Source organism: Eschrichtius robustus, chromosome 2, assembly GCF_028021215.1.
Source record: "Eschrichtius robustus isolate mEscRob2 chromosome 2, mEscRob2.pri, whole genome shotgun sequence".
Taxonomy (NCBI): Eukaryota; Metazoa; Chordata; class Mammalia; order Artiodactyla; family Eschrichtiidae; genus Eschrichtius; species Eschrichtius robustus.
Window position 1 is genome coordinate 94,872,713 of NC_090825.1, and position 144,179 is coordinate 95,016,891.

Here is a 144,179-nt window from a genome sequence, read left to right on the forward strand (position 1 = left end):
TTTTTAAAATCAAACATTTCCTTTAAAATATTGATAATATATCCAGGGCAAAGACCTGATGTTTCAAGTAATGGGTCAAAGAAATGCTGATTTTTTTTTATTCCTAATACAGTAATTTAAAGGGTTCTAATCAGATTATTTAAATCTTTCAATTCTAGGCTTGTGCTTGAAGTAGCCTACCGGTAATACACACAAGGAAATGCATTTCTATGTTGTGCATAGCACATAGCAGCTTTGAGATTAACACAAATTAAGTATGAATGAAAATAAGGAAAAAGTGAAGGACAGAAGAAATGCCAGTAGAGATTCCTTTCTCACTATAGATGGATTCAGGGTTATTAAAGGTCTAGACTTCTGGAAGACTGGTCTGTTTCTCCCAGACTTTGCTCCAAGGTATTTTTATGTATATACATATGTACGTATATGTGTATATACTGTATATATTTAAGTTTACTAGTGCCACCTGCAGTCTTAAACATCCCTGATTAAACTGATTACACTATAAGTATTTTAACAATGTTGTTAGGAAGTAAACATAACACCTCAATCATCATTGTTCCAAAAGGGCTACAGGTAGAAAGCACTCCAGAGGCCTACCTTTTGTGATGTAGAGGTGGTTAATTAAAGAATTATGGGACAGAGTAACTCGTACCCTTTTCATCATTTATTCATAATTTCTTTATTCTAGTCAGTGTTTTCTACTGAGTTCTTAATTACTTCATTCCAGCTATTTTAATCCACAAATATTGGGAATGAACAACAAAAATCGAACACAAGCTTAACTTTTCTGCATTTCATAGTGGATTACACTTCTCTAAATTTTTCAGATCGTTCTTTTTCTACTTTCTCTGGCTCCTCCTGACATTCAGAGACCTCAAGGATCTTTCCTAACATAGCCATATTCACACATTCATATTCATTGCCTCTCTAACCCCCCCAACACAATTTCATTGATCCCTTCTATGTGGATGTCTCCCACATCTCCCTAATCTCACATGCTGACAGTAATCTCTAATACCTTTTAGCACCTCAAATGAAATATACCATATTTAAAACTCCTTTCAAACATGCTTTTCATTTCCTGGAGGTTCTATTTCCACAATGAGGTTACCTGAGCTCCAGAACCTCATTCACCACTGCCTACTCTTTCCCGCTTCATTCTCAAGCTCTTTCAACCAAGAGCTAACTTTTTAAAACCTCCAGAATATCTTTTATGTTTTTCCACCTTTCTATTCTTATTGCTACTCCACTCAAGCCTCTATTCTAATTTTGGGTGGATTACTATGCTGGCCCTTCCCAGTACAGATCCTTTATTCACACCCACTAATTATACTTAAGCTCAGACTGGTTATGTTTCCTGGTCAGAAACTTTCAATAACTCTTATTTCCTACATACTAGGTTTGTCAACCTGGCATTTAAAATTCTCCATGTTTTGGTTCTACATTTCCTTTTTCATCTTTTACCTTTACTTTTCTTCTTTACCAAATGTCTTCCAGCCAGATTATATTAGTCACTATTTCTTGTGGTTACCAAATCCATTCTTCTGCTTTAAGCTTCTCCTTCTGCCTAGACACTAGAAAGACATTTCAATATGTCCAGATCCTACCTTAAGGTCTTAGCTCAAATGCTTTCCTCTCAAATAAGTCATATCTCCTCTTGAACAACTAAGCCAATAATCAGTATCTTTCTTATGGCACTTACCACTTTGCAGCAGGTATTGTAGTTACTTGTGTGGATTATCTTGACAGTGAGACATTTGGGACAGGCTCCTTTTACATTTTATTTTTGTATTCCTTCCTCTACGCCTAGCACACAGTGCCTTGTGTATGCATGAATGGTGACTTCAGTAAAAACATACTGGTAACTGGCTAGAGTAATTCAACTGCTAGTTTTAAGGCTCCTTGGCGCTGTGCGTTCAAATCCAGCAGACTAGACTTGTTTCTCTCAAGGTTTTTTTTTTTCTTTCTGGTTTCTCTGTAAAGAAAACCCATATTCTTCCCCACAGAATTGCACATTGTAACTTAACTACTGTCCCTCCCCGCTCCGCCCAAAGGGACTGACATTACAGGCTCTATTGACATAAGTAGAATACCTAGATTCAGAGGTGGTAGTTCTACCGGAGTCTGCATTGCCCAGGTCAATGATCATCACATTTTAAGACAGACGTTGACACGTGATAGATATCCAGAGAAAGGAGTTAGAATTATTAGAGGTTCAGTAATATTGGTCTATCCATCCATCTGACACATTTTCACAAGCATGTACTATATGCCTGGCACTGCTTACAGAACTTAAGTCTCTGCCCTCAGAGGGCATATGTTCTAATGGGGCTGGGGGGTAGCTACCCCAACAAATACAGTATATATGGAGAAATGGACACATAGTACTGTATACAATACACGATGGAGAAAAATAAAGCAGGAGAAAGAAGGGAGAAGGTGGTGAGGAGGTGTCATGTGATAGTTGAACAGGGACTGAAGGATGTTAGTGAGAAATGTAATTGTCTGGGGGGAAGTTTCCAGGTGGAGGAAATGGTAAGCACAAAAGCCCTGGGATGGGAGCAAGTCTAGTGTTTGAATAATAACACAGATGAACACGGAGGTGGGTGGTAAGCTGTAGAAATGGGGACTGCAGATCACATAGGACAATGAAAGTCTTCAGCTTTTACTCTGATATGGGAAACCACTTGGGGATTCTGGCCAGAGAGCAGATAAAGGGAAGCCAATTAGCTGGCTATTACAGTTCGAGTGAAAGATAATGGTGGCTTGGCTAGAGTGGGAGAATAGATGAAAAATGGTTGGATTCTGAACATGTTTTGGTAAAGATGTCAGGATTTGCTGACAGACTGGAAGTGGGTTAGAGAGGGATTAATAATTAGTTGAGCAATTGGAAGGAATGGATTTGCCATGATTAAGACAGTAGAAGACTTGGGAGAACTGAGGTGGGAAAGGGGGAAAAGATATGCCTCATAGATCTAGATATATAATAGAACTGGGAAGAAATAGTTTTAGGAGGCAGGGAGGAAGGCAGAGGGAAGAGAGTTCTATAAAGAATAAATCCACCTCAAAATGTATAGGGCTTTCCTTGTGGCTATCACTAAGTAACCAGTAAGTTTCAGGTATATCTGCTTCATATGAGAACATAGAAGGAACTATGACTTATAAGGATTCCTCTAACTCAAGATTCTAATCACACTCATATACATACATGTTTTATCTTTCCTTCATCCATATAAGAAAATACAGGGAATTCCCTGGCGGTTCAGTGGCTAGGACACTGCGCTCTCACTGCCGAGAGCCTGGGTTCAATCACTGGTCAGGGAACTAAGATCCCACAAGCCGCGCAGCGCGGCCAAAAAAAAAAAAAAGAGACAGGTAAATCTAATATTTGGTATCAAATTTTATCTTTTTACTTTCTATTATTTCAAAAAATCAAAGTTTCAAGAATTATTTTAATTCATACCTGACAATCTACCTTCCAATTAGAATGAAAGTTCCAGGAGAACAGGAATCTTATGTCTTATTCCAATGCTGAGGACATAGTAGGCACTCTATGTAAATAAACAAATGGAAATTTATAGTTTCAAGGCTTTTGATAGACATTGCCAAAATGTCCCCTAAAATTGTAGTACCAATTCACATTCCATTCACCAAGAATATGACAGGACTTATTTCCCCACACTGTTGCCAATACTGATAACTGTTGTAACTATTGATACTATGAGAGGTGATAATCAGCATTTCGTACCTTTCACCTGTACTTTTTATAACTAATGATGTTCAGCACTTTTCATGCTTTATTAGCCATCTATATTTTTATTTTTTGGAATTACATTTTAATGTATTGAGCTTATTTTTCAGACGGTCTTTTTTCTTATCAACTGAAATGAGCTCTTCAATTATTGGACACCAAAACCCTGTCATATGTTGCAAACATTTTCATCTTCTGCTATACAAAAATTAAAAACATGCAAATTTCCTTTATTGCTGCTTTAAATCATTGTGCAAACCACATCATAAACTCAATATATAATGCATTACTGATTATATGTGCATAAGGAAATGTACTAAGTATTGTGCGTGGGTACCAAATAAAAATCCCCCAAACATCCTACTTTCAGGGATATTACAATGATGAAAGGGTGTTGGACATGCTTCTAAGGGATTAAGCGCAGTAACTGATGTAACAGTGGTAGTTTGCTGTGTTCTTATGAGGGAGAGAGTATCTCCTCCTTGAGAGATTCAGATAAGCTTTAAGGAAGTTAAAAAATGAATTAGGCAGAGAGGTAGGATTTGAAGGGGTGGAGGTGTAGGAAACAGAAAAACAAACAAACAAACAATGCACGTTCAGGAAATAGCAAATAATCCAGTGTGGGTTGGACAGTTTTGAAGGAAAATAGTATTTGTAAAAGTAAACCTGCTGAACTGTTTTCTGAATACTTTCCTTCCATTATGTGGTCTGTAGCTGAATTCCCTTAGTGCCAGAAGCTTACTAAGTATATTACAATCCTTGGAAAATGAAGCAGAAGCTGCACAAAGGTGATTTTCATTATCATACCTCTGAACACTGCACTTTCCCGCTTTGGGTTACACACAACTGAACTGGTTGACTAATGCTATATAATTTAAAGCGTGGTCTGCACTTCTCTTTGAGTTTTCTAATATCAGAGTAGATGATATTAAAGGTCCCTTCAGGGTTAAAACTTCTACAGAAATCATAGATTCCAGGAAGTATTCAATCTTATTTTGATTCCAGATAAACATTCTTAGCTTACCTTACACCCTAAATATGGGGAACTCACTGTGAAGGCCTCGGCATAGGCAGCTTCAAAGATGCAAAGCACACTATTCTAACATTATATACACTGTATGTGAAATGGGTCACCTCTGCACAGTAAGATAAAGCGTGGCATTACTGATGTTGATTTTCTCATTCATAAATATGGAAAACTTAAAATATAACCTGAGGGTTTAGTTCCCCACCCCCCCAAGCTCATTTAAACCAGACATCTGCAAAAATATTTTGTGAACTGCGTTCTAGGTTCTAATAACCAAATAACTTATGGGATCCAGGCTTATGAGTAAATGTTGTAAAGTCAGCACAGAATAATGTAAATACAGTTTTAAAAAGTGTAAAGCCCTACACATTCTTAAAGGTTGTGGGTGAAAAAAACAAAGTATACATATTTAGCTAACCTCAGATTTAATAAGTTAATAAATTATTTAGATCAAAAAAGAATAATTAAGTTGATGACACAAATTCAAACTCAAGTAGTTTTGACTGTTAAGGTAAGTAAATAGTCTATCATTTGAAACCTTAGCAGTAAACATAAGATACACATAGATTAAACACATTTTTGCTATCTGTTAAATATATATGCATATAAATATATTCATATCCTTCAGTAAACTGGAAGAGCACAAAACTAGAGAACAGAGCCTTCCCATATTCAACTTATTTGACCTGAAAATAATATTCTTTCCAGCTTTCAACATACGTACTAATTTCTTACTTAGCCTTTACACAATTCAACCTGTATTATTTCAGTGCTAAATACTAGCTGCATTAATTTATTAAACAGGGACATCATTATAAGGGGACTTAGGAATTTGTTCTCGGGCAGAAGATGAGAACTGAACAGTGATTTCATCACCTTAAACTGAATTGTTCCTTAGCATCCCTTAATGATAATGTATGGCAGATCATTAACCATAAAGTACATTCTGGGACTTAAAGGACACAAGTGTAGTTCAAAGTCCTTTGACAAAATCATACCATTCTCATCACCTTTGAAAATAAACACTTAGAATTCTTGTATACACCTTAGATCCTGTTTGAACATTCCATTCAATTTATTGGATTTTTAAAAAAAATGCTGTATTACAAATACAATACAGAATGAAGAAAAAAGGTTAAATCTTATTTAAAGCAATTATCAGTTTAATAGCATCAGTAAAAAATGGTACTTTTAGTCATGGCATGAAATACACATAAAATCTAGCTATTTTCCAATTATTCTTTGGGCATTTTCAAGTTGGAAAATTCATTATAAAAAACTGAAAGATGCTGCCTCGTTTACTCATTGAGTGCTTTTGACACTGTAAAAGTAAGAGAGAGATTAATACCACAGTTATAACCACTGGGACTCAAGAATCATTACATGATAAGATTGAAAATAGTTAGATGACTCATTTGTCCAAAATCTGTAAAATTCCTTGTTTCCCAATAAAACAGTTAAACTGAAACCACAAATTTTCTCTAAAGCAATCTTCCAGTGTGTCAACATGTGTGCTCTCTTGGCTAGATGTCTGCTAGAAATTAGCAGGAATAGCTATTATCTGCTGGCAAAGAGGTAAAACCAAACTGCCTAACTCTTTCTGCCAGCTGGGTTGCCCTCTACTGGACTATGCAAGGTAATAAAGCCAGCAGGTCAATGCAACTTTGTTTCACAACGTAACACTGTAGATAGAAATGTAAATGAGAAAAGGCATATCACATACCTCAAACAAATTGCACTCCCCTGAATAAGCCCCCAAAGAATCCTTTAATAAATTGACTTTTATGGGTGGTGGGGGGAATCAGCAGAGTGCTAATTTTTCAAGTAAACAATTTCAGTCATTTTGAGAAGTGGTACACAAAAGCAGCTTTATATAATCTTAGTCTCCTTTTCAATACTTTGGAGGCAGCTCTGGAGCGATAGTTGTAGTAATGGGTAAACCCTAATGTCCATCTTTTATGCTGATTTGTGTTTTAATACAAATCACATTTTTGTGAGTCCATCTACTCTGTGGATATTTTAAATGTATAGACATGGGTCACAGTAGATGCATGCTGAAGAGATCACATCCACAAGTCTCTTGCCACAAGATCAAAACTTTTCAGAGCTGTTTCCTTTGTGAAGACTCATTTTAAGTTAGCAATATCTTTTCCTCTGTAGCTCATCCCCATGCCTGAGATTTGCAGTAATGCAGGACCAGTTTACCATCACTGCCAAAACACTACAAAAAGAAAAACGGCAATAAATTAAACTCAATTTTTGTTATTCTTAGAGGAAACTAAGAAAAAGAATGTTATACTGATCATAAACATCCTAATACATGTACATGTATCTATAAGGCTATTTCTTTCAACAGATGCAAGCTACTATTGGACACATATTAGTAATCATAAATGTTTAATAAAACTTGTCCTTTAAGCACCTTAAGCATAGATATGGTTTACTTTTTTTTTTAAATTAATTAATTAATTATTTTTTTTTGGCTGTGTTGGGTCTTCGTTTCTGTGCTAGGGCTTTCTCTAGTTGCGGCAAGTGGGGGCCACTCTTCATCGCAGTGCGCGGGCCTCTCACTATCGCGGCCTCTCTTGTTGCGGAGCACAGGCTCCAGACGCGCAGGCTCAGTAGTTGTGGCTCACGGGCCTCGTTGCTCCGCGGCATGTGGGATCTTCCCAGACCAGGGCTCAAACCCGTGTCCCCTGCATTGGCAGGCAGATTCTCAACCACTGCGCCACCAGGGAAGCCCTTAAGCATAGATAAGCACACATATTTTAACCTTGTCCCTTCTCTACATCTGACTATAATGTATGTACTATTTTCTAGTAATGGTGCTATAAGAATGCTGAATAAAGTCATTCTTACATAGTCTCCTTTTCAATTTCTTGGAGGGAGATCTGGATTACTGATTATAAAAACAATGTAGAAGATACTACATGTAGGATCTTCTAAAAGGAGATCTTACTTTCTGGTCATATTTCATAGTCATCTTCTGTTTGTGTTATTCATTCTTTAATTCTTCAATCACTGTATAATTTGAGATCCAACTAAGTTCAAGGTGTTAGAGATATAACAGAGAACAAGAAAGTAATCTCTTTTCTTGATAGACAATTAAGAATGGCTTCTCATCTCTTTAAATGATATGAATTAATGATCATACTATACACAGATGAGCATATTCCATGAAGAAAATAAAGCAGTAATGTTTTACCTCATAGAGGGTTCCAACTTCCTGGTCTGGGGAGGGGGCAAAGGACTGATTCACATAAATAAACTGCAAGAAAGAAGAAAATTATGGTGATTCATTTTTAATGGTATCCAGATTAATCTGCATTTTTCTGGGTGCCAATCAGCCAGCTATTTCAAATTGTTTGTCTTCAGAGCTGAAGAAAGCTTCCCTAAACCCCTTCTTTCTAATTCTCATAAATTAGTCAATTAGTGAGATCTTTATGAAGAGCATGTCTTTCCTCTGGAGGAATAACAGAATTTTTGTTCCCAGCTTTTTATAACTAAGAAACTTTTGTTTTTACAAACAGCTTTTGAAGGTTTATCCAAGAAATTACATTAGTAAAAATATCAATTTTCTCATTTATTTATAATTAAAGACAGAATTTCTCCTAACAAAATTTTACACACACAGCCTCAGATAAAAACATCTAATAATTGAGATAATTGGTACATTTTTCTTGAGTAAATGACATGCACGGTTGGATTTTTTTGACCATTACCACCTCTGAAAACTCTCAGAAGTACTGAATTTCAGGCTGGGTGAGACCACTGTAAAGTCACTTGCAGCCAAATGAAGTAGCAAAAATGTAGCATAATTGAAACCTAATGTCCTTACAACCTTGTTTCTTAAAGGATTCACTGTTCAATGTTTCAGTTTAGTCTGTTTCTACTAAAACATTTATAGTACTTAAAAAATTCCCGAAGATACTGAAACAAAAGATCACAGTGTCAAAGTGACTTCTGATAGTTTTCTTTTTAGAAAACAAAACATTATTTGCAGGTTAACATATTCAATTTTCCTTGTCTACAATCAAATTTTAAGACAAATTTCCTGGGCTTCACATAGTCCTTAAAAATATGTATCTATCAGAATAGTTGGTTGAAAGATACTATTTGGGACACCAGCTAGAACAAAAATAAATATCACTTATATTTCTCCTTCAGGCAATACAGTGTGGTAATTAAGAGTAAGGGCTCTACTGAGATCTAGGTTTGAATTCCGGCTATAAATACAAATAACTTTTCTCAAACTGTGTCTTTGTTTGTAGATACAGAAAATAACAGGACCTATACTTCTTGAAGCTGCTGGGAAAAATAAAATGAGACAGTACACATCAAGTGTAAGTGCTTGATATATGTACTCAATAGACATTAGTTAGACTTATTAAATTATTTAAAAATAGTTCATGCTTAAATATCAACTCATTATTAAGGCTGAGTAAGGTTCTAACACAATTTCAGAAACAACAGAAATCGGTGTGCATTTAATGTGAATTTCCTGTGATACAGATATAATAATTTGTGTTTAGTTCCTGACAGTTTAACTATGAGTGAACATAGATTTTACTCTTTGGAACATTTTAAATTAGGAAAAGGGCTCTGGACAACAATTTAGTTTATTTCAGCAAACAATCCCTGAGTGTCTATTATGTGCTAGGAAATGCACAAGGTGTGAAATTATGAAGATTAATATGATCTCTCCCCTCAATGAGCAAACATACCTGAATAAGATAAGAATATAGATGGGAAAAATGCATCTGACAAGGTCTGTAGCACAAAGATGGGGCATTAGTTTAGCCTAGGCTTTTGGTCAGGAGAGGCTTTCTGGAAGAAAAAATTGAGGAACAAATTAGGACTTAACTAGGTGCAGAGAGTAATAATTAGGACTCTGCAGGCAAAAGAAACAAAAGTAAGATGTGAGTGTTGAGGGGACAGTACAGCAGATACAGTAGAGAACTATAAGAACTTAATAAAATTCTGTAACAGGAGTTAGCAACTGAAAGTGACTTTAATTTACAAAAAGCAATTAAGGTAGTTTAAATGGAAGTTCCATGGAGGTAAAAATTTCAAAACCCAATCTTTAGCTAAATGCTAGAGCTTAGGAGGATAAAATTTTAAAGAATAATGATTTGTTTTTAAATCACCAGTCTTTATATAGATGTCTCTTTAGTTATTTTGGTTGTTATAAACTTGAGATTTTGTAGGAAGGGTTCATGGGAACAGCATTCTCTTGAGTTCTTGCACACTGCTAACAGTTTTGTGCCCTGATTAAAAGTCAGTTTTGTAGTATATAAAATCCTTATCTCACACTTTCTTTGTATCTTTGCTGCTCAACTTTGATGGTAACCTAATTTCCTAAGCCATGTCCTTTTTCCCCTAGATGTCCAAAGGATTCTTCTTTTTATTTCACATCCAGTAATCTTACCAGAATGTGTCTTGGTGATTGTTACACTGGGTTGGTATTCTCAGGATCTTGGTACATTATTTTAATATGTAGTTTCAAATCTTTTTAGAAGAAATTTCCCTTGAATTATAATTTTAAGTATTTGTTTTGTTCCTTTGCTTTGCTTTTCTTCTTCAGGGACTCCTACTTCTATGTTTACTCTCCTTTGTTCATACTCAGTATTTGTCATTTTCTCAAATTCCTTTTACCTTTCATTCTACCCCCGGTACCATCCCCGAGCCTGAGCAACCAAATGCTGCAGTTTAACGTTTTTTTTAAGTTAAAAAATTTTTTATACAATTTTTAAAGGTTACTTTCCATTTACAGTTATTACTAAATATTGGCTATGTTCACCATGTTGTACAACACATCCTTCAGCCTATCTTGCATCCTTCAGTCTGTATATCCCACTCCTCCACCCACATATTGTCCCCCCGCCTCCAAACTGGAAACCACTAGTTTGTTCCCTGTATCTGTGAGTCTGCTTCTTTTTTGTTATATTCACTAGTTTGTTGTATTTTTTAGATTCCATGTAAAATTATATCATACAGTATTTGTCTTTAACTCACTTCACTTAGCATAATGCCCTCCAAGTCCATTTATGTTGCTGCAAATGGCAAAATTTCTTTCTTTTTTATGGCTGAGTAGTATTCCATTGTGTGTGTGTGTGTGTGTGTGTGTGTGTGTACACATCTTCTTTCCATTTAACTGTGGATGGATACTTAGGTTGCTTCCGTATCTTGGCAGCTGTAAATAATGCTGCTATGAACACAGGGGTGCACGTATCTTTTCGAACAAGTGTTTTTGTTTTCTTCAGATGTATACCCAGGAGTGGAATTGCTGGGTCATAAGGTAGTTCTATCTTTAGTTTTTTGAGAAACCTCCATATTGTTTTCCACAGTGGCTGCACCAATTTACATTCCTACCAACGGTATACAAGGGTTCCCTTTTCTCCACATCCTTGCCAACATTTGTTATTTGTGTTCTTTTTGATGACAGCTATTCTGACAGGTGTGAGGTGATATCTCACTGTGGATCTGATTTGCATTTCCCTGATGATTACTGATGTTGAGGATCTTTTCATGTGCCTGTTAGCCCTCTGCACTTCCTCTTTGGAAAAATGTCTTTTCAGTTCTTCTGCCCACCTTACAATTGGGTTGTTTGTTTTTTTGACGTTGAGTTGTATGAGCTGTTTATATATGTTGGATATTAATCCCTTATTGGTCATACCATTTGCAAATATATTCTCCCATTCATTAGGTTGTATTTTTGTTTTGTGGATGGTTTCCTTTGCTATGCAAAAGCTTTTAAGTTTAATTAGGTCCCATTTGTTTGTTTTTGCTTTTATTTCCTTTACTCTAGAAGACTGACCCAAAAAAATATTGCTGCAATTTATGTCAAAGTGTTCTGCCTGTTTTCCTCTAGGAATTTTATAGTATCTGGTCTTACATTTAGGTTTTTAATATTCTGAGTTTATTTTTGTGTATGGTGTTAGTGAATGTTCTAATTTCATTCTTTTACATGTAGCTGTCCAGTTTTCCCAGCACCACCTACTGAAGACACTGTCTTTTCTCCATTGTATATTCTTGTCCCCTTTGTAGTAGATTGCTTGACCATAAGTGCGTGGGTTTATTTCTGGGCTCTCTATCCTGTTCCATTGATCTATGTATCTGTTTTTGTGCCAATACCGTACTGTTTTGATGACTGTAGCTTCACAGTATAGTCTGAAGGCAGGGAGTGTGATTCCTCCAGCTCTGTTCTTCTTTCTCAAGATTGTTTTGGCTATTCAGGGTCTTTTATGTTTCCATATAAAATTTAAAAATATTTGTTTAGTTCTGTGAAAAATGCCACTTCCCTCTTGCATCTCCCTCCCTCCCACCCTCCCTATCCCACCCCTCTAGGTGGTCACAAAGCACCGAGCTGATCTCCCTGTGCTATGCGGCTGCTTCCCACTAGCTATCTATTTTACATTTGGTAGTGTACATATGTCCCTGCCACTCTCTCACCCTGTCACATCTTACCCCTCCACCTCCCCATATCCTCAAGTCCATTCTCTAGTAGGTCTGTGTCTTTATTCCTGTCTTGACACTAGGTTCTTCATGACCTTTTTTTTTTCCCTTAGATTCCATATATATGTGTTAGCATACTGTATTTGTTTTCCTCTTTCTGACTTACTTCACTCTGTATGACAGACTCTAACTCCATCCACCTCATTACAAATACCTCCATTTCATTTCTTTTTATGGCTGAGTAATATTCCATTGTATATATGTGCCACATCTTCTTTATCCATTCATCCGATGATGGACACTTAGGTTGCTTCCATGTCCTGGCTATTGTAAATAGAGCTGTAATGAACATTTTGGTACACGACTCTTTTTGAATTATGGTTTTCTCAGGGTATATGCCCAGTAGTGGGATTGCTGGGTCGTATGGTAGTTCTATTTTTAGTTTTTTAAGGAACCTCCATACTGTTCTCCATAGTGGCTTTATCAATTTACATTCCCACCAACAGGGCAAGAGTGTTCCCTTTTCTCCACACCCTCTCCAGCATTTATTGTTTCTAGATTTTTTGATGATGGCCATTCTGACCGGTGTGAGATGATATCTCATTGTAGTTTTGATTTGCATTTCTCTAATGATTAATGATGTTGAGCACTCTTTCATGTGTCTGTTGGCAATCTGTATATCTTCTTTGGAGAAATGTCTATTTAGGTCTTCTGCCCATTTTTGGATTGGGTTGTTCGTTTTTTTGTTATTGAGCTGCATGAGCTGCTTGTAAATCTTGGAGATTAATCCTTTGTCAGTTGCTTCATTTGCAAATATTTTCTCCCATTCTGAGGGTTGTCTTTTGGTCTTGTTTATGGTTTCCTTTGCTGTGCAAAAGCTTTTAAGTTTCATTAGGTCCCATTTGTTTGTGTTTTTATTTCCATTTCTCTAGGAGCTGGGTCAAAAAGGATCTTGCTGTGATTTATGTCAGAGTGTTCTGCCTATGTTTTCCTCTAAAGTTTGATAGTGTCTGGTCTTACACTTAGGTCTTTAATCCATTTTGAGTTTATTTTTGTGTATGGTGTCAGGGAGTGTTTTAATTTCATACTTTTACATGTACCTGTCCAGTTTTCCCAACACCACTTATTGAAGAGGTTGTCTTTTCTCCACTGTATATGCTTGCCTCCTTTATCAAAGATAAGGTGATCATATGTGCGTGTGTTTATCTCTGGGCTGTCTATCCTGTTCCATTGATCTATATTTCTCTTTTTGTGCCAGTAGCAAACTGTCTTGATTACTGTAGCTTTGTAATATAGTGTGAAGTCAGGGAGCCTCATTCCTCCAGCTCCATTTTTTGTTCTCAAGATTGCTTTGGCTATTCGGGGTCTTTTGTGTTTCCATACAAATTGTGAAATTGTTTGTTCTAGTTCTGTGAAAAATGCCAGTGGTAGTTTGATAGGGATTGCATTGAATCTGTAGATTGCTTTGGGTAGTAGAGTCATTTTCACAATGTTGATTCTTCCAATCCAAGAACACGGTGTATCTCTCCATCTATTTGTATCATCTTTAATTTCTTTCATCAGTGTCTTATAAATTTCTGCATACAGGTCTTTTGTCTCCTTAGGTAGGTTTATTCCTAGGTATTTTATTCTTTTTGTTGCAATGGTAAACGGGAGTGTTTTCTTAATTTCACTTTCAGATTTTTCGTCATTAGTGTATAGAAATGCAAGAGATTTCTGTGCATTAATTTTGTATCCTGCTACTTTACCAAATTCATTGATTAGCTCTAGCAGTTTTCTGGTAGCATCTTTAGGATTTTCTATGTATAGTATCACGTCATCTGCAAACAGTGACAGTTTTACTTCTGCTTTTCCGATTTGGATTCCTTTTATTTCTTTTTCTTCTCTGATTGCTGTGGCTAACACTTCCAAAACTATGTTGAATAATAGTGGTGAGAGTGGGCAACCTTGTCTTGTTCCTGATCTAAGTGGAAATGGTTTCAGTTTTTCACCATTGAGGACAATGTTGGCTGTGGGTTTGTCATATGTGGCCTTTATTATGTTGAGGAAAGTTCCCTCTATGCCTACGTTCTGCAGGGCTTTTATCAAAAATGGGTGTTGAATTTTGTCGAAAGCTTTCTCTGCATCTATTGAGATGATCATATGGTTTTTCTCCTTCAATTTGTTAATATGATGTATCACGTTGATTGATTTGCATATATTGAAGAATCCTTGCATTCCTGGAATAAACCCCACTTGATCATGGTGTATGATCCTTTTAATGTGCTGTTGGATTCTGTTTGCTAGTATTTTGTTGAGGATTTTTGCATCTATGTTCATCAGTGATATTGGCCTGTAGTTTTCTTTCTTTGTGACATCTTTGTCTGGTTTTGGTATCAGGGTGATGGTGGCCTCGTAGAATGAGCTGGGGACTGTTCCTCCCTCTGCTATATTTTGGAAGAGTTTGAGAAGGATAGGTGTTAGCTCTTCTCTAAATGTTTGACAGAATTCGCCTGTGAAGCCATCTGGTCCTGGGCTTTTGTTTGTTGGAAGGTTTTTAATCACAGTTTCAATTTCAGTGCTTGTGATTGGTCTGTTTATATTTTCTATTTCTTCCTGGTTCAGTCTCGGCAGGTTGTGCATTTCTAAGAATCTGTCCATTTCTTCCAGGTTGTCCATTTTATTCGCATAGAGTTGCTTGTAGTAATCTCTCATGATCGTTTGTATTTCTGTAGTGTCAGTGGTTACTTCTCCTTTGTCATTTCTAATTCTATTGATTTGAGTCTTCTCTTTTTTTCTCTTGATGAGTCTGGCTAATGGTTTGTCAACTTTGTTTATCTTCTCAAAGAACCAGCCTTTAGTTTTATTGATCTTTGCTATTGTCTCCTTCATTTCTTTTTCATTTATTTCTGATCTGATCTTTATAATTTCTTTCCTTCTGCTAGCTTTGGGGTTTTTTTGTTCTTCTTTCTCTAATTGCTTTAGGTGCAAGGTTAGGTTGTTTATTCGAGATGTTTCCTGTTTCTTGAGGTAGGCTTGTATTGCTATAAACTTCCCTCTTAGAACTGCTTTTGCTGCATCCCATAGGTTTTGGGTCGTCGTGTCTCCATTGTCATTTGTTTCTAGGTATTTTTTGATTTCCCCTTTGATTTCTTCAGTGATCACTTCGTTATTAAGTAGTGTATTGTGTAGCCTCCATGTGTCTGTATTTTTTACAGATCTTTTCCTGTAATTGATATCTAGTCTCATAGCGTTGTGGTCGGAAAAGATACTTGATACGGTTTCAATTTTCTTAAATTTACCAAGGCTTGATTTGTGACCCAAGACATGATCTATCCTGGAGAATGTTCCATGAGCACTTGAGAAAAATGTGTATTCTGTTGTTTTTGGGTGGAATGTCCTATAAATATCAATTAAGTCCATCTTGTTTAATGTATCATTTAAAGCTTGTGTTTCCTTATTTATTTTCATTTTGGATGATCTGTCCATTGGTGAAAGTGGGGTGTTAAAGTCCCCTACTATGATTGTGTTACTGTCGATTTCCCCTTTTATGGCTGTTAGTATTTGCCTTATGTATTGAGGTGCTCCTATGTTGGGTGCATAAATATTTACAATTGTTATACCTTCATCTTGGATCGATCCCTTGATCATTATATAGTGTCCTTTTTTATCTCTTGTAATAGTCTTTATTTTAAAGTCTATTTTGTCTGATATGAGAATTGTTACTCCAGCTTTATTTTGATTTCCATTTGCATGGACTATCTTTTTCCATCCCCTCACTTTCAGTCTGTATGTGTCTCTAGGTCTGAAGTGGGTCCCTTGTAGACAGCATATATATGGGTCGCGTTTTTGTATCCATTCAGCCAGTCTGTGTCTTTAGGTGGGAGCATTTAATCCATTTACATTTAAGGTAATTATTGATATGTATGTTCCTATTCCCATTTTCTTAAATGTTTTGGGTTTGTTATTGTAGGTGTTTTCCTTCTCTTGTGTTTCCTGCCTAGAGAAGTTCCTTTAGCATTTGTTGTAAAGCTGGTTTGGTGGTGCTGAACTCTCTCAGCTTTTGCTTGTCTGTAAAGGTTTTAATTTCTCCATCAAATCTGAATGAGATCCTTGCTGGGTAGAGTAATCTTGGTTGTAGGTTTTTCTCCTTCATCACTTTAAGTATATCCTGCCACTCCCTTCTGGCTTGCAGAGTTTCTGCTGAAAGATCATCTGTTAACCTTATGGGGATTAACCTTATGGGGATTCCCTTGTGTGTTATTTGTTGTTTTTCCCTTGCTGCTTTTAATATGTTTTCTTTATATTTAAATTTTGATTGTTTAATTAATATGTGTCTTGGCGTGTTTCTCCTTGGATTTATCCTGTATGGGACTCTCTGTGCTTCCAGGAGTTGATTAACTATTTCCTTTCCCATATTAGGGAAGTTTTCAACTATAATCTCTTCAAATATTTTCTCAGTCCCTTTCTTTTTCTCTTCTTCTTCTGGGACCCCTATAATTTGAATGTTGGCACGTTTAATGTTGTCCCAGAGGTCTCTGAGACTGTCCTCAGTTCTTTTCATTCTTTTTTCTTTATTCTGCTCTGCAGTAGTTATTTCCACCATTTTATCTTCTAGTTCACTTATCCGTTCTTCTGCCTCAGTTATTCTGCTATTGATCCCATCTAGAGTATTTTTAATTTCATTTATTGTGTTTTTCATCGTTGCTTGGTTCCTCTTTAGTTCTTCTACGTCCTTGTTAAATGTTTCTTGCGTTTTGTCTATTCTATTTCCAAGATTTTAGATCATCTTTACTATCAGTATTCTGAATTCTTTTTCAGGTAGACTGCCTATTTCCTCTTCATTTGTTAGGTCTGGTGTGTTTTGACCCTGCTCCTTCATCTGCTGTGTGTTCTTCTGTCTTCTCATTTTGCTTATCTTACTGTGTTTGGGGTCTCCTTTTCACAGGCTGCAGGTTCGTAGTTCCCGTTTTTGGTATCTGTCCCCAGTGGCTAAGGTTGGTTCAGTGGGTTGTGTAGGCTTCCTGGTGGAGGGGACTAGTGCTTGTGTTCTGGTGGATGAGGCTGGATCTTGTCTTTCTGGTGAGCATGTCCACATCTGGTAGTGTGTTTTGGGGTGTCTGTGGCTTTATTATGATTTTAGGCAGCCTCTCTGCTAATGGATGGGGCTGTGTTCCTGTCTTGCTAGTTGTTTGGCATAGGGTGTCCAGCACTGTAGGTTGCTGGTCGTTGAGTGAAGCTGGGTCTTGATGTTGAGATGGAGATCTCTGAGAGATTTTCGTTGTTTGGTATTACGTGGAGCTGGGAGGTCTCTTGTGGACCAGTGTCCTGAAGTTGGCTCTCCCACCTCAGAGGCACAGCCCTGATGCCTGGCTGGAGCACCAAGAGCCTTTCATCCACACGGCTCAGAATAAAAGGGAGAAAAAGTAGAAAGAAAGAAAGAAAGAAAGAAAGAAAGAAAGAAAGAAAGAAAGAAAGAAAGAAAGAAAGAGGATAAAATAAAATAAAATAAAGCTATTATAATAAAAAATAAGAAAAAAATTAAGAAAAAAATTAAGAAAAATTTTTTAAATTTTTAAAAATAAATTTATTAATTTTTTATAATACAAAATAAGGAAAAAATTATTACGAAAAAAATTTATTAAGGAAAAATTTTTTTAATATTTTTAAAAATAAAAAATATGAAAAAACCTATTAAGAAAAATTTTTTTTAATTTTTAAAAATAGAAAAGAAGGAAAAAATTATTAAGAAAACATTTGTTAAGAAAAAAAAATTTTAAGTAAAAAAAAAAAAAAAAGGACAGACCGAACCCTAGGACAAATGATGAATGCAAAGCTATACAGTCAAAATCTCACCCAGAAGCATACACATATACACCCACAAAAAAAGGAAAAGTGGAAAAATTAATATATCCTGCTCTCAAAGTCCACCTCCTGAATTTGGGATGATTCGTTGTCTATTCAGGTATTCAACAGATGCAGGTACATCAAGTTGTTTGTGAAGCTTTAATCCGCTGCTTCTGAGGCTGCTGGGAGAGATTTCCCTTTCTCTTCTTTGTTCGTACAGCTCCCGGGGTTCAGCTTTGGATTTGGACCCGCCTCTGCGTGTAGGTCACCTGAGGGCGTCTGTTCCCCGCCCAGACAGAACGGGGTTAAAGGAGCAGCTGCTTCCGGGGCTCTGGCTTAGTCAGGCGTGGGGGAGGGAAGGGTACGGATGTGGGGCGAGCCTGCGGCAGCAGAGGCCAGCGTGACATTGCACCAGCCCGAGGCGCACCGTGCGTTCTCCCGGTGAAGTTGTCCCCGGATCACGGGAGCCTGGCCGTGGCGGGCTGCACCGGCTCCCAGGAGGGGCGGTGTGGAGAGTGACCTGTGCTCGCACACAGGCTTCTTGGTGGTGGCAGCAGCAGCCTTAGCATCTCATGCCCGTCTCTGGGGTCCGCGCTGATAGCCGCGGCTCGCGCCCGCCTCTGGAGTTCGTTTAGGTGGCGCTCTGAATCCCCTTCTCCTTGCGTGCCACGAAACAAAGAGGCAAGAAAAAGTCTCTTGCCTCTTCGGCAGCTGCAGACTTTTTCCCGGACTCCCTCCCGGCTAGCTGTGGTGCACTAACCCCTTCAGGCTGTGTTCACGCCGCCAACCCCAGTCCTCTCCCTGGGATCCGACCGAAGCCCGAGGCTCAGCTCCCAGCCCCCGCCCGCCCCGGCAGGTGAGCAGAGAAGCCTCTCGGGCTGGTGAGTGCTGCTTGGCACCGATCCTCCGTGCGGGAATCTCTCCGCTTTGCCCTCCGCACCCCTGTGGCTGCGCTCTTCTCCATGGCTCCGAAGCTTCCCCCCTCTGCCACCCGCAGTCTCCGCCTGCGAAGGGGCTTCCTAGTGTGTGGAAACCTTTCCTCCTTCACAGCTCCCTCCCACTGGTGCAGGTCCCGTCCCTATTCTTTTGTCTCTGTTATTTCTTTTTTCTTTTGCCCTACCCAAGTACGTGGGGAGTTTCTTGCCTTTTGGGAGGTCTGACGTTTTCTGCCAGCGTTCAGTGGGTGTTCTGTAGGAGCAGTTCCACGTGTAGATGTATTTCTAATGTATCTGTGGGAAGGAAGGTGAGCTCCACGTCTTACTCTTCCGCCATCTTGCCCAGACCCACCCGTCTTCAATTTCTTTCATCAGTTTCTCATAGTTTTCAGAGTATAGGTCTTTTACCTCCTTAGGTATGTTTATTCCTAGGTATATCTTTTTGACTTTGAAATTCTTTTTTTTTCTTCTATTTTTCTTCAGCCATTACCTGTTGTTTATTTGCTCTTATATTCCATCTAGTTTAGTCTCATTTCTGAAATAACTTTTAACCTATAATTGTTTTCCTGAGCTCTGTCACTTCAAGTTTTCCTACTGCTGATTTATGTTGTTATTTCGTGCCTTCTATCACCTTCCTTTTGACATAATAAATCAGTTACTGACTTGCTTGTAGGCACATTTTTCTCTGGCATGCTTTCATTGTCCTTAGGGATGTTACTCTGTTCTTTATTTTGCTTCCTTATAACATTGTGCAGGATTTGACCTTGATACTCCTCTGTTGCTTACTTGTATATGAAATCAGTCTTCTTCAACTTTTAGAATGAAATGGGTTAGTGTAGTTTTTCTAACTCCACAGAGCTCCCTCTACTGTTGTTTTTTGTATAGTGTTGAACAATATGGAGGTCTGCTTTCTTTCTTTCTTTCTTTTTTTTAACAATTAACATTTTATTTATTTATGGCTGCACTGGGTCTTCGTTGCTGCACGTGGGCTTCCTCTAGTTGCGGAGTACAGGCTCTAGGCGTGAGGGCTTCAGTAGTTGTGGCACGCGGCCTCAGTAGTTGTGGCTCACGGGCTCTAGAGCGCAGGCTCAGCAGTTGTGGCGCATGGGCTTAGTTGCTCCGCGGCATGTGGGATCTTCCCAGACCAGGGATCAAACCCATGTCCCCTGCATTGGCAGGCGGATTCTTAACCACTGCACCACCAGGGAAGTCCCGCAGCTCTGCTTTCTGAGCTATCCAGGTTGTTCCTCTCCATTTTGACCAGGTCCTTCTTTTTCCTTCCTTTCCCTGCTTAAATGTGTTTCACTTCCAGAAGTTCCTCTTCAGTGTGGTATCTTGTCTTGGAAGGGAGCCAGAGTCTGTTTTGAGAGTTCTCAGGGGATAGACTGCTCCAGTCCCTTAAGTCCTCCTTAGTGCAGATATATTGTAATCACCTGCTATTGGGAAGAATCAAACGCTCTCAATTTCAGTTACTATTCTTAAGTTGGCCCACTGTACTTTCCAGTGAATGCCTGTTAGCTATTTCCAGGTTCTCCCTTTCTCAGTGCTATCAGATGCCAATCCTACTGTTTATTTTTTTCAGCACATTTGCTAATAGGACGCAGATCTTGTGGTCATTGGTGGGTATTCCCACCAACTTGAATCTTAGGTTTCAGGAGGATACTTGTCATCTAAGTTTTGTTATAAGTATACTGATCATGGGGTTTTGGTTTTGCTTTCTAGTTGACTATATTTTTGTGGGAATTCATGCCTTCTGACACCACTGCTATCTTCCCAGAATCCCCAGCATTACTTTTTCTTTTGACATTTATTTTGTGAAAATAACGTAGGGTATAGCTCTATGAAGCCAGAAGATGTGAGTTCTAGTTTAATCTAGAAAAGTGACAAAAAGACTACTTTTGTTTATGTTTCCTATTGCTTAAATGGGAAGAGATAATCAGGTTTGCTACAAAGGTTTAAAGTTGGACCATATGAAATTGCTGAGTTTTTTTGGTTAAAATGATTGATTGATGACAGTTTTACATGGTTCAACCTTATATATATTGACTTCAACCACGTCCTTTCAGATTACTGAATATAAGCAATACAAAATGTCAAAACTCTAACATTAACATAGAACACAGCATTCTTTCACCTTTTCTTCTATCCACAAATTTCTAAAAGTAATGCCTTAATTCCTTGGTACTCCTCTGGTTACCTACCTCTCCAACTCTTCATGGTATACCCTTAGTAGATATAACCTCTGCTCATTTCTCTTAAGTGTATGTCCTCACCACCCTAACTTTTCCATTTAGACTTGGACTCTAGGCAAGGTCCTCTGCTCCTCAGGTTTTAGCTACCATATGCAAGTGGATGACACTATAATATTCTTGCCCATCTCTGAAATTTAATTAAATTCTACACGGCACTCTTATAAAACAGATCTTTTCTCACTCCGAGTGATCACAAACAGAGATGTTCACCTGTAAAACTCAAAAATCCCCATCACTTTTCCCTTACAACTTCCTTTGGAGGAATCCCTGGTTCTATGTTATCCTTACCTCAAATAACTTCTAGTGATTAACCTATCCTGCACTTACTTTTGCACCCATGACATGACACTTTTGTGAAAGCCACTTACCACCAAAATCTTAGATCAGAGTAGTTTCCTCCTTTTCATTGACAAAAAATAAATTCCAACACACCTCACTTTCATAAAAAATCACTTCATTCATTCTACCAGTTCTCACTCTTGTGTTCACAATCAACTATAGCCCTTCCCAATCCTTACACATAACTGTATTTAAAAAATACTTAGTGATTCTTCAATTATCTATCCACATATACATTACCTGAGTTAACAATGACCAAGATTGTGGTCTGAAGATAAAGACGTTCCAAATATTAACATAACATGTGACAAAATGTCAAATACATGTAGACATTTAAATTTCTGTGGCCAAATTAAAAACCTGTGGCATTTAAAGTTTTAATCCTAACAACTCACCGTGAAATGCTTAACATGTATCATATGAAATAAGTACACCTGAACCTTAAAAACGAGGGGGTTGGGGCGCCCACACTCTGCAGTCAAAAATCTGTGTACAAGGCAGATTCAACCAACTGCAGGTTGTGTAGTAGTATAGTATGTACTTATTGAAAAAAATCCAGGTATAAGTGGACTGCCACAGTTCAAACTCATGTTGTTCAAGGGTCAACTGTATACCTCTTAGTTCTTCCACAGCACATGGCAAAGGTATATTGATTACCTTGAGAAGAATGGGAAGGAAGCAACATTAATACCAAAACAAAGAAAACCCCAAAACTTTCTGTACCAATATTCTATGATAGATCTTTCTGCATGGGCATTCAGTGACTTTTTGAGGAAAACAACCAATACGGTAGGTTAAAAAAAAAAATCAGTCCACATTTAAAAGCAAATCTAAAATTCATTTCTTTTCAGGGTTCTCCAGAGAATCCTTCAATAAAGCACAGAAATTCCACTAACAAAAGAAATAAAAGGACATTACTGAAGTAACATATGTGGCTCCATATGTATTTCTATATACAACAGTTATTCATTGTTGCCTAGGAGCTACAGTAACCCCTCTGTATCCATGGGTTCTGCATCCTCCCTCAGATTCATCCAAATGTGATGGAAAATATTTGGGGAAAAAAATGCCAGAAAGTTCCAAAAAGCAAAACTTTAATTTGCCGTGTACCAGCAACTATTTATGTAGCATTTACATTGTGTTAGGTATCATAAATGATCTAAAAATGATTTAAAGTATAAGGGAGAATGTGTACAGATTATACGCAAATATGCCATTTTATATAAGGAACCTGAGCATCTGCAAAGGATGCTCCTGAAATCCCCCTTGAATACTGAGAGACAAATGTTTTGTGAATTTTTGTAGGGAAATGATCACCATTGTTTTCTTACCAACTGTTCTGAAGCCACCAGTTTAAGGAACTTTTTGATGAAGTCAATGAGTCCTTGGATGGTTCGGGTTCGCTCTACAGCCCATTTCTTTGTTTTCATTATAGGAGTGTCTCCCACAGCCTTTAGCAGGATGTCAACTGTAAAGGAAAAAAAACAATACAGTTGACACAATCAAAACAGGAATTAGGGGCATCAATGTCCAGACAGTCGGAAATCCGCCTATAACTTTACACTCAGCCCTCTGGATCCACAGTTCTGCATCATGGATTCAACCTACAATGGATTATGTAGTATTCTAGTACGTATTTATCGATAACAGTCCATGTGTAAGTAGACCTGCTTAGTTCAAACCCATGCTGTTCAATGATAAACTATACTGACAAGTACACTGAAACATCTAAAGAGAATGTGATATAAAAGACTTCAGAAAACTTAAACTTTCAATCAACATACAGTTTATGTATTTATGATACTGGAAGTATGCCTGAGATGATAAATGGAAGATATGAAAAGATTCAATTAGAAGAATTTCACCTTCATCGAAACATTTATTTTTATTGAAAAAAATGGTAAACCTAAATTTCCAACAAAGATATTTAGAGGAGATTGGTTAAGTAAAGGATATTATACTCTATGGTAGGATGTATATACTGTAGTAAAGATATAAAGCACACACTCTGAACTTCCTGGGTTCAAAATCCTGGCTCTGCCACTTGCTAAGTATGTATACATATATCTAGATAAGCTCTTTAATCTCTTTGTACCACATTTTCTTCACTTGTAAAATGAGGATAATAGCAGGAACCTGGTAAGACTGTTATGAAGATTAAATGAATACATATAAAGTGCTTAGAACGGTACCAGGTCATAACTCACTTATTAAACCTTAAGATAATTAAGCTGCCATTAAAGATACTATAAAAGCGTATTTAATAGTATGAAAAAATTATCAAAAAATACTAAATATAAAGCAGCATATGATTTCAATTTCATTAAAACCATCACAGGCACATATTCACATAAATGTGGAATATGCACCAAAATGATATTTCCCAGTAGGGATATTATAGGTGATAATCACTTGATTTTACTTGTGCTTTTTGTAACCACCAAGTTTTCTACAGTAAACTTTTAAATAAAGGAAAACAATAAAAATTATTAAAAAGAAAATACAAAAACTAGGGGCCAAAAAGGTTTCTGAGAAATCAAAGGTTTCAATAATTCAAAATACAAAGATGCAAACAGAGAGACTATGAATCTGTCTCCTGAAGTTACTTCATTAAAAAGAATTAGAAAATATAAAGAACAACCAAATGGAATTGAAAAATACAATAACTGAAGAGAAAAGTGCACTAGAAGGAATCAACATTAAACTAAATGAGGCAGAAAAATGTATCAGTTCTTCTGACAAAATACTGGAAATCACTGCCACCAAACAGAATAAAGAAAATAGAATGAAAAGAAATGAGGACAGTTTAAGAGACTTCTGGGACAACATCAAATGTGGTAATATTCACATTATATCCCAGAAGGAGAAGAGAGAGAGATCGGGCCTGAGAAAATATCTGAAGAGATAATAGCTGAAAATTTCCCTGACCTAGGGAAGCAAACAGTCACCGAAGTCTAGGAAGTGTAGAGAGTCTCATACACGATTGACCCACAGAGAAATACACCATGACACACTGTAACCAAAATGACAAAAATTAAAGATAAAGAGAAAATATCAAAAGCAATATACAAGGGAACTCCCATTAGGCTATCAGCTGATTTTTTAGCAGAAACACTTCATGTCAGAAGGGAGTGGCATGATATACTTAAAGTGATGAAAGAGAAAAACTTACAACCAAGAACACTCTACCCACCAAGGCTCTTGTTCAGATTTGATGGAGAAATCAAAAGTTTTACAGACAAGCAAAAGCTAGAAGAATTCAGCACCACCAAACCAGCTTTATAACAAATGCTAAAAGAACTTCTGTAGGTGGAAAATAAAAGGCCACAAATAGAAATGAGAAAATTATGATACGGAAAAGCTCACTGGTAAAGGCAAACATATAATAAAGGAAGGAAATCATCCACACACAAAGCTAGTAGGGAAGTTAAAAGACAAAAATTGTAAAATCATCTATATCCATAATAGTTAAAGGATACACAAAACAATTAGATGTAAAATATAATATCAAAACAGTAATATTGATAGGAGAAGAGTACAAATGCAGGGTATCTAAAGTGCATTTGAAATTAAGAGATCAGCAACTTAAAACAAGCACGTACAGATATAGGCTCCTATACAAAAACCTCGTGTTAACTGCAAAACAAAAATCTATAATAGATACACACACAAAAAAGAAAAAGGAATCCAAACATAATACTAAAGACAGTCATCAAATCACAAGAGAAAAGAACAAAAGAAGAAAAGGGGAAAAAAAAGACCTACGAAGATAAATCCAAAATAATTAACAAAATGGCAATAGGAACATACATATCAATAATTACCTTAAGTGAAAATGGACTAAATGCTCCAACCAAAGACAGACTGGCTGAATGGATACAAAAACAAGACCCATATATTTTTCTGCCCACCAGACATACATTTCAGATCTAGACACACATACAGACAGAAAGTGTGGAGATGGAAAAAAGGTATTCCACACAAACAGAACTCCAAAGAAAGCCACAGTTGCAATATTTATATCAGACAAAATAGACTTTTAAATAAAGACTGTTACAAGAGACAAAGAAGGACACTCCATAATAATGAAAGGATCAATAGAAGAAGATATAACAATTGTAAATATATATGCACCCAACACGGGAGCACCTCAATATATAAGGCAAATGTTAACAGACATAAAAGGAGTAACTGACAGTAACACAACAATAGTGGGGGACTTTAACACCCCACTTACATCAATGGACAGATTATCCAGACAGAAAATCAATAAGGAAATACAGGCCTTAAACAACACATTAGGTTAGATAGTCTTAACTGATAGTTACAGAACATTCCAACCGAAAGCAGCAGAATACACATTCTTTTCAAGTACACATGGAACATTCTCTAGGATAGATCACATGCTGCAACACAAAGCTAGCCTTGGTAAATTTAAGAAAACTGAATTCATATCAAACATCTTTTCCGACCACAACATTACAAGGCTAGAAATCAACTACTAGAAAAAAACTGCAAAAAACACAAAGGCTAGAAATCAACTACTAGAAAAAAACTGCAAAAAACACAAACACGTGGAAGCTAAACAATATGCTACTAAACAACCAATGGCTCACTGAAGAAATCAAAGAGGTAATTATAAATACCTAGAGACAAATGAAAACGAACACATAATGATCTAAAACCTGTGGAACACAGCAAAAGCTGTTCTAAAAGGAAAGTTCATAGTGATACAAGCTTACCTCAGAAAACAAGAAAAATCTCAGACAACTTAACCTTACATCTAAAGCAACTAGAGAAAGAAGAATAAACAAAACCCAAAGTTAGCAGGAGGAAAGAAATCATAAAGATTAGAGCAGAAATAAATGAAACGGAGATGAAGAAAACAACAGAAAAAATCAAAGAAACTATAAGCTGGTTCTTTGAAAAGATAAACAAAATTGATAACCCTTTAGTCAGACTCATCAAGAAAAAAAGGGAGAGGGCCCAAATTAATAAAATCAGAAATGAAAAAGTAGAAGTTACAACAGACACCACAGAAATACAAAGGATCATAAGAGACTACTCTGAGGCCATCATCACCCTGATACCAAAACCAGAAAAAGACATCACAAAAAAAGAAAATTGTAGGCCAGTATCACCAATGAACATAGATGCAAAAATCCTCAACAAAATACTAGCAAACTGATCCCTACAATACATGAAAAGGATCATACACCATGATCAAGTGGGATTTATCCCAGGGATGTAAGGAGTTTTCAATATCTGCAAATCAATCAATGTGATACAAAACTTCTAGAGCTCTTCAATGAATTCGGTTAAGTTGCTTGACACAAAATTAATGTACAGTAATCTGTTGCATTTCCTCTTTTTTTTTTTTTTTTAGGCTGCACTGTGAGGGATGCGGGATCTTAGTTCCCTGGCCAGGGATCGAACTTGTGCTCCTGCACTGGGAGTGCAGAGTCTTAACCACTGGACCACCAGGGAAGTCCCATCTGTTGCATTTCTACATACTAACAACAAAATATCAGAAAGAGAAATTAAGGAAATAATTTCATTTACCATTGTATGAAAAAGAATAAATTACCTAGGAATAAACATACCTAAGGAGGCAAAAGACCTGTATTCCAAAAACTGTAAGACACTGATGAAAGAAATTGAAAACAACACAAACAGATAGAAAGATATACTGTGTTCTTGGGTTGGAATAATCAGTGTTGTTAAAATGACTATGCTACCCAAGGTAATCTACATATTCAATGCAATCTCTATAAAATTTCCAATGGCATTTTTCACAGAACTAAAACAAATATTTTTAAATTTTATATGGAAACATAAAAGACCTTGAATAGCCAAAACAATCTTGAGAAAGAAGAACAGAGCTGGAGGAATCACACTCCCTGCCTTCAGACTATACTATGAAGCTACAGTCATCAAAACAGTACAGTATTGGCACAAAAACAGATACATAGATCAATGGAACAGGATAGAGAGCCCAGAAATAAACCCAACGCACTTATGGTCAAGCAATCTACTACAAAGGGGACAAGAATATACAATGGGAAAAGACAGTGTCTTCAGTAGGTGGTGCTGGGAAAACTAGACAGCTACATGTAAAAGAATGAAATTAGAACATTCACTAACACCATACACAAAAATAAACTCAGACTATATTAAAGACCTAAATGTAAGACCGGATACTATAAAATTCCTAGAGGAAAACATAGGCAGAACACTCTTTGACATAAATTGCAGCAATATTTTTTTGGATTAGTGTCCTAGAGTAATGGAAATAAAAGCAAATGTAAACAAATGGTACCTAATGAAAGTTAAAAGCTTTGGCACAGTGAAAGAAACCATAAACAAAATGAAAAGACTGGGAGAAAATATTTGCAAATGATGCAACAGACAAGGGATTAATTTCCAAAATATACAAAGAGCTCTTACAGCTTAGTATCAAAAAACAAACAACCCAAACAAAAAATGGGCAGAAGTCCTAAATAGACATTTCTCCAAAGAAGACATACAGACAGCCAAAAGACACATGAAAGATGCTCAATATCGTTAATTATTAGAGAAATGCAAATCAAAACTACAATGAAATATCACCTCACACCAGTCAGGATGGCCATCATTAAAAAGTTCACAAATAATAAACGCTGGAGAGGGTGTGGAGAAAAAGGAAGCCTCCTACACTGTTGGTGGGAATGTAAATTGCAGCCACTATGGAGAACAGTACTGAGGTTCCTTAAAAAACTAAAAACTAAAAATAGAGTTACCATAAAACCCTGCAATCCCACTCCTGGGCATATATCTGGAGAAAACCATGATCGAAAAGATATATGCACCCGAATGTTCATAGCAGTACTATTTACAATAGCCAAGGCATGGAAGAAACCTAAGTGTCCATCGACAGATGAATGGGTAAAGAGGATGTGGAATATCATTCAGCCATAAAAAGAACGAAATAATGCCACTGGCAGCAACATGGATGGACCTAGAGATTATCATATTAAGTGAAGTCAGAGGAAAACAATTACCATATGATATTACTTATATGTGGAATCTGAAAAAATGGTACAAATGAACTTATTTACAAAACAGAAATAGAGTCACAAACAGAAAACAAACTTATGGGGGGATGGGGGGATAGATTAGGAGTTTGGTATTTATATATACACACTACTATGTATAAAATAGGTAAACCACAAGGACCTGCTTATAGCACAGAGAACTATACTATCTTGTAATAACGTATAATGGAAAAGAATCTGATTAAGAAAATATACATATATATATAACTGAATCACTTTGCCGTACACTTGAAACTAACACAACATTGTAAATTAACTATACTTCAATTTAAAAAAATTAAAAAGACATCCACAATCAAAGGAAACACTGAAAGCAGAGGTGTTCTGCTGCCCCCTAAAGTCAACTCTATTCTATTACATCCTTCCTGTCCCATTCCTTGGTATTAAAAATTGGGTCCCAATGAGGTTACTGAGATCAATTTACTGATGTTTACCCCTGGAATGGAGCCATCTAGAACACATAATGCACAGTTTATCTTCCTACTAAAGTTTATCTTCCTTCTTCCATTTAGTAATCCTACCCTCAGTTATCTAAGCAAAAGAGATGAATTGGGAGATAACTAAGGAGATTTTGGTTAACTCACCTTCCATACCTCCCTGTCTCTGTTCCTTCAATCCCCTGGGGCTATCAGTCAGTTGCAACTGGGCATTGCAAGAAAGTGAAAAAGAAAGTGAAGTGAAGAATTACTGAAGAAGAGAGCGAGAGCAAGAAGCTAGAGAAGGAAAAATATTTATTATAATGATAGCTGTACTTTATTATTACTCTTTTTAATTCTAAAGGTGATTTGCTTGTAGTTCTCCACTCTAGCTACACAGGAGACTCAACTGGGGGAACATGTATAAGAATACAGATGTCTACATCAATTAAATCAGAATCTTCTGGAAATTGGGCCTCGGCACTGCTATGTTTAGAAGCTCCCTCAGGTGATCCTAAAGTGCCGCCATAACTAACAAGCTCGGTCTGCTTCAGTAATATGTAGATTAAACCAAAGGTGGAGCATATGAAATATTTAAGCTTTTTCCATGAGAAAGGTCCTCAAAAAAGGATGACAAATTCAGGGTAGACATTCAATAGCTAGAAAGTAAGTTTTCTATCACAGAGGCTAACTCAAATGCTCACAGGAGCCAGAAGATGAAAATTCGATTTTTAAATGATGGTTAAAAATCATAAATTGTGCAGATTCAAGAAAACATGCCATATAACCTCCGGCCATATCTGGGAATGCGGGCCTTATTTTTTAGTCACAGTATTACACAGCAATCTTCAGGGTCAAGCACGTAGTTAATTGTTGACTAAGACTGCTAGATATTAAGACAAACTCTTTGCAAGTCTGTTTCTGCTTATAGTAAATTGCAAGGGAAAAAAAGGGAACAACACTACTGATTCACTTCGCTGTACAGCAGAAGCTAACACAACATTGTTAACCAACTATATACTCCAATAAAAAAGAAAAAGAATCTCTAAAACTCATGGGATTCATCTGAAGAACGAGTCTAGTGGTTACCTACAGAAATAATTATAGTTTTTTATCTATTGGTGAATAATGTGTAAATGACAGAAAAGATTTCCCCCAAATGTAGAGGCAGTCTGACTTAAAAGGGGGACAATTATCCTTCACAGCAGCAGGAAGTGATGATGGATGAAAGGGCGTGAGATCACTGAGCACAACGTGAGAAAACGACTTCCTGATTTTCTCATAGGCAACTCTACATAGGGTGCTCCACTTAGGAATTACTGTATTTTACAATGGCGAACTAATTCTCAAGCAATAAAGGGTTGAGGACTAATTCTCAAGCAATAAAGGGTCCAGTTCAAGCAACGAAATGATTCATTTACAAAGATTCCAAAACGGTGTTTTTTTTTGTTTTTTTTTTTTTTTAAAAAGGCGATGCCTCTGCCTTTAGATTTCCCTTAGCAGTCTTCATGCTGGGTAAAACCCGTTTTTTGGGCCAAGGTGTGAAATCACACGCATTTGGTATAAAAAACAGCGACCTAGTCGGAAGGTGTGGATTCTAATTCAGATTTGCCGCAGACCATCCTTATTAGCTAAAATTATTATTCAAATAATTAGATCCCGCGTTAAGTACCTGGAGCTATCAAGATCCCACAGAGTTCCCACCTTCAAAGAGCTCTCAGTCTGGTCATTTCAAAGGAAGATGAGAGTACAGCGTAATAAATGCCGTGACATTCAAAAACTGGGTACCACACCGCGAAGGTGCGTCCAGAGACAGCTTTCTTTCGAGGCACTTAACTCAAACGTCTTAAAAGCCGAAAAGCATACTTCCTCTCTCGTGACTGGTCAAAAACCTCGTCTGGAACCGGCCCTCCTCTAAATTTTGCTTCTTTATTAGCCGCCATCCCTATTCGAAGACAACCTCAACCTCCCGCCTCTGCCCAGGGTGAAACTGCTCTGAAAATTACTTTTCTTCTTGGTGTCACCGGCAGGTTCCTCTGTTCCCGGAGAGACTGCAGCGGAAGATGGGGGCTCCGGAGTGGCTGTTTCTGGGGAGACCTCCGTGGGTCCTTCACCTTCAGCAGCAATTGAGGGAGGGAGCTGCAGCGCAGACTCCGGCTCCTCAGCCATCTTGCTTGGAGAGAGGTGAGGGCGGAAGTGGTGGCTCAGCGCATGCAGTGGGCGGGCTTTGTGCCGGAGAGCGGCGCTTGGGAGGCGCCGGAGTAGGGGCGGGGAGAACCCAACCCACCACTTAAAGTCGGAATTGCAGGTTGGTCCTCTGCGTCGAACCTGTTGCAGTCCCCTGATCGCTGATAGACCAACTACTGTTTCTCCACACCCACCCACCCCACCCCCCAACAGCAAGTTTCCGGAAAAGGTCGGTAGGCAACGTACCCGTGAGCCGCAGGGTGCGCAGGCGCCCCTATGCTTCGAGCTCCGGCCTGGAGCTGTTTCCGCTTCCCTCCGCGCCGACCCCGCCCAGGCCCCGCCCTATCCAAGCCCTGCCCCGCAGCTCCGGGGCGCGCGCGGGGGCGCGCGCGTGTGCGGGAGGGGGCGGGTGGGGAAGGATCGCCAGCGAGATCCCAAGGCGAGGCTCGTGCGCCCGCCCCCGCCCTGGCCCCCAGCTCCCACCCGGTCGGCCCGGCTCAGCCATGATCAAGGCGATCCTAATCTTTAACAACCACGGGAAGCCGCGGCTCTCCAAGTTCTACCAGCCCTACGTGAGTACCCCGCTGCCGCCGATTCGGGCTAGGGGGAGTCGTTGGCGGCCGGCGGCGCCCTCAGGGCGACCCCCTCAAGCGCGCCGCGGCCCTTCTCGCGCCCCAGCCGTCTCGCGCTCCGGGCTGTCAGCCTCCCGGTGGGTGTGCCGGGTGCCCACCTCCCGCCGCGCTCCCTTCCTCCGACGTGGCTCTGCCCAGGTGGCTCCTCCGCCTGTCTGTGGGCTGGGTGGCTTCCCGGCTGCGCGGGCGAGGCCCTGGAGACTTCCCGGCGCGGGGCCGAAGCCAGTCGGTCAGCCGCAGCCCCCCTGTGCCCGCGAGCCCACCCGGCGCTCTCGCCGATCTGCAGCCCGCGGCTTCTGTTAGCAGCCGAGGGAGACGGCGCGGAGCCGGCAGGTCTCGCAGCCCCACCTCCGTGACTCCCAGCCTTTTCTGGTGGACTTCTTTCTCTTCTCTTGTGGACGGATGGGCTACTGGTTTTCGCTGCCATCCTGTCGTCACGCAGGAACTTTGGCTTCCTGCGTTTGGAGACCTGCACGCTCAGACAGTCTCTCCAGTAGGTTGCCTTACGGGATCTACTGCCCCTGACTTTCAGGTGTCTCCTTTTTAACGAAAAAGATAAGTGAGGACCTAACGTTTTTGTGTGGCTTTCCCCCCAGTGGCTGCAATTTATCTACTCCTGCAATAACTGGCGAGGATTGTAGTTTGACCAGTTAGAACTGTGATGCTATACCTGAAAGTTACCATTTCAGCGGCTGGTTTGGCATTTTTCTACGCAAGGGAGTTTGCCCTAATTTATAGTTTTTCTTTCTCCTTACGAAGAATAGTAATATTTGTTAAACTCTTTTAGAAGTGTAAATATTGTTGAAAAATGCAGAAGGTTTTAAGGTAGTGAAGATAAGTAATTTATCAGTGTTTGAGGGAGGGTTACAGACAGATGTGCTTATCTGAGGGCATAATTCACCACTATGTAGAACACAATATTAGGCTCTCAGTGGTGGGATTAATGTAGAGATAATACCTATTGCGTAGTATTGGGCATTTTGCTTAGAGCCAAAAAATGAGCTTTCAGTTAAATACTGAAAGTGTGCCAAGGCTAACACTTTTATGCGGATAAATCCCAGATGGAAATCATTCCTGCCGTTAAAAATTAAATGTGAAGTGTCACTTTGCCTAAAATGATAATGCAGTCTGTGGAGGTGTTAGCTGAAGTGAGAAATCTTGAGCTCATTTCCTTAAGTAGTTTTGCTTTTGCTGGCGATAAAGAATATTTTCTACTACTCCTGATTGGTTTTAGTGTAGCATAATTTAAATACTAATGCTCTAAGAATTCTACATCGTTCTTTAATCCAGGATAAAATTCTAGTTGATTATTCAGAGTGGAAAAAATCCCCTTGACTTTACATTGTTACCTATTTGCCTAAAATATAGTACTGTACTAGCCTTTATTGAAGGAATCTTTCTTTTAGTCATTTTGCCTGTGCCATCCATTTGCAGTGTAGAAACTGTGTTCCAATAGTGAAACAATTTTAAAATGTGTTTTTCCATATCTCCACTTAATAACTAAGCACTTTCAAAGTAGGTTTCGTGGCTAATCTATAGTATCAGTGTAACCACTTCTGTAGTGTAGAATTTAACCACGTACAGAAAAATGTATTGAATTTGGAAATCCAGGAATACATCTTTCTCTTGTCCAACAATGGCAACAGAAATATCTTTTACCTTTACTCAGTAGGTAGCAGTGAAGGTTAATGTGGGAAGAGACAGTTGTTGCAGCAGTGGCAGCTCTGGTGTCATTTTTGGTCATTGCTACATGACAGTGTTACTGGGGGCAGGGAGCTAAGAGATGTAAAAAAGAAGAATCTAGTGGTTGCTGGTCGTGTGGAAGTGGGGATGCTAGGAACTGTTATTGGTCTTTTATAAATTGAGTTTTGCCAACTGTGTATTTATTTTTGTCATTCAGGAATAATTTAAGATTATTTATATATTTGCTTTCTGTGATAGATCATAAACTGTTTGAGGGCAGAAATCTTTTTCATTCAGTCAATTCATTTATTCACTCTTTATTCCATTTGTTTGTCAGCAAATGTTGATGTCATGCCTACCATGTGCAGGCAGTGTTTTAAAATTTGGAGGTGAACAAACAGATAACTTCTGCTCTTTCAGCAAGGGCATAGACAAAGCTAATAAGTAGAATATATACCATGCTGGATAATAATAAGTGCTGTGGGAAAAATAGAGCAGGGCAGGGTGATAGGGAATGCAAGGATGACACTTTAAAATAAGATAGTCAGGTAAGTTTTCACTGAGAAGGGTGATATTTGAGCAAAGACTTGAAGGAGGTGAGAAAGCCAGCCTTGCAGGTATCTGGGGGAAGTTCTTTCCAGGCAGAGGGAGCAGCAGATGCAAAGGCCCTGAGGAGGGAATGCCTGTTTGAAGAAGCTGTCTTATTGGAAGAATAGGTGCCAAGATGACTGGCCTGGCAAAAGTAGACTATGTAAGGAAAGAGGAGTTGGAAATGAAGTCTGTATGTACAGGGCATCAGAGTTTATTCTATTCTCACTGCCTGGAATGTCCTTCCCTTCCACTGCCAAATGTCTAGATTCCAGGCTTAACTCAAACATCACTTAAGCATCCACTGAATCCTTTTATCTTGCTTAAAGACTCCTCTTGGTTCTTAGGATTTTATTTTTATCTTTATTATGGTACAATATTCTATTTCACATCCCAGAATTCCTTGGGGCATCCTATAGATTCCTTAAAGGAAGGTATCAGGTTTTAGATATATTTGTGTTACCCCCAGCAATCAACATTCAGCCTTGAATATAAAGAACTCCATATATCTTTGCTAAATGCATTCATCAGAGTTTCCTAGCTTGACATGGAGTGTGGATTAGAAATGATTTCCTAAGGTTCCTTCCAACTCTTTTTTTTTGGCTGCGTTTGTCTTCATTGCTGCACGCTGGTGTTCTCTAGTTGCGGTGGGCGGGGCCTACTCTTTGTTGCTGTGTGCGGGCTTCTCATTGCAGCGGCTTCTCTTGTTGAGGAGCGTGGGCTCTAGGCGTGCAGGCTTCAGTAGTTGCAACGCGTGGACTCAGTAGTTGCAGTGTTCGGGCTCAGTAGTTGTGGCTCGCGGGCTCGGTAGTTGTGGTGCATGGGCTTAGTTGCTCCATAGCATATGGGATCTTCCCAGACCAGGGCCTGAACCCATGTCCCCTGCATTGGCAGACGGATTCTTAACCACTGTGCCACCAGGGAAGTCCCCCTTCCAACTCTTAAAATTCAGTCCTTTATTAACTAGAAGTTTTAAGAATCCATGCCTTTAGGACAGAAGTAATGATGAAATAGCTGTAACTGCAACTGTTTCTGTTTTTAGTTGAAAGAAGTCTTTAAGAAGTAGATATCCAATAATATTGACAGTTTTTAGTTTAATTTATTAAGGGATATCTACGTGTGTGGCTGGGGTACCAGTTCTGTACTCTGATAGGATGCTGAGGTTTGAGTCCAACAATAATGATTTGACACTGAGGAGTTTGAAAACTAACCATTTGCCAACCAGTTTCCCTTACTGCATTGGATTTCCATTTTTCATTTATCCTCTCTCATGATACAACAATTTATATGTTCATCTTTACCCTTTAATAGTACAGATTTCCAGTTCCTACTGTAATAGATTTTTAGGTTTGATTGTGCCTCCAACCTGCTGTTATGTGAGGGACATACGAAGTCACACCAGTTTTTCTAAACTGAAGTTTTTTTGTTTTTTTTTTTTTTTAAATTTTTATTTATTTATTTTTGGCTGTGTTGGGTCTTCGTTTCTGTGCAAGGGCTTTCTCCAGTTGCGGCAAGCGGGGGCCACTCTTCGTCGCGGCGCGCGGGCCTCTCACTATCGCGGCCTCTCCCGTCGCGGAGCACAGGCTCCAGACGCGCAGGCTCAGCAATTGTGGCTCACGGGCCCAGCTGCTCCGCGGCATGTGGGACCCTCCCAGACCAGGGCTCAAACCCGTGTCCCCTGCATTGGCAGGCAGATTCTCAACCACTGCGCCACCAGGGAAGCCCTAAACTGAAGTTTTTGATTCATTCTGCTAGAGTCAGACGTTAAGATTTCAAGGATGGACTCAGAATGCATCCACTTTTTTTTTTTTAATATCTTTATTGGAGTATAATTGCTTTACAATGGTGTGTTAGTTTCTGCTTTATAACAAAGTGAATCAGTTATACGTATACATATATCCCCATATCTCTTCCCTCTTGCATCTCCCCCCCTCCCACCCTCCCTATCCCACCCCTCTAGGTGGTCACAAAGCACCGAGCTGATCTCCCTGTGCTATGTGGTTGCTTCCCACTAGCTATCTATTTTATATTTGGTAGTATATATATGTCCATGCCACTCTCTCACTTTGTCCCAGCTTACCCTTCCCCCTCCCCATATCGTCAAGTCCATTCTCTAGTAGGTCTGCGTCTTTATTCCCATCTTGCCCCTAGGTTCTTCATGACTTTTTTTTTTTTTGTCCTTAGATTCCATATATATGTGTTAGCATACAGTATTTGTTTTTCTCTTTCTGACTTACTTTGCTCTGTATGACAGACTCTAGGTCCATCCACCTCACTACAAATAACTCAATTTCGTTTCTTTTTATGGCTGAGTAATATTCCATTGTATATATGTGCCACATCTTCTTTATCCATTCATCTGTTGATGGACACTTAGGTTGCTTCCATGTCCTAGCTATTGTAAATAGAGCGGCAATGAACATTGTGGTACATGACTCTTTTTGAATTATGGTTTTCTCAGGGTATATGCCTGAGGTAGTGGGATTGCTGGGTCATATGGTAGTTCTATTTTTAGTTTTTTAAGGAACCTCCATACTGTTCTCCGTAGTGGCTGTATCAATTTACATCAGAATGCATCCACTTTTGTTTTTACCTTCGGTATCCTTGAGCTATGACTGCAGAAGTTCAAATGTTTTTCTTGGTTTGTTTCTTTAATTGATATTTAGCCATAGCAACTTGGCAACAGTAAACTTTAGTGTTTTTATATTTGCTTGGCAATATTTGTGTATTACTGTAAATGACTAAGGAGATTGATATTTCATATGCCAGATATATTTTTACATAGCCATCAAGCAAGAAAAAAAAAGCTCTTGGGTTATGATTCTCATGTTATTAATGCACCATGGCGTATCCTTTGGTGAATATCTGTAATAAAATAAAAGTGTTTTTTTTAATATTAATTATCTTAGTTGTGTCTACACATATAAAAAATTGTGTATGTATAAGCATGCACACAAAGTGCAAACAGGAAAGTTTTCAAACTCTTACATACACGAGTTGTCTCAATATTCTTATAAACTATGTCTGATTATTAGGCTGTTTGTCAACCAAATGCAAGCCCTAGAAGGAACTCTGATTGTTCTTTCCTTTTTTTTGAATGTATTTACATAAAAAATATAAAGTGTAAGTATGTATAACTTTTTTTCTTTTTAAAAGATCTTTAAGAAAGATGCATTGGTGTTTACTGATGTCTTTTTGGGTAGCTATTAAGACAACGTGACAGATGGGATACTTAAACTTATTTTTATGATGGAGATGTAGTTGTCAACAGTTCTAAGTATTAATTAAGGTATTAACACATATTAACATATAGTATTCGACTTTTGTTAACAAGATAATTCAAAATGATTTGATTTCCTTCCATATGGGTTAGGATGCTTTTGGCTACGTAAGTTGGGTTGTATGTAACCTGACTCAAATTTGCTTAAAAAGAACTTTGTTAGGATACAGAATAGGAAGTGCAGACTAGTAGACAAACTACAAAATTATTTGATTCAGCAAATCAATGATTTCATCACAGATCCAGTTTCTTTCTCTTTCTCTGCCCTCCTCTTCACAAAATTGATGTCCAAAGGCTGATTTCCTCCTTGAAATCAGTTGTAATCAATAAAATGCACAAGGAGAGAGTGATCTGTTCCCTGTAATCCTGGGCTGTGTCTTTCCCTTCAGCCTGGTTAGTTCTACCCAAGACCAGTAACAGCTTATACGAATGGGGATCCACCCTTGTAGCTGAGGAGGGTGGAAACATGAAGAAAATTGGTATTCTGTTGGAAAGGTGGAAGAGAAGAGTGGATGTGGGTAGGCAAAAAAGTGTCCACTATTCTCTCTTCATTAGCTCACGTTATTTCTTTTGAATAGGTAGTTTCTTCGTCTGTAATTTTAGATTGCTTCTGAGGATGTTACTATCAGGAATGGTTCTTGATAATACGTGGTTCTGAACATGTGCCACAAAAGATCTTACTTAGTTCAAGGTATTCCTTACACCAATGGATCATTGAAAAATTCAAATTCTAATATAATCACCATTTTTGTGGGTAGTATGCTTGAAAACTTGCTTTTAAAAAATTAAGATGAATAAACCTGTTGAAAATTGTATTGAAAGGAAGAAATAAAATGTTCACCATTACAGTGATTTTTTTGGTTTGGGGGAAAAGGTTATAAATAGGACAGCGTTCTAGTTCATTCCTCTGCCTTTCAGGACTGAGAAAGGTCTTGTATAATGTGGCTGTATTATGTTTCTTTAGTAAAGTTGATTGTTCAATTATTTATTGTTTTAATTTTTAAATAAGTTTCTTTATTGTGATTACATGGAAAATATTTAAGTATTAAGGTCACTGGGGGACTTCTCTGGCAATGCAGTGGTTAAGACTCCACGCTGCAGGGGGCACGGGTTCGATCCCTGGTTGGGGAACTAAGATCCCACATGCCACATGGCGTGACCAAAAAAAAAAAAAAAAAGATTACTAGGGACATCCTTGATTTCACCACCCATCGATAACTATTGATATTGTATTTCTTGTTTATTTTTTCTTAAATTTTTTCTTCCAGAATATTTCAATGAAGAGTATATACCTTTTAGACATTACTAACACAAAGAATGCATTGAAGCTGTTGTTGGTTTTATGGAACATTTGTGGCTTTAAGATAACCAAATATCTGGTTAATGTCTGGCTGTTCTGTTGTTAAATGTTTAAAAATACAATAGTGTATGTTAATTGCACTTTAATAATTTGCATGTATTTTTTTCTCTGTGTATATCTTTTTTTTTCCCCACATAGTTTAACTTCTGTAAGTAACCTGAGTGTATCAGGGCCCTTCCCTTTTTTGATCCCAAAGGGCAATATTTACTAATTTTTGTTATAAAGTCAAAGAATTCATTCTTTAACATTTGGAGTTGTCTTTGTGCTTTTTGGGTTAGGATTTCTTCACTGCTGCTGCTAAGCCAAGGTGATTCTGAGTTGTAGACCACCGAGAGGAGCCAGTCCCCTTCCAGTTTCTTGTTGTGTAAAACTCTCACATTAGGATAAATTACACATGTTTTTTCCTTGCCCATTCAGCCCTATCAGCCTTCCCCTTACCAAATCCTTTGAACTGCAATACAGACAAACAACTTTATTTACTGAAGGATCAGGCAACTCTCAAGAATACTGCAGTGTAGGAGGAGTAAAGGCCGGTATTCTAGCTATCAGGTGTTAAGTTCTTAAGTCTCCAAGGGGAGGCACATCTGGACTTAGTCCTTTGAAAGTAGGAGCGGCCTTTTTCGATACTATCTGACCTGTCCATTGCACTCTCTATGCTCTTTTCCTCTGCCCATATTCCTTCAACAGATATCTATTTGTTGTTTGTATGCCCCTGTTCTAAGCACTGCTAATATTGTAATGAGTAAGACTGATGTCCTTCCTGCCCTATGAGTTTACATTCTAGTGATAGGAAATAAGCAATAAACAAATTATGTAACAACTGTGATTAGTCTATGAAAAAAAATGAAACAGTGTAGGGGGATAGAGAATGATGGGGGAGAGGCTCTCTTAAATAAAATCATCAAGGAAAGCCTCTTTAAAAACCCGACATTTGAGAAGAGAACTGAATGAGGTGAGGGAGTGTTTGAGAACAGCTGAGGAAAGAATGTTTCAGGCAGAAAGAGGTTCAGGATCCCTCAGATGGGTCCAAAATTTGTGTTGAGGAATAACAAGAAGGCAAGTTGAGTGATCACAGGTAAGAGTGGCAAGAGATGAAGTCAGAGAGAAAGATAGGGACAGATCATGCCCATATGCCAAATCACACAGTCTCTTCGAATCTTTCAGTCTGATGACATCATCCCTAACACGCTCTCCACAAGAAGTATTTCTCCTTGAATCCCACTTGTATTTTGCACAATTGAACAATGCCTCTGGCCTCTGCAGGAGAGTCAGTGATGCTCAGTAATGAGACTCTGCTCAATTATTTTCTTCTCTACCTGGTTTGGAGAGGTAGGAGAGCTAACCCAGTGAATGAAGGTAAAAGTGAGTGCTCAATTCTGTGCAGCCTCTATACTAATGAGACCAGTGATCAAGCTGGTTTCGTTTCCTAAGTAACCTGTGAAGTAATACAACTCACGAAGAAAAGCATTTATTTTTCCCAGACATCTCACAGCCTTAATTATAGATGAGCAAAGTTTATGTGAAGCCCACTAAACCACCTCTAATATTGTGCAGAGAAGCATTTACATCCTTCCTGCCTTGCTTCGAGCCTTGTAATTCAAGAATCAGTAGCTGTCAGTCATTGTTCCCTTTGTTACCCAGAAGGAGAGGGCTCTTTATCTGTATGTCAGACCCACTGAATTGTTTTGATTACTATGTGCTGTCTAATTAAGTGGGGAAGATTGCTAGTTCATCCCACCACACATATATTCTTCCATTTCCTGTCATCAATATATCTTAGTGTGATTGTTATAAAATAATTTTTTATGGTGCTAAAATATATGTAATGTGAAATTTACCATTTTAGGTAGTATATAGCTCTGTGGCATTAAGTAAATTCTCAGTGTTGTGTAACCATCACTAACTCTCCATCTTCAGAACTTTTTCATCTTCCCCACTTGAAACTTTGTACACTGTTAAACACTTAACTCCCCATTCTCCCCTTCTCCCAGCCACTGGTAACCACCATTCTCCTTTCTGTCTCAATGAATTTGACTACTCTAGGAATCTCATGAAAGAGGAATTATACGATGTTTGTCCTTTTATGACTGGCTTATTTCACTTAGTATGATGTCTTCAAAGGTTTAACTATGTTGTCAAATGTGTCAAAATTTCATTCCTTTTTAAGGCTGAATAATATTCCATTGCATATATGTATGTGCCACACATTGTTTATCCATTTATCTGTTAGTGGATCCTTGGGTTGCTTCCACTTTCTGGCTGTTGTGAATAATGCTGCTGTGAACACGGGTCATAGGATACATTTCTCTACTGACTAGTAACGTTGAGCATCTTCTCATGTGTTTACTGATCATTTGTATAACTTCTTTGGAGAAATGTCTGTTTAAGTACTTTGCCCATTTTATAATCTGGCTGTTTGATTTTTTGTTGTTGAGCTGTTCTTTATACATTCTGGATATCTATCCCTTATCAGATATACGATTTGCAAATATTTTCTCCCAATCAGTGGTTTGCTTTTTCACCCAAGGAATGGTATCCTTTTTCAAAGGATAGTGTCCTTTGATGCACAAAAGGTTTTAATTTTGGTAAGGTCCAGCTTACCTTTTTGTTTTTCTCCTGTGCTTTTGGTGTTATATCCAGAAAATAATTTTTTAATGACTACATAATAGTTTGTTGTATAGTGTATCATAATTTATTTAACCAGACTTCTACTGTGGACTTTTATTTTGAAAAATGTTTTTTTAAATGAAGATTGAATAAGAAAATACTTATAAAACCTGATGCATAATAAAGACTCAATACTTGTTACCTAAATTAATAATAACTTTTATTACTACTTTTATTATTAGTTTTATTATTACTACTTCTTTCTAATTCCTATCCTTGGTTGGAAAATTATATAACTTAGGGACTGTAGAACATTCCAGAGATTGTTCTCAGATACTCTTATTTCCTCAAAATGAATTGTAGACCTTGTTTTGGAATGAACTTCCTTCTTATTACATAATACAAAGTCCTACAAGATTCTTCCAGAGAAGAGTTTCATTGAGAGATGTTTTAAGGAGAAAGTTAGCTAAAAAACTTGCCCAGCTTTTTTTTTTTTAATTTTCAAGAATTACCTAACATTAAAAAACACTTTAAGATATAATTTATAATTCACATACTATAAAATTCACCCATTGAAAGTGTACAATTCAGTGATTTTTTTTTTTTTGGTAATCATGGTTGTGCAACTATCACCATAATCTAAGTTTAGAACGTTTTCATCAAACCAAATGAAACCTCATACCCATTAATAGTCACTCCCCAATCTGTACTGCCCCCAGCCCCTGGCAACCACTGATCTATTTTCTGTGTCTTTAGATTTGCCTATTCTAGACATTTCATATAAATGAAATCATGAAATATGTAGTCTTTTGTGGTTGGCTTCTTTTCACTTAGCATGATGCTTTCAAGATTCAGTCATGTCACAGCACATATCAGTACTGCATTCTTCTTTATGGCCAAGTAATATTCCATTGTATAGATATACCACGTTTGTTTATCCCTTTATCAGTTGATGGATGTTTGAATTGTTTCTACTTTTTTGGCTACTATGAATAGTGCTGCTGTGAACATTCATGTACAAATTTTTCTGTGAACATGTATTTTCACATCTTTTGGATGTGTATCTAGGAATGGAATTGCTAGGTCATACAGTAACTTTGTTTATTAATTGTTTAAAGAACTACCAGACTGTTCTCCAGATTGTCTATTCCATTTTACATTCCCATCAGCAATGTATGAAGGTTCTAATTTCTCCATATCCTCATTAACTCTTTTTTTAAAAAAAATTTGTTTATTTATTTATTTATTTGGTTGTGCCAGGTCTTTGTTGCAGCAGGCGGGCTCCTTAGTTGCAGTTTACCGGCTCCTTAGTTGTGGCTTGCCAGCTCCTTAGTTGCAGCTCACGGGCTCCTTAGTTGCAGCATGTGAACTCTTAGTTGCAGCATGCATGTGGGATCTAGTTCCCTGACCAAGGATTGAACCCAGGACCCCAGCATTGGGAGCACGGAGTCTTCACCACTGCACCACCAGGGAAGTCCCTCATTAACTCTTGTTATTTCATTATAGGTCTTTTTGATTCTAGCCATCCTGGTGAATGTCAAATGGTATCTCATTGTGATTTTGGTTTGTATTTTCCTAATGACACTGACAGTGAGCATCTTTTCATGTGCTTATTGGCTGTTTGCATATCTTTGGAGAAAAGTCCATTCAAATCCTTAGCTCATTTTTAAGTCGGGTTATATGTCTTTTCCTTATCGAGTTTGTAAGAGTTCTTCATATACTCTGGATGCAGGTACCTTACAGATGTATGATTTGTAAATATTTCTTCCTGTTTTGTTGTTTTCACTTTCCTGCTGATATCATTTGCAGTGCAAAGGTTTTTAATTTTGATGTCGTCCAGTTTATCTATTTTTTCCTTTGCCTGTGTTTTTTTGCACATCTAAGAAAGATTTGTCAAATCCAAGGTCATATAGGTTAGTACCTATAATTCCTTCCAAGAGTTTTGTAGTTTTCTTATACTTAGGTCTGTGATCCTTTTTGAATAAGTTTTGTGCGGGGTGTGAGCTAGGGATTAACGTTATTTTTATGCATGTGGCTATCCAGTTTTCCTAGCACCATTTGTGGAAAAGACTATTCTTTTCCCATTGAATTGTCTAGATACCTTACTCCAACTTTCCTCCCCAAATTTTACTTTGTTTTTGAGTTTTCAGACCTTTCAACTTCCACCACGGTTCAGGCTCTCTCTTTAAATATTTCAAACTCTCAGTCTATCACCTTCTCAGCTGTTTGTTATTTAAATTAAATAATAAGGTTTTGGCCACTGAAAGTGGGAAACATTTTAGTATGGTAGATGTTAATTTTAGAGTGTTAATAATAGCTGTCATTTATTGAGTGCTTTCTTTCTTGTGCTAAGTATTTTTAATACATTTTTATGCATTGTGGGGGAAAATGCCAGAGAGTTCAAAGAAATTTAATGAAATATCTGGGCAAGTGTTAATATAATTTATGTTGCAGGTGCCCTCTTCCCTCCTTGTTGTTTGGGATTTAAGGGTAGCCCCATGATGACTGCTTGTTCTTTATACACTCAGGCTAAAGTGAAGCCTACTCACGTATATCAAGTCTCCAGCCAGACTTCTTACTTGGGAGAGGTCTGGCAAAAAAACCACTGAATTTTCTTTGCTGGGGCCTTCTCTTCTTCATGATTCCTAAATGTTGGAGTGCTCTGAGGCTTGATTTTCAAACTTCTCTTCCTTTTAGGAAAAAGACAGTCCTCTTCCTTTTGCAAAATGAACTAATTATTATTCCTCATATATGCTTCTCGCTTTTCTTGATTCCATGCTTTGGCCCAAACTTTTCCTTCTGCCTCCAATATCATGAAACTTCACATTCCCTCTTCTCTGCATTTCTGAATTCTATCTGTTCTTTAAGGCAGTTCCTAGATATCTGTCACTTTTCTTTGAAAATAATCTTGCTGCTGAAAATCATTTGTTCCCCTTCTTATAGTATATTATTTGTGCTGTTCTTATGTCAGGGGTTGCCCCCTTTTATTATAAAGGCATCTATTTCTTTTTTGAAATATAAAAAAGGCAAGATATAGAACATGAGATAAAAATATTAAGTAGTTATATTCATTTTATTTCTTGCTTTAAGTTCTTTGGGAAAAGAAACTGTTTCTCTTTCATCTTGGTAATTCTTGATATTCTAACATTCAGTGGAGTGAATGAATGCATTTTTTTTTTTTTTATTGGCTGCGTTGGGTCTTTGTTGCTGCTCGTGGGCTTTCTCTAGTTGCGGCGAGCAGGGGCTACTCTTAGTTGCGGTGCGCAGGCTTCTCATTGTGGTGGCTTCTCTTGTTGTGGAGCACAGGCTCTAGGTGCGCAGGCTTCAGTAGTTGTGGCTCACGGGCTCTAGGCACGCAGGCTTCAGTAGTTGTGGCACACAGGCTCAATAGTTGTGGCTCGCGGGCTCTAGAGTGCAGGCTCAGTAGTTGTGGCACACGGGCTTAGTTGCTCCGCGGCATGCGGGATCTTCCCGGACCAGGGCTCGAACTCATGTCCCCTGCATTGGCAGGTGGATTCTTAACCACTGCGCCACCAGGGAAGCCCGAATGAATGCATTTTAAGAAAAAAATTCTTCGTGTGTGGGAGGGAGGGAAGAGGATAATGACATATTTACTGTTTGATTAGAGGAAAGTTTGGGTTTTAAAGTTGCCTTTTATGATATATGTGTAGGAACAAGGAAGAAACATAGGAAAAGATAAGGTTTTATTAGTGGGATACTGAATTTTTAAAATTTAATTTTTAGTATACATTAAGAAGTATTTAAAATAATAAAAGTTGTTGCCTTTATGTAACTCTAGTTGTCTTTAGACTGATGTAATTTAGGAGTTGTGACCGACTTAAATGTATGTATACCTTTGTTATGAAACATAGTGTTAGGAAATCTGAACAGCCCGAGGCAAGCTCCAGGCTTCTTTATGAAAGCTGTTAAATTAAATTGATTTTTAAAGAAAGGGAAGTTGTCTTATGTAAGCAGAGACTTAATTTGTTTAATCTTAACTTAGACTGGTTATTTGATTAAAATTTCAAGACTTCTTACCAGTATTGATTTTCTTAGTTGAGTATTGCTTGGTATTTTAAGAAAGATGATTCCAAGTAGCAGTCTTGAAGTTCATATGAGAAATTCTTTTCACTGTTAAAATAGTGAAACATAATTAAGGTTTAGCATATTTAACCTGTTATTTGTTTATAAACAATAATATAATGCAAAAAGATAACTTTCCTTAAAATAAAACTCCTCTAAGACCTTTACACTGTCATTAGAATTCTAACAAGGCCTAGAGGTAGATTTTCTAAAGTAAGTCAGTATTAATCCATGCTTATTATGTGCCAGCTGTTGTTTTTAAGAGCTTTATGTATATTAGCTCAATCTTCAATCTTCACAACAACTCTGTGAGGTAGATACTGTTATTCTTGCTACAAATGAGGAAAACTCAGGCACAGAGAAGTTAAGTAACTTGCTCAAAGTCACCCAGTTAATATAGACCATATTCAGGAATAAACCCCGATAGTCTGGTTGCAGAATCCATACTCTCCTCCCTCCCTTTTTTATTTTTAGTTTGCTTATCAAAGTTATACATTAGCATAGGTTAAAGAATATAATAGTTCTATAAGGTTTATAAGAAAAAAACAACATGCTCTCATTTCCCCCTTCCCACAGGTACGTACTTTTATTTGATAACTCGGTGATTATTACATGTCTCTAAATAACATGCTTGTTTTGTTGCCTGATTTTTCACTTGTGGGCATGATCTGTTGACTTCTGCTATTGAAAATGATTATTTAGCTCTTTTTCCACCCCTCCCGCCCAGCATCTGTATCCTACCAGCCCTTTCATAGTTACTTCATAATTTTGATTAGATCAGTATTTGGTGTTTACATTAATTTCTTGTGTAAACATCCTCAGCTGAACCATGTTGTAAACTGTGCTTAGTTTTTCCTTTCCTGACATTTCATTTTCCTTGCAGATACAGTCGCCTTTTCCTTTGATCAAGTTTTTTATTTACTTATGACTAATTCATGTCTTTGCCATTTGTCTCAGTCATATACATCTTCTATCAGTTTCATGTTCCTGAAGAAATCCCTCCTGGAGTCCTTTGACTAGGTCCAACCTGGACCTGTTTTATGGAAGTCATATTAGGATCTTTGTTATCTTAGGTATTCCTTTTGCCTATTCCTGTGTTGGATCCCTTGTTGCTTGATTTTTTTGGTTTATTACCTTACCATGGTGGAGCTTTCAGGAGTTATCCTCCAGTAACTTCTTGAGAAAGGTCATGGGAGGTAGATTTTTTTTGAGATCTTGCATGTCTGAAAAGAGTATAACTTTACATTGACTGCCTATAGAATTCTTGGTTGGAAATAACTTTTCCTCAGAATTTTGGTGGCATTGCTGTATTACCTTTTAGTTTCCAGTATTGTTATCGAAAAGCCTGATGCAATTCTGATTACCTGTTCTTTGTGTATGATCTGTTTTTACTGTCCAGAAAATATGTAGAGTCCTGTTTGTCAGCAATTTCTAAAGTTTCATAGACCCTTGCTATGAGTCTGTTTTCATTAGTTGTGCTGGATCCTTGATGGGCTCTTTAATTCTGGCAGTTCTTGTTTCTTTCCTTGAAAAATTTCTCAGTTTGCTCTCTTCTCTTTTTGAATCTCCTTTTATTCAGCATTTCTCTGGACTGTTGTTCTACTTTTGTTATCCTTTCTCTTCTATTTTCTATCTTTCCGCCCTTTGGTCCTATTTTTTGAATGATTTTCTCACTTTATTTTCCAGTCTTTCCCCCAAATTTTAAAATTTCTCCGTATATTTTTAATTTATGTGAACTCTTTTTAAAAAATTTCTGAATGTTACTGTTTTGTGGTATGCTGTTCCTGTTTCATAGTTGGATTATCTCTTCTTATCTCTCTGGTATTAATTATATATACTTAAAAATTTTCTTCTTCCTACTTGGTTTGTTTCCTCTCCGTTGCTTTTCTCCCCTACTTTTGTCCTTAGCTTTTATGTTCGAGCTGTCTTCAGATGTCCACTAATCTTTGGTTGACTTCTGTGTAAAGATAGGATACTGAAAACTAATTGGAAACGCTGAATCCATGAGTAGAGGTTATCTATATGAGCTTTACTTGAGACACTGTGCCTAGGCAGTTTAGCGAGGGTAACAATTGCTGTAACAACAATCCCCCCAGTCTTAGTGCCTTAACACAAAAAAAGTTTATTTCTCACTCACATAAAGTATAGTATTGGTGTTTCTGATCAGCTAGAACCTTCTTTGTGGGCATTTATTTGTCATTCTTGAGATGGTGTCAATGGAACTTCTGCATCTAGTTAACATGGAAGATTGTGCAGGAATTTTTATGAGTGAGGCTTAGATGGTGTATTGTTTTCTTTAATTTATTTTATTTATTTATTTTTGGCTGCATTGGGTCTTCGTTGCTGCATGCGGGCTTTCTCTAGTTGCGGCGAGCGGGGGCTACTCTTTGTTGCGGTGCGCAGGCTTCTTATTGCAGTGGCTTCTCTTGTTGCAGAGCACAGGCTAGGCATGCGGGCTTCAGTAGTTGTGGCATGTGGGCTCAGTAGTTGTGGCTCACAGGCTCTAGAGCGCAGGCTGAGTAGTTGTGGCACACAGGCTTAGTTGCTCCACAGCATGTGGGATCTTCCCAGACCAGGGCTCGAACCTGTGTCCCCTGCATTGGCAGGCGGATTCTTAACCACTGCGCCATCAGGGAAGCCCCTAGATGGTGTATTTTTTTTTAAATTTTAAAAATATTTTTAAAATTAAAAGAAGTTTTGTTTGAAGTATAGTTGATTTACAATGTTGTGCCAGTCTTTGCTGTACAGCGAAGTGACACAGTTAAACACGTGTAGACATTCTTTTTCTTACATTCTTTTCCATTATGGTTTATCACAGGATATTGAATATAGTTCCCTGTGTTATACAGTAGGAGCTTGTTTATCCATCCTATATATAGTAGTTTACATCTGCTAATCCCAAACTCCCAATACTTCCCTCCCCCACCCACCCACCTCCCCTTTGGCAACCACAGGTCTGTTCTCTATGTCTGTGAAACTGTTTCTGATTTGTAGATAGGTTCCTTTGTGCCATACTTTAGATTCCACATATAAGTGATATCATATGGTGATATCATATCATTTGTCTTTCTATTTCTGACTTCACTTAGTATGATAATCTCTAGTTGCATCCATGTTGCTGCAAATGGCATTATTTCATTCTTTTTATGGCTGAGTATTTTTCCATTGTGTATATGTACCACATCCTCTTTATCCATTCATCTGTCCATGGACATTTAGGTTGTCTCCATGTTTGGGCTATTGTGAATAGTGCTGCAATAAACATACGGGTGCATGTATCTGTTTGAGTTATAGTTTTGTCCGGGTATATGCCCAGGAGTGGGATTGTTGGATCATATGGTAATTCTATTTTTAGTTTACTGAGGAACCTCCATACTCTTCTCCATAGTGGCTGCACCAGCTTATCAATACATTGGCACCAACACTATAGGAGGGTTCCTTTTTCTCCACACCCTCACCAGCATTTGTTATTTGTAGACTTTTTAATGATGGCCATTCTGACTGGTGTGAGGTGGTACTTCACTATAGTTTTGATTTGCATTTAAAGAAAACATACAGATGACCAGTAGGTACATGGACAGTGTATTTTTAACAACTGGCTCACCTGGGAGGAAAGAACTCTATTTTGTAGTATTGGCTACATGATGTAAGTACTCCATTATGGTCAGTTTCATGCTACCAGCATGATATGGTGACATCATGTGACTGAAGGCAGAAATGGGAAGAGATACGCACTGTTGGTTTTCAATTGTGCCAGCTCTGGTATGCCACTGCAACTGCCTACCACATCACGTTGTCCAAAACTGAGTTGTATGGCTCCCTTAAATTCAAGGGAATGGAAAATATTCTTGAATTGTGTGCTTGGGAAGTAGAGTTTGGTGAACAGATAACAGTTTCTGCCAAAGTTGGAACCTCCAATGTCATTAACTTTAGATCTAGGTACAGTTCCTGGAGAAGTTTGTTCCAGGCTTCAGTCCAGAGGGTGAAGAAGGCCTAACTGTAGGAATTCTGGGAACTGATTGAAGAAAAGGACTAGGGATTTCAACATCTGGCTTGTTGACATTTTCTTAACCCCTCTGTTTTCAGTATGACCTGGTATTCACTTATACTGCTGCTCTAACAAATGACCACAAACTCAGTGACTTAAAAACAATGCAAATTTGCAGGCATACCTCATTTTATTGCACTTTGCTTTATTGCACTTTACAGATACTGTATTTTTTACAAATTGAAGATTTGTGGCAACCCTGCCTCAAGCCAAGTCTGTTGGCGCCATTTTTTCTAACAGCATTTGCTCACTTGTGCCTCTATGTCATATTTTGGTAATTCTCGCAATATTTCAAATTTTTTCATTATTATTATCTTTGTGATAGTGATCTGTGATAGTGGTCATTGATGTTACTGTTGTAATTGTTTTGGGATGCCACGAACCGCACACACATAAGAGAGCGAACCAAATGTGTGTGTTCTGACTGCTCCACTCACCAGCCAATCCCCTATCTCTCTCCCACTTCTTGGGCCTCCCTGTTCCCCGAGACACAGCAATATTGAAATTAGACCAGTTAATAATCCGACAGTGGCCTCTAAGTTCAAGTGAAAGGAGGAGTTGCATGTCTCTCACTTTAAATCAAAAGCAAGATATGATTAAGCTTAGTGAGGAAGGCGTGTTGAAAGCTAAGGAAGGCTGAAAGCTTAGCTCTTGCTCCGGTTAGCCAAGCTGTGAATGCAAAGGAAGAGTTCTTGACGGAAATTAAAAGTGCTACTGCAGTGAGCACACAGATGATAAGAAAGTGAAACAGCCTTATTGCTGATGTGAAAAAAGTTTAGTGGTCTGAATAAAAGGTCAAACCAGCCATAACATTCCCTTAAGCCAAAGCCTAATCCAGAGCAAGGCGCTAACTCTTCAACTCTACATGAAGGCTGAGAGAGGTGAGGATGCTGCAGAAGAAGAGTTTGAAGCTAGCAGAGGTGTAAGGAAAGAAGCCATCTCCATAACATGAAAGTGCAAGGTGAAGCAGCAAATGCTGGTGTAGAAACTACATTGAGTTATCCAGAAGATCTACCTAAGATAATGAACGAAGGTGACTGTACTAAACAACAGATTTTCAATAGACAAAAGATAGACAAAAGAGCCTTCTCTTGGAAGAAGATGCCATCTAGGATGTGCCTGGCTTCAATGATTCAAAGGATAGGCTGACTCTTTTGTTGGGGGCCAGTGTAGCTGGTGACTTTGTTGAAGCCAGTGCTCATTTACCATTCCCAAAATCCTAGGGCCCTTAAGAATTATGCTAATGTTATGCTAAAATTGTGCTACTCTCCTTGTGTTCTATAAATGGAACAACAAAGCCAGATGACAGCACATCTATTTACAACATGGTCTACTGAATTTATTTTAAGCCCACTGTTAAGACCTACAGTTCAGAAAAAAAAGATTCCTTTCAAAATATTACTGCTCATTGACAATGCAGCTGGTTACCCAAGAGCTGTGATGGAGATGTACAGTGAGATTCATGTTATTTTCATGCTTGCTAATACAGTGTCCATTCTGCAGCCCACAGATCAAGGAGTCATTTTGACTTTCAACTCTTCTTCTTTAAGAAATACAGTTTGTAAGGCTATAGCTGCCATAGATGGTGATTCCTCTGATGGATCTGAGCAAAGTCAGTTGAAAACCTTCTGGGAAGGACTCACCATTCTAGATGCCATTAAGAACATTATGATTCATGATGTTCACATTCACATTCACAGGAGTTTCACAGGAGTTTGGAAGAAGTTGATTCCAGCCTTCGTGGATGACTTGCAGGGGAGGGATTCAAGACTTTAGTGGAGGAAGTAACTGTAGCTGTGGTGGAAATAGCAAAGAACTAGAATTAGAAGCAGAGCCTGAAGATGTGACTGAATTGCTGCAGTCTCATGATAAAAAACTTGAGTGGATGAGGAGTTGCTTCTTAAGGATGAGCAAAGAAGTGATTTCTTGAGATAGAATCTACTCCTGTTGAGGATTCTGTGAAGATTGTTGTTATGACAACAAAGGACTTAGAATAATTCATAAACTTAGTTGATAGAGTATCTGCAGGGTTTGAGAGGACTGACTCCAATTTTGAAAGAAGTTCTCCTGTGGGTAAAATGCTATCAAGCAGCATTGCATGATTCCTTCTTTATGAAAGGAAGAGTCCATCAGCGAGGCAGACTTCACTATTGTCATATTCTAAGAAATTGGCACAGTCACCCCAGCCTTCAGCAGCCACCACCCTGAGGAGTCAGCAGCCACTGAGGCAACACCCTCCACCAGGAAAAAGATTATGATTCATGGAAAGCTCAGATGATAGTTAGCATTTTTTAGCAATAAAGTATTTTTAAATTAAGGTATGTACATTTTTTTAGACATAATGCTGTTGCACACTTAGTAGACTACTGTATAGCTTAACGACAACATATACTCACTGGGAAACCAAAATATTCATGTGACTCCCTTTATTATAATATTTGCTTTATTGTGGTCTAGAACCAAACCTTTAATATCTCCAAGGTTTGCCTTTATATACATCACATTTTATTTTCTTTACCCATCCATGGACACTGATGGACACTTAGGTTGTTCCCATATATTGGCTATTGTGTATAATGTTCTAATGAACATGAGAGTGTTTTTATCTTTTTAAGTTAGTATTTTCATTTTCTTCGGATAAGAACTTGGAAGTGGAATTGCTGGGTCATGTGGTAGTTCTATTTTTAATTTTTTGAGGAACCTCCATACTGGTTTTCATAGCAGCTGCACCAATTTACATTCCCACCAACATACACAAGGGTTCCATTTTCTCCACCTCCTTGCTAATACTCATTATTTTTGGCATCTTTATAATAATCATTCTAATAGGTGTGAAGTGATACTTCATTGTGGTTTTAATTTGCATTTCCCTGATGATTAGTGGTGTTGAGCATCTTTTCATGTACCTTTTGGCCATCTGTATGTCTTCCTTGGAAAAATCTCTATTTAGATTTTCTGTCCTAATTTTAAAAATTGGATTGCTTCTGTATTTTTGCTACTGAGTTGTGTAAGTTCTTTATATATTTTGGATATTAACCTCTTATCAGGTATATGATTTGCAGATATTTTCTTCCATTCAGCAGGTTACCTATTTATTTTGTTGATGGTTTTCTTTGCTATACAGAAACTTTTTAGTTTGATGTATTCCGGGTCTTATATTTTGCCAAGTCATTTTTCTATTGGGATTTTTATCTTTTTCTTACTGGCATTTAAGTGTTCTTTATGTATGCTAGCAACTATTCCTTTGTCAGTTTTTATGTATTGCAGATATGTTTGTCATGTTTGTAGCTCTCTTAATTCTTTTTTCTGGTGTCACTTGAGCATTAAAAGTGCTTACTGGGCTTCCCTGGTGGCGCAGTGGTTAAGAATCCTCCTGCCAATGCAGGGGACATGGGTTTGAGCCCTGGTCTGGGAAGATCCCATATGCAGCGGAGCAACTGAAGCCCGCACGCCTAGAGCCCATGCTCCACAACAAGAGAAGCCACCGCAGTGAGAAGCCCATGCACCGCAACAAAGAGTAGCCCACACTCGCCGCAACTAGAGAAAAATCCACACGCAGCAACAAAGACCCAATGCAGCCAAAAATAAAATAAATAAATAAAGTTTAAAAAAAAGTGCTTACTTTTGATGTGATCAAATTTGCCAACCTTTTCCTTTATGGTTATCATTATTTGTGTCTTATTTGAAAGTCCAGCACTATTACAATGTTATAAAGATATTCTTCTGTATTATATTTTTAAATTTTTGTAGCTTCACCATTGACATTTATTTTTAATCAACCTGAGATTGATTTTTGAGTATGTGAGAGCTAGAAGTTCATTGTATTAGAACAAAAAGAAAAATTTTTATCCTGGCACCATTTATGGAAATGCCCTTCCATCCTTGCTAATCTGCAGTGAGTATTCTGTTTTAAATTAAATGACTATATTTATATGTGGGTGTGTTTCTGGTTCCATCAGTCAGTTTCCCTATTTCTGCACCAATATGTTGCCTTAATTACTGTGGCTGTACAATAATTCTTAATCTGGTCAGCAGGTCCTCTTATATTCCACTTGAGAGTGTCTTGTTATTCTAGTTCTCTGATTTCATACGTAAGTCATGAGAGGAGTCATATTTGGAGTCATAATCCAGTTTTCAAGTTCTCCCCCTACACCCTTGTTGGGATTTTGATTAGAATTGCCTTAAGTCTTTGGAGCATTTTGGGGAGATTGGGCATCTTTATAATATTGAACCATTCAATCTATAAGCATTGTACATTTTTTTATTTACTTAGGAATTCTTTAATTTTTTCAGTAAAGTTTTACATTTTCTCTTGCATTATTTTGTTGTTGTTGTTTCCTTTATTCCTAGGCACTGCATGGTTTTTGATGGTATCTTTTTAAAATTATATTTTACAACTCATACTTGCAGAAGGTTAGAATGCCAGTAGAATTTTATATAATGTCTTTCTTTGTGTTCTTATTAAAACCTTTTACTAATTACAACACTTCTGTGTAAATTATGTTAGATATTCTATGTGGAAAATCTTTTCATCTGTGACTGACTGTTTTGTTTCTTCCTTTGAAACTAATCCTTTGAAATTTGTTAATCATTTCCATGATTTTTTTTATAGTTTTATTTTTATCACCCCCAAATTTCTGTCAATATGTAATATTTAGTTTTGCCTGTTTCTGAATTTTATACTAATGGAATGATTACATGTCATTCTGGTACTTACTTTTTTCCCCTGCTGTAGACTGAATTGTGTACCCCCCAAATTCACATGTTGAAGCCCTAACCCTCAATTTGATGGTGTTTGGGATTGGAACTTTGGGAGATAATTAGGTTTAGATGAGATTATGAGGGTGGGGCCCTCATGATGTGATTAGTGCCCTTACCAGAAGAGATACCAGAGAACCTGTTCTTGCTGTTTTTCCCCATAAGGACATGTAAGGACACAATGAGAAGGTGGTTGTCTTCCAGCCAAGAAGAGATCACTCACCAGAACCCAACTATGCTGGCACCTCAGTCTTGAACCTTTAGCCTCCAGAATTGTGAGAAAATAAATTTCTGTTAGTTAAACCATCAGTCTGTGGTATTTTTTTAATGGCAACTTGAGCTATGGTAACTCTTTTTCTCCACATTAAACTTTTGAGAATCATTCATATTGATGGGTATAATATACCGATTTAATTTTTATTGCTTATAGAATTCTATTTTATAAGCATACCACAGGGACTTCCCTGGTGGCGCAGTGGTTAAGAATCCGCCTGCCAATGCAGGGAACATGGGTTCGAGCCCTGGTCCGGGAAGATCCCACATATTGTGGAGCAACTAAGCCCGTGCACCACAAGTACTGAGCCTGCGCTCTAGAGCCCGCGAGCCACAACTATGGAAGCCCGCATGCCTAGAGCCCATGCTCCACAACAAGAGAAGCCACCGCAATGAGAAGCCTGTGCACTGCAACGCTCGCCGCAACTAGAGAAAGCCCGCGCGCAGCAACAAAGACCCAATGCAGCCAAAAATAAATAAATTAATTAATTTAAAAAAAAAAAGAGTGCCATAATTTATATGTGGTTGGTGGACATTTGGGTTGTTTTCAGCTTTTTGTTGTTGTTATGGTGCTTTTATGAACATTCTTCTATGTGCTTCTTGGTATACAGGTTAAGAATTTATTATGTTATTATGTATATGTACTTGCCAATTTTCTATTGTTTTTGACCTTCAAAAGTAATGGTTTCATATGGGTTATCATTGTCCCTAGGAGTGGAGTGCTGGATTGTAAAACTTTTTGCCCAAGTGGTAATACCGCTTACCTTCCCACTGGTAGGATGAGTTTCTTTGACTCCACATCTTTGTCAACATTTGATAGTGTCATAATTTTACATTTTTGCTAATATGGTACATGTGGAGTTATCTCATTGTTACTTTAACTTGTGTTTCATTTCATTACTAATGAGGTTTAGCATCTTTTTATTTGTTTATGGACCATCATATTTTCTTTCCTGTGAAATTCTTGTTCATGATTTTGCCCAGTTTTCTATTGCAGTGTTTGAGAAGCTGACTCTTTTTTACTGGGATATGAATTGCTTGGTGAATTTAATAAATACTAGTGAATCAATTCTTGGTTTTAGGCAGCGCTTATATAAAAATGAGTAAGATGGATAGACTCTTACTTCAATTTGCATTTAGTTAAACTTACTTAATTGTACTTCTGTACTTTCTTCCATTAAAATATAGATTAGGTACATGAATTGTTTATAACTTCATCTCTTTATTTCAGTTTACTCATTTGTAAAACAATGGGCTTTGACTAGTTAATATCTAGTGTCCCTTTTACTAGTGTCTATAATGCATGTGTCTGATATTTTTCTTGTTGGTTTTTGAAGCTGAGAAATAAGTTTTATTGAAGTGGTAAACTATAATTATAGTGCTGATTTTTTGTTTTGTTTTTAATTTAAAAATGTTGGGTTTTGTTTCTTTTAAGGTATGATAGGTTAGTTCTCCAAGGACTACACTCTTAGATGAATTTCCCAGACAGATACTACTACCTTTTATTTTTTAAATTCTTATAATGCTGTTAAACCTAGAAATTAGATCCTAACATATATGAATTATTCTTTCTCAGAGTGAAGATACACAACAGCAAATCATCAGGGAGACATTCCATTTGGTATCTAAGAGAGATGAAAATGTTTGTAATTTCCTAGAAGGAGGATTGTAAGTAAAGCATTTCATGGACATTTCTAATCTTTGACTATATGAGTAAAATATATACTGTTTAATTGTTTTATCTTAAAATTTCCTAATTGGATTATGGGAATTAATTGCCATTTATGTTAACTATAAATCTAACTTAAATAATTTTTTGAAGATATTTAATCTTTTTCTTTTAAAAATTTATAAAGGCATTTTTTATAAAGGTAGTATATTCATATGGCAAAAATTCAAACATTACATGGAAGTATAAAATGTAGACCAAGTCTTCCTCCTCCAGCTTTAGTCCTTCTTCCCAGTTTCTTGTGTATCCTTCTAGAAAATTAATTTTGCACTAACATATAAAAGTATAACCTTAAAACTTTTTACTTATGGGATCACACATGTATCCTGGTTTTCGTGTTGCTTGTTTGCACTTATATTTTGAAAAACTCTGCGTATAAACCCATCTAAAGCAATCTCATTCTTTTTAATGACTACAGAGTATGCCTTAGGGTGAATGGACCTGTTTTCATAAGAATTTAGATAGCACCCTTTATTTTATATTATGATCAATTCTGACGTCTGCTTTTCAAATATATGTGTGTGTCTAGATAGACAGATTTGAATTCAGCTAAGACTTTTCTATTTTTAAAATGAATAAATAAAAATTGCTTATGATTAGTTTGCCAACTATTGTAAATAGTTTTAATTTAATGGGTTTCATGAAAATAATTTGTTCTCAAATAGTTTCATAAACGTTCCTTCCCGTGTTTATATGTTTAATTTCTTAACAAGATATTTCCTCAGTGACAATTCAAAAACTAAACTTTAGCTGAACCTCATTATGAATAATCAGAGATTAGTCTGAGAAACCTACACTTTTCTGTACTTTTAAGGTGTGTGATGCATATTATGAAAAATAGTTTTCATAATAGAGAATTCATTCTTACCTGACTATAAATTACTTTTTATCATGTAGAAAGTCTGCATTTCTTAAAAGGTTATGTCATGCTGCTCTTAAATTTGCAGATACACACCTATGATTTGTAAATTTTGCTGTTAACTCGAGGCCTCCAATTTAATAGTTGAGACAGATGTACTTGCTTTCTGTTTCTGTATTTTAATTGTACTTTACTTATCTCTCTTAAACTGTAGTTGAGTTGTGTTTGCCATTACCATCGTTTCCCTTTATCTCAGCTCCTTAATATTCTAATCTCATAGGAAATTAATCACCCAGCACAGTGCAAGAAATTGATTGGTCTAACCAGGGCACTGTTTGAACTAGGAAGTATGACTTGAGTTTGTAATTATTCTTTTCCAACCTTACAAAAAGTAGAAAGCAAATATTGCATCAGAGACAAGGCTGCACATCTGGTTTAGTCCTAGTTTTGTTACTAACAAGCTGGTTTTCTTGGTTAGGTCACTTAAATTCTTTGTACCTCAGTTTTCTCCTCTTATGTTAAATAAGATATTTGGACTAAGGATTTCTAAAATTCTGTAGCTTTTATATCGTGTATTGCATTCTATACAAGAATTTGAATCAGTATTGTACTATAGTATAAAGATGAAATTATAACAAAAAGTGTACTTATATTAATATTTTGTTTTCTTTTAATAACTTTAATTGCCATTTTGAAACTTACAGTTTTCAAAAGTTTGTTCTTCTTTTAAAGCAGATCCAAACAAAAATTTAAGATAATCACTAAATTGCAGATTCAGGATGAAGTAAAGTCTGCTGTTGGTGCTTTTTGTCCCTTTCAAGGAACAGTTGCAATGATAGTATATAAATACAACTCAGAGAATCTTTAAAGTGCTTGTACATATTTTTAAATTGCATACCTTTTCTAGATAGTAGGAGTTTTTAATTCTTGTCAAAGATCATTTTCACTTTTGGTATTAGAGGATATAAAGTAATAAAAAATAATGATGTATACTTAGAGAAGTTGTTTCTACAAAACTTGTGAATTTAGTATTACTTTTATTGAGTGACAAATAGGGACTTCCCTGGCGGTCCAGTGGTTAAGACTCCATGCTTCCACTGCAGGGGGCATGGGTTTGATCCCTGATCAGGAACTAAGATCCCGCATGCTGCCCAGCGCGGCCAAAAAAAAAAAAATAAAAGAAATAGGTGTTATTTTCCTTTGTCTTGTTTGAATGTTCAGTTAGCTCTGATTACATTTAGCCTTGATTTCTTTATGTTTCATTAGTGTTAAAGGGTCTTTTGAGAAGGTGAACGAATTGTTGTAAACTTAACTATGGAACAGTTAAACTATATTTAGAAAAATAAGAGGTGTTTGTAATGATCCCTGAATTATTATTTTTAAAATGCTGAAATTCCAGTCAACATAAATAAAAATATTTGGCAAAAGGATTGAGTATCTCATAGCTCAGTTTTCTTGCACTTATATTCCAAAACAAAATGTGTTTTTGGAGAAGATCTTGATGGTAAATCTGTCCAACACTTAAGAAGAAATGTCATTTTTTTTTCCTAGTTGATAATCAGTGTTAAGCTGTGTAACTTACTGTGACCTATGGAGTTAAATCTAGTAAGCACTTAAAAATGCCCTATGATCTCATTTCTGCCTACTTCTCTGACCTAATCGCTTACTAATCTTTCGTTGATCGCAGGCCTTCTTTTTCTTTCTTGAACACAGATACTTCGTTCTTGATGAAATTGCCTTTTTATTAGTTTACCTTTGCCTGAAATGCTCTTCTCTAAATTTTTTCATGGCAGGTTCCTTATCATTAGATCTCAGCCTAAACATCAACTCTTTTAACACCCAATAGGAAGTAGCAAATCCATCAATGTGGCATCTTCCTCTTTTGATTCTCTAAGTAGTCCCTTCCACTCTGATAATATTTTCTTTGTTTGTTTATTGCTCCTTACCCACTCTCAGTACCTGGCACATAGTAAGTACTCAGTAAATAATTGAATGAATGAATGAACTAATATTAAGCATAGGCATCTTTTACTTGACTTCTCTGAAGAAAACAACCATCTAGTTCACTTGAATGCTATGTCATTAAATGTTACTTTTCATTTTATAGAAGGTTTTAAACAAATTGTCAGTTTTCTTGAACTAATGAAAATGTTTTTCATTTTGTAGCTATAACATTCCAATTGTTTTGTTTTGTCATTTAGATTAATTGGAGGATCTGACAACAAACTGATTTATAGACATTATGCAACATTATATTTTGTCTTCTGTGTGGATTCTTCAGAAAGTGAACTTGGCATTTTAGATCTAATTCAAGTAAGTTAACACTTGCCTCTTACTGTCTTAAACAACAATTTTGGCATTTCAATTTTTTAAAACTTCTGTGTTCTAAATTTTCTAAAATGATGTTTTGTTTGGTAAGAAATAAGTGTTCCATTGTAGATGTTGGGTGGATAAAAGAGGGATGAGGGATGTAGAAGCACAGAGTCATTTAATCTAATTAAGACTAACTGCAACTAATTTCCTCATGCCCTTTTTTCCTGTTCATGTAAGTCACCACAAGAACCCCAACGCTCGTGGGTCTTTTACTATATGTATCCAGGTCTAACCCCCAAACCCACCCCTTTCTATCTCCTGAAAATCTTTCATAATGGCCCCGGAACTCAAGGTCAGTCATCAGCAAATTTCTCCTTATCTTCAACCTCTTCTGTTAATATTATCTTCACCTTTTTGCTGTAGGTGAAATCTGGCTTCCCTGATGACACTACCTGCCACCTTCTCAAGTAGTAGCAGTTTTCTCTTTTTCTTTCTTCATACCATTGAGTCTGGAGGGTGTTCTCTTTGCTTCTCATTACATTTTCCAGACATTTTTCTCTTCTAAAACATCTCCAGACTTTATCTCATGTTCTCAAACTATACCTACTTCTACCAATCCGGTTGCAGTAATCTCTCATTCCCACTCCCTATTCATTGGAGATTTTGTCAAAAACTTTTCAGTGGTCTGAGATTTTACTCTACCTGCAAGCTAACAAGTTAACTACCACAGTTTCATGTATGCTGACAGAAGATGGGAGATTTCGGGGCCAGAAACAAAGGACTTTATTTCTGACAGCCAAAGCAGTAGTCAAAGTGACAGCATTTGCTTACACTGGTTACTCAAGTCCCAGTTGCTAAAGTGTGACTTGATAAGGTGCAGGTAAGACCTGCACACACAGTGGATTGAGTTATAGGAGAGGAAGCCCAAGTTTAGTGAACTGGAATCTTTTATAATGGACACTAAGCATATCTGCCCATGTCCTGGAGGAAGAGAATATCTTCCAAGCAAAGTATAGTTAAACCTACCCTTTGCTTTAGAGGGAAACAGTATCTATTTTCCAGGGCTGTTGGCTATACAAGCTTGCTTGAAAAGACAATCCACAATAAAGGCAGTCAGTACCTCTGTTCACATGATGTGCAGGAATGGAACACCCATGGAGAATTGTCTCCTAACAGATTTTAGTTCTTAGTTCACTGACATTCACTCCAGTACTACTTGTGTTATAATTCTTGGTTATTTCAACGTTCATGTGGATAGTTCATTCAGTACACTGGTATCTTCAAACTGGAATTCCTCTTCTCCAATGAATTTTGCCTGTTACCCCACTTCACTATTCATTTCTAGACCATGTCTTTATCCAGACTTAAGTCCCTCCATCATCTTAATTTCACAGTTTCCACTCTCTGCTACCATCTCTTATCTTTTCTTATCACAATTACTGTTACTCCAACAGTTCTTTGAGCCCATTGGGACCTTCAGTCCCTTTTTTTGTTGGTTTTTTTTGAGGATAAAAATTTTTATTGACAGTTTTCTAGGTATAGTTATACATTTTTGAACTGTTCAATGTTTATTAATAGATAAATGGCAGCTTTAGAATAATAGACATGTTTATATCCAGAATCCTGTATTCTCTTTCTGTGTTCCTTATATCTTTTCAGTGTGTCTTTGGAACCTTCTGTCTTCTTTTAAATCTATCTTCTCACTGTCCCTGATCCTCCTGATGTCTTACTCTCCTTGCCCAGCTTAAACTCCGTGGTCAGTCATGATAATCATAGGCTTGTATATACTCAGCTCTTTGCCTGAATCCACACATCTGAACATACTTAGAGAAAAAAAAGATAACCATACATGCTGGCCTCACTTTAAATTCGTGATCTGTGACCTCAGTGATTCCTTAATGCTACCCAGTAATCACATTACATTTCCCTGGTCATTTCACTCTCCCACACTCCTAGATAACTGCTGATACATTCTCCTCCCCTCTCAAACCTGTAGCACTTCTAACGTGTAGCTTCCAAGTTCACTAGGCAATCAGAAGCAATCAGAAGGGAACTTCTACAGACTCTGTATCTGTGTCCTTGTACTCTCTTCTATAAGAGATGAATGAACTTTGCTCCTAGCTAAGGCCAACTCACCCACTTATATACTAGTTTACTTCTTCCTCATTGCTCTAGCTTTTTTCCCTCTTCAGTATCATTTTTTCCTCTCTTCTAGATCATTCCCGCTAGTCTATAATATGTTAATATGTTCTTCCATCTTTAAAAAAAAAAAATTCTGTCCCTACTTCCTTCTCCAGCCACTGCCTCATTTCTTTCCCTCTCTTTATAGCAAAACACTTTAAAAACATTTTCTGTACGCAATGTCTCAAATTTTTCTTCTCCTATTCTTTCTTGTACACATTCTAATCAGGTTTTTCAGCTCTACTGTTGCTGAATCCAAAGGTTCTCATCAGTCCTCCTTTATTTGATTAAGATTGTTTATTACTCTCTTCTTCATGAAATATCTTCTTCACTTGGCTTCTAGGATACCTGGTTTGCATCCTACTACTTTAGTTGCTTCATTTTAGTTTCTTGATCTCCCTTATGTCTTCTTCTTTGGCAAATCCTGTTGATTATGCAGAATCCACTTACTGCTCTCTGCACTGCCTCCACATGGGTCCACGCCACCATCAGCTCTTGCCTGGACTATGTCAGTAGTTTTCTGACTGGTCTTTCTGCTTCCACTGTCCTTTCCTTTTTGTCTTTTCTCAGTAAAACAGCCAGAGTGATACTATTCAAATATGTTACATTTTACACTTTTCCATTTTGAGTTCTTCAGTGGCTTCCCTTCTCACTAAGAGTAAAAGCCAAATTCCTTATAAATGACCCATGAGGCCTCACATGATCTGACTCCCCTCGCCAAACCCTACTACTTATCTTACTTCATTTTCTACTCTTTTCCCCTTTGCTCCATCGGCACTGTCCTCCTTGTTCCTCAGATATACCAGCATGCTTTTACCTCAGAGCCTTTGTACTTGCTGATCTTTCTACCTAGATTGTTCTTCCCTCATCGATTATTATTTTGATGCTGTTGCTGCTCTTAATGGTTACGATAGCATGGTTGTTATATCTTAAAAGGGAATTATATGGGGAGTTGTCAAAAAACAAATATCCTACATCATATCTGAAGTAAATTCTATCATGTATTTGTGGAAAATGGAAACTATGTCTTGTGTTTTGGAAAAAGTTTTTAGCCATTATTATTTGAAATGTTGGTAATTTGTCTTGATATTAAATAAGATACAGAAAAAAGAATTTCAGGAGGATTGTCTTATTGTCCCGTTTCTAACGTAGGCTTGAGCTGTTTTTATAAGAACATCCTATTGAGTTATTACATGTTGATCTATCATGTCACGAAAAAAGAAACTTTCTGTAATTTACCTTACAGGGATGAATTCTGTCACTACCTTGAACATGCTGGAAGTTCTGTAGTTGCTGTCTTTCCCCTGTGGTTATTACAGATCATTAAATACTTAAGAGGGAGTGCTGAGCATGCGTAAGTCAGGCACTTTAAAAACACTGGTTGAGTGAACAAAGATGGAAGGGAGTAGCTTATTGTTTCTGCTTCTGTTGCATGAAACAGCTATTCAAGAGTTTATTTAGAACTGATTTTCTTGCTTTGTCCATCCTCTAGTTTTGAGAAATATAATAAAAGTGGAAAATTATAAATCAAGAGAGTTTAGACCAAAGCCTCTTGGTTTTGTATTTTCTTTAGGGAATGGGTCAGGAAAACTTAATAAACATCAACATGTGATGACTAAACATAGTTTCACTTGGTTTTTTTTGAATGTTTGTGTTTTACTTTTATTTACATTTCTAGAACTGTTTAAAATACAGGAAAACACAAAGGCTAAAACAATAAATACCTATATTCCTATCATCCAGAATTAAAACTTTTTAAAAAATTTTTTTGAATTTTATCATTTTGGTTTTTTGAACATTAAAAATGATATAATTCAAATGATCATTAGAAGCTTATATTTTTATGCAAAGGTTTTGTGTTTCTAAGGTATGTATGTATTGTCCCAGATTTGACTTTTTACTTTATATAAAATCTGAGAGAAGGAATTCTTCGTAAATTCCATGTGGGAATTATACTAGTATATCACCAAGTTGAATAATCAGCTTCTGTTTTGTTTTCTTTTAATTCTTTGTTAGTTGGGAAAAAAAAGGTGATCTTTTTTTGTTTCTGGTGTGTACTATTTTAATGTGATATTGATTACAATATAAACTAGTTTCAGAGTTGATGGCTAGCCTTTTTTGAAGTCCTTTCTGTTATAGCATGTTGTCATGGGAAGTGTTAAAATATTTACAGAGTGAGAATAGAAGTTAATTAAATACTAATGTTGGTTGTTTGAGTTATTTATAAGCAGTCATATTGTCCTCAATTAATGTAGTTGCCACGCTGATATGGAGGCATAAAAGTTCACTAGATAATTCCAAATTTTGTAACGGTTTTCTGTATCACATGTAGCAATTATATCAGCATCAGCCTTGTTCAGTTATAGTTAGGAAAAAATTGAGGACTAACAACTAAACTTATCTTTAGGTTTAGAAAGATATGTTTTGACCATGGTGTTAGAATATGTATATAAATTAGAGCTGTTATGTATATAGCATTTTTTTTTTTTTTGTATATAGCATTTGTCAGTACTACAGTACTGAGTGTTAGACTGAGTTTTGTGAAGTTATTTTACTTATTGCTGTTAGTGTTAATTTAGTATGATACTAAGCAAGTCATTTAATGTTAATAGACCTTGCATTTTTCACCTGTAAAGTATGCCTGTTTCAGTATGCTGCCTATAGACCTCATGAGTTGTTAGAAATATCAGTGAATTAAAGCAAAGTAGTAGTGGTTAAAACCATTCAGGCCCTTCTCTGTACTGGCTATATAACTTTGGGCAAGTTATTTAACCTCTTTGACCCTGATTTTGCTCATCTGCAAAGTGGAGGTAATAATAATAATAATAATAATAATAATAATAATAATAATACCAACTCATAGAACATGTGAAAGCATTAAAAAAAGATAGTGTATGTGAAGCCTGTCGCTAAATGACTGACCTGAAGTAGTCAGTGGTTTTTAGCTAACATTATCGTTAAAGCATTATTTTATAAGGAAGGCATATAATTTCATTATATATTATATATATATTTCATTATATATATATTTCATTATATATTCCAAACTGAATTGGGTAAAGAAGTCCTTTTCTTTTTCTTTTTCATTTTTACAAGAATTTGTGAATCTTTTTATCCTATATGTTCTTTGATGGCTTTGAAGGAGTTCTGCATTGTGATAGAATTATGTGATAAGAATAGGTTTAATTGAGGAAACTTGTAAGCCAAGAATACTTAAGAAAGATCCCCTGATCTTCCCACTATCTCATAGGAAGCTGCGCGGATGTAGATACTACTAAACATAGAATAATTTGCCAATAGAGGCCTCACTCCTCCCACTCCACATCATTGTTCTCTTTTATTACAAGGGTAGGCTGATTGAAAACATCCTTGTCAGTGGGGTGGCATATACATTACTTAAGCTTTGAGCTATACACGTTTAGGTGCCACGTGTCTTTAAGAGTTGCCTGGGAAAACTCGCTGACCAGCTCTTGAGGACTGTGGGAAGTTGCAGCTCACCTATTGGAGGACTGAGTGGGATAAACCCCTGGTCCCATGGAGAGATGAGTTCTGGTGCAGTTCCTCCTGCTGGAGAAAGAGAGAGCCCTGGCCCAATTTGTTTATTTTCCAGGCAATCCAGAGTGAATGCCCAGGATCATTTTAGGAAAATTCTGTGGTGTTTACTACACCATACTGTGTTACCAGAGTACTAAAAACGTCTGTTTTTAATAAGATTTGTTTCTTACATATGTAGGAAACCAAAAAATAGTTCTATAAACAATTTGAATCGGACACTGTTAGAGTGATTCAGCATTCTTTTTTTTTAAAATTTATTTATTTAATTTATTTATTTTTGGCTGTATTGGGTCTTCATTGCTGCGTGTGGGCTTTCTCTAGTTGCGGCTAGCAGGGGCTACTGTTCGTTGCGGTGCGTGGGCTTCTCATTGCGGTGGCTTCTCTTGTGGAGCACGAACTCTAGGCACGCAGGCTTCCGTAGTTGTGGCACGTGGGCTCAGTAGTCGTGGCTCTTGGGCTCTAGAGCGCAGGCTCAGTAGTTGTGGCACACAGGCGTAGTTGCTCCGCAGCATATGGGATCTTCCCAGACCAGGGCTAGAACCCACGTCCCCTGCATTGGCAGGCGGATTCTTAACCACTGCGCCACCAGGGAAGCCCGATTCAGCATTCTTAAAATCCTTTTCCTATCTTATTTTCATTGTTGAAAAGTCTGATTTACAATCATTGGAAATGTAATAATTCACTTTTCAGTTATTTACATTGCTTCTTCTTAATGATAAACCCAGGTAACAATTTGATGATAGTTACCATTCTAATTTACATGTTTTGTTGACCTCTCAGCAGTCCTCTTGGGAGGCATTATTGTGTTTGGAGTTAGATGGTATGGGTTTAAATATTGGCTGTGTCATCTAACAGTTCTATATCTTTGAGCAAATTACTTAGTCTTATTCATCCCCAATTTTCTTGTCTGTAAATGTTGATATTCATACCTACCTTGCCAGCATTGTTATAAGAATAGGAGCTAATGTATACAAAGCAGTCAGCACAGGGCCTAGAAGATAGCAGACACATTGTTATTACTTACTTTATAGTTGTGAAGAAAGTATTTTGGAACTCAAGTACTTAAAGTCAGAATTTTGGAGCTAGAAGTAACTTAAAATTTATTTTTTTCCCCTTCAAAGTAGGTTTGAGAGAGTGAAAAACTCAGGTTATGTTGGTATTTTTCTTTGGTTTATGGTGAATTCCTTATTTCTCAGTGTAGAATAGTAGGTTTCAGGGAGGGATTGGATATAGAGGAGAAGAGTTCCTTTTTAGCTTGGTTTTTCAAAAATTTTTTTCTTTAAGAATTAAAAAAAACTTTTCATGTTGAAATTATTTCAGACTTAGAAAAGTGGCAAATATAATGCAAAGAATTTTTGCATACCATAGCTTCATCCAGATTCCTCAAATTTAACATCTTCCATAACCTCAAGTAGGTAATTAAAATCAGGAAATTTACATTGATAGAATACTATTATCTAATCTGCAGATCTTATTTAAAATTTGCCAATTGTCCCATTAATGTAATTTTTCTTGTTTAGAGTTCAATTCAGGTTACATATAGTGTTAGTTTTCTTGTCTCCTAAGTCTCCTTTACTCTGTTATAGTTCTTCATCTGTCTTCCATTCATGTCTTTCTTACCTTGATCCTTTGAAGAGTACTAGCCAGTTATTTTGTAGAGTATTCCTCAGTTTGGATTTGATGTTTCTTAATGATTAAATTCGGATTGTGTATTTTCGAATATCACAAGTGATGTTATGTCCTTCTCAGTGCATCATATTCAGGATATACATGATGTCATTTTGCCCCATTACTTGTGATATTTATTCTGAGTCCTTGGTTAATGAGGTGCCTGCCAGGTTTACCTACTTAAACTTCCATTTTCCCTTTGTGCTTAGAAGTATCCTATGGGTAATAATTTTGAGTATATAAATATCCTTTTTCTAATCATAATTTGGTCATTAGTTTTAGCATCTGTTGATGATTCCTGCCTGAAAGAATTATTGTTGTGTTTGCCAAATAGTGATTTTTCCATCATGATTTCTATACTTATTAGTTGATATTCTGTAAGGAAAAGCTAAGATTTTTATTCATTTTATTTTGTTTTAAGTCTGTTCAAGATACCAATTGTACCATATTCAATTATACACAAGAGAATATCTTTCAAGGCCAAATACCATTAAAAAAATCAACTTTTGCTTGGAAGTTTAAATGGAGTTCTAACAATTGATGTCACTATGAGTTTTTTAAATGTTCTTGGAGTAGCTTCTGTGCACCAAAAAAATAATTCAGAGGCTACTTTCATTTTCTAAATTAATATTTGATATATTAGCCTTACAAATTCAAAACCCTACTTCTTCCTTAGATGTCTAAATCCAACATACAAATCATATTAAGTCACTTTAATGGAGAGACTACAATGTAATTAAATTTCCCATAGTACAAGAAGTCTTTGCTTTGCACAATACTGTTGTTAATTTGGGTGATAAAAGTATGGACAGTTAAAAGTTTTGCTTTACACTTTTATGTATTTTCTAAATTTTCTAAATAATCACTTCTTACTACATTAAAAATAAAAGATGATTTTTGTTGTTGTTGGAGGGAATATGTCTAGTGAATAAGAATGTGGGTTCTGCCATGAGACTTTCTGGATTTTAGTGAGGACTCCCCTACCTAACTTTGCTAGTAGTTAGTTAACTTTGTACTTTAAATTACTCTTCTTCAGATGGTTGATAAAAAGTACCTGCCTTATGAGATTACTGTGAAGGATTAAATAAAATAATCTATTTAAAGCACTTGGAACAATAGCAGTGCCATAATAGTATATACTCAATAAGTGCTATTATCATTGTTAGCTTTTAAATTTTTAAAAAATTTTTATTTAAAAAAATAGAAAGAAATAAATCACAGTATGAATCATTGAGTTAAGAACTCTTAAAGAATCATTATGACATCAATATAGAAGACAGATAGTCCTTTCATCAACTCTTAATTTTTTCATATTGAAGTCAAGAGTTTAATATGTCTAAATTAACTGGTACATAGTAAATGCACAATAAATGTCTCTATTTTTACTGTTAGAAAAATATCCGTCATCACTGGCACATTAGTGTCTAGGTCAGGTTTAGTGGAAATCCGGTTCAGAATCTAGTCATAGGCTAGCCAGAGTGCTACTTACACACCTTAAACACCATACATTAAAGATTCTGAATATTATATGCAACAGTGCTGTATTCATAGTTGTTCTTCAAAGCTAATTAATCAGATTTTAAGTTCAGTCTGTGTTCCCTAGCTTTCTTGGTACATTTTTAGTGGTATTTTTCGATTCCTTACTTGAGCTAAACCAGTATCTCTCTAGAACATCTTGCTGCTGACTGAAAAAAAATTTTTTTAGATCTCTTGGCATATTCTTAAATTTATGCCTTCTATTGTTGGGCTTAAGACTTTTCCTGTCTTATAACATGTCAGTTTAACATTTACATATTTTATTTAATATTATAGATTAGAAACAGTAAGAGCAATTCCTCCTGAAATTTAACAGAATTCCCCAAACCCAGAAAAAAAATTTTTTTTTTTTTTTAACCTAGAAACTCTAAAGGAGAGTCTGCCAAATAAGTGATATTGCTTAAGGTTATTTTTGTGGCATTTATTTTATCTAGTGCACATTTTTATTTTTGCATCTGTGTATAGTATTATAATACTAGATAAAATATATTGAGTACTTTTTTTGGTGAGATACTGTTCTAAGCCATTTATATTTATTATTTAATCACTAAAACAACTCTGTGGCGTAGGCACTATTATTATGCCCAAATGAGGCTTAGAATTAAATAACGCCCTAGATTTCATAGTCAGAGGCTAAGCTGGAATTTTAGTAGAGTACTAAGTACTCTTAAGTACTAAGCTGCTTTGGAATAGATTCCTGTTACCCTTTGTGATCCAGGCATATAGATTTGTAATTAAAGATAAAGGAAACACAAGGAAGTTTTGTTGATAGAAGGGCACAGGGAAGGGAGACTCTGTTTATATGTGGATGTGGCATTTTTCTGAATATCTCTATCTTTTATATTTTTTTTTGGAAAACTATGTAATTATTAAAATGAAGGAAAACTTAAAATATTATTCTTAGTAAATTAAAAGTAATTTTTCTTCCACCAGCCTTTGAATTCCCAAGGCCAGAGATTAATGAGTAGCTACTTAGTAGATAACAGTTATATTGAAATTGACTTTAAACTTTTATCATTTAAAAATGAAACACAAGAGGGTGCCATGTACCATGTTACTTCTAGTTTTTTAGTCTTTTTATCTTTCTCTTTGTGAAATATAATGCAACAGCAATTTTATTATTTTTTGGTTGTCCTGGCTAGAACCCCCAAGGCCCATTAATTTGTTTTTCTTAATTTCTTAACTTCAGTTTGTAGATTATTAGTTTTGTATTGACCTTGTCCATGTAACGAATCAGCAGTGTATATCTACCTTGGGGCTCTAGATTCTAATTACGTTAAATAATTCTTGCTAACTCAAAAGAAAATTAATGGAGAGTTTTTTGAAGTGGGTTTTTAAGTTTTCAACCAAACTTAGCATTTGAATGCCTTAAATCTTAAGAATTCTTTCCCTAAGTTAAGAACATGTAGTTGTAATGATATTTTGCTGCAGGGCACTTTTTTAAAAAGTATTTACATTTTTCATACTTGGTATTGTTCTGTTTTAAATATTGACAACCTTTTTTCTTTCAAAGTTAGTAAGCAAATCCCCAAAACTTGGAAACCACAGTATGTAGTTACCTTGCTTTTATATCAGTGTTTATTAGCAGCATTAGAATTTTCTCTTTCTGTTTTAATTTTGTAATCATATGTTTTGAACAGCCAGATAAATAGTACTGGCTTTTGTTTAGTAGATGTGTTTTCGGCAGTGTTCAGCACTTTATCTAAATTATTTAACTAAATCTTTAAGATAATCCAGAAAGGTAGATAGTTGTATAACTATTTTATAGTTCTGATATTTGGAGGAGTTAAGTGACGCTTAGGCTCACATAGCTAGGTAGTAGGTAAGGAGGAATTTGAAGCCAGGTCTTTCTGGTTTCCTCGCTACTTTGCTATACTGCCTCTATAGACAGCTCATATTTTTTGCACACTATAGTTCACCAGTGGCACATTCAATGCTACCAAGAAATTTTTTTCTCTCTTTGTCAAATATAGTCTACGTTCAGTGGGTTCCACTGATCCTTCATAAGTAATACATAAGTGAAGGGAAACTATTCAGACAGCATTTTCACCAAGATAGTCATCTTCTGATGGTTAAGAAAGAATGGCTACAGTATATGGGTAATCAAACCAGTGGATCTGGAAAAAGTAAACATGAAAAAATTAAGCCATACTGGAAACTATTCTGAATAGTAAGTTTAATAATGATTTTAAATTAAGAAAGACCACCTCACACCACATACGAAAATTAATTCCAGATAGATTTGGTCCAAACATGAAAAATAAAACCATGAAGCTTTTGTTTTCTTCTGGGAGAATATCTTCCTGACCTTGCTGTAGGCAAAAATTTCTTAAATTGGACCAAAAAAAAGATTAACCATAAAGGAAAAAAGCTGATAAGTTGGACTATATTAAAATTTAAAGTGTTCTTCCGAGAATGTTATTAGGAGAATGAAAAGGTAAGTCAGAGTAGGAAAAGATATCTGTAATATGTGTGTATGACAGGACTGTATCTAGACTATGTAAAGAATTTCTATACATCCATAAGAAAATGACAGGTAATGAGCAGAAGTCTTGAATAGACATCATGAAAAAGGATATCAAAATGATAAATATGAAATGGTGGTCAGTTTCTTTAGGCTTCAGGGAAATACAAATGAATATCACAATGACAGACCACCATACACCCATAAGAATGACTAACATTAAAAGATTGACAACAGGGCTTCCCTGGTGGCGCAGTGGTTGAGAATCTGCCTGCTAATGCAGGGGACACGGGTTCGAGCCCTGGTCTGGGAAGATCCCACATGCCACGGAGCAACTAAGCCCGTGAGCCACAACTACTGAGCCTGCGCGTCTGGAGCCTGTGCTCCGCAACAAGAGAGGCCGCGATAGTGAGAGGCCCGCGCACCGCGATGAAGAGTGACCCCCACTTGCCGCAACTAGAGAAAGCCCTCGCACAGAAATGAAGACCCAACACAACCAAAAATAAATAAATTAATTAATTAATTAAAAAAAAAAAAGATTGACAACATACAGGGCTGACAAGGATGTGGCACTATGGGAACTCCCATATACTATGACTTGGATTGTAAATTTTTTTTTTTTTAATGGCTGCACCACGCGGCTTTCGGGATCTTAGTTCCCTGAGAGGGATCAAACCCGCACCCCCTGCATTGGAAGCATGGAGTCTTAACCACTGGACTGCCAAGGAAGTCCCTGGATTGTAAATTTTTATAATTGCTTTGAAAATCTATTGAAAATCACTTTGAAAACCTATCTGCTCCATGGCCCAGTGATTCTACTCTAGGTATACATTCAGTAGATATGTGTATGTATGTTCACTAAAAGACTTATATGAGAATTAGTATCAGTATTAATTGTAATGGCCCCATGCCGGACCTGAATTTCTGTCAACTGTGGAATAGATAAATACATTGTGGTATATTTCTGCAATAGCACACTGTATAACAACAAGAATGAATGAACTGTTATATTAATATTATGTAAAAAAATAAATGAATCTCACAAACAAATCAATGAATAGAAGAAGCCACTCATATGTTTCCATACCGTATGATTCCATTTAAATACACGGTTGTCCCTTGGTATCTGCTGGGGATTGATTACAGGACCTGCTATGACCAGAATCCATGGATGCTCAAGTCCCTTACAGTTGACCTTCTGTATCTGTGGGTTCCACATCCCTGGATTCAGCCAACCATGGGTAGTATAGTACTATATTTATTGAAAAAAACTTGTTTCTAAGCATGCGCGCAGCATTGGACCCACACAGCTCAAGCCCAGATTGTTCAAGGGTCAATAGTAGTTCAGAAATAGGCAAAATATATCTTTAATGTTAGAAATCAGGGTAGTTACCCTTGATGTTGATAGTTGCCTAATGGAGTATGAGTGGGCTTTTACAGTGCTGGTAATAGTCTAACACCTGAATATTAAGTGCTGGTTATACAGGTATAGTTACTTTGTGAAAATTCATCAGGTTGTACATTGTTATGACTTGTGTACTTTTTTTTATTATTGAGGTATAGTTGGCTTACAGTATTACATTGGTTTCAGGTGTACAACATAGTGATTCACAATTTTTATAGACTATACTCCATTTAAAGTTATTATAAAATATTGGCTATTGTAAAATATTGGCTATATTCCCTGTGCTGTATAATATATCCTTGTAGCTTATTAATTTTATACATAGTTGTTTGTACCTCTTAATCCCCTACTCCTATCTTTCCCCTCCCCCTTTCCTCTTCCCACTGGTAACCACTAGTTTGTTATCTATATCTGTGAGTCTGTTTCTGTTTTGTTATATTCATTCGTTTGTTTTATTTTTTAGATTCCACATGAAGGTGATAACAGACAGTATTTGTCTTTCTCTCTGACTTATTTCTCTATGCATAATACCCTCCATGTTGTTGGAACTGGCAAAATTTCATTCTTTTTCATGGTTGAGTAGTATTCCTCTGTGTGTATATGTGTGTGTGTGTGTGTGTGTGTGTATACCACGCCTTTATCCATTCATCTGTTGATGGACACTGAGGTTGCTTGCATATCTTGGCAGTTGTAAATAATGCTGCTATGAACATTGGGGTACATGCATCTTTTCAAGTTAGTGTTTTTGTTTTCTTCAGCTATATACCCAGGAGTGGAGTTGCTGGATGATATGGTAGTTCTGTTTTTAGTTTTTTGAGGAACCTCCATACTGTTTTACACAGTGGCTGTGCCAATTTACATTCCTACGAACAGTGTTGTGTACTTTTCTGTACATATGTTATACTTCAGTAAAAATTTACTGAAGGACAGAACTTAAATGGTTTTATTTCCTGTAACTTATTTAACTATGAGTTTATAAATGTATTCAGACCACTTCCATGTTAGAGATACTGTTTCAAAAATAAATTCATCTTTCTCAATGGGAAAATTTTCTCTTTTTGACTCCTCAAGAAGTCAGTATTTGTTAAATGCTTATTCTTTGTTCAAGCAGCATTATCCCATTCTATCCTCATAACAAGAATGTGTTATAAGAAGAAGAAAAGTGAGTCAGAATTAGAAATAGAATGAATAAAGTCATTTCACGGACCATGTCACCAAGACCTTGAGGAGAAATAGATGAAGTTGGGAGTTTGGATAGATACTCAACAATATTTATTTTCTACTTACCACACAATTGAAATAAACTAGGCACTCACTTGAGGATGACCTTTGTATGCCCCACACTTGGTCATCTTAATAACTTGCCTTCTCATAAATGAAACTATTTGTAGAACTGTATATTCTTGGTTACTACTGATCTTTTATTTCTCCTGATCTAAGTCAAGGATCAACAAATTACATCCTGCAGGTCAAATGCAGCCTGCTACCTGTTTTTGTAAATAAATTTTTATTGGAATAGAGCCATGCTCATTTGTTTATGTATTGTCTGTGGCTGCTTTTGTGCTATACTGTATGGCCCACAAAGCCTAAAATTAAAATCTTTACTCTCTAGCCCTTTGCAGAGAAAGTTTGCCAACCCTTGGTCTAAGACAATGTTGATTATGGTCATGTAGTTAAATACATTGTTTCACCTGTCTTATTCATCTACATTGATGCCAGGAAGGAGCCTTGGATTGTGGATCTGTGTAAATTGGCCTCAGATTGGAGTAGTTATAGCAAGAAGCCTGTTGTTTAGATTTTACTCTGTCCGATAGGATCACCTATGAATACAGTGACCATACATTTCAGTTTGCTTGGAACAGTCCTGGTTTACATCTGTTGTTACAGGTTATTATTATAGTACAATAACATTGCATACTGTTATTATAATATAATAATTAATAGATGCTCTCTTTTACTCTTAATACCCCCCAGTTCGGATGATAAACTTATGGTTATTCTATCTAAATTACCACTGAGAAGGATAGTGGATACAGAAATAGTGATAGAATAGTGACAACTATGCAAAGTGGAATTTAAGAAATTAATTTTTGAAAGTTTGTATCAGAGGTCCCCAAGACCATCTCAGTGATTTGCTAGGAATCACAGGACTCAGAAGTTGCTATGTTTATGGTTAGGGTTTTACAGTGAAAGTATACAGAGTAAAACCATCAAAGCCACATGAAGGGAATTATGGAGGAAACCAGGTGCAAGCTTCCAGATGTTGTCCCTTTCTACTGGAGTCACACAAGATGTGCTTAATTCCCCCAGAAGTGATATGTGATGACATGTGCAAAGTGTTCCAAACTAGGCAACTCACCCTAACCTGGGTTTCCAGGATTTTTATTGGGAGTCAGTCACATAGGCATGTGACACCTCCATGACTGACCTTGGTTACATAAGCTCCAGAACCTCAGAGAAAAAATATGTTCATTGTAAATCACCAGACTGTTAGCATAAACTGTACACACTGTTACTGTTAGCACACTGGTACAGTGTGGCCCAGGGCCTCAAGCATGCAGAAACACTCTTATCAGACAGAACTTTCCAAGGGTTCAGAGCTCAGTTCCCAGGAACTAGCCAAAGGCTAGTCTGAAAACAGACCATTTTGGGGAACGTATAGGGGTTGAACAACCCAGGCTTACTGAGTTAACCCTTTCCCACACAAGGTCGTACAAGGTATTTGAGCCAGAGTTTGAGTCCAGGTAAGTCTGATTCCAAAGTCTGTGCTCTTTCCATAAGTTTAATTTTTAGTGATCTTTTATACTGATTTGCTAATTAAAAATTATTGGTTATATTAGATGTGCTTGAGATTTGGACTGTGCCCATCTAGCTTGATAGATACTTATGACAAGCTTTCTTTTTTCCTCATATGAAGATAGGGAGCCTGATTTGAGTATTTTTCAGTATTTTTGTAAGTAATGGTGCTAACAATTTTTAGGTCTTAGTAATTTTCAGTGAAGTTTATTTTGTTTATTTTGTTTATTAATGTATTGAAAAATAGTTTAGATGTACAGGCTATAATTATTCCTTTTGCACTTAATACAGTTTTTAATTTAAAAAAGAGAAATGTGATAATAGAGTTAGAAGTTTTAATTCACAATTAAGAATTGTCTGCCTTATAGGTAATAGATTTGAATGAACTTATTCAGTTCTCAAAAGCTTTTAACCTTTTTTCTTTTCTTTAGGTATTTGTGGAAACATTAGACAAGTGTTTTGAAAACGTCTGTGAACTGGATTTAATTTTCCATGTAGACAAGGTACAGTTTCTACATTATCAAATATTCTAAGCTTTTTTTCTTAGAAAAAAATGTTAATTTGTATTTGTCAAAGTAAAAATAGATTTAGTGAATAGTACTGTTTTCATTCCTTTATTCAATTCATCAGTATATTTACTGTGAGCCAGGCACTGTGCTTAGTGAAGAAGGTTCAGACCCTTGCCTAGAGGAATTCACATGTAGAGGAGGACAATGGGAACGGAGAAAATTATATTTAAACTGGATTTTTTTAGGGATTAGTAGATATTTCATAGACAGAAAAGGAGAGAATGACTCTACAGGCAGAGATATAAAATACATGCTTTTTGTGAGGGGAGGATTTGATATTGATCATGAGGCCTTAAAGTACCTTTAGTGACATGGATTTTGGGCTTCATTCTGAAGCAATTTACTTTTTTAAAACAAGTTTCTGTTAACATTGTTGCTTTATTTGTTCATTTTTTGGGGGGGCAAGATAACTTTTTTCTGTGTTAAGGATGTTGGATTGGTAGGTGGGAGATTAAAGTCAAGGAAATCGATTAGAAGTCTATTGCAGTAGTCCAGAAAGAAATGAACTAAGGCAGTAGAGTAGGGAGGAAAGAAAGTATATAATTGATAGGACCTGATGGCCTATTGAAAGGAGGTGAGAGAAAGGAAGAATGACTGAAATTCTCTAGCCAGTATTACTGGGTATCGGGGATAGGAAATTTACAAGGAAGAGATTCCACTTTTACTATATATAGATTTTTTTTTCTCTATAAGTTCATATAATGTAACAGACTGTTTTGAATGGTTAAGCCATTGAATACAATTGTCTGGAAATAATCTGAAAATTTTAGCAAAAAATTGTGATTTTTAAAAATCAGCTTTATTGAAGTGTAATTTACACACATGAAAATTCAACAGCTTTAAGCATACATTTTACTAAGTTTTGGCAAGTGCATTTAGTTATGTAACCATTACCACAATCAAGATACAGCACAAGGAATGCATTATATTATTTGTGAACATCAAAAGAATACATTTACTATTAGCTGGTCCTTTAGATCATATTTCTCATTTACTAAATGACTTAATTTCATATATTGACTCATTTTGGATATAGAACTTAAACTTGATATTTTTAAGAGAATTATTTTAGTTTTCTACTGCTTTTCTCTATTATCTGTCTTACGCTATTCGCACTTACAAAGACTCCTGTTATTTTTAGGCATTAAGGTTCACAATATTCTAAAGTATGTTTTGGTACATGGTTAAAATGTTTAAAATTCTATTTTTAGAATGACTGCTCAAAGATCACTAGCTTATATGTTGCATCTAGCAATTTTTTGAGAAAATTGAAGATTCTATTGTAAAATATTGTAGCAAGAGTAAAGTTGTCACATTTGTAGCAGAGAATAGAAGTTTTCCTTAATAGGAAAATTAAGCTCTACATATATACAACTTCCATACATGATACACAGTGTGTTTTTAAAACTTCTATTTTACGTTAATATATGTTCATTTTAGAAAAATCAGAAAATATAAATAAGAGGAAAATAAATAGACACTATCTCAATTTCAGAGATTGCCTAGTATTAAAAGATAAACTGAGGCACACTAAAAATTTTAAGAGTTTATTTGAGTAAAAATTGATTCAAATTGGTCAGCACCAAACCGCAAGTGGTTAGGAACACTCCACCGACAGGAGCTAGGGGAAAGACGTTTATAGAGAAGAGGCAGAAGCAAAGCAAGGGAATTATCTGATTGGCTCTTTCTTAAGCACCTGTATTATTTGGGAAAGCCAAGTTGGCTGTTTGTGATTGGTTGTTCTTAGGTTTTGATTTCTTAACCTTGAGGCATTTTAGGCTGAGGTTGTGCTTTGCTTATGTAGACTGCTAATGTATTAGAACCGCCTCAGTCTAATCACCTCCTTGTTTTAATTAACACTAGTGTTAACATTTTAGAGTATGTGTATTTCTAGACGTTTTTGTACAAATGAGTACTGAAACAAATATGTCTTTAAAAAAATCAAAAATAGGATCACATATGTAGTCTGTATAGCCTGTTCATTTCACACAACAGTGTATCACTGTTTTGAAACCTGCCAAAATTAGCTGGCCTAAACTCTTGTTTTAATTTTTTTTCAATGCAATGAGAAAAAAGCTTCAGTATAACAAGAGTTAGAGACCAGTAAAATAGACATTTCCTGTCCCTGTACTCTCTGTCTAAAACAATACTAGTCTTGTTTTCAGCCCTTCTATGAAAGTAGGCTTGTTTTCAACTTTCAAGCAGCCCTGGACCTTCCAACAGTCAGAGATCTCCTAAATAGCTCAACTCATTTCTTCCTAGGGGCAAATACAGAGTTTTGTACACAATCCTCTGTGTGCTGTTATACTACCCTTGGATAGAGGGAAGGAGGAAGTTGTAAAGAATACCCCTTTTGTTATCAGTCAGGATGGGCTAGTTTATGCTGCAGTAACAATATCAGAGTATTTCTAATTCACACAGTATGTTTATCATGTCCCACATGCTGTCAGTCTGGAATCCATGGTGACAAAGCTGCCAGTATCTGGAAAATCATCAGTTTTTATGTCAGAGAGAAAAGAGTTTTCATGGGTAAATTTATCTGCTTTTCAAACTATCACACATGATAGTTTTGCCAAATGTTTTGCCACTACAAGCATGGATCACTAACTTTCTAGCCTCCAATGTAATAGTTTCCATGTGGCCTACTGCCCAACCCTTAAGTCAGTGTCTTTTCCTTTATTGTGATTGTTATCAGTTTCTCATTGCAAACCTTCAAGTACTAATTTGTGTATCAGTCACATAAGCTAATATTTGTAGTCACTCTGAAGTAGTGGAACAGCACCCCCTGCCCAAAATTGATTTAGATGTAGAGACTGAAGATACCACATGTACACCAAGAGGATCTGATCTGAAAAGGTTTATCGTTCACATAATAAGCTTTTTGGGGGAAAACAAGGAACAATGACTATTTTGGGGTTTTATGTGGTTGGGGGGTAGGGCTGGGTTGAGGGTTTCCACATGTGCAAAGGAAGGAGCACCTGGACTTTCTTATCAATTTGCCCACATGTGGGCAGAAGAGGAAGGGAGAACAGTGGGGCTTGAAAGCTGTCAGCAGGCAGATATCAAAAATGGAGTCAGACTCTTTATTACAGCTAAGTTATGCTGTGGTAATAACACCTAAAATATGAGTAACTTGGTTTATTTCTTACTTATACTGCATGGCCACTGTGGGTTTGCTGGGAAGGTCTGCTTATTTGCGCAACTGTGTTACCTGCCCATTTCCTGAACACCGTGGCTTTAATTGGGCGGCCCCAGGTTGTCGCCACTACCGCAGCACAGCATCAAATCCCAGGGCAAAGATGAAAGAGCTAAAGATTTATAAAGAGCTTGGTTTGGAGCATGTATGACATGTATTGACAGCTATAAAAGTGCTCTGTCTACTCCTCCCTGCATTCCCCCCATCCCCCCCAAAAGATCAGGGTAAGGGAGATCTGATTGGAGGCCTCAGTGTCTTTCCTACCCTCCAGGCCAGGAGAATGAAGAATTAAGAGTGAGAGTGGAGTGGTTTCCTCTAGCCCAGTCCCTCTTAAAGGAGTTTGATAGCCTATTGTTAAACCACAGGACACAGAGTGAGAGTCTCCTTTTCCTTTCACCACCTGAAGAAATCTAACCATTAGGAGTATCTCAGCAACCACACCTAAGTACCAGTGAGCCGACAGAGAAAAAAGAATGCCATCTCAACAAGAGAGATGAGGAACAGGCTGAACAATCAGAACATATGCTCCATGAAAAAGAACTACTAGAGGAGATCAGTGAACACTTGAAATTTTAAAATGGTAAAAAGTGCTTAAGGAGATGCAATTCGAAAAGGTCTTCCTGGGGCTTAAAAATGTGTTTTCAAACTATAGAGTTTAAAGAAGAGAATGGTCACAGTTGAGGCTTGAATTACAGATAGAAGATGAATGCAGGAAATAATCTCAAAACATATAACTGAAAGATTAAGAGATAGAAAACACGAAGGAAAAGATAAGAGAATATGAAGTATTTAGCATGTATTATAAAAGTATTTTGAAGCTGTTATCCAACTGGGGGAAAGGAGAGTAGGGAATAACAGAGCATTTAGTAGGAAAACAAGGCATCTCAGTGGTAGAAAGATTTGATATTTTACAAATAAGAATAAAGTCATATTTATTTGATTAAAAGAGCAAGAAAAGAGATAGTTTTCATTAATAAAAATTATAAACAGTAGAATCTCTGATTTAAAAGGGGGAAATAATATAAATAAAATCTGATCAAGCCAACCAACTTTGGGGGAAAGGGAAATTATCTAAAATAGATGTATTATTCAGTATAGTAAGTGTGAATTGAATGAAACTATCCATTAAAAGTCAGAGATGATGGGTTTAAAAAGGTACAGCTTATGTAGGAAAGACAGGATAAATTCTACAGTATTTCCCTTTATTAACCAGTTTCCATAACATTTGGTTCCCTAGTAGTCACCAGAAGTGATCATTGAATTTCTTTTTTAGTACCCTTGTGACATATGAATTTTATCATAATTGATTTGTTTTAATCCACTGTGGATATTATTCTTTTTGATGCTCAAATTGCCCTATCTTTGGCCAGTGGGGGAACCCCTACACGTTGTCTTCTGGGTTCTTTTGACATGACCCCTCTCCCCCTCCATGGACTTTGATAGCTGCTTTGTGTTCTGGTACAACTAGATGTTCCAGATTCAATTTGTTTATTTCCTGCTCTAGATATGTTATCAGTCATTCCTTCTAGGAGCCCTGATTTTTTTTTTTTTTTTTTAGTGGGAAATGGTACGGAGAAACCATAGTCTGGAGGTGCTTGTAATTATGAGGCTTATCATTGTTTCTCCACCTTTTCTATGGACAGAGCATCTTGTGTATTTTTTGCCTTTGCCCTCATGTTAATCTTCTCTCTGTAAGGTTCCTTTTAGTGGATGAAGATGTATAGAAATGACAGCCCTAGCACCATGTATGCTTGTTGGTAGAGGTGTGAATATTACTTCTGGTTCTCAGTGAACCAAGCTAGGAAATAGATGTATGTACACACACACACCTGCCTATTTCTATATCTTTATATATATAAAAAATTGTTGAGTTCTTCTTAATACCCCAGAGTCTAGTGCAACACTACAGAATTTATTCTAGCCTTCATCTTTTCCATATCTGCACTTTGCTTGTCTGACAGTGAGAGATTATTCTCATTCCTATTATTTGTATTATTGTTGATGCATTTACTTAATTTGCTTAATCCTTCCTTTCTATAACCCAGCTCCTGGCTAGGCCATTCGAAACCAGACATGCCGGGCTTCACCATTCCCTGCCAGCACTAGTCAAATGCTTGGCACCCCCCTTCTACTGAGCAAGTTGTTAGAAAGTCAAACCTGATAAAAAAAATTGCAGTAAATAAAAGTACTTTTTAAAAACTTAGATGATTTTAAAAAGAAATGAATGAAATTTCTAGAAGAGAAAAAAATGTCAAAATTAAAATTTTCAGTGGATGGGTTTAATCATAAACATATCTGAGTAAATAGAAAGGTAGAATACATTGTCCATAATGCAACATAAAAGGACAAGAAAGCCTGAAAATGTGAAAGATAGTTTACAGGTCAGGGAAGATAGAGCAAGAAACATCTAATGAAGAAGAGAGAAAGAACGAGGCATATTCAATATCTGAGTATCTAATGGCTGAGAATTTTCCAGAATTAATGGAAGATGCCCATCCACAGATAAAAGAATCACAAGCAGAATAAATAAAAAGAAATCTACACATAGACTAGTGATAGTAAAATTGAATAGCAGAGAGAGAGCTCTTAAAATCATCCAGAAATAAAAGACATATTACCTTCACAAGAGCAGTGGTCAGACTGGGAAGTGACTTCTCAGCAGGAACCACAGAAGTTAGAAGATGTTGTGTTGAAAGAAAGTAACTGTCAACTGTAGTTCTAAAATTAGCAAAACCATCTTTCAAGATTATGGGTGAAATAAAAACATTATTTGAGAAATAATGAGGGAATTTGCAACCAGCAAGCCTTTGGACTAAAGGAAATTCTGAAGAGGGCAATTTACAGAGAAAGAAATCTGAAATATAAGGAGTGAGTTGAAGAGGGAAGAAGAGCAAAGAAAGAAGTAAATTTGTGGGTAAGGATAAAAGAACATTGACTGTTAAAGTACTTATGAGATTAAAATGAAAAAAAAAATTGTAGCATTAAAATACAAGTCAGCAATATCACATAAGCCAGGAGTATTCTAAGGTCTTTTAATGAGCATCCGTGACCCTTATGATAAGCAACCTTTAAAAAGGATTTCTGTATAATCAACCCAAAATATAGAATAGCGAGTAGAACAGCTTTCTAGTTTTTCAGACTTGAATATTTTGAATTTTCCGATTTGAAACATTCATATTCAGTGTGAGTATAAAATGCATTGTGTAACAAAATAGAATTACTCTTACCTATTACTCTATTTATTTATTTTTGTTTTTTGTTTGGCCACACAGCACGGCTTGTGGGATCTTAGTTTCCCGAACAGGGATTAAACCTGTGCCCCCTGCAGTGGAAGTGCTGTGTCCTAACCACTGGACCACCAGGGAATTCCTTTACCTGTTGCTTTAAATTACTATACCACTGTTGCTTTCCATTGGTCAACAATTAACAAATGTCTTCATTATTATTAGTATGTTATACTGTGTTAAAGTATGTTATATACTTAACCTTTCTATTTTGTCTTGAAAATTTTATCAAAATTTTGGTGGGCTAACAAAATGTACTCTTAATTCCTTTCAAAATTACTTTCAAAATTGTCATACTTTGGACTTTTCTTTCATGATGTAATATTAAAGAAGAGAGAAGTTTGTGTGGGGATTATGCTCTTCAGCAGCAGAACCTGCTCAACTGCGTCAATCTCAAGATAATACTAACCACATACCTGTAGAACCGATTATTTCCTTAGCAAACACTTTCTTCAGGTTAATGACATTATCAAGTGAAAGTTTTGTTTTGTTTTGATTTTTTGGCTGTGTTTGTTGTTGTGCACGGGTTTTCTCTAGTTGCAGTGAGTGGGGGCTACTCTTCGTTGCGGTGCGTGGGCTTCTCATTGCAGTGGCTTCTCTTAGTTGTGGAGCACGGGCTCTAGGTGCACGGGCTTCAGTAGTTGTGGCACATGGGCTCAGTGGTTGTGGCTCGCTGGCTGTAGAGCTCAGGCTCAGTAGTTGTGGTGCACGGGCTTAGTTGCTCCACAGCATGTGGGATCTTCCTGGACCAAGGCTCAAACCGGTGCCCCGTGCATTGGCAGGTGGATTCTTAACCACTGCGCCACCAGGGAAGTCCCTAGGTGAAAGTTTTGATTTATATAACACTTTGATATATCAGCTATCCTGTTGGAGAATAATTATACAAAAATTTAATATATTTTTAGATTTAATGAAGTTCTGATAAATATATTTTGAGAGGATGTATTTCTGAAGCTAAGCTTTTTTTTTTTAAATGTTGGTAGTGACTCCAGTAAAACCCAAAGACATCCATTTTCTTACTTAAATTTTTTCATTATAGCTTTTATTTTATTTATAAATACCTGTAGAGCTAAAGCATGACAAGAAGATATACTTCATTGATTCTAAAATGCTGATTTTCTTTCACATTTTAACATTTTTGAGATGAGTATGCATTTACAATTCTATAGCTTGCCATAATTTTTTTTTTTTTTTTTACTTTTTCTGGTAGTTACATTTTATTTTTTTAATTTATTTTCTTTTGCCACATTGGGTCTTCATTGCTGAGCACGGGCTTTCTCTAGTTGCAGCAAGTGGGGGCTACTCTTCATTGCGGTGCGCGGGCTTCTCCTTGCAGTGGCTTCTCTTGTTGCGGAGCATGGGCTCTAGGCACGCGGGCTTCAGTAGTTGTGACACGAGGGCTCAGTAGTTGTGGCTCGTGGGCTCTAGAGCGCAGGCTCAGTAGTTGTGGTGCACAGGTTTAGTTGCTCCGCGGCATGTAGGACCTTTCCAGACCAGGGCTCGAACCCGTGTCCCATGCATTGGCAGGCGGATTCTTAACCACTGTGCCACCAGGAAAGTCCCTAGAGCAGTGGAGTAGGTCGCCAGAGCAGCGGGAGGGAGGCGGGCGTCTGAAGCCCCCATGCGTACCTCGCCCCCAACAGCCCTCTGCTTGGCCGCTACCCTGGTGGGGCTGAGGCAGCAGGGCTGGCTGCTTGTCATAATTTAATTGTCAGCATTTCTCCTTTTCAGTGGTATGTAAAGTAATGATGTTTTTTATGATCAATTGTACTTACATTTGAAGAAATATCAAAATGTGAATGAGATTTAGACCATTTAGAATTATAAATACAGGTATTAATAGATTACTTTAGGTACATTATTTAAATTTTTATTAGCAAATACATGTATTAACATTTTATTATCAAATTAGTAAGAGTATGACCCACAAGTACATAAATGGAAATTTGCTAACATATTTTAAATAATGTGTCATTTCATCAAAATTGACTATTTTCTTAATAATAAAAAAATCATTTCTTACAGTATTACGGTCTGTAGAGTAGACTTATAACTCTGCTTTACCTCCCCTTCACCCCCTTTTAAAACTCCTGTTCAGTTTTCTTTTGCAAGAGGAGAAGAAGGAGGTGTTCCTTGCAAAACACATTTTACAAAATATTTATTGAGTGCTTAACACTTTGCAGGGTTATGTGAAGAATATGTCCTTACCCCAGTCCTCAAGTAATTGTTTTAGGAAGATGTGTGGTGTATGTCTGCCTGTGTCTGTGTCTTTGTCTGTCTCACAGACACACACCATTAACATTACAGTGTTATTCATATATTTTATTATTATAAAATTACAATAATAATACTTAAATTTCTTGAAACAAAGAAGTCAAATAATACTGAAGGCTATATGATTAAACATGAAAGTTCTTCTTACCTTGTCCCCTTCCTTATACCTATTCACCACTACCCCACACTGCTTCCCTGAAGTAATTTCTCTTAATAGTTTGTCTATGTAGACTTCCAGACTTTCTTTCTATACGTTTTCAAAGATATGCATAGTTCTCTTGGTTCAGTGAGTGATAAAGCATGTTTTTATTTCACATAATGCTCTATGCCTTGCTTTATTAACTTCATCTCTCTTTAGATCCTTCCATATCAATATATATGTATCAGCTTTATTCTTAAGTGAAATATTGTGTAGAACGTATATGCCATATTTTACTTGACCATCCCTGTAGTAAGATATTAATGTAGTCAAATTAAAAGATGTTTGGTGCAAAGGACCTCATTTCTAGCATAAATTATAGCAAAGTAGCTTTATGCTTTGAAAACAAGTGACAATCCATAGAAAGGACTCTATGTAATTTGACTTCCTTTCATTTTTTTTGTTTTTAGATGCTTGGTTCTGCCTGGTTGACCTGTAACTGTTAAAAAGTGAAATGTAGGACTTCCCTGGTGATCCAGTGGTTAAGACTCCATGCTTCCAAAGCAGGGAGGGCGGGTGCGATCACTAGTCGGGGAACTAAGATCCCACATGCTGTGCAGTGTGACCAAAAAAAAAAAAAAAAAATACAGTAAAAAGTGAAATGTGTTTGATTTAATCTTCATTTACTCTCCAATGATTATGTAGGCTTTACTCAACCAAGATGCTGCTGTCCGTAAACACTGTATATAAATATTTAATAAATATGGTTTACTGATGGGGTAGTTAAGCTAAGTACAAAAAATGCTGTGTTCTTTTAACTTTTGAATTTTAAGATAATTGAGATAAATGATTTTGAAGAAAGAAATGTTGGCATCTAATATTTATTAGATGCCAACAATGTGCATTATAATATTTTATAAATAATAATAAAATAATATAGAGACCACTTAATCTTGTATGTTACAGTAGTTTTAAGCAAAAGTCTCAGGTTCTGCATTGACACATAAAAAGACTTATTGTTTAACACATGTAAAAAGTGGCATGCTTCTCTTATCACTAACAAATATTCAACACCTTTGAGCTACCTCTTAAATAACTTAAATAGGTACATGGCCATTGCCTTTAATATTGTTCCTCTGAATGATCTCTCTTACTCTTTAGGAAGATTTTTTTTTTTAAGCAATATATGCTGGTGTTAAAAGTTTTCAAAACAAATAAACAAACAAACAAAAACTATGAAAGAAAGCTAAGTCTCCTTTCTTCCTCAGTTCTCCAGTCCCATTGTTTAGGCAACTACTATCTATTAAAAAATATTTGCAGCACATTATATACCTATTGGAATGGCCAAAATCCAGAATACTGACAACGCCAAATGCTGGTAAGGATGTGAAGCAACAGGAATTCTCATTCATTTCTGGTGTGAATGCAAAATGATACAGTCACTTTGGAAGACAGTTTGGCGATACCTTACAAAACTAAACATACTCTTATCATGCAATCCAGCAATCGTGCTCCGTGGTATTTACCCAAAAGAGTTGAAAACTTATGTCTATACAAAAGCCTGCACATGGATGTTTATAGCAACTCTTTTCATAGTTGCCAAAACTTTAAAGCAACCAAGATGTCCTTCAGTAGGTAAATGGATAAACAAGCTGTGTTATATTCAGTCAATGGAATTTTATTCAGTGCTAAAAATAAATGGACTATCAAACTATGAAAAGACATTGAGGAACCTTAAAATGCATATTACTAAGTGCAAGAAACCAATCAGAAAAGGCTATGTACTGTATGATTCCAACTATATGACATTCTGGAAAAGGTAGAACTATGCATATACTGAAAAGATTAGTGGTTGTCAGGCTTGGGGAGGGAGGGGGATGGGTGAATAGGTGGAGCATAGAGAATATTTAGGATACTCTTGTGATACCATAATGATAGATATATATCATATTTATCCAAACCCATAGAATGTTTAACACCAAAAGAGAGCTCTTGAGGTAGACTATGACTTTGGGTGATTATGATGAGTCAGTGTAGGTTCATCAGTTGTAACAAATTTTCCACTCTGGGTAAGCTGTGCATGTCAGAGGCCAGGTTGTATCTATGGGAAAGTTTCTGTACCTTCCTCTTAATTTTGTTGTGAACCTAAAACTGCTCTTAAAAAAATAAAGTCTTTTTTTTTTTTTTCCTAATTATTTTCGTGCCTTTCCAGAATTTTTCTGGGTATATCCAAGTGTGTGTATGTGTGTAATTATTTTAGTATACCTCAATGGGACCATATTATAGATATCGTTCTGTCCCTCTCATTTGTTCATTTAATAACTTACCAATATTTCTGAGGAATCTGTATATTTCTCATTTTTAGGTGTGTGATAATTAATAGTGTAGATTCACTGTTTTACTTTTGTATTTTTCTTTGCTCTTACCAACAGTTTCATTGATCATTCTTGTACATATACCTGGCTCCAGTAACTTTTATTATTTTATTAACTCATATGCTCATTTTCTCTTGCCTCTTTCAATTCAGTCTCTTTTTTTTGTCATTTTTTTTTCTTTTCCCATTTAACATCTTTATTGGAGTATAATTGCTTTACAATGGTATGTTAGTTTCTGCTTTATAACAAAGTGAATCAGTTATACATATACATATATCCCCATATCTCTTCCCTCTTGCGTCTCCCTCCCTCCCACCCTCCCTATCCCACCCCTCTAGGTGGTCACAAAGCACCGACAATTCAATCTTTATTTTCTTGTAGAACTGTGGGAATAATGTGTACAATGTGATCTCATTTGTGTACATTAGATATATACACACACACATATAACAAGTATATGCATAACAAATTTTCTAGAAGGATATATAAGATACAATTAACTGTGATTATCTTTAGATAGAGGGACCTAATAACAGAAGCAGAGGATGGTAGAGACTATTTTTATATATAAGTTTCTGTATGGCTTATATTGTGATTTTAAAAAAATAAATGAAGTTTAGAAGTTACGGTCTATGTCCAGAAGAAGCTGTGTGGTTGGATAGATAGGGCATATATTTAAAAAAAAAAAAAAAAAAGGGCAAAAATACATTGTTAATGTGGTATTTGCCACTTTTTAAACACTTAAATACCTATAAAAATTCATAAGAGTGAAAACTCGTTGAACTTTCAGGTGAACATCAAAGCAGTTTAGTAGATGAGTTGTATTATAAGCATATTGTTACCCTTTTATTTCCATAAAAATCTGTTTTAAGTAAAATTTATAAAACAAAATACTGAAATATGTCAACCATATGAGTTAGGGCTAAGCTAAAAGCAGAGCTTTATCATCCTCTTTCTCTTATTAAGTCTGCCAAAAATTCTTCTCAATTCTTGGAACATGAATTTTTCTATCAATAGACATGTTCACCTTCTTAATTTCCCCTCCTCATGTGACATACCTTACTTTGGACACCATAACCCGAATAGTATTGGAGTAGCCTCCCAGTTAATAGTTCTCATTCCCCACGATGTTTATCTCCTTAAATTTCTTATTTATTTATTTATTTAAATAAAATTTTTTTTTTAAAATTTTTTATTTTTGGCTGCGTTGGGTCTGTTGCTGTGCGCAAGCTTTCTCTAGTTGCAGCGAGCAGGGGCTACTCTTTGTTGCAGTGTGCAGGCGTCTCATTGTGGTGGCTTCTCTTTGTTGTGGAGCATGGGCTCTAGCCATGCAGGCTTCAGTAGTTGTGGCACACGGGCTCAGTAGTTGTGGCTTGTAGGCTCTAGAGCGCAGGCTCAGCAGTTGTGGCACACAGGCTTAGCTGCTCCGCGGCATGTGGGATCTTCCCGGACCAGGGCTCGAACCCGTGTCCCCTGTATTGGCAGGCAGATTCTTAACCACTGCGCCACGAGGGGAAGTCCTCTCCTTAAATTTCTACATAACGTATTGTACCTCCTCACTGAGAATACAGTCTTTAGGCATTTATTATCTTTATAATAAGTGAGATTATGTTTAAGAATTTAGCTCACAGGCCCTTCAGTTGTATTTTCTGTCTCTTCTGGATCTGAATTTGCTTTCATAGGAATTATTTTTACTTTAAGGACAAATTTACATACATTTCTTAGAATTTCTTGCATACGACCCACATTTGTAGGCTGCTCATATTTTGTTACCTCTAAAGTTGGTAGATGTTTCAGTATTACTGAAATCTATAGTTTCCACCAATCTAGTGCTTGTGTTCTGAGATGTTTCGAAAGGCAATAGTACAATGTATATGTAGGGATGAACCCATTAGAAAGCCTGAGCAAAATGGGGGTGGTGTAGTTGCTACACTTCTATCAGCATTACAAGTCATGCTATTGCATAAGAATTTGTTTTAAAAAGAAAAGAGGAATTTCCACTGCTAAAACAGAAGTTTTAAGGAATCTCTGTCCCCTGGCCATGGCCTTTCTTTCTGAACACTTTTTATGCATACAGTACCTATTAGCTATTATAAGGTAATTTTATTTATCACCTAGTTATCTTCTTGACCTTTAATTGAATTTTCATAGATTATGACTAAAAAGTAATTTGCTGTATCGATTTCATTTATTATTGTTAACAGAAGAAAGCAAAGTATTGGACATGGATCACTCAGATTTAGGTTTGAGTCATTGATTTGCCACATATTAGCTTATGCATCTTGAGTAAGCTGGTTTATTCTCTCAGCTGTAACAAAGGTTAATGTGAGAATTAAATCAGATACTGTAAGTGCAGCATCAAAACAGAGTTTTAATAAATGGTATCTAGTAACAGAAAAGATAGTAGTAGAAGTGATGATATTTAGCACTATTGTTTAAAACAATTGTAGCTTCTAGTTTTGTTTGCTAAGGAAAAGTAATTTCTGTAATTCTTCAAAATTGGTATGTGAGGTGTCCATCTTTCCAAAATGAAACATTAATAAATAATAGGATATTTTAAAAATCATGAGTACATTTGCATGAAATCTTAAAAAGGAAAATCGAACAGTGTAATTATATATTTAATTTTAAAAAGTTTTTGTTTAAAAAACCTCTTAGGTACTGTGCTGTGGTGCTTCACATGAATTTATTTAATCCTTATGATAATTCTATGAGGTACCCATACTATTTCTACCTCTCTTTTACAGATAAGGTAACAGAGAGGTCAAGTAACTAACTTCTAAAGGGTATACAACTAATAAGTGATAGACTCAGTATTTATACCTATCTAATTTCAGAGTCTCCATTCTAAATGCTGCCACATTATTTTTTTAAAATTATAGCACAGTATACTGTTCTGTGACATTCCAGCTTTGACTCGGTGATTTTTGATCCAGTAAATACCTTATGACAAAACACCTGGGTTATAGTTTTTCTCCCCAATGGAAAATGTTGTTTTCTGTCATTGTAAGATGTATTTGATAATAAAAAATCTGAGTAATTAGATATATAGAGAGGGCTTTGGGGTAAAAGCTTTATTAAAGTACCTATAATATAAAGAAACTTTCACATCATTTTAAATCTAGAGCTTGTAGGAATGCCACATAGCCTCATTGAGTACCTTGAGCATAAAACAACTTAATAATTACTGACTAAGAATCAGGTATAAAAGGCCCTTATAGGTCATTTTTTTTTTAGCATTAATCCTGATACCATAATGGTAGCTAATGTTTATTGATTATTTACTTTGTTTGGGGCACTTCCATGGTCACTGACCTCACTTAATCTTTTCATCAGTCTATGAAGGAGATACTATTATTATCTCTGTTTTACAGCTCATTAAACTAAGATTTAAAGAGGTTTGTATAATTGCCTAAGGCTTCACAGTAGTGACATAAGTGTATTATGAGTCTTCACTCCAAATTATTTTTATCTTACAGCTCATAAAACAGCAGTATTTGAAAGAAAAATTACTGGGATCATGAAACATTCTTACAGTGAGTTTTCTTTCTTTAGGTTCACAATATTCTTGCAGAAATGGTGATGGGGGGAATGGTATTGGAGACCAACATGAATGAGATTGTTACACAAATTGATGCACAAAATAAACTGGAGAAATCTGAGGTAAGAATGGAAAGTGCTTTAGTTAATGAAGGTAGTAAGCATGATCATAAATTATGCATGATTTGTAGCTTTCACTGTTTGTCCTTCAGCATCACCCTTTAGGTACAGCTGGTATGCTTATTCAATTTTAAAAAGAAGTGGAATATACACATTTTAGTATGTTAAATGTTCTGTGACCACTATCCACCAGATAGTTTTGCGTATTCTTTTAGCCACAGTCGTAATTGCTTTGGGTAATGAATAAAATTCCCAATTCTAGTTGCTTAAAAAAGAAATTATGAATAATGGAATCAATATTTGTTATTAAACCTTAGTCATTAATTATCAAGGAAGTCTTAGAACTGGTTTTCTAAAGATATATAAATTTAGTGTTTTATAAAACTATTTCTGTAAAAGGAAAGGAGAGAAAATGGAATTCTCATAAGGAAGTAATGTTATAATGGCTGCTTAGTAGGCCTGAGTGCACATTGAAAAAAGAAATTCAATGCTCTAATCTTTTAATTCTGGATCCTTCCCAAAGGTCACTGACAAGTTAGCTAAATCATACATTCCATATAATGATACATGTATTCGTGGCTTTTATTGCATTCTAGAAGAGAAAGATTTGGTTAGTTATATACAGCTAACTTTGTGCTGCTAAATTGAGTGAATGAGGACCAACCAGCAGTTTAGCCTTTTGTAAAACTCTACTTTAGAATTGTATGACTCTTCCCTCAGTAACAAGGCTGAAATATCAGTAACAGGCGCTGTAGCTGGGCCACTCAAGTTTACATAATTTTGATTGTTTCTTACTGCTATACAGAATTTTAGAAAGATGAATAGCCTTGATATCTCATTCAATACTATACATGTTTGAGGATACTCTTACCTTTGATATTTATAGTCATAATGCAGAAAACTAATTTTATTTATAATTATTAGTACAGTTATTTGGTTGATCTAAAGTAAATGTTACTATAAAAGCAGAAAGATATTAAAAATATGCTAGCATTAATTTACAACAGGTGAGTTCTGAAGAATTTTTATCTTGTTGGCTCTTCAAAGGATCAGCTTAAAATGCTATGCTCATTGGAATGGAATGAAACACAGGATGGTGGATAAATCTGAAATCTGAGGATTAGAAACAGTTGAAATTTTGTATAAAAACATTTTCCAATGTTCTGTTTTAAATTAAAATAGTCCTTCATTTCTCCTTATCTCAAGTTATCATCCTTCTTGGTTTCCCAAAGGAGAGGGTTGTAATGGGGAAGAGCTTAAAATTATGACTCTTTTTAAGTAATTGTATATATTTTGTGTGTTCTACAGCCAATTTCTAAAATACTGGTTTTTGAAAAGGGAAAACAAACTAGATTAATAGAGAAAATGTTGTTTTAGGACAAGGAAAAGGGCTAAGAATATTATTTAGTAGAGTTGGCTTGCAGTGTATTGTTCAATATGGCAAAAGTTTTACTATAAACTCTAAGCCATAGTTTTTAAAGTCTTAAAATGATAACTTGAAATTTATGTCTGTTAAACCTTGCTTTACAAAACTGTATGGATGTAGATTTTAAATGCCAAGAGACAGACAGTGATACAATCCGTTAATAATTAGTCTAAAATGAGTGGATATGTGGTAATTTGTGAATTCCGTGTAATCATCTGTAAAAATATATCGACCTCTTGTCTGGAATTATCACATTTCCAGGTATTTAACTCCTTTCCATTGGTGGTGCCCTTCCTCCCTCCTGACCCCCTTTTCCTCCTTAGTTTGCTATATATAATATTGACAGAAGTCATGAAGGACCTGTAATAATTACATAATGGATATTTGCTTTTTGATTGTCCAGTAAAACTTTGTTAGTGAGCCAGTTTTTTTTTATCTATAAAGAGCAGTAAAATACAGAATTTACATTTTCAGTGGAAATAGTTATAAGAACATTATAACTTAAAGTCCTTTAACAGAAACATGCTATTTAAACATGCTATTTAAAATGGTTTTGAATACTGGTGAATATTTGTTTTTCATCCACTGATTGTCTTTTAACATGTATAATCAATTGTTATCTGCTACCAAATTAGTTTTTCTTTTTCTCCTTTACAAAAAAAGTATGTTTTAAATCTGATGGATAAACTAACATATGTTTATCAAGTGTTTCTCTATATGTGATGTCTGCTAGTATTTTCCTCATAAAGTAGGATTTTGAGTCATGGTGAAGCCATATAGTTCTGATCATACTTTAAGAAATTGTGTTGAAATAATGTTGACTTTGTGTAATTTTTCAGTAATTTTCATATATTTTAAGTATGTTGGGAAGGCTACCAGCTTTATTCTAGACGCAGTGAAATGTCAAAAGTTTTCATATGGGTTCCTTTTCCATGTTATTTAAACTGGTTATAGCTACCAAATATATGGCTGCAGAATAATCCAAAATTATTTGAGAGCAAGTTATAAGCTTTTATTAATCTTACTCTTACAAAATTTTAGTTAAAATGTATTATGTAAGCAAAAAGTTACAAAGCAAATCTTAAAGTTCAGAATACCATGATTGATGATACCTGTTTATCATGTTTTAAAAATTAATTTAAGTAATGTTTAGAATATCATTTATCTTTTAAAAAGCCTAGATATAATTAAGATACAGCTTTTAAAATATAACATGGATGTATCGAGTTGCCTTTACTTTGTCAGAAATCAAAGATTTTATTATTTTATCTTAAAAGTAGTATATTTCCGGTAACAGTCAAAAGTGAACCAGTTTAATTCCCATTACCTAGACAGGTAGAAGCAAAGATCACCCAGATCTTTAAAGAGATGAGAAGCAAAGATATGCTCTGAAAATATTTTCATCTATCCTGCTTTGATAGATAAATGGTTTACTATAACATTGGGATCTTGGGAAAGGAGGGTTTAAGCTGGGAGGTTGGTGGGATTTGGGGGAAGTGTAAGAGGCACTCAGGAATCTGCCTAGGACTAAAAGGACTCCCTGGGGGTGGAGGTAGAGGGGTGGGGTTGGGGAGACTTGTTAGCTTTTATGTATTTCATGTGATTTTCAAGATGAATAAATGGGTCTGAATTTAGTCACTACTTTTTAAAAGTCAGTCCTCTTTTTTCCGAACATCCTGATCTTTCTAGCTCTTTCCATTCTTCTCTCTTACAGACCTTTATCTTTCAATCTCCCAGACAGGACAGGTAGACAAGGTATTGCTGACTTTGAGAAAAATGTACTTTAACAAAGGGAAAGCAAAATGATGTCAAAGGCAATTAATTATTTAGGCCAGACTCAAAAATTCTTTGTGTTAATGAACCCATATAGTCCCTGTAGCCTATTTTCCATTCTAGTTTCTCCTTGTAGTTTATTCATCTTTTATTGGACTTAGTGTATTTTACTAGTATATCATTGATGTCATGTTTGTTCTGTTTTGTCTGCCTGCATTGTAAAAGGAAAGTTTAAATTTTTTTGTTCTTTTTTTTTTTAAACATTGTCATTTAACTGACAAATTACATTTGTAGAAATGACAATTTACTTTGTATGTAAATCAGAGTTTATTTTGAGCATCATATGGCAGAACCTTAATTTAACTCTCACAGATTTTTTTCCCCCACGTTTCTAAATTAGGATTCTAACATAAAATTGCATGCTGGGTTTTGGAAGCTGTGAATTTAAAAACCAAAAGCTGAACCTTTAGAGATTAGCATACAAAGTGGGAACCGGTAAAGGCTTAGAACAGTGACTGTTAAATAGTCCCCTTCCCCCCACCTAATGGTTTTCAGTTCCAAAGTCTTAACAATTGCTTTTGCAGTTTTGACTAACAGGTGAATATTAGAAGTAGCCAACAAAAAGTAAGATCAGATATCTTCTAAAATAGAAATAAATACTCTAAAACATGGAATTAAGTATATTGACCAAAATAAAATGGATTTTCACTGTAGCAACCTTCTGATATCCAAACATATCATAGTAAGACTCAATAAGATATTGTAAACCCTGAAAATTTTTGCAAAGCATATTGGCAAAAACTGGAAATGTTTTAAATAGACTCCTAGCCCTACAAAACTAAATTTCCTCTGCTAGTTCCTGTGCATTTTTCACACCATAAGTTACCTGTGTGAATTACGCTTTAAACATTTCCATGTAGAGATGTTGATGAACAACTTTTTTGTACAAAGCCATTACAAGAAAATGAAAATGTTCATATACTTCCATTTAAAAATTTCAAAATGAAAATAGTTTATTGAGTGCCATGCAGGGAAAAAATGTGTAAACTTAACAAGCTAGATTAACCACTTTAGTAATTAGAAAAATGCCACTGGGAATTTGGCATTGCTTTTTAGACACTAAATTACTACTTTCTGGATGTGTTTAAGAAGCAGCAACATACAGGTAGCTTTACAATTTCTTATCCCGAGTTAGTGGGCTATGTATTATGAAGCTAGGGACACCACTTTTGGACCCTGGATCTGTATTACTTTATCCTGGGAATAGAAAATATGTAATGGTCTCATTTACTCCATTGATCTCAGTCACTGCCAGTTTCTATGTTCCAGTCTTTAATTTATGTTAAATTGCTTTTTCTACCAAAGAACCATCAATCACTTAGGTCTTATAACTTCCATCACTAGAACTAGTAATTTGCTTTTTTTTTTTTTTAATCAAGTATCTATTTTCAAACAATAGAGAACAAGAAAAGCGGCCCTAAGATACAGATGTTGGAAAGTCAGCTTGTGAGTTGGTTCTGCCCCTCTACTTTGACATGCACAGTTACTCTCTTATTCAAAATTATGATGAGGACCCTTGAGGTCACTTGTGAGGGTCAAAACTGTTTATATTAAATCCATAAATGACATCAGTCTGCTATATTTATTTCACACAGGTAAATCCTATGCTAGAAATTAAAACTATAATTTAAGATTACATAAAATGACTAGTACTGAAAGGTTTAAAATTTTTTAAATATTCTCATTTTGGTAAAAATTTTCATAAAATGCCATAGTTCTTGCTTACTAGAGGACCGTCATCAGCATTTCTAATCTGTTTATAATTGCAGTATTAAAGCACTGCCTTTAAAGCAAAGAGCAAGCCTGTCCCCAGTTTAAAAGTTATTCTGCCTTAAATTCAGAAATTAAAATATTGACATTTTCTATTCTGCTCAAAGCATGCTTTCAAAATCTGCCATTATTTTGTTAATGATTTTGAGTCTGAAACCATTTAATACTGTGTTTATTAATGTTGATGTTCTTTCACTTTGCTGTTAGGTCAAAATTATGAATGTGCATATAGCAACTTCCAGCAGAATGGGTGGGTAAAGGTTTTAGTATGTACAAATTATTTCAACTACCATCTTATTATGCTATATATCAAGCTTGAAAAAATATTTTAAGATGGTAGGATATTTTATGTGTTAGATGAAGTAAATATCTAGGTTCTTTCCTTTTCCCTTGGAGAAAGCTAATTGCTTATTGCATGAGGAAAAGGGAGTCTTCAGATTCTTTGAAATATATTTTAGTAATGCTGCTTTTTCAGTTTCGCTTGCACATATTTTGTTTATTTTTGGGTCTGGCAATTTAAAAACAAAATCAAAAACAAATCATATCCATCCATTACTATCTTTGTGATTCAAGTGCTTGAAATTTCTGAGAGTATGTCTGTATAAGTCTTCTGTTTGGCCTCATTTTGGTATACTTGCAGACTTCATTTTGTTTTCTTTCTCTTAATTCTGTTAATTTATTTAATCTCATGGGAGAGAAAACATGACCATTCTTTTATATACTGTACTTCATTCTTCCATCCGATTCATACTCTTAACTGCTTTGGATTCATGTATTTGTTTTTGTTAGTGGAGTTGCTGCAGTTTACCTGCCATGGTGGTGCTCGAGTATAACAACATAGATGGAAACAAGTTATTTCTCCAGTAGGGTTTCATTCTCTTTATTTCTGCTTTATGTCAACTGTGTAATCTTAAATCTATAAGAACTATGCTGTACTGTCAGAAGTATCTTATTTTTACATTTTAAATTGTACATACCACTAACAAGTCAGGTAAACTTAATTTCTGTAAATTTTAGTGTTCAAAAAAATTGTGTTTAATAAAAGTTATCTTGTTGTTTTGAGTATATCTTACTAAAAAAAATCTTAACTAAGATGAAAATTCCTTTATACCTTTGTGTTGGCAAACTGATTTCCTAATGGCAAATTACCTCTTTTACATTTTATTCTTTAATAAAAATGTTTCAGACTTCATGTTCATGGAAGTCTGAAACTGAAATGTGTTTTATAGCAGTTCTGGTGTTAACTACCTGAGTGACATGAAGTGTTTTTTTTTTTAAGCCCTGAGTTTTTGTATATAAACATTGACAGCTCATGTAAGCATCTGAGTAGCGATCAACAGTCCTTCTCATATTTTTCTTTACATTTTATATTCTACAGAATCTGATTTCTTAAAATGTTAGCTTAATTAAAACTTAATTGAAGTACACATTACAATTTTTAAATTTCCTATCCTTTAAATTTGTGACATACTACACAAAAGTATTGAACATGCTTGAGAAATAATTTGATTCTCTTAATTCATTTGCGTGTTCTGAGTAGTTACCATCCTTTGCATGTCTATGGCTTGCTGCTTATGTTTAGAGAAATTGTAGTTTGTTGACTTAGAAACTTCTTTTGGTTTTACATAATATGAATTTGGCACATATATGCTATTGAAATCAATTGCTATATTGACTTTATGTATTCTCATTAGCAGCTAACAGTCAACACCATCTGTGGTCACAAAGAAACAACTTAATCTAATGAAATTTAACAGGATGAAGTTTTATTCTTTAGTTTAGCTGCTCATGGTACAGGGTATTATGGAAAAGAAGGCTTCTTGACAATGACATTTTATACGAAAAAAAGTGTTTTTACTACTTATGTTAACCATAGCATCCAGTAAAACAGACAGACGGACACACACATACACACCCTACCTTTTCTCTCTTTTTCTCAATAATAAAATCCTCTAATAATTCATGCCTTTTAAAATGTTTATAGTTAAATACCTTGTCATTACTTTTCTACAGCCTACTCATAATTAGCACCCTGTATAGAAATTCCAAAGTAGAAATAGTGGCAAATTGATTTTTTAGTTAGAAAAATTATAAAATCCTTCTACTGGAAAAATGATACTTAGTTCCAGGTTGTCTATAAGTTTGTAAAATAATTTTTGTTCCCTTGGCAAACAACATACTTCCTAGCAAAAGGAAGCTCTTTGAATTAAGAGTCTTCTCTGATTCTAAACCATTCTAAATTTTGGTAGCTAAACACTGAACTTGAAAACATCAAGTTAAAGATCCTTTTGAATATGATTCATGCTACCCTAAATAATATTCATCTATATCTCTAACATCTTTTTGGGGGCAGTTGGAGAGAGGTGGGGTATAACAAAAACTGCATTGCTTCAGGTAGGTATAAATGTAGAGGTCAATCAAATTTTTAGTTATACATCAAAAACAACTACACTCCATTAAATTATAAAAATTGAATTCTCCAACCCTATTCAGTCTTTAATTGGGTATGGAGTTTTTCATCCATATCACCCTTATCATTGCCTGTGTGGACCATATATATTATTAAATACTATTTTACTGATTTTTCTATTATTTCCAATTCTAACTTGATAATCCATGGCTTTTATTTCATTGCTTAACAATGTTTGTATCCTTTATTCAGCAAATAGTTTACACTGGCCTATTTTGTATCACTCAAGATTTTTCTCAGGTAACAGCTTTATTATTATTATATTTTTAATTAACGGAAGAGGTAGGATTACATGAGAGAAAAAAACTAAATTACAAAAAGGGACATTAAAACTAATCTTTCTGATTACATGGACACTGTCTCATATATGTAATCTAAGCAAAGTAGAAGATTTGTTTTTGTTACTTAATTGCTTTTGTGCAAGATAATGTATGACACTGAATTCACATGTGTTTGTTGGCTTTATTACATAACCTGAATAAAAATTGATGAAATCTAATTGGTATATAAATTAAATCGTAAAAATATGAAGACTGTTGATGTAGCTATTTGAGAAAAGTGATATATATGCATTTTTCTTTTCTTTTTAAGCATATTTTCTCAAAATTATTTCACAAATTATAAATTTTCCAACTAAGATGAAAGCCAAATATTGTACACTAATGGTATTGGAAATTTTAGAATTCATTTATTTATATATATCCTACCTTTTGCATTTATGCTGTTCTTTCTCTAAATTTGTATATTGTAAACTGAACATATGTTGAATCTACTTTATATGACAAAATATTTTTAATCATTATATTTTTACTAATTCATTGAAGGGTTGGATTGATCCTCTTCTTGCAGTTTCATTTTTAGGCAGAACTGTTCTCTTTGGATTGAGGCTTCACTTTATTTTTTTTTTAAATCTTTATTGAATTTGTTACAATATTGCTTCTGTTTTATGTTTTGGTTTTTTGGCTGCGAGGCATGTGGGATCTTAGCTCCCCCACCAGGGATCAAACCCGCACCCCCTGCACTGGAAAGCAAAGTCTTAACCACTGGACCGCCAGGGAAGTCCTGAGGCTTCACTTTAAAAGCCTGATTTTTTTTTTTTTTTTAATGTCCTAGAACTTTCCTAGAAAAGTTTAGAAGAGCCTCTACAGTTTTAAAAAATAATTTTTAAAAACTTTATTGTTTTGAAATGTTTTAAGGGTTTAGCCCTAAGAAACTAAACGAACATTATTTATTACTTTCAGTTTTTATTTCACAGCATATATTAATAATAAATGACAGTTGAAAAGCAAAAACCCAAAATCTATCACAGTTGTTGCAAGAGATGTCTAATAAGGAAACTAATGTAAAATATGCTTTAATGTTTATATCATAAGTCAGTTAAATCAAAATATAGGTGAAGATCTAGCTTTGTCATTTGAATATTGTGTGTGATGTTTCGGTAGTACAGGTTAATTTGTATTTAAATCTTTACATTGTTATCATTGCATGTATTCACTGTATTTTTTTAAGGTGTCAACTGTTTTCTCTTTATAGATTAGTATTTCAAAGTAACCATTCCATACCAATTCAAACTACCATCTGGTCTCTAAGCTTGTTATATGAAACTCTTTTATCATTGTCCTCCAGTTTTAGTGTCTTTTGATGGGCTACACCTGAGCTGTACATTTTCTTTTTCTTTTATTTGCTTCTGTATACAGGCTGGCTTAGCGGGAGCTCCAGCCCGTGCTGTATCAGCTGTAAAGAATATGAATCTTCCTGAGATCCCAAGAAATATTAACATTGGTGACATCAGTATAAAAGTGCCAAACCTGCCCTCTTTTAAATAAAAAATTTAAAAGGCCACTCCCAGGTAAAATCCGGGGGAAAAGTCATCTAAGTTTACCATGCAGTTGTTTACCAAAAATAGAGGAGGAGAGTCTTAACTTTTGCTCTTGGATTTAAGTCAAGGTACTGTATAGAAGTTATGTAAAATCAGTATGGAAGTTCATTGTTGCTTTTCTTGCTCAGTGATTTTTGAAGAAATTGAGTAGTTACAGTGTGATTTTTTTCTTTATTTTCTAAACTGCATTCCTATGGCCACCTAAGGCATGCCTCTATGTATTGGCTACTACAGTATTTTGAAAAGTGTTTGGGACATTTCTTTAAATTATGTATAACCTAAAATGTTGGTGTTTTATATGGATCACAAATACAACATTCCTTAATTCTTTCCGTTATTTGTCAGAATTGTTATTTAAAGAACGAAGTATGTATTGCATGAAAACATTATGACCTTTTTCTCTTAGTTTAAATAAACTCCAAGGTAACTGGACTTCTAAAGCACCGTTCTGTTTGCCTGGTATCTACTTTAGCAATAATTTTTTTTATGACCCTCTGACTCAACGAAGTAAATAAAAGTATATTTTATCACTGTTAAGCAGCTGTTAATGTTGATTATTTAATTTATACTTATATTTTTAATATCCAGAACCTCATTATTCTAAAACTCAATTATTTCACAAGTCAAGAGTAGTGTATCTCATAGTATATTGTGTAGGATGAGATCTGGAGTGGGAGATGACAAATCTTTTTCTAAAATCCATATTGAGAAATTGCAAAATCCGTTTCATACACATAGGTTTAAGTCTTGCATCTGATCCCTTCTTGCTGAGATGATGAAAAATAATTTCATAGAAAATACTTAGTTGCTTTTGAACACAAAACCCTTTGGGGGGCTTCCCTGGTGGCGCAGTGGTTGAGAATCTGCCTGCTAATGCAGGGGACACGGGTTCGAGCCCTGGTCTGGGAAGATCCCACATGCCGCGGAGCAACTAGGCCCGTGAGCCACAATTACTGAGCCTGCGCGTCTGGAGCCTGTGCTCCGCAACAAGAGAGGCCACGATAGTGAGAGGCCCGCGCACCGCGATGAAGAGTGGCCCCCGCTTGCCGCAACTAGAGAAAGCCCTCACAGAAACGAAGACCCAACACAGCCAAAAATAAATTAATTAAAAAAAAAAAAAAAAAAACCCCTTTGGGGCCCCACTTGTTTCATCCCAAAGTCAAAACTTTCTTAAGTCCTAATACTCTCGTATTCTGGTTTCTCATAATTTGCCCACACTTTCTTATTTAATCTTATCTTGGGATCCATGAGTGGGATTCTTCTTCCAGTTAGACTAAGGTTTTCCTTCTAGTTCTAGTCCTCCCTCCCCAAATACTATTTTTTGAAACATTTCCTTAGATGTGTGGCATGTATGAATTTTACTCCAAGCTCTGGGGTGTAAGAAAAGTCACTATTTTTTCTAAATAAAATTAATCTGACTCTAAGCCCCATCCTACTGAGGCAACAGGAAACTCAGTCTGTGATTATTGGGATTTCCATCAGTTCAGAGATGTATAAAAGTCCTAGAGTAAGGTTATGCTAAGCAGAACATGCAGGGAGGTCCCTGGTCTTCAGTCATTTGAATGTGCCAGGCGAACAAGTCCCTGTCCTCATGGACATATATGCAGTACCACACTTTTCTCTTTTCCCTTTTTTTGGGGGGTGGGGGTAGATTATGGAAAGATTTAAGTTTTGATTTGGTTAGAATGTACCAAAATTAGGGAAACTTCTGGGCCGGATCATACTTTAACCTCAAGAAATAGTCAAAAGGGTTTCATCTTTTACTATATTCTAGTATGAAAAAGAAAACCCAGTCATGTGCAAATGACAGAAGTAGGCAAGTCATAGAAAACTAAATCTCAGTGACCGCTAAATATGTAGAGATGCTTAATCTCACTAGTAGCCAGGGAATGCAAGTTTAAAGGACAATTAGATTTTATTTTCACCTGTCATATTAGCAAAAATTAGAAGGGGTGACAGTATCCAGTGTTGGAGAGGATGTGAGGAATGAGAACTGTCATACATTGCTCATGGGAATGTAATTTACTGTAACTTAAAAAAAAAATAATATGCCAAGTTCTGTGAAAATTTTTAAAAATCAAAAATACACATATCATACATACCCTGTGACTCACTTTGGGAACTCTCTATTCTCTTAGCATTCCTGGATATCTTTATATACAAAGGTAATTATTTCATCAACTTTTTAAAGCAAAATAATAATAATAATAAACTGGAGATACCTTAAACGCCCACCAGTAAGGAAATGGTTGAATAAGTTATTGTAGCTACCACACTAGTTGTAATAGCAAAAGACTGGGATGACCCAAATGTCCATTAGAAGGAGATTGGTTGAAAAGCTGGATTACATCCACATTATGGAGTCCTATGAAGCTATCAAAATGAAAAATATCTCTCTATATTGCTGAAAATTGATCCCTAGAATATAATGTTAAGTGAAAAATAATCAAGATGGAAAAAAGTATATTGATGGTGTGTGTATTAGTCAGGGTTCTTCAGAACCAGTAGTGTGTGTGTGTGTGTGTGTGTGTGTGTGTGTGTAATGAGACTGACATTTAACTCAGTAGACTGAGTAAAGCAGATTGCCCTTCTTAATGTGGGTGGGCCTCATCCAATCAGTTGAAGGCCTGCATAGAAGGGCTGACCCTCATCCAAGTAAGAAAGAATTCCTCCTGCCTGACTGCCTTCAAACTGGGATGTTGGCTTCTTCCTGCCTTCAGTCTTGAACTGAAACATGGGTTCATCCTGTGTATCAAGCCTGCCAGCCTTCAGACTGGAACTATACCATCAGCTCTCCTGGTTTTCCAGCCTTCAGATTTGGACTGGAACTCCACCTTAGGCTCTCTGGGTCTCCAGCTTGTCAACTCACTCTGCAGACCTTGAGACTTATAAGCTTCCATAATCACATGGGTGCATTCCTTATAATAAATCTTTTTAAATAAAATCATCAAGTTGATGATTTTGTTTAAGAGATTTATTATACGACTCAAAGTCTGAAGGCAGGAAACTGCCGATGTCCTAGCTTGAAGGCAGTCAGGCAGGAGGAATTTCTCATACTTGGACAGAGGTCAGCCTTTTAATTCTATTCATGCCTTCCACTGATTGAGCGAGGCCCATCCACATTAGGGAGAGCAATCTGCTTTACTCAGTTTACTGATTTAAATGTTACTCTCAACCAAAAACACCCTCACAGAAACACCCAGAATGTTTGACCAAATGTCTGGGCAACCACATGCCCCAGTCAAGTTGACACACAAAATTAACCATCACAGTATGCTACCAGTTATCTAAGAAAAAGGGAGAGTGAGTGGTGTGTGTGTTGTGTGTACTTCTAAATGAAAGGATAAGTCATATATATATACACACATACACACACACATATATACAACATACATATATAGTGAGAAGGAGGAAACGGCAGAAGTGTGGGGATAGAAGCTAGACTTCTTGGAATGTACCTTGTTTTGAAACCCTGTAACTATTTTAAGTAATTAGTAATCGAACTTAAATTTTAAAAAAGTAACCCTAAAAATTAAAAGCAAAGCAGATAAATTGAACTATGCGATGAGTTGGTGGCATAATCACCCAAAGGGGAACTGCTTCACATGACTTTAAAACTCTTGACTATACACCACTAAAGACAAAAAGACCTTCCCTGCCCACCCCCCAACTTAAATTGTTTTCTGTAATCCTGGTATTGGTGATATTTTAAAATTCCGAGGCTGTGCGTGTGGACTCTGGGGTAAAGCAGAGGAGAAGGTGCCTCGGTGCCTGTAGTGGATGCTCTGGCATGCATCCTTTAGGACTGAAGCACTCATTTCCTCAGCTGCTGGCAGTGTTGGTGGCTAAGAGCACTCAGCTGACTTGCTGAGAATTGCCACCAGCCGAAGGGAGCTACTTCACCTGAAGTCACGACTCCTCTCCAGAGACATCCTACATCCAAGTTATAAAAGCCCAACCCACTTGGCTAAGGCAGGACAACTCGGAAAGGCCATCCCAGCTCCAGTGCTACCCATGGGATCGGCTGAGGCCTTTGTCGTGACTGCACTGCAGTTTAACTCTTCCCTCTGCCTCATCCTACTTCCTTTAGATTTCAGGGTTTGATCCCAAGGGCGTATCACAGTGATTAGCTTGCATGCAAATCACCATCTCAGTCTGGTTTTCAGGGAAGCCCATCTGAGACAGTTAAAGCCAAGAATGGTCTGAGGAAGCAGATTCCAAAATGAGATTTTGGAGCTGGACCACCCTCTGGCAGGCTGGCAACCGAAGACCATGTTACCGGTGGCAGATGGAGCATGGTTCGCCACTAGCATGCCATAGCAGTGTAATTGTTGAAACTCTCACTGATGGTGAACCGGGAATGCCTTGGTAGGCACAGTGTCTAAGGCATTTGAGAAATATAAGAGCACTAGTAATTATGAAGAGTATGGAAGTGGATGGCTGTTCTTGCAGGCATTCGTTCCATTAGAGAAATGCTGAGAGTGATTAATTACCAATTAAAGGCTATGTATGAAGGCCAGAAGGGCTTCTTAACAACGTATAAAAAGACTTTCATCTCTTGCAGCTGGAGGACAGAAAAAGCTGAGGATCAGGCCCAGGCCTTAACTGTAAGATTGGCAAAGTTCAAGAGAAGATTGGATTCCAGCCTCATCATGTCTGCTAAGCCAAGGTCAGGGACAAAAATCTTGGATACGGACCTACAGAAGTAGCCCACTTCTTCCCATTAAGCTACCACTCACTCCCTTCCTCCTCCTTGCTTGGAGAGGATGCAGAAGCTTCTGCCTTGCAGGTTAACATGCACCCTCCTCAGGTTTTGCCTCACCTGCTCTGATCACCAAGCCAGTCGGGTCGAGACACAACATATTTGGGCCAGGGAAGTGCTAGGGCTGCCAAAGTTGTTGCAGAACCTTGCCAAAATAAACCTGGAAGAGCCAAGAGAATATATTTGGGCCTGGATCCTGAGGGTTCTGGCTTAAGGGGGAAGGAACATAAAGCTGGATGAGGGAGAGTGTTTTATATGTAAGCTCTCCAATGATAGAACATTCAACACTCTGGCAGGGACCTGAGGAGACAGTGCTGATACACTGCTAGGGTAGTTCTTGGAAGCTTGGAGAAAGGCTGAGCCACTACACTTGGCCCAGCTAAGTGAAGTATAACAGAACATCCAAGCAGACAAGCGGAAGAAGAGATTACAAACCTTAGAGAAGTGTGTGGGCTAAAGTGAATATACTGTGTAAGGCAAGACAGCCTGGAAGTTCCTCCATTTACCAAAGCAATAAGGAATATGTCACTGTTTATAGGGACACCGGCCTCATTTAGAAACTCGGTAGTGGCTGTCTTCTGAAGGCCAGGACTTATAGTAGGAAATGCTGCCACAGAGCTGGGTGCCCTGATAACAGTGGGGATGATGAGATCATGAAATAATAGATGCCAGGTTGTGGCACTTAACCAGGAGGTGCATAGTGGGCTAATTATCTTAATGAACTGCAGGGTCAGAGTGGCAACCAAAGATCCTGACCCACAGAGAGCTATAGAGCTGGTTAATGGAACGAAGCTTCGGTAGGTACAAGGTAGATGGTCAGCCAGTAAGGGCGTTGCCCGATCTAGATAATCTAAAGAACTAAAAAATGGATGATCAGGAGGTTGAGAGCAGCCACCGCAATAAAGTCATTACTTTTGTTCCAGTTTCTGGTCCTGAGCCAGTTCTCAGACCCAGAACTCCTTGATTGACAGAAGGACCAGATCTCCAGGAGCAAGGACCCTGCACACCATGGCAAGTGCATAATATTAATGATTTTTCAACTACTTCCTTAAAGGGATTTATTTACTTGGATAACCATACACTGGGAAATGGAAAATACCCAATGTTTTGAGGATTTTGAGGCACAGTTTCCAAGCTGACACTGATAACTAGGGACCAAATATCATCATTTGGTCCCTGCCCCCATTACAGTGGGAGCATATGGGGGCTAGGTAATAAATTTAGTCCTGGCCCAGGTATAGCTCATAGTGAGTCTGCCAGGTCTACAAATCCACCTATTGGTCATTTTTCCCCATCCCCAGATATAAGTGGCATGGACAGTTATCTGTGGCATAAGAGCTATTATAGAAAGAAAGACTTAAGTGGAAGCTTTGCAACTGCCCCCATACTCACAGCCAAGATAGGAAATAAATAACGATATTGCGTCTTGGGGAGGAGAGAGATTAGTACGACACTTAAAGACTTAAAAGATTTTAAAATGGTGGCCTCCATCACATACCCATTTATTGACCAGTTCCCTACAGGTGGATCCTGGAGGATGACAGTGGACTACTGCAAACTGGACCAAGCTGTAGCTCTAATTGTAGGTGTTGTACCAGATGTGATGTCTTTGTTAGAGAAGATGAACAAGGCCTCAGATAGATGGTATATGGCCATTGATCTGCTAAATGCCTTCTTTTCCATCCCTGTTAGGTGGGAGGACCAGAAAGTTCACATTATGGATACACAGCAGTGTACTATGGATATTAACTTGCCCTCAGGACATAACATAGTCAGAAAGGATCTGGGTCATCTGGATATACTATCACATTGGTCCACATTTTGATAACATTGTGTTACTTGAACTGGATGAACAAGGAGTTGCAAGCACATCGAAGCCTTTGGTAAGATACATGCCCTCCATGGGTGGAAGATAAGCCCTGTGAAGATTCAGGGCCCTACCACAGCAGTGAAGTTTTTAGGAATCCAATGATCTAGGATATGCCAACCTATCCCTTTCAAAGTAAAAAAACAAATTATTGTATTTCACAGCTCCCCCACTCAGAAGCAAACACAGAGGTTGGTGGGACTCTTCAGGTTCTGGAGGCAGCATATTTTATACTGGGAACACTATTCCAGCCCATTCATACAAACAGCTTCTAGATTTGAGTGAGACCCAGAACAGGAAAGGGATCTGCAGCAGGTCCAGCCTGCAATGTAAGTGTCCCTCCCTCTTGAACCATACTCCCTGACAGACCCAATGATATCAGAGCTGTTAGTTATGGCAAAAGATGCCATGTGCTGCTTATGGCATGCCCCAGTTGAACAATTACAACATAAACCCCATTGCAGTCAGACAATGCCACCTGTAGTGGAAAATTAACACGTAATTTGAAAAACAGTTCCTCGGGTACTCCTGGGCCCTGGTTGAGACAAGCATCTGATCATAGAAGTGATCATACATCCAGAACTGAGCTGGGATCTGTCAAAGTCACAAAGTCATAAGGTTTGGCAGAACTAGCAACAATCTGTAGTAAGATGCAAGTGATACATGGGAAAGAATGGAGCCAGAGGGCATAAATAAGCTGCACAAGTCCTGATCCCAATTTCATTCTCCACTGTTGACCACTGCCTCTCCTTCAGCTCCAGGGAAAGATAATAGTGTGGAGAAATCCAGTGGGCAGAACTTTGGGTTATATATGTGGGCATCCACTCTATGTGAAGATAAAAGTGGCCCAAGGACTCACAGGCAATACCTAATGACTTGGTTGGTTAGCCAAAGTCTTGGGAAAGAGAAAGATTGGAAGATCAAGGACAAGGTTTGGGGAAGAGGCATGTGGATAGACCTATATAGGAATAAGCATGAAAATATGAAGATTTTTGAATCATGTGTTACCTATAGAAATCATCTGAAGAGATACTATACTGCCAAATAGAATGACTCAGCACAGTGTTATTGTGCTTCTGTTATTGGCCTCAGTGTTGACACAACGGGAGCTGGAATGGAAGATCCAGGGGTTGAGGGCTACACATGGGCCCAGCAGCATGAACTCCTACTCATCAAGGCTGATTTAGCTACTGCTTGTGTCAAATGTCCTAACTACCAATAACAGAGACCAATGCTGAGCCCCTGATACAGCACCTTCCCTTGAGGAGACCAAGCAGCCACTTGGTGGCAGGTATTTAATTTTGGGCCCCTTCCATTTTAGAAAGGGGAGTGAATTAATCCTGATAGAATTGACACATATTCTGGATATGAGCTTTTGTTTCTTGGCTGCATAACCTCAACCAACATTGCTATCGAAGGATTTACAAAGGGTCTGATCAACCTACATGGGAGCCCACATAGCATCACAAAGGACCAAGGAATCCAGTAAAGGAAGTGCTGCAATTAATGCAGAACCATGAAGTCAACGGACCTTGTTATATGCTGCCCAACTGAAGCTGCTGGACTGATAGGGCAATGTAATGGTCTTTTAAAAAGGCATACCTGAGGCACTAGGTGCCTAAATTGACAACCGTTATATGGTGCTCTGTTCCCAACAGGTAGACCACAGGGGTCCAGGCACCAATGGGTAGAAGTAGGAGTGGCTCGACTTACACCACTCCCAGTGACCCACCAGGGGAATTTGTGTTTCCTGTCATCACAAACTCTAGGATCTATGGTACAGAGGTCTTGGATCCCAGAAATGCTTCCTCCAGGGTTGCAACAAGAGTTGTACTTCACCTTTAATCTACAGCAGCCCTCCATTCATTTCAGGATGCTCATATCAAAAGATCTTGTTGGCAAGGAAAAGAGTCCTCATCCTCCATTCCTCCATAGCTTATTGAAGTCTGACCAAAAAAAGTGTCTTTCAGAGCACCAAAAATAATAGCTATCATGACTCGTATAGTGAAAATCACAGCTATTTGGGAGATAGGTTTCATTAGGACTCTGTTGCTGGTGGTGCAGCTGCTGACTTAGCACAGCTCACTCAGTGTGACTCCAAAACCAGATGTTAAAATATATATGTATTTTGTGTGTGGAGAGGGAGAGAGAGATCAAACTGAAGAGTAACCAATTATTGCAGGTGAAGAAGAGGTGTGGTTACTACCCATGTAAGATCACAGAAATTGGAGAACATAATTTCTATGTCAGAATTACCTTCTGTAATAGATCGATACCTAAGAATTGATAGGGAGTGACGTCAGCATCATAGCAACGTAAGATGTTGCTCTTTTCTCTCCCCGCTTTTTAGCAATTAATTAAGACATCTCTCCATGAACAAAAGTTCCTCGTGGGGAGCTGTGGGACCTACCACCCTACACCAAGGGACCTGGGAGGACTCTCACCTACCTGTGCTTCCAAAAATAGACAAACAGACATGGTAAGGGCTGCAGACCCAAGGGAGTCAGCGAGCCTGCCCCACCCCTGCTCACTCCAGTAGGGGAAAACCCTGGAGAGTACTGGCCTATTCAGATACCCAGGAGCAAGAGGATTTTGTACAAGTCCAGCCTGCCTGAGGGGAGATACCAGTACACCATTAAGACGGGAAGGATAAGAGTTTGTACACAGTGGAGAGGAAGGAACTCTCCCAGAGCCCCCTTCCCCATGCAGGGCAATGCCTACATAGGGCTAAGCTGTCAAGTATTGGTGACCTCTCCTGTGGAGGAGGTGGAAAGCTGTGAGTGAGTGCCCAGCTACCCCAGTTTTGTGGGTTACATCTGGAGAAACCCATTTCTCTCCAGCAGCACCCAGAGTACTGAGGTGGGACCTCCATGACTGGGGAGAGGAGGACAAAGGGAAGGAAGCAGATAAGAATATCAAAAGGCATTAAGGAGGTTCCTGCTGACTACTTCAGCACCTCAGCAGGAAGTCACCCTCAAGCTTTTGGGATTATCCCACTGGAAAATCCTACCACTGGGTCCATGGGCACCCGCATCACCTGGAGTGCTAAACCCACAATCCTACCCGTGCCCCTCCCCCCGCCCCCCCCCCCGCCATTCTGTGGATGGATCCTTATGGGTGCTCCAGAGTACAGAGGTGAGAGAGCAGGTCCAGTAATCAGAGTGCTCTTAGAAAAATGGACCAGGGAGAAACTACAAACTAGAGCTGTAGCGCCACCTTCTGGAAGACATAAGAGGTTTCCAGCAGTCAGCCTGGTGAGTTACAGGAGTAAGAAAAGATGTAAAATCTTAAAGAATTCTGCCACCTCAAGAGGGAACAAGAGAGTGGAGCAGGTCTACCCTCAAAAGTTGAGGAAACCCCAGATATAGCAGCACCAGTGATCACTGCCCCATCTGAAGGCAACCAATAAAGATTTAAGGAGTTGTCTTCTACTTCAGATGGAAAAACAGCAACACAAAAATATAAGGAACCTGAAAAACCAAGAAAATATTTCACCCCTAAAATGAATAATTCTCCAACACCTGAGCTCACAGCTACAGAAAACTGTGATCTAGCTGATAAAGAATTCAGAATAGCTGTTTGAAGAAATTCAGTGAACTACAAGAAAACTCAGAAAGATAGTTCAATGATATTAGGGGGAAAATACATGAACAAACAAAATGAGATCTTGACCAAAGAGATAGAAATGATAAAAAACAACCAAACAGAAATTCTGGAGCAGGAGAGTGAATGAAAAGATTACAGTAAAGAGCATGTGTAGCAGACTAGGTGGAAAATAGAATTAGTGACTTAGAAGGTAGGAATTTAGAGACAACATGGAAGTGAACAAAGGAAAATAATAAAAAAAGAGCAAAGAAAGCCTGAATGATCTATGGAACTCAATCAAAAGGGCAAATATTAGAATAGTTAAGTGTTTCAGAAGAAGAGATAGAGAAGGGGACAGAGTTTATTTAAAGAAGTAATAGCTGGAAACTTCCCAGATGTGGGGAGAGACTTGGACATCCAAGTTCATAAAGCTAGTAGATCACCAATTTACAAGTGTAGGCATAAACAGAAGGAAAAAAGAAACAGTGGAAATACAAAACAACCAGAAAGCAATCAATAGGATGGCAATAGTAAGTCTTTACATATCTTTAATTACTCTTAAGTGTAAATGAATTGAATTCACCAAGCAAAAGACACAGAATGGCTGAATGGATAAAAACACAAGACCCAACTTTATGCTGCCTATAGGAGACTCACTTCAGCTTTCAGGACACACATAGGCTCAAAGTAAAGGGATGGAAGAAGATACAAGGAGAAACCCAAAAGAAGTAGAGTAGCCATAGTTATATCAGACAAAGCAGACTTTAAGCCAAAAACTGTAACAAGAGACAGAGTCATTATATAATGATAAAGGTGTCAATACATCAAGAAGATATAGCAGTCATAAATATACACACCAAACATTGGAGCACCTAGATATACTAACCAAATACTAAAAGGTCTGAAGGGAGAAAGAGACAACAAATGCAATAATAGATGTCAATACCCCACTTTCAGCAGTAGCTAGATCATCCAGACAGAAAATCAACAAGGAAATGTTGGAATTGAACCATATTTTAGACCAAATGGACCTAACAGACATATATAGAACATTCCATCCAGCAGCAGAATATACATTCTGGTAAGTGCACACAGAACATTCTCCAGATAAATCATGCGAAAGGACAAAAACAAGTCTTGGCAAATTTAAGAAGATTGAAATCATACCAACTATTTTTCCAACCGCAGTGGTATAAAATTAGAAATCAATAACAAAAGGAAAGCTGGAAAATCTACAAATATGTGGAAACTAAACAACACACTTCGGAACAACCAATGGGTCAAAGGAGAGATCAAAAGGGAAATAAAAAAATATCTTGAAACAAACAAAAAAGAAAACACAACATACCAAAACCTATGGGATGCTGCAAAAGCAGTTCTGAGAGGGAAGTTTATAGCAAGGAATGCATAGATTAAGAAATTAGAAAGATCTCAAATAAATAACCTAACTTTACATCTCAAAGAACTAGAAAAAGAAAAGCAAATTAATCTTAAAGTTAACAGAAGGAAGGAAATAATAAAACCAGAGTGGAAATAAATGAAATAGACACCAGAAAAAACAATAGGAAAGATCAATGAAACTAAGTGCTGGCTTTTCAAAAAGATAAAATATACAAACCTTTAGCTACACTAAAGAAACCTTTAGCTAGACCAAGAAAAAAAAAAAAAAAAGGAGAGAAGACGCAAATAAATTAAAATCAGAAATGCAAGAGCAGATGTTACAACTGATACTCCAGAAATACAAAAGGTCATAAGAGACTACTATGAACAGTTATATGCCAACAAATTAGACAGCCTAGATAAATTCCTAGAAACACACGCCTCCCAAGACTGAATCAGGAAGAAATAGAAAATCTGAATGGACCAATTACTAGTAATGAAATTGAGTTAGTAAAAACAAAATAAAATAAAACAAAACAAAACAAAACAAAAACCCTCCCAACAAACAAAACTCCAGTACTGGAGGGCTTCACGGAGGAATTCTACCAAATATTTAAAGAAGTCTTAACACCTATTCTTCTCAAACTATTCCAGAAAATTGAAGAGGAGGGAACACTTCCAGACTCATTACAGGAGGACAGCATTACCCTGATACCAAAGCCAGGTAAGGACATTACAAGACAAGAAAACTATAGATCATTATTCCTGATGAATATAAATACAAAAATTCTCAACAGAATATTAGCAAAGTGAATTCATGAACACACTGAAAGGATTATACACATGACCAAGTAAGATTCATCCCCCTAGGATGTGAGGATGGTTCAACATATGTAACTCAATAAATGTTTTACACCACATTAATAGAATGAAAGATAAAAATCACATGATCATCTCAATAAATGCAGAGAAAGCACTTGACAAAATACATCTTTTCATGGTAAAAACCCTCAACAGATTGGTTATAGAAGGGACATACTACAGCATAATCAAGACCATATATGACAAATCCACAGGTAACATTATAATATTATACTCAATGGAGAAAAATTGAAAGCTTTTCTTCTAAGATCAGGAACAAGACAAGTATATCCACTCTCACCTCTCTTGTTCAGTATAGTAGTGGAAGTCCTAGCTAGAGCAATTAAGCAAGATAAAGAAAGGTCATCCAAATCAGAAAGGAAGAAGTAAAATTGACATTATTTGCAGATGATATGATTTTATATATAGAAAATCCCAGAGACTCTATGAAAAAATTGTTGGGACTAATCAACAAATTTAGTTAAGTTGCAGGATGTAAGATTAACATACAGAAATCAGGTGCATTTCTATACACTAAAAATCTAAAGGGCTGAGAAAGAAATGAAAACTATCCCTTTTACAGTAGCTTCAAAAACAATAAAATGCCTAGGAATAAATTTAATCAAGGAAGTCAAAGATTTGTAGAATGAAAACAAGACTTTGTTGAAGGAAACTGAAGAAGACACAAACAATTGGAAATTTGTGGATTGGAAAAATTAAAATTGTTAAAAAGTCATCTATGTTCTGACTGTTTATTTTTCACCATTGCTAGAGTATAGTGCACTTTGATTTACTTTTATGTCACTAATTAGCATCTTTTTTTTTTTTTCTTGGCTGTGTTGGATCTTTGTTGCTGCACGTGGGCTTTTTCTCTAGTTGTGGCAGGTGGGGGCTACTCTTCGTTGCGGTGCGTGGGCTTCTCATCGCAGTGGCTTCTCTTGTTGCAGAGCATGGGCTCTAGGTGCACAGGCTTGAGTAGTTGTGGCTCACGGGCTCTAGAGTGCAGGTTCAGTAGTTGTGGCGCATGGGCTTAGTTGCTCTGCGGCATGTGGGATCTTCCCGGACCAGGGATCGAACCCGTGTCCCCTGCATTGGCAGGCAGATTCTCAACCACTGTGCCACCAGGGAAGTCGAGCATCTTTTCATTTCAACTTGAAGAATCCTTTCAGCATTTCTTACAAGGCAGGTCTAGTGGTGATGAATTCCCTCAGTTTTTGTTTGTCTGGGAAAGTATTTCTCCTTCATATCTGAAGGGTAAGCCCTGGATAAAGTATTCTTGGCTGGCAATTTTTACCTTTCAGCTCTTTGAATATGTATTTCACTCTCTCCTGTCCTGTAGCATTTCTGCTGAGAAATATGCTGATAGCCTAGTGGGAGTTCCTTTGTAGGTTACTTTCTTTTTTTCCCCTGGCTGCCTTTAAGATTCTATCTTTATCATTGATTTTTGACAATTTCGTTAAAATGTATCTTGGGAAGTTATTTTTGCATTGAGATAATAGGGTGTTCTATTAGCTTCTTGGACTTGTATGTCCAATTCCTTCCCCAGGGGTTGGACATTCTCAGCTCTTATTTCTCTAAATACACTCTCTGCTCCCTTCTTCCACTCTTCTCCTTCTGGTAGACCAATTATTCTTTTATTTGTTTTTCTCATCATATCTCATAGTTTTCATAGGGTTTCGTTACTTTTAAAAAAATCTTAGTTTGTCTTTACTCTTCTGAGTCATTTCTACGTTTCTATCCTGTGGGTCGCTAATTCCTCTTTGATCTTTCTGCCTCTTTTCCTAAGTTCTCTAATGTATTCTTTATCAGATTCATTGACTTTTTCAGCTCCAGAATTTTTGTCTGGTTCTTTTTAAAAATGTCCGTCTCGTTGGTAAATAACTCCTTCTATTCATTCATTTTACTCCTGAGTTCATTTAATTGCCTTTCTGAGTTTTCTTGTAGCTCATTGAATCTCTTCATAACAGCTGTTTTGAATTTTTTATCAATTAGATTGCAATAGTCTGTGCCTTTGGGTTCAGTTGCTAGAGAATTATTGTTCTTTTTGTTACACCATATTACCATGATTTTTCTTAGTGATGAAATATGCCTCTGCTGTTGCATTTGAAACACCACACACCTTTCTTGTTTACTTTGTTCAGTTGAACAGATGGGCAATTAGAAACTTTTGTTTTCCACACGGTGGCGCCGTTGGTCAAGCTTTTGGCTCCCTTCACCTGAACTAGCTCTGGGGTTGCACTTGGGAGCACCTGGTTAAAACAAACAAACAAATAAACAAACAAACTGGTTTAGAAAAAGCTAGCAGCAGAGTAGGGTGTAGTGTGGGCTTAGCCCCTGGGGCTTTCTGGGTGCCCATTGCCCAGTAGGGAGTTCCTCAAGTTGGGGTTGAACCTCCTGCTGAAATCTTTTTTTTTTTTTTAATTTATTTATTTTTTATTTTATTTTTGGCTGCATTGGGTCTTCGTTGCTGCGCGTGGCCTCTCTCTAGTTGAAGTGAGCGGTGGCTACTCTTCATTGTGGTGTGCGGGCTTCTCATTGTGGTGGCTTCTCTTGTTGCAGAGCACGGGCTCTAGGCACGCATGCTCATTAGTTGTGGCTTGCAGGCTCCAGAGCGCACGCTCGGTAGTTGTGGCTCATGGGCTTAGCTGCTTCGAGGCATGTGGGATCTTCCCGGACTACCGCTCAAACTCGTGTCCCCTGCACTGCTGGGCGGATTCTTAACCACTGCACCACCAGGGAAGCCCCTTGAAATCTTGAAGCCGACAGCAGGGCACTTGTTCCTTTAGTGGCCTTTGATATACTTGTCTGCCTCTCTTCCTTTCCTCCCCTCCACCCCCCTCAGTCACAGAGGTTTTTTCCTCAGAAATCCATGCTGCTGGAGAGAAACAGATCCATCCTCCTGTGACCTGTGCAGCCCAGTGGTCAGTCACTCACACCCTTTTGCTTTCCACCTCCTCTGTGAGGGAAGTCACTATTGCTACTGCTGGGAAAGCCCAGAGCATGTCATGTCACCCTGGGGAAGGAGGGCTGACTTCTTGAGATTCTCCTTTTCCTCTGCCTCCAAATTGGTCTCTCGCCTGGTCCAATGGCATGCCTGATTCTCCTGCTAGCCTGTCTGGACTTCCACAGATTCTCTGTCTCCCTTGCATGTCTGCCTTGTTTTGCATTCACTAGTCTCACCTCCCCTCCCCCACCCCACCCTCTGTGTTCTGGTGTAATGTGAAGAAGCACGTTTGTTTGGTTGTGAATAACCAGTTTGTTGCAAATAAAAGGGAAAGAAAAAAGGGACAACTCATGCCACCATGATGCTGACATCAACCCCCAACCCCAAAGCCATTCACAGATTCAACTCAATCCCTATTAAAGTTCCAATGACATTTTCCACAGAAATAGAAAAAAAAAATCCTAAAAGTTGAGTGGAATCACAAAAGACCAAAGCAATCATGAGAAAGAAGAACAAAAGCAGAGGCATCACACTTCCAGATTTCAAACTGTATTACAAAACTGTAGTAATTAACAGTATGGTACTGGCATAAAAATAGACACATAGACCAATGCAACAGAATCAAAAGCCCAGAAATAAAGCCCTGCATGTACAGTCAACTAATATTTGACAGGGGAGCCAAGAAAAACCAATGGGGAAAGGAGAGTCTCTTCAACAAATGGTGCTGGGAAAACTGGATAAGCATATGCAGAAAAATGAAACTGGACCCTTTCTCCAACCACTCACAAAAATTAAAATGGATTAAAGACTTAAACATAAGACCTGATATTATAAAACTCCTAGAAGAAAACACAGGGAATAAGCTCCTCAATGTTGGTCTTCGAAATGGTTTTTGATACCAAAAGCACAAACAACGAAAGTGATAATTGACATGTGGGACTACAACAAATTTTAAAGCTTCTGCACAGCAAAAGAAACAATCAGCAAAATGAAAAGGCAACCTACAGGATAAGAGAAAATATTTTCAAACTGCATATCAGATAAGGGGTTAATATCCAAAATATATAAAGAATTTATACAACTAAATACCAAAAAAATAAACCTGATTAAAAAATGAGTAGAAGAACATTAAGTATACATTTTTCCAAAGAAGACATACAGATGGCCAACAGGTACATGAAAAGATGCTCAGCATCACTAATCATCAGGGAAATGCAAATCAAAACCACAATGAGGGAGAAAGTGGCCAAGATGGCAGAGTAGAAGGACCCTAAGCTCACCTTCTCTCATGAGCTCACCAAAATCACAACAATCTGCAGAACAACCATCGATGAAAAAGTCTGAAACCTACCAGAAAAGATCTACAACTAAAGACATAAAGAAGGAACCACAGCAAGACCAGTAGGAGAGGCAGACTAACAATATAATCAAATCCTATATGCCCCCACCCCCACCCCGTGGGACAGCCACAAACTGGAGAATAATTATATTTCAGATGATCTCCCACAGGAGTGAGAGTTCTGAGCCCCACATCAGGCCACCCACAGCCCGGGGGTCTGGGGTTCTGGAAGAGGATCCCCCAGAGCATTTGGCTTTGAAGGCCAGCAGGGCTTGATTGCAGGAGCTCCACAGGATTGGGGGAAATAGAGACTTCACTCTTAAAAGGCGTGCACAAAATCTCGTTCACACCAGGACCAAAGGCAAAAGCAGTAATTTCATAGGACTCTAGGCCAGATCTACCTGGTGGTCTTGTAGGGTCTCCTGGGGAGGCAGGGGGGCGGCTGTGGCCCACCCTGTGGGCACAGGCACTGGTGGCGGATATATCAGTAGTGGTTATCTGCATGAACTCCCCTGGAGGCTGACATCTTGCTTGGATCGTTAGCACCAAGACCTGGCCCCATCCAACAACCTGTAGGCTTCAGTGCTGGGACACCTCAGGCCAAACAATTAACAGCCTATAGACCGAATCTGCAAAGGCAGGCCAGACATTACCCTGGGACCAGCTGGCCCCTGACCCTTGGGTGACAAGAGGGGAGTTCACTGCTGGGATGCATAGGACATCTCCTACAGGGGGACACTTCTCCAAGGTAGAGAAACATAACCTGCCATATACATGAAAATACAAATAGAAATTTAGACAAAATGAGGCGATGGAGGAATATGTTCCAGACAAACGAACAAGATAAAACCCCAGAAGAAGAACTAAGTGACATGGACATAAGCAATCTACCTGAGACATATAGATCAGTGGAACAGGATAGAAAACCCAGAAATAAACCCATGCATTTATGGTCAATTAATCTACAACAAAGAAGGTAAGAATATACACTGGAGAAAAGACAGTCTCTTCAGTAAGTCGTGCTGGGAAAACTGGATAGCCACATGTAAAAGAATGAAATTAGAACATTCTCTAACAGCATATACAGAAACAAACTCAAAATGGATTAAAGACCTAAATGTAAGACCAAATAATAAAACTCCTAGAGGAAAACATAAGCAGAACACTCAATAGTTTTTTGGATCCGTCTCCTAGAGTAATGGAAATAAAAACAAAAATAAAGAAATGGGACCTAATTAAACTTAAAAGCTTCTGCACACAAAAGAAACCATAAATAAAATGAAAAGACAACCTACAGAATGGGAGAAAATATTTGCAAACAATGCTACTGACAAGGGATTAATTTCCAAAATATACAAACAGCTCATACAGCCTAATATCAGAAAAACAAACAACCCAATCAAAAAATGGACAGAAGACCTAAATAGACATTTCTCCAAAGAAGACATACAGATGGCCAACAGGCACATGAAAAGATGCTCAATATTGCTAATTATAGAGAAATGCAAATCAAAACTACAGTGAAATATCACCTTACACCAGTCAGAATGGTTATCATCAAAAAGTCTACAAACAATAAACACTGAAGAGGGTGTGGAGAAAAGGGAACCCTCCTACACTGTTGATGGGCATGCAAATTAATGCAGCCACTGTGGAGAACAAACGGTATGGAGGTTCCTTAAAAAACTAAAAATAGAGTTACCATATGATCCAGCAATCCCACTCCTGGGCACATATCCAGAAGAGATGAAAACTCTGATTCAAAAAGATACACACACCCCAATGTTTATAGCAGCACTGTTTATAATAGCCAAGACATGGAAGCAACCTAAGTGTCCATTGACAGATGAATGGATTAAGAAGATGTGGCATATATATATACGCATATGTACACACACACACACACACACACACACACACACACACACACACACACAATGGAATATTACTCGGCCATAAAAAAGAATGAAATAATGCCATTTGCAGCAACATGGATGGACCTAGAAATTATTATACTAAGTGAAGTAAGTCAAAGACAAGAATCATATGATATATATATATATATAACTGAATCACTTTACTGTACATCTGAAACTAACACAACAGTGTAAATTAACTATACTTCAATTTAAAAAAGAGGTTAAAGAAAACCACAATGAGTTATCAGTTCACATCTGTTAGAATGGCTGTCATCAAGAAGACAAGAGGTTAAGTGTTGGTGAGAGTGTGGAAAAAAAAAATACACATACACACACACAATTATTCAGCCACAAGAAAGAAGGAAACCCTGCCATTTGCAGCCACATGGATCTTGAGGTATTATGCTAAGTGTGATAGGTCAGACAGAGAAAGACAAATACTAGGTATATCACCTGAATATGGAATCTAAAAAAAGCTGAATTCATAAAAACAGAGTAAAATGGTAGTTACCGGTGCATGGTCTCTAGGCGTGCGGGTTTCAGTAGTTGTGGTTCGTGGCAACTAAGCCCATGTGCCACAACTACTGAGCCTGTGCTCTAGAGCCCGCGTGACACAACTACTGAAGCCTGTGCACCTAGAGCCCGTGCTCCGCAACGAGAGAAGCCACCGCGATGAGAAGCCTGCCCGCCGCAACATAGAGTAGCCCCCGCTCGCAGCAACTAGAGGAAGCCCGTGCGCAGCAACAAAGACCCAACACAGCCCAAACACACACACGCGCACAGACACACACAAAACATGTTTTTGCTCCGGCGGAGGAAATACCTACAAGTACAGAAGGAGCCTGGCTGGCTAGTAAAGAATATTTTTCACTTTCAAGGGTCTGTTCTGCTTGGAACACTGCCTTCTGGAACTTTCTCTTCTGGACACCTTCCTTAACTATTCAAGCTCTTGAATTTTGGTTTGCTAAGACCTCTCCTGGCTACTATTCCAACCTCCCCTGGGGTTGGGTAAAGGCTACATATTGCAACACAGAAATTAAGATCAGAGTATTTTCCACAGTAAAGCTGTCTTAGTTTCAGAAGGCAGGAATTCTAATTATTATGTTTAAATCCCTTTGTAATGTATCGTCCACTTCCTGGAGTTTATTTTCATAGGTGCTTTCATGTTTCTGTGAAACAAGAAGAGAATAATACTCCAGCCATGGAACCATTTGTTCTAGAATTAACAATACATGTGGTATTTTTTTCCCTAAAGACCACCCCAAATATGAAGGCTAAAATAGATTATTTTCACAATCCACCATTTACACTAAGCACCACCACTGCCTTCTCTATGTGTGTTACCACTGACCTCTATCCCAATGAGCTGGCCCTGTGAATGTGGCCTGGGCCTCCCTTAGAAAGTTAACCACTATTGGCTTTAATTAGATGTCATTTCCTACATATATGGTATATTTTATACCAGTCACTTGTAGAAACAACAGAAAGTAGTTGTTGACTGTTCCTTCTACCCTTAAGCTGCTTTCTGGTGCCCCACCATGGAACGTATAGAATTAGGGACACTGTTAAATTACTTTTAGAGTGAAAACTTCTTAAACAGCTTTATAATGTGGAAGTCATTATCTCTTCAACTTTCAGTAGACCAATGCTACTTGTGTCCCATTCAGATGATTTTCAAATGTACTTTAAGTCTGACTGTAGTAAAATCTAATAAAGCATAGAGATGACCAGATGAGCTACTTTGTAGTTTGCAAAGTTTGAAACAATTTGCAGGTGTGGCTGTTTAATTCACTGAGAGCAGCAGCCTGGAGTAAGCCGCTGTGTGCCAAGAAGATCTTGTGCACATTTCACCAGTCACTTCTTTCCGTTAATAAACTCTTCTAAATGCAGCTGTCACTTATCACAAGCTGTTATGGTCTGAATGTGTCCCCCGCAAAACTCACATGTTGAAATCTAACCCCACCCCCCCCACCGCCGTCCCCCGCAAGGTGATGTTATCGGGAGATGGTGCCTTTGAGAGGCACTTAGATCATGAGGGTGGAGCCTTCATGAGTGGGATCAGTGCCTTTATAGAGGAGGCTCTGCAGGGCTTGCTCTCCTCTCCCGCCATGGGAGGATACAACAGGAAGTCTGCGACCCGGAAGAGGAACCCCTCACTCGACCATACTGGCACTTTGATTCGGACTCCCAGCCTCCAGAACAGCGAGAAATACATTTCTGTTGTTTATAAGCTACCCAGTTTGCGGTATTTGTTACAGCAGCCCAAATGGACTAAAACATAAACGTAATTCACAAGAGTTTGTGAATGTTTTATGCCAGGTAGGAAAGGCATAATTTTGGACCACAGGACATGGTAAGGGAGAATAAGCCTGGAAAGGGCTTCAAAAGAGGCTGACACAGCCGGTTTGGACACAGCTGACTAAGATGCAACCGGAGCTTGTTTTCTCAGCCTCAGCGCTATTGGCATGCGGGGCTAGATAATTCATTGTTGTGGGGGCTGTCCTGTGCATTGAAGACTGATTATCAGTATCACCCCTGGCCTCCACCCACTTAATGCCAGTAGCTGCCTTTCTCCCAGCTGTAGCAGCAAAAATGTCTCCAGACACTGCCCAATGTCCCCTGGGCTGCAAAATCACCCTCAGTTGAGAACCATTGAAGTAGGGAATTCGTTCAGAGTTCCAGAGAAAAACTTTACACTGTCTGTAGTTTGTTTAGGTCCCTGATGGCAGTGGCACCAACTATGAGCTACTAAGAAGCATTTGTCACATGCTGTCAAGAGGTTGACCTTTAAAGCCCATCTCAGTTGAGTTCCAGTCTACCCTTCTTAGGTGGTAGTCTCTTCCCTGAACACCAGTGTTTTTCAAGATACTCATTAGGAGATTATGAAATCTATTTAGTGGGTCCCAACCAGCATTTAAAAAAACAAGAAGAAGAATGGAATGGAATAAAATAGTACAGAAAATGTCAGGGTAATACTTTATGGAATAAATATTTCTTTGCAAACCTTTGGATTATATATATAACTGTGAATGCTTGCTCATATTGGATATTAATGTAAAATGTAGTTCTTACGAAGAGTTGGCAGTCAAAAGAGTTTGAGAATCCCTATTCTATTTAACATATCCCTTGGACATACACTTCTCTCCTAATGTGCAGTTTATTAGTCTCTCACTAATGCTGTAACAAATTACCACAATTTAGGGGATTAAAACACACAAGTTTATTCTCTTGCAGTCTGAGAGGTCAGAAATCCGAAATCAATTTCTCAGCACTAAAGTCAAAGTGTTGGCAGGGCAAGAACTTCAGTCCTATAACTGCAAGGAACTGAATTCTGCCAGCGGTGAGCTTAGAAGAGGATTGTGAGCTTCAGATGAGATAGCAACCCAGACCGACATGTTGATTGCAGCCTTGTGGGACCCTGAATCGAGGACTCCTTCAAGCTGTGCCTGGACTCCAGACCCATGGAAACTGTGAGTTATAAACTGATGTTGTTTTAACTTCCTAAGATGGCACTGATCTGTTATGTAGCAAAAGGAAACTAATAGAGGCATTCAAAGGATTCACTAGAGCAAAAATCTAAACTATGCTGATATAGTACATGGATATTAATATTAAAATTATGTGATTTTATGTAATAATATGGAGGAATCGCAAATGCATTTTTGCTAAGTGAAATAAGCCAGACCCAAAAGGCTGCCTGCTATATGACATTTTGAAGAAGACAAAACTATAGGGATGACGAATAGGTCAGTGGTTAACAAAGATTGGGGAGAAGGGAAGAGTGTTGACTATAAAGGGAAACAGGAGGGAACTTGCGGGGTGAGTGAACTGTTCTGTATCATGACTGTGATGATAGATACACATCTCTAAATATTTGTCAAAATCCATGGAACTGCACATCACAGACAGTGACTTTTACTCTGTACAAATTTAAACATAAAATTTTAAAACTGAGTAAATTACAAATCCTTACTTGGAGCTACTTGCCCTGGAAGAGTTTTTTCCCTAGTTGGACAGCAGGGGAGGCCAAAGAGAACTCTTTGTCCTAGGATTGGAGCCACCACCATGGGACTTAGCCTAGAAGTTGTGGAGAAGGTGGCTTCCTTGTCTTGTTCTCTGAACACGTCTGTCCCACTCATGGAGCCAGGGTCCAGTCAAAATGATCAAATCTAATGTAGGGCCTGGTAAAGTTACTGAATGTCAAAGATTAGCAGAATTGCTAGGAAAAGTGAGTTAAGTAGAAGAAGAGAAAAAAATCAGGTTGGCTTTATATTTCTCCGCAGTTGCAATATTTAAAAAATGTATGGTAATGGACTAGACTTGGAGACATTAGTATGGACTCATGTTTGTCGTAATATAGAGAGAGATGGATGCATATAGAAATATTTATAGATATGTGTATATATATGGGTAGTATACACAGAAATATTTCTTTACTCTGAGAGGGTCTAGAAGAAGCGAAAAGGAAAGAAGTGCTAAACCCCAGTGGTAAAGAGCACACCCAACACCCAGATCTTGGATTCTAAATACCATTCTTCAGTAGAGGGGAACAGGACTCACTGGAGAAATGGCTGATCCTAGGGCTGGGACAGGGAATATACAAGATGAACCTGGAGCATCTTGTGGTGCCAGAAAGCAAGGAAATGCTCAAAAAAACAAGACAATGGATGTATTGTCTTGTTTCACGGGCTACCTGAAAGAGCTCTCAATGGCCAAAGCTGAAACATTTTGATCAACAAACTAAATAATGTAGTATTGGATTATAACCCAAAGTATAAAATAAATATCTTTGAATCCATATTGACACAAATAAACGAGTAGGTAAATAAATAAGAATAGACAAATCTCCTGTACAAAAGAATTTCAAGGGAATTCCTTGGCCGTCCAGTAATTAGGACTCCGTGCTTCCACTGCAGGGGGCCCAGGTTCGATCCGTGGTTGGGAAATTAAGATCCCGCATGCTGTACTGTGCAGCCAAAAAAAAAAAAAAAGAATTTCAAATAATTTATGTAGGTGCTATACTCTGAAATCAATAGAGCATAACTCTCTAACCCTTAAATATGGGCTGCCTGTAGTGACTTCCATCCAAAGAGTACAGTATGGAAAGGAGGACAAGAGTGGAAAACTCTGACAAACACTGCCACAAGTGTACAATCAAGTTTAACATCATCAGCAATGAGTCATGTTGATAGCATGTACCCTGGACATGTTGCGGTGAGAATGGCACTTTACCTTTGCAGTCTTCCTCCCAAGCACCCTAACCCTAATCACGAGAAAAACATCAGAAAAACCCAAATTGAGGGCCAGGCTACAAAGTATCCTGACCTGTATTCTTCAGAACTCTCAAGTTCATCAAAAACAAGAAAAATCTGAGAAACTGTCACAGGCTAGAGGAGCCTAAGGAGAAGCGATGACTTAATGTAATGTGGTATCCTAGATGAGATCCTGGGGCAGAAAAAGGACATGAATTAAAAACTAAGGAAATTTGAATAAAGTATCGACTTTAGTTAATAATAATGTTCATTAGTCTTGACAAATTAGTTCATTAGTTTTGACAAATGTATTGTTGGGGCCCAGGGCAGGCTGCCCCAAAATATGCCTCAATAGCATATTGATTGTTTTGAACTAAAGTTACTTGAGAAGCAGCTGTTGAAAAAAAATATTTAAAAAAACCCACTCTGACCCTGCTCTTTCCTGCTGAAAGCAGGAAATAAATCTCCCAAGTGAAGCTATCCTCCCTATATCAGGAGGATAGAAAGCATCCTTATCACCAGTTAGGGAATTCAAGGCTAAGAAAGCTGTATAAACAAACTGTGTTCCTTCTCCATTAGTCTGCTACCCCAAGCATGAGCCCCTTTGTTTTGTGAAGTCTTCACAAATAATTGTTTCTTTGTCTAAAAATGATATATAAACAGCTTGCTTTGGTCACTTTGGGGATTCCATTTCTATAAGAACTCCATGTGTAAGAACTAAATTGTTTTTTTCTCCTGTTTTATCTGTCTTGTGTCAATTTACTTACTAGACCAGCCAAAAGAACTCAAGAGAGGTAGGCGGGAAATTTCCCCCTCACTGACAGTATCCTACTAATGTAGGATATTAGCAGTGGGGACAACTGGACGCCGGGTATAAGGGAACCCTCTGTACAGCCGTTGCTACTTTTCTGTAAATTTAAAGCTATTCTAAAATTTTAAAATATTTAAAAAATCCAGAAGCATGTATAGTGTGATCTTTCCTTCCTTTCTTCTTTCCGTACATCCATCCATATATCCATCTGTTCTTCCATCAATTCTTCTTTCTGTATTTGTACATAGAGAGTTGCCTGTAATGCTGTCCACCACATTTTTGTTTTTCCTGCAGGGTATGGATCCCTTTTTTAAAAAAACAATTGAAGTAAAGTTGATTTACAATGTTGTGTTAGTTTTGGGTGTATAGCAAGTGATTCAGATATATATATATATATATATATATATACACATATATACACACACATATATTTGTGTGTATATGTGTATATACACACACATATATGTATTCTTTTTCAGATACTTTTCCATTATCAGTTATTACAAGATATTGAATATAATTCCCTGTGCTATACAGTAGGTCCTTGTTGTTTATCTATTTTATATATAGTAGTGTGTATATATATTAGTGTGTATAGTGGTGTGTATCTATTTTATATATAGTAGTTAATCCCAGACTCCTTATTTATCCCTCCCCACTCCTTCCCCTTTGGTACTATGATTGTTTTCTATGTCTGTGAGTCTGTTTCTGTTTTGTAAATAAGTTAATCTGTATCATTTTTTAGATTCCACAAATAAGTGATATCATATGATATTTGTCTTTCTCTGTCTGACTTGCTTCACTTAATATGATAATCTCTAGGTCCATCCATGTTGCTGCAAATGGCACTATTTTGTGTCATGTTTTTTTATGGCTGAATAATATTCCATTTTATATATATACCACAACTTCTTTATCCATTCATCTGTCGATGGACACTTAGGTTGCTTCCATGTCTTGGCTATTGTAAACAGTGCTGCTATGAACATTGGGGTACATGTATCTTTTCAGATTAGAGTTTTCATCTTTCCCAGATATATGCCCAGGAGTTGGATAGCTAGATCATATGGTGACTCTATTTTTAGTTTTTTAAGGAACCTCCATACTGTTCTCCATAGTGGCTGCATCAATTTACATTCCCACCAACAGTGTGGGAGGGTTCCCTCTTCTCCACACCCTCTCCAGCATTTATTATTTGTAGACTTTTTGATGACAGCCATTCTGACCAGTGTACCACATTTTAAAAAACTGAAATATAGTTGACTTACAATATTATATTGGTTTCAGGTATACACCATAGTAATTTGATATTTTATAGATTACACTCCATATAAAAAGTTGCTGTAAAGTATTGGTTGTATTCCCTGTGCTATACATTACACCCTTGTAATAGCTATTTTATACCTAGTAGTTTGTACCTTTTAACCCCCCTCACCATTTTGCCCCTCTCCCCCACCCCTCTTCCCTCTGGAAACCACTGTATCTATGAGGCTGTCTATATAATTCTCTGTATCTGTGAGTCTATTTCTGTTTTGTTGTATTTGTTCATTTGTTTTATTTTTTAGATCCCCCATATAAGTGAAAACATACAGTATTTGAGTTTCTCTCTCTGACTTATTTCACTAAGCATAATACCTTCCAGGCCCATCCATGTTGTTACAAATGGCAAAATTTTGTTCTTTTCTTGGTTGAGTAATATTCCATTGTGTGTATGTATATGTGTGTGTGTATATATATATATATATGTGTGTGTGTGTGTGTGTGTTTATATGTATGTCACTTCTTTATCCATTCATCTGTTGATGGACACTTAGGTTGCTTCCATATCTTGCCTATTGCAAATAATGCTTCTATGAACATGGGAGTGCATATACCTTTTTTTGAATTAGTGTTTTCATTTTCTCCGGATAAATACCCAGGAGTGGAATTTTTGGATTGTATGGTATTTCTATTTTCAAATTTTGAGGAACCTCCATACTGTTTTCCATCATGGCTGCACCAATTTACATTCTCACCAACAGTGCACAAGGGTTTGTCCACCACATTTTAAGGATTACTGTATCTGACTAGTGAAAATTGTGGTGATGTTCTGAACTGCTTGAATTACTTAATAATCGTATTATTCCTATCAAGATATTAAAGTCACTATGTTTTTTTAAATGGAGTTGGAGAGAGACGTGCCAATCCTCAAGAACTTGATAATGTTCTAGTTATGATAGGAACCAACATACGTTTTCATTTTGTAAGAATTTACGGGATATTTGGCCCAAGAGAGAGCTTGCTAAATTACCATAATCCATCAGTACATTTAAATGTCGTTAGTTATACGATCTTAAAAAAAAAATAGCATGTTTTAAACTTTTTTCCTGTGGAAACTCCCACCAAAAAAAAAAAAAAAAAAGGGATCCTAATTGTGTGATTTTGCTTTTAAGTTACATGTCTTTTACAGTCAGCCACTACAGGGGGGAGGAATGCTCAATTGTTCCCACTTCAATCCAGTAGAGCTCATTTCTTCTGTAGCCAAGAAGTAAAGCATATCTAAAAGCAAACAGTGCATTTAATCCAGAGTAGAGCTCTGCCTAATAGGAGAGGTAGGGCTGGGATAATACAAATAATTATTTCAGGTGAATATAATTGCAATAAGGAGTTGATTGTGAATAAATGAAGACAAAACTTAGAAGAATCACTTGACTTTTTTCTCCCTATCCCCCAAAACAGAAAAGACAGCCAAATCTCTCAATTTCTAAAATTTAATGTTATTTGGAGGTAGGTTCTAAAACCTTAAAACTTTAGCACTGGAAGAAGTATTCAATAAACAGAAAAATATTCAAAGTCCCTGAGTCCAACCCCCTCACGTTGCAGATGAGGAACAGAGGATCTGCGTGCTCAGTTTTAAGGAAACCTGATAAACACAATTCTGCTTATGAAACAAATAAATCAGGAGGTGATACTAACTTTACAAAATGATCTAATGCAGTATTCCTTTAAATGTGTTCCCCATATATTCTTAAAGTATGATTCAACTTATAAAAATGGAATTTACCCACAACCTTTAGGAATTCATGTAAATTTAGCAAATACACATTCCTGGAATGTCTTCTGTGTACAAGGCTCTGTGCTAGGCACCACAAGCAGTGTAGCAACAGACCCCAGCTCCACTATGAAGTAATAGAAGTTCTTGAAGAAAACATTTATCCTGGAAACTGACGCTCCTCAGTAAACATAGAAAACGGAAACATTTTTCAGAAATCATCAGAGTCCAGTGACAAGCAGCAACTACCCCAGTCTGAGTCTCACTTCCATTCCCTTGTGCCCTCATCTTCCTCCCCAGCTTTCTCCCCATCACTGCTTTCTGTATACCAGGCCAAGAGCCCACAAACATCTGGCTAGAACAAATCAAGTGTTTACTTAGGTAGATTTCCAAGGAAATAAACCAACCTACACAGAAATGAACTAGAAAGGAGAAAATATTAAAATTCATCTAAATCTTTTACTCTTCAATTGGCCTTCATTTTGGAGTTCTACTTTTTGGTAGGTATGTGTCTTAGTGCTTTAATTCACCCAGATAACTGAAGTTGATACATTCTAGGTTTAAACATGAGTCTGCTGTTTGTCTTCTTAGAAGGAGCATGTTAAGATTTTACTAGTGAAGTGTTAAAGCCTACCTAAGTATCAGTCAACACTATTCTGAAGGCTCCACCCTGGAGAAGGTATTTGCCTGTAGACAGTCACAGGTTGACAGAGTTCTTGGAGAATTTGTAACCAATAGTACAACTCTAGGACTAGGACTAAAAGGAAAAGGAAACATAATTTAATCCTTTATTTATAGCAGCGACACAGCCGTGTGCACCTCAGTGTTATAATTTGTAAAGGGTTGATAATTGGGGTAGAGATGATCAAAGTAAAGCGTTACTTATACCACACCAGTGTCATCCCTGAGGCAGTTATGATAATGGAAGGATCCAGACAGATCCAACAGGAGTTTCATGGAGATTCAATTCAAATGTTTATAAAACACCTAGATACATTTCTAAATAGCAGATATTCAAGATGCGTCTGTTCCCAGTTCACTTCCAAAATCTCCTGTCTCCCAGCCTCACAGAATCTGCAGTGACAGCATTTTTCTTTTTGAGTGGATGTCCAAGTTTAAAGTTTGAAGTAGTTATGAAGAAAATCAGACTGGAAGAAAAACAAAGCCCAATAACAAAAATGACTTAGGGAAGAAAAGTCAAGGTGAATTTAGATTTCTAAAGATACTGTGTTTCTGGCCAGAGGAAATAACACATTTTGCCAGTTGGCTTCGTGGACTCCAGACTGGGACCAGAGACAGAGCAGATATTGGAGCGTCTTCCTGGATTGCGTGGCCAGACTTATATCCCTTAGAATCTCCAACCATAATTCTCTGAGAGATGGGAACTTGTCCATGTCATCTCCATGCACGCACCTTCTCATTCAGAGGTGATGACGCTGAGGCGGTGCTCTCTCCTGGTGTAGATGGGGCTAAAAAGGGCACCATGTTCGCGGCAGGCCTTGGGCCCCAGGATGTCCCTTGGCGAATTCTGCCACTTCTGGGAAGACCTGTTGCTGATCAGCCTCGCCCATTCCCTCCCTCTTCCTGTCAGTCAGACCTGCTTTCCTCACCACACGGAGAACTTTCCCCTGGCTTTTTCTAGAAAGGGTCAGTGCACAGCTCTTATTTGTGTGTCTGGCCCACATCCACATGCCCTAAGCAGACTAGAAATCTCGATACGCTTGAGGGCAGGTTAATGAAACACAAATTAACCACGCTCACATTTCACAACCAGGATGGACACAGAAACCGAATGTAAGCTGAGTTAAAATGTCAAGAATGAGACTAAAAAAATTGTGAGGAGAACATTGACATTATCTGTGGAAAGCATGGGGATCTATTCCAATTCTTTTAGAAGGAGCCCACAGTCTAAGAGAGATGGTCACATCTCGACGTTCAGAGCAACTTGTATGCTGGAGCAGGGGGAGAAGGAGAAAAGGAAAAGATGTGAACTATCAGTGTGAGCATTTCATAGCCATTCATCTCACAGAAGAGCTCTCGGACTGATGGGAATCTTTAATTTAGTGTAGTCATCTGAGCTGGTTCTTAAAGTAACAATAATTATTAGTAATAATAAGGAAACCAATTTGTATGTGCCATAGTGCACTCTAGTTTTGACTGCTTTATATAAGCTTCTCTTTTGAATGACATAATCCTGTCCTTCCAGCTAGACTGTAAATTGTAGGTCAGAGACTGAATCTTAGACTTCTCTTTCCTCTGTCAATGCTTAGGCCACCTAAGCCACTCATAGTAGGTACCCAACGCAGAATGGAGCTTGAGGTACTCACACAACTAAGATAGACCTAAATAACAATCTTCTTCTCCAACCCCCTATTAAAGCAGGTGCATTCTCTGACTCTCCTGAACAGACAGTTCTCTTTCCTCTTATACATCACCGGAAGTGACAGACGGTGAGCGCCCTGCCATCTAAGTCGGGCCTGGTAATCAGTTTGTATGTAAACTGATGCACAGCCACACTGATTGCTCAAATACTGAAATGCTTTCATACCCGCTGGAAAATAGGCACTGCCGCAAGCCTTCAAACGTTCTCCCTCTGCCACCCAGGCTCCGCCCCGGGAACTCCCAGGCCCTCTCACCATCCACATCAGTTTGCTTAGGACTGCTATAACAAAAGACCACAGACTGGGTGGCCTCTACAACAGAAATCTATTGTCTTACAGTTCTGGAGGCTAGATTCGAAGTCTGACATCAAGATGTTGGCGGGGTTACACTCCCTCTGAAGGTGCTCAGGGAAGGGTCTGTTCCAGGCCTCTCCCCCAGTTACTGGGAGTTTGCTAGTTTGCTGACAGTCTTTGGTATTCCTTGGCTTGTAGACACGTTGCCCTGATCTCTACCTCGTGACACATGGTGTTCTCCCTGCGTGAGTGTCTGTGTTCAAACGTCCCCTTTTCATAAGCACACCAGTCATATTGGATTAGGGACCCACCCTCCTCCAGTATAATCTCATTTTATCTATAATGACCCTATTTCCAAATAAGGTCACATTCTGAGGTACTGGGGGTTAGGATTTAAACATATGAATTTTGGGAAGGACACAATTCAACCCCTAAGGTAACTTATCAACTGAAGGTCAACACCTGGCACAACAGGAGGGCTCCAGGACTCACTCCAGTCCCTCCCCCATTCTGATACGTCCATTCATGCGAAGTAGTACTTGGTAAATATTTTGGATATTTCCTTGCTCCCAAGAAGTTCATTCAGTGCTGACAGATTGACTGACTTCCCAAGAAGTGTGTATGAAACTTTTGTTACACATTTGGATATCACTAGGAATGCTACAGATTAGTATATTAGTGGTTCCAAGCCAGCTGCATGCTTAGAATTCTACCTGTATTTAATATCAGCTGGTGAATGCAGAGCACCAAATGGATCTGCCTAACCCCTTCCCCAGGGTCTAAGGAAAACCAGACCCTCAGAAGCTAACGGCAGCATGCTGAAGGAGATTCTTTTTTTTTTTTTTTTAATAAATTTTACCATTTTAACCTTTTTTTTATATATATAAATTTATTTATTTATTTATTTTTATTTTTTTTTAGCTGTGTTGGGTCTTCGTTTCTGTGCGAGGGCTTTCTCTAGTTGCGGCAAGTGGGGGCCACTCTTCATCGCGGTGCGCAGGCCTCTCACTGTCGCGGCCTCTCTTGTTGTGCGGAGCACAGGCTCCAGACGCGCAGGCTCAGTAGTTGTGGCTCACGGGCCCAGTTGCTCCGCGGCATGTGGGATCCTCCCAGACCAGGGCTCGAGCCCGTGTCCCCTGCATCGGCAGGCAGATTCTCAACCACTGCACCACCAGGGAAGCCCTGAAGGAGATTCTTACAGGCTAGAGATGTTTGACATCCAGCTATGAGGGTCTCTGAATTCTTGATCTGTTGGGATGAGCCAGGATGGAGTGAAGGTGTATTTAATGGTAGAAAGGAGGCCTGCAGGGACTAAAGAACTCTCTTGCAGAGCAAGGAAGACCTTGGTAACCCTCTAAGGCTTGAGCAAACTAAGGATCTCGACTCTAGGGCCATTTATTGGGATCCCATTTCCTCCCAGGCAAATCTAGGATCTACCAACCTGGACAAAATTCCTCAACATATTTTCTCTTCCAGGTCACTGAGGGTTGTTCCCATTTCCAAATAACTGTCACAAGTGTGGCCCAGATCATTTTTCATCTACCTTCTTTTCTGCCAGAACATAATAACAGTTCTGCTCTTTGAATATCACTTTGCAACTTTAACATTCCCTCAAGGGGATTTCTGCTGCATGTGTGTGGACGACAAGACATCATCTGTGTGGGTGAACGTGCAGGGCGTGAGGGAGGAGTACTGGGGGCATTTTCAGTCAGGGCCTTCAGCAATCCTTTAGACCAGGAGTTTTCAATTGTTTCCAAGTTTAGCGAGACCAGTTCTTTTAAAAAAAAAAAAAAGAAAGTCTGTTTTGAATAAGGAGTGTTACGCTTCACAACAAACAAGCTTGAAAATCTCTGATATAGGCTAACACCCTCCTTCTCAGAGACGAGAATTCTGTGGTTCCAAGAGGTTTGGACCTTACTGGGGCACTTGCAGACGTCTCTCCCTGGGAAGCAATGGCCTGGGTTCAAGTGGCCTCTTTCTTAGCCCAGAACTCTTCCACGCCACACTGTCTCTTACTCCAGCCCCATTTAATTCAAATTGAGCTAGTCCTCTTCTTTTTCATTTTATCTTTTTATTTCTTCTACCTGTTTGGCAGAGCTGTCCTTTCAAAATAAGTTTCACAGAATCCTGCAAGTAGCTGTGGCTGCAGAAGAAGAGAACACAGGGAGCCCAGAGTAAAGAGACATGTAAGTTCAAACATCTGGACAGCTGTCTCAGGCCTCTGCCTTCGTGCAATGACAGCCTAAAATTCTGACAAGCTCTCTTGATCACTTATTATTTCCTCTGAGCCTCATGCTGAGTTCTTTGGGGAAGCTTCTGTTTCTGCAATGTTGGAGGACTGCAGGGTTGGCTAACAGAGCTTAAGGTTTGCATAGCTTCAGGCTGTCCCGATGAGTCCTGATTTCTGTCCCTTGGGTCCCAGCTCATCCCTAGAGTATGGGCTCCTGACCTCTGTCTGAGGGGAGCAGCGGGTTCTAACCAACCCCCAGGTGTCCAGGTGCCTCAAGGGCTCATGGGACCTGGAGGTGGTCTGGCGTGTTCTGGGAATGTAACAACCTTGGACACCAAAAGGCTGATCCTGCCCTCTTTTCCAACAATAGGACCCTACCCTGTCCCAAGGAGAGCTACCCCAGAACTTCCCCCTGTCTTAAACGTGAAGAGGGGAAAAATACATACGAATATGTCCCCTACATACGAACGAGTTCTGTTCCTAGAGTGCATTCGTTAAGTCCAATTTGTTCATAAGTCCAACAAAGTTAGCCTAGGTACCCAACTAACACAATCAGCTATATAGTCTGTACTATAATAGGTTTATAATACTTTCCACACAAATAATACATAAAAAACAAACAAAAAATAAAGAAAACATTTTTAATCTTACAGTACAGTACCTTGAAAAGTACAGTAGTACGGTACAACAGCTGGCATACAGGGGCTGGCATCGAGTCAACAGGCAAGAAGAGTTACTGACTGGAGGAGAGAGAGGAGGTGGGAGATGGCTGAGCTGAAGGATCGTCAGCAATAGGAGATGGAGGGCAAGCTGCAGTTTCACTCACGCCTGACGTTGATGGCACAGGTTCTGGTTCCTTGCTGGATTCAGTTCTATCTACCCTCTTGAAAAAACGATCCAGTGATGTCTGGGTAGTGGCTCTTTTTTTCTCGTCATAGAAGACATGCTAGCACTGGATTGCATCCTGAATGGCTGCTGCAACCTTCGTGTACCTTTCTACGTTCAGATCGTGTGCCTCAAAAACTAACAGTGCCTCCTCAAATAAAGAAAATCCCCTTGCCATTTCCTGTGTCGTGAATCTCTTCAGTTCTTCAGTTACTTCTTCCTCTTGTCTCTCTTTGTCCTTTCTCTGGGCCTCCAATTCCATCAGGTCTTCATTAGTAAGCTCCTCATGTTGCACAGCAAGGAGTTGAGTGAAGTCGTCCTCTGGCAGATCTAGCTCCACCTTATCGTTGAGGGTTACTAAGTTGCTGAAGACCTCTTTGGACTTCTCATCTGCCTTCTCAAATCCACGAAAATCATGAACAGACTGTACAGTAAAGTACACAAAAGCACAACCACTTGTAGAGGATGCATGCACATGACAATGTATGCCAGACACGTGAACTAACTTATGTGATTAGACATGTGAACGCACAGTTGGCATCTTTGAAAGTTTGCAACTTGAAGGTTTGTATGTAGGGGACTTACTGTACTTAATCTGTAGCAGGTGATTCAGCTACATTATTGTACATTTAGATGCAAATCAACTGTGGAGCTGTGAGTGACACTTGAAAATAAGCCCTGTTGCCAAGAGGCTTCATTTGGTGCATCACATCAGTCTGGTAATAATCTGTTTGGAATTGTAAACTGCACTGCTTGGTATAATAGACTTCAGTTTTCCTTTGGCCCAGTTCCACTGTGGCCCCAAGGAATTTCTCATAAAGGCACATCTGAAAGTGCTCTTGTAGGTGTGTTGGAGGCTGGACATCCGACTCAGCAGTGGGAGCAATGTTTCTGTATTGGACACCAGATACCAGATGAAGGTTCAGGACATAGAAACGTTTCTTACTCTCTATCTTCTCGATTTGAGTTCCCCACCTTCAATGAAGAAATACAAGCACACTCAATAGTCCCAGCCTTTTGAGTTGGGGGGAAAAAATGACATAAGTACTTCCCTGAATTTTCGGTTTTTTGGTCATAGGGAAAGGCAAGGGATTGGGGCAAATTTGCATGTGTTAAAGCTCTAATTACAAGGGGAAGTGGGGAAGGGGCAAAATTAGAATCTACGTTTTTCCTTTGATGGGTGGGGGTTGGGGTGGGGAATTTCTTTTTTTAATTTTAGTGAAGTACAGTCGATTTACAGTGTTGTAATTTCCACTGTACAGCACAGTGAGTCAGTTTTATATATATATATATATATATTCTTTTTCATATTCTTTTCCATTATGGTTTATCACAGGATATTGAATATAGCTCCCTGTGCTCTACAGTAGGACCTTGTTGTTTATCCATCCTATATATACTAGTTTGCATCTGCTCATCCCAAACTCCCACTCCATCCTTCCCCCACCCCTCCTCCCCCTTGGCAACCACAAGTCTGTTCTCTATGTATGTGAATCTGTTTCTGTTTCATAGATATGTTCATTTGTGTCATATTTTAGATTCCACATATAAGTGATATCATATGGTATTTGTCTTTCTCTTCTGACTTACTTCACTTAGTATGATAGTCTCTAGGTCCATCCATGTTGCTGCAAATGGCATTATTTCATTCTTTTTAATGGCTGAGTAATATTCCATTGTGTATGTGTGTATATATATATATATATACACCACATTTTCTTTCTCTACTCATCTGTTAATGGACATTTAGGTTGCTTCTATGTCTTGGCTATTGTAAATAGTGCTGCTATGAACTATAAGGGTGTATGTATCTTTTAGAATTATAGTTTTGTCTGGATATATGCCCAGGAATGGGACTGCTGGATCATATGGCAACTCTATTTTTAGTTTTTTGAGGAACCTCCATACTGTTCTCCATAGTGGCTGCACCAACTTACATTCCCACCAACAGTGTAGGAGGGTTGGGGTGGGGAATTTCTACACAGCAACAGTCTTGAGGTCCTGGACCAGCCATGTCATTTGCACATGACTGGCTGTTTTGCTGCGTGGTAACTTTTGATACTGAGACATTTTGCCCTAACTTAAGAAACAAATCATCTTAGCCTGGGTTCTTCAATGAGTGGAGCCTGAGGTAGAAGCTTATGTGCTTTGTTATCTAGTGCAATCCCAGGAAAGGAGTTGGGGAAAGGACTGAGATGGGGAGGTATGAGATCCAGTATGATAGTGCATTACCAGCTCCACAGCTGGTGCCAAATACAACTGATTGCTCAATCTCACAGGACTGAAGAGAAGGATAGAAGAATTTATATTCTGCCTCCTACTGGTCAAATAACACATTAACTGCCCACCTCCTTAACATCTCCCCCTTCTGGATTGTACAAATGTGGGCACTGAGTGGTCCCATGCCTCATCAACATTGAGGATATTGAAGCCCAAGCCAAGAGCTGCAAGAGGCACGGCTTGTCAGGTTGTTGAAGGCTCCATAGAGTTGGTCATGGTAGTGGAGGCTGGAAGGAGACACATGACCTCTGACTCCAGGTCTTCCCAGGCCCAAGACTGGGAGTGGATTTGACCTCAAGTAGGTGGCTCTGGCTTCTTCACTTCTTGTCCCATTTACATCTTTTTATCTTCTCATCTCTTTCCCCTCCTCCCTGATTTGGACTAACCCATCATTATGGTAGACAGTGATAGGGACCATCGAGATCTCTCTTCAAGGAAGCATTTGCTGACCAGCAGTGAAAAGTGCAATCAGTAAATAGCTTCCAGCTGTCAGCTGCTTTAGGATCTGCCTTAGCTGCAGAGATTTGCTTTGAGCAGGGTCATGCCCATTCAGGGGCAGTCTGCATCCGGTAACTGAACATGGGCTGGCCATTTATTTCAGGGATATAAAGCCCCAGATATTTGTTTTGGGTCAATTTTGAAGGGCAGTTTTCAGTTCAGAGCTCCCCACTGGGTTGGCCTGTGCCACAGCTTGACTTCTCCCTCTGCCCAATCCTGCTTCATCCCCCTTCCTGTTACAGGTTTTATTCCTAATAGATATCTTGCATCCCAAACCCCATCTCAGCATCTGCTTCTGGAGAACCCACCCACCCAGCTTACAATATTGCACGCCCAGCATGTGTCAAATGTGTGTAATGAACTGGAAAATTTCGGCCATTCAAGAACGTGCAACTTGTTTTTACAACCCCCCACCCCCCGGCCCCCACTGGCCTCAAGGGACCTAGTCCTAAGTCTATTCCAGGAGCAGTGGTGTTGGTGACAGCAGTAAATTTCTGATTCATATTGGCAACACCACATGTAGATATCTGGGGCCAAAGAACTCCTGGACAGAAAACACTGGAATTTCTGCCACTAAGTGTACCAAACAGTGTCTTTGGGGCATTACCATATAGGTGACCTCATCTGTATGTAAAGATTGGCTATATCTAAAGGTCAGGACATATAGGTACATTTATGTTCAGTATTTGATGGTTGTAGAATACCTGAGCCCTTGTATTTCCTCTCTGGGTTACTTACCGATGCCCTGGCTTTCATATGTGTTAGGCCAGGTAGGAGGCAAAGAGCCCCATGTCCTTCTTTCCGCCCCCCTCTCTGCTCTTTCAGGGTGGCCCCATTTAGCATTACAGTGTCTTAGGGAGTAGTGGCAAGCTTTTGTGGTGGAGGTTGAGGAGATAGGCAGTAATAGACTATTTTCCCTGACAATCCCTAATTCTGTTTGCTCATGTTGGACACTGTAGGGCGGCATCAGAGGGGGATGCCCTGTGCAGCATCACAACCTGCCTTCTTCCATGAGTGAGACTCACGCAGAACATGCAGGGCGTGTGTATGTGCCCTTGCACCCATATACCCCAGCACACTCTCCTTAGGAGGTTCATTCTTCCTCCCGTCTAGCTGTACCTGGAGCCTCTTTGCCAGTCTACTCTCCCAATCAAAATAACGTATACTTCTTTCAAGAGGAAATGGAAAGGGTGATTGAGAATTGAGCATCTGTCAGAACCATCTCCTTTCAATTTCCATGTTGCTTCATCCAGAAACAGTGTAAATGATGCAGAGACACTGACAGGAAGCTCCCTGTTTGCTCCATATCAGAGCTCAGACCTGACGTGGTGTGTGTACTTCCAGTATTGGAAATTCCTTCCATGTCCTGCCCTAACTGTTGACTCATTTTGTGGAAATGAGAATTGTTGGGAGATCACCGTCTTAACTCAGTGAATTGACAAGAAACTAGGCCAATGAGACCCAAAGGAAGACAAAGTGCAGGAGCGGGTAAGGTAGCTGCTTATGGCAGCAACAGATGGGGCTCATCAATGTAGAATTTGCCTATGAGACTGTCATTTCATGTTCTCCTATGTCGCCTGTGTCTCTGTGAGGCTCATGATGTCATGGAAGAAACCCAGCATGCATTTTTTCATTGTTACTTCCACCCCTAGTCCTTTAGCTAGGAATCATGTAATTTTAATTTTTCTCCAAGAGAATGCCCATCTGGTCAGATTTCATACAGTACTCGGTCTTTGTTCTCTGTTACCTACAATTAATTATAGAAAATACTTACATTTCAACAATTTTAAGAACAATTCATTTACTCCTTTTTTTCAATCTAGTCAAATTTTATTTCCATTTTGTGATGTTTATCACGATTGAGAAAATCCTTGGTCCTTTCTAAATCAAGATAAAAAGAAACACATAATAAGCTACTACATTATACAGATCTCATCAAGAGAGCTACTGTTTAATCCACTGACTGTGAAAAATAAGCTTTACATACTTTTTTACCGGTATCCCAGCAGAAGTACAGACCTTTTCATATGACATTTGAACAAATAAGAGCCTCAGAGCCCAGCCACAGATTTTTGGTTTTATATAATATATGGATGTAAGTGCTAGCTCTGTTTCCGACCACAAATTCCCTCATGGCTCCTGGTGTGTTCTTCTGGCTGCTGATTTCACAACAAGAACATCAGCACTTCAAGGACACAGTGTCTCCTGGATTCGTCAAGGGACACTGCCCTGGCCTGGCTTCCTGATGGCATCCACATTGGTCACTGTCCTCTCCTCTCATTCCACCCCACCCCCCTTTTCCAGATGTTCATGTATGAATACTTGCCAGATCCTTGCTATTATTGCTCTTTGAGGCCCTTTCAGAATATGAAGTGGGCAAGTTTACAATTTAAACCTTATGGGTTTGAATTTTCAAGTTGTGAACTTAAACCTTTTGGTGATTACTCTTGTCCAAATGCAGCTTCCTGCCCTCATGGAAAAAAAAAATCGTCTCCAAAGACATTTGGACATGAAGTAGCTATTGCAAAAGAACATATTGTTGGTGACTTGAGTGTAAAGAAACCAGAAACATATGGATTACATTTCCTTTTAAATGAGCATGGTCTTTAAAATAAAGGGAGTGAATGAATTATTTGGTAATATCCAGTTGAGAGGTGGTCAATATTAAAGTATTTGAACAGTAAGGCAGAGCACCAAGCCTGCTTTCAGGATTCTCCATCCCCAAGCAGCAGGGAGCTTCTGTATTTGGTTCTCTTGAGGCCAATCCCCAGCTGTGAGACCTGTTGTGCAACGCAAATACTGGCTTCAGTTGGGAGACCGCCGCTGTCCAAAGACATTATTGAGTGGATTGAGTGGTGGGTATTAAACATTCGAAGCAATTGTAGTTTATTAGCTGCCAGCCAGTCTTTGTAAATAGAAATCCTACCTAAGTGACCGTGGGCAAATCCCTTTGCTCTTCTGGGCCTACCTCCTCATCTGGGTGAACATTAAATAAGAAAATGTACGTGAAGTGCCAGGTTCAGACCTGAAACATTTATGACTGTGCAGATTTATTTGATTCCTCAGTAGAGAGAAAAGTGAGTTTGTAATCACTGCAGCAGAAAGAATGACCATAGCCTTTCTTGTATCAGGCCCAATCTGACATAGATGTGTGTTTTCAAGTTCGACACAATGTGTAAAGATTGGTCAGTGATCTGATTTTAAAAGCATCTTCAGGGGCTTCCCTGGTGGCGCAGTGGTTGAGAATCTGCCTGCCAATGCAGGGGACACGGGTTCGAGCCCTGGTCTGGGAAGATCCCACATGCCGCGGAGCAACTGGGCCCGTGAGCCACAATTGCTGGGCCTGCGCGTCTGGAGCCTGTGCTCCTCAACAAGAGAGGCCGCGATGGTGAGAGGCCGCGATGGTGAGAGGCCCGCGCACCGCGATGAAGAGTGGCCCCCGCTTGCCACAACTGGGGAAGGCCCTCGCACAGAAACGAAGACACAACACAGCCATAAATAAAATAAATAAATAAAATTAAAAAAAAAAAAGAAAAAAGAAAATGCTCCCTATTTCACTTACAAAATTAATTAAAAAAAAAAAAAAAGCATCTTCGATCATCAGGTGGGGCTTACCAGCTTTCTTTTTAGGTATCATCAATTGTTAGTTTTCCTTGGATTTTTGTCACCAAAAAGGCAAACCAGAAGCAAGGAGGGAAGAAATGCCAGAAATAGGATGAAGTCATCCAAAATATGTGATACTGTTTCACAAATACAAATATCTTAGAATCAACAAGGACAATCTTCTAGAGGATGCAAAATCACAAAAAGGCAATCAAAACATCTGTGCAGAGTTCTAAGAGGATGCAGACGGACCTGGGGTGGGTATGGGCTGATGATATGGACTATCTTTATGTTTCAAATATTTGGTAGAAGTGAAGTGAAAATCTAAATTTGAAATTACTAAGAATTATTGAGTAGTCCTTAAGTGCAGGACAGTGAGCTAGCTGGGGTGCGGAATGCAGGCACTGAGATGAGCCAGCCAGGACCTGCAGTCAACAGACAGAATTCAAGACAGTATTGTAATAACAGCAACATTATATTATTCATAACCTGCCATCTAGCCCTGTGAAGAAAATGAAAATCTTTCTTCTATGTCTAAACTTGTGCAGAGTTTGCAGCCTTTTTGAAATCTGGTCTGATGCATTCCTCTGTCATTCTAAAACAAGCCCAGGTCCCCAGGAATAGGAACTTTAGCTGGCCCAAGAGCATTCTCACACCTTTTGTTTCCTGGTCACTTTCATAACCTCCATGGCTCTTTCACATTCACTGCAGACTCAACATGTGTATCAGGTGATGCAGTATTTCTTTCTGCCACCCAGCCAGGTTCCTTCTGTCTTCCTTCTCTTTGTCCTTATACTACAGTCTCCCACTGACCCAAGTAGGTTGCTGTCGTAGATCGTAGATCATTCTTCTGCTTCATTCCCCATTATACTAAATTGCCACATCCTGGTGACTTTTTTTTAAGTGTTTTATTGGATATTGTACAATTTGCCCATGTAATATGTACATTTCAGAGGTTTTTAAGATAGTTGTTTATGTGTGCAACCATCACCACAGTCAATTTTAGAACACTTTCGACACCTCTAAAAGAAACTGTTCTCTTAAGCTATCACCTCTGTACTCTCCCATTCCTGTCCCTCCCACCCCCCAGCCCTAAGCAACCACTACTCTTTGTGTCTCTATAGATTTGCCTATTCTGGACTTTCATATGAATAAATCATGCAGTATGTGGGTTTTTGTGACTGGCTTCTTTCACTTAGCCTAATGTTTTCAAGTTTCATCTGTGTTGTAGCATATATCAGTACGTCATTCCTTTTTATGGCCAAATAATATTCCATTGTCTGGATATACCACATTTTGTTTATCCATTCATAAGCTGATGGACATTTCAATTGTTTCCACTTTTTGGTTGTCATGAATAATGATGTTACAGACATTCGTGTACAACTGTTTGTGTGCATATATGTTTTAATTTTACTTAGGCATATATTGAGGAGTAGAATTGCTGGGTCATATAGTAACTCTGAGATTAATCATTTGAGAAGCAGCCAGACTATTTTCCAAAGTAGCTGCACCATCTTCCATTCCCACCAGCAGTGTAGGAGGGTTCCATTTTCTTTACATCCTCTCCAACTCTTGTTATTGTCTATTTGATTCTAGCTATCCTGTTGACTTTTGAAACGTTGTTTTTCTCTGAAAAAAGGTAGCATATTTCTTGCCTAGACCTTTTTGTCCCTTCCCAATATCACCACCCTAGTCTAGAATTTCATCACCTCATGCAGAATTCTGGAGTCTAAACTGCTTTCTTTTCTCCCCTTTCCGAATTACACTACTTAACCATGCCAAACTCTACATGAGAAATGTACGTTAACCTATGTTCAATCTTCCTCAGATCCCTTCAGTGACTTCTAAGTTCCTGTCACACCAAGTCTGAACCCCTCTTGTTGGCTTTCCAGGTACCCCTGAAAAATCTGGCCCTACCTATTCACCTCACCACAATCTCCCCTCTCCCTGACCACATCTTTAGGCAGATGCCACCCTCCCACGAGCAGTGATGTTGGTGCTCAGTGTTACCTCCTGGGCCTTAGAGTTCTCACTGTGAATGTCCCCTCTTTTCTTCCCCTTGACCAAGAAATACCACAGCTTCTAAGAAGTCTTCTCTGAGTCTTTACCCTTCCTTCCCCTGTCCAAGAGGTGGGTGTGGCTAGTCATGTGTCCAACATGTAGGCCAGACTTGTACTTTCTCCCTGGAATCTGAGCCAAGTGATATTCAGATTGAAAAATGGTGACAGTGGTCTCCTACAAAGACTCTTCATTCATTCCTATGACGTAGATCCCTGACTCAGCCTTGAATTCCTGTCCCGTGCATGATCTGGTTCTCTAACTCTTTTCTTTTTCCTTTTATAACATCTTTATTGGAGTATAATTGCTTTACAATGGTGTGTTAGTTTCTGCTTTATATCTAACTCTTTTCTTGAGGCTATAAGCTATCCCCTTAAATTACCAACACATTCCTTTTCATTTGTTTATTTGCCTATATTAGCCAAAGCCACACTTTATTGATTAAACCTGATAATCCTAACAGATACATCAAGCACAATAGTACTAGTATGAATGTTTCTTCAGCCCTTGCTATGGACCAGGCACTGTGCAAATCTCTTCATCTAGATGATTTCAGTTAATATTCACCTATCACCCTCTGAAGTAAGTAGCATCTTGTCTCCTTTTTATGCATGAGGAAATTGTATCATTGAGAAGGCTGAAAACTGTCCCAGGGAGAAGCTGATTAATGGAGGAGCCAGGTTGGTGCTTGAATATGTGCCCTTCGCTATTGTGCAGTAAGCCCTCTCATGCCATCGGCCTGGCAGCCAGTGAGGGCTCTTCTCCGCTGAGCGCCTTGTACATTTGTACCTTCTCTGCTTTGAGGAGAGTTCACATTTCTCTGATGGCACTTCATCACCTTCTGTCTTGTATTATAATTATTTGGGTATGTGTCTTAACTTCCTTAGCCCAGAATCTAGTATGTATAAGAGGTAATCAATAAGTATTTCTGAAAGGATAAGTAAATGTAGAGTTGCATCTAAAGAAGATCTAGTGAAATTTCCAGTTCTAAGGAAAGAAGGAAACCGCTTTAGAGGGGTTAGCAGAGGAAACTCGCCCTGGCAAAGACGACAGCAGCTACCCTTTTCCCATATTTATAATTTCTTCTTTTAAAAAGTATGTTATTATAAAATACTGATCTCCGTTCCAGTACTTTACACACAAACCTTTAATAGTAGACTGTGGTTTTGGTCACCAAGGTTACTTTAATTAAATTCAGTAGTTAGCAAATGCTTGTGGCAAAATTTCTCTCAAGCTATACCATTGGCCAGTGGAGCAAACTGCTTTTTACCAGGGTCTCTCTGCTGAGATGTTTTCTCCTTTTGTGTGTTTTTTTTTAAAAAAAACGAAAAACATTTTATTTTTCTTATTTTCATCTTGCTTCTCTTAGACTTTCATTATGGTCCAGCTGAACCAGCTGCTGCCCCTCTCCTTGTAAACTTCACGTTACATCCCAGAAGAACTGGAGGAGAATCAGTTTCCCATGTAGCAGCTATTGGGGGACGGGTAAGAACAGAGGGAAGGGAGCAGCCCTGTTGGAATAGAATGATGCCAGGCTGGCTGGCTGATCCTGGGTAGAATTAAGCAGGATGGCAAAGACCAACATAAATGATGTCACTAGTAACATTGTCATGTTCCCACAAACTGCATGAGTTGTCTAATTGAGGCAATTTTTTTAAACTTCCACAGAAAAGATGCAAAATCTAACTTGTCCTTTTAAATATCATCAGTTGCTACTGTTTACTGTCCAGGCTTCAGTGGTTAAGACTACTGTCCCCCTTATAAGGGCCAAGGAACACAACATTTATATGTTTCTTGCCCCCTGTGGTAATATAGAATACTGTAAGCTGCCCCTTTCAGCTGAACTATGTGACAGAAAGCCAACTCGACCCCTGCAGATAGTGGAGCTGGTACTGTAACTGGAGACAGAGGAGAAAGGCTGAGACAGACCATGCAATCAGATAACTTCAAGGAAGGATGAGATCAGTTCAAGAAGATCAACATGGAGAATGAAAGAATTGAAAATAGCAAGAAGTTACCTTCATTTCAAAAAGTGAGTATATTCTGTGCACTTGAAAATTTTTATTTGTTTCACTGAAATGTTCTTTCCCAATATTAATAAATAAGCAGAATGGTTCTGAAGATGCAAAGAGAAATGGTAAAGGAAGTTAAAAGATTAGGTAGAAAGGCTTCTATGACAAAAAAGGTGTTGGTTTTTTTTTAATTAATTAATTAATTTGGC

The 144,179-nt window shown here is 37.7% G+C and overlaps 2 protein-coding genes across 3 annotated transcripts; one reads left to right on the top strand and one right to left on the bottom strand.

Moving 5' to 3' along the window:
• Positions 1-6,526: 6,526 nt before the first annotated feature.
• ATG12 (autophagy related 12) lies at positions 6,527-31,449 on the bottom strand. 2 transcript variants are annotated; one of them, XM_068535754.1, is made up of 4 exons: positions 31,102-31,449; positions 22,917-23,053; positions 7,984-8,046; positions 6,527-6,999 (listed from the first exon to the last, which is right to left on the bottom strand). In XM_068535754.1, the coding sequence occupies exons 1-4, from the start codon at positions 31,262-31,264 to the stop codon at positions 6,940-6,942; spliced, it is 423 nt and encodes a 140-aa protein (XP_068391855.1). In that variant the 5' UTR covers positions 31,265-31,449; the 3' UTR covers positions 6,527-6,939. The 2 variants fall into 2 exon arrangements, with proteins under 2 accessions (XP_068391855.1, XP_068391856.1); XM_068535755.1 differs by lacking the exons at positions 6,527-6,999; positions 22,917-23,053 and having other exon boundaries at positions 7,985-8,046; positions 31,102-31,341.
• A 160-nt stretch (positions 31,450-31,609) lies between these two features.
• Positions 31,610-100,512, top strand: AP3S1 (adaptor related protein complex 3 subunit sigma 1). Its single transcript, XM_068535753.1, has 6 exons — positions 31,610-31,854; positions 56,171-56,262; positions 59,384-59,495; positions 75,532-75,603; positions 90,493-90,600; positions 99,794-100,512. Exons 1-6 carry the CDS (start codon positions 31,786-31,788, stop codon positions 99,920-99,922), a joined length of 582 nt encoding a protein of 193 aa, XP_068391854.1. The 5' UTR covers positions 31,610-31,785; the 3' UTR covers positions 99,923-100,512.
• The last annotated feature ends 43,667 nt before the right edge of the window (positions 100,513-144,179 follow it).

Coding starts and splice junctions, on each gene's coding strand:
- ATG12 (XM_068535754.1), bottom strand. CDS start 31,264: ATGGCTGAGGAGCCGGAGTCTGCGCTGCAGCTCCCTCCCTCAATTGCT. Junction 23,054..31,101: donor CGGTGACACCAAGAAGAAAA/GTAATTTTCAGA, acceptor TTTCCTTTACAG/TTGACATCCTGCTAAAGGCT. Junction 7,000..7,983: donor AAGTTGGAACCCTCTATGAG/GTAAAACATTAC, acceptor TTCTTTTTGTAG/TGTTTTGGCAGTGATGGTAA.
- AP3S1 (XM_068535753.1), top strand. CDS start 31,786: ATGATCAAGGCGATCCTAATCTTTAACAACCACGGGAAGCCGCGGCTC. Junction 75,604..90,492: donor TAATTTTCCATGTAGACAAG/GTACAGTTTCTA, acceptor TTCTTTCTTTAG/GTTCACAATATTCTTGCAGA. Junction 90,601..99,793: donor ATAAACTGGAGAAATCTGAG/GTAAGAATGGAA, acceptor TTCTGTATACAG/GCTGGCTTAGCGGGAGCTCC.